Source organism: Lepidochelys kempii, chromosome 2 (genome assembly GCF_965140265.1).
Source record: "Lepidochelys kempii isolate rLepKem1 chromosome 2, rLepKem1.hap2, whole genome shotgun sequence".
Classification (NCBI taxonomy): Eukaryota; Metazoa; Chordata; order Testudines; family Cheloniidae; genus Lepidochelys; species Lepidochelys kempii.
The window spans coordinates 99,503,933-99,648,111 of NC_133257.1; positions in this window are offsets into that span (position 1 = coordinate 99,503,933).

Genomic DNA, 144,179 nt, shown 5'->3' on the forward strand with positions numbered 1-144,179 from the left:
CATTAATTTTAATAAACTCAATATATATGTATGGAAACATCAGATGTTTTACTATGCTTAACATTCCTGGCAAACTTTGAAGAGTATACAGAGATACACACAGAGTACATAAAAGAAAAAATCCCAAATCCCACAAGAGACAGCCCTTGAGCAGAAGGGTCCTCTGGGATCTCTTAGAGAGAAACAGGAAGCCACTGATGAGCAGCCCACCTACTTTTTTCTGTTGTGGCTTGCAGATGAGATAATATCACTTCATGAGTGATGCTATCTAAGGTAGATAATAGACTGATTATTAATAATAATTAAAATTTATTTCAATTTGGTCACCTTGTGTCACCCATTACCAGGTGGTCACCAATCAATGCACCCAGAGCAGTTTCATTGGCATATGCAGTTCAGTACCCAGACTGACAAGGATCCAAGAAATGAAGCATCTAGCTACTCTGTTTTTCCACCACAACTTGCTCAAGAATGGAAGATGGATACTGGAGGACAGTTGGACAGATTGTATAGTGTTTGGTTTTGGTTTTAATGATGGGTATCGAGTTTCTTAATGAAAGCTGGCAACCTGCCATGCCTTACACAGGCACTGAAAATTTCCACCACTAATGGACACAGTACTTCCTTAGCCTTTGCTAGACCTGACAGATGTGATCAAGACACAAGTTGGGACAGGAAGTAATACCAACACTTCTGGTAGCATAATGAGCAATAATAGCGTTAACTCTAATTAAGACAATTTTGCCTTTGTCCCTTTTAGCTATGACCCTGCAAGCACGCCACAGACAGTTCCTTTTAAATCCACTTGATTTTATCTGGAAAACAACAATTCCTTGCACCAGGAGAAACATCAACCACTGATTAAAGATAGCGTGGATTAAGCAGGTTGTTCAATACTCATTTTATTACTTGGCCATGTACATTTATTTAGATGTACAATATTAGTCTAAAATTTATAACAATTTTAAAATATGTTAATTTATGTTGTACCTATACTGTACACCTAGCCACCAGCATTTAAAGGTTCTCCTAATCAAACTTTCTAGTTTCCACATATTTTTTCTGAGGTACACTTTCCTCCCCCCCAAATCTTTTCTTTAGACCACCCTGTCTGAAAATTTCTGGAACTGTAACATTATGTTTTCCATCAGTACCAGACTTTTTAAAGCCCCCGTGGCTCCTTTTACAAAGGCTTCATCTAGCTGTGGAATCCTTCTTCAAAAGCTTCACAGCACAGTGGGACAGTGGCTACCTTACAAGAGTTCACAACACTTGTAGCAATTCTCTTAATCTCTCTCCACTGCTATCCCTTCAGAGATAGCTACACAAAGGAGGGCTGCCTCTCACAAAGATTGACACTGTATAGCCACTCTGTTTTTGTTTTTGATTAATGGAATTTGTAAGAATGGTGGGTGATACCACAGTTTAAATGTGGTATCTGCATATACTGTAGTTGCAATATTAACTCATATATGCTATTGTATAGCAAACAGTCCCTCGTCCCCACCCCTGAAAACTTGCAATGTAAAAATAAACATCATTTTGGACAGTTTTATAATACTGGTATATGGAGTATGTACAGTAGGATATATATTGCCATATGGTAACCATTAAGTACAGTAGTAGACAGAAACTTTCATTTTCCTCCTTCTTGTAATCCTCCTCTAATTGTTCCTCTCTGATGTTAGCATTCTAGCTTCTAGGAAACTCTCTCATACTATAGATTGATTCTGCACTTGTTACATGATGTAATGTGGTATGCACACCCTGTCCTCCTTTGGGGACTGGCAGGGTTGTAATACCATTGTGGTTACACTGTCTTCTTGATAGTCTTTAGGCTGAAATTAGAATGGCCCAAAGGCCAGAGACAATATGGCAGTCCTTGGGGTCAGAGTAGTGCAGGCCAATGGTCAGAGTCAATTACAGCAGCCCTTATGGTCAGGGCAGCGCAGCCCAGCAGCCAGCACCCAGGGGGCCAGTAGCCCAGATGGGGGGGGCTGGGCCCCCCCAATTCCACTGGGCCCCAATCCAGGGCCCTAACAGTAGTGGAGTAGTCTGCCACTGGCTAAGCAGGGAATCCCACCAAAACATGCTGACCTCACTCAGGTGGGAAGACACCACTTGCTCATCCTCCCTGAGTCACTTCCTACTGTGTTTCCAGAAGCTGCAGTCCATAGGGCATTGGGGTTTCCAGGCTCCTCAATATGGATGATTCACTGGGGCTTCGTTGGCCACAGTCCTTCAGTCCAATTATCAGGATCTCCGTCTCCTGGAGGAAAGGGCTGTGACAGCTCTTCAGCTGAAGCCTCTGCCAAAGGTCCTTCCCCTCTGGTGATCAGCCTAGAATGAGCTGGGCTGCTCCCATTTATACTGAGGCAGCAGTTGGAGCATGTCCAGCACAGCCTGAGGGGCGGGACTTCTGCTGCCCAGGGCGTGGGGTTAACCCTCTCTTATCCAGTGTGTGGTATGCACACCCCATCACACATGTGTTAACATTAATGGGAGTTTCACCAGAGTAAAGTCTATATCAAGATTGCCCCACAAAACTGATCAGTATAAAGTTTCAACAGTTAATAACTAGGTTAGATATAATCACTGTACATAGGTTACATTTAAAATTTAATTCATTCTACTGAGTTTACCCTTCTAATGCAATTTTATCAAATATATATGTATTTCCTCACTGGCCTTCATTAGACTTGATGGATATGGATTTTCCGAGAAACTAAACTGTCAGCTATACATAACTAAGTGAAAGTGACCAATTCCTCTTATCAGAATGTTTTATTAAAATCTGCATTTTTGTTGGGGGAGGGAGAAGGAGCAGAAGGCAGGGAGTGGTTAGAAGGAAACAGGGTTAGACACAGCAGATTATAATGATATCTAACAAGGAAATTTCAATTGGCTTTGAAATTCTGATTTAGACAAACAATAATTTGATTTCTATATTAAAATATTCAACTAATTAAGTTGATTACACTGCCATAAGTAAAAGTTTTTTTAACTTTTCATAATTAGACAGCTACCTCCTTATGTTCTACTGTGTTAGTTTAGTGATTTGACTAAGTGATGATTTCATTCTAATATTGCCATTAACTTGTCACCTTATTTTGACCTCAATTTGATAATTGTATTGTTTAACCCTTAGCTAACTTAGCATGCTATAGCAGTTCAGTCTTAATGACGTTTTCTTGATTTTATTTTTAGTAGCTTTAGTAAAAATATATAAAACTTATCTTAAGTCATATTTCTTTCAGTAAACAACTCAGTCAAACAACAAACCATTGAGAATCTTTGGTGGATATCAGTCAATCTACCTAGGAGCCTCATTTCCCAGCTCTAAATTAATAGTTCATTTCTCGTACCTAAATAGTTTGGGACATGCTTGCTTAAGAGATCACCTATCTCTGCATATAATGTTGCCACAAAAGAGACCCTCAAGCTGGGGAAGCCTCAGTATATATGAGAGGAAAGTTACTGACACTATTTTCCATGAGAGGTCCTGGTCTTTGGAATTCAGCATCCTTTTTTTGGTCCAGAATTGTCCCTTTGTTGACCTTTAGAGCACCCTGTTAAGCCATGCATTTGGTCCGGCATTAGAGAGGTTCAGCTAGTGACATCGTTTGCTGGGAAATTAGGGTTTTGTAGACAGGTTTCTTTTCTGCCAGGAGACACTACTGGTTTGCTATGCTGCTTTTAATCTTTGTTGGACAGCTTTTGTTTTGTTTTAGTTTGTCAGGAATGCCTAGATGCTGGGGCAGGTGATCTTTTATGTTTTATATGTTGAAACTAAACTAAAATGTACATATCTCACTTCTATGTTCCTTTATTTAAGGAACTCCTTAGTAACTGGGAGCATAATTATACATTCAATTATTACAATATCACAGTTCATAAAGATAATATATCATTAATTTTACACTGGAATAACTTCATTGACTTCAATTGAGTCATTTCTGCTTTATATTTGTGTAAATCAGACCATAATCTGACTCCAAGTATTTGGCAACAGAAGGAATTGGACAGACTGTTAACAAATCAAACTTCAGATACTTGCTCCTTGCTAGTGATCAAATACTCATTATGTACAAGTGATGAAGATAAAAAGAAATACTAAGTAACTGCCCATTCAGGCTATGTCTACACTTGGATACTGGGGGTGTGATTCCCAGCTTGAGTAGACATTCTGGCACTAGCTCTCATTGACTTAGCATGCTAAAAATAGCAGCATAGCTGTGTGTAGCACCGGCAGCAGCAGCACGTGCTAGCTGCCCTGAGTATATATCCACTGGGCTTTGGGGAGGTTTGTACTTGGGATGGCTAGCCTGTGCTGCCACTGTCCACGCTACTGGTGACTACAGTAGACTTTCTAATACACTAGCTCACCCTGAAATACTGAAAATATATCTATTTGAGCTAGGAGTTATACCCCCATCTTCAAATGTAGACATACCCTCAATGAGCACTGTCCATTCTAGGCACTTAATTGAGGTGGGGTCTTGAAGAGAAAAAAATGTGATCATGGCATAAAGACTATCAAAATGCATAGACACATGGGGGGGGGAATTAAGCTTGCACAATAACTTTAATTCTAGCTTTTCCTAAATTCTGAGTGCTTGACATTGCAAACTTAATTAAGTTCTTTTAATCTTCTTTTTAAAATGGAATTGAACAATATATAGAATTAGTTGTTGCAATATAAGTTTTGCTCAGGTGCCAGCTATGAAGTCTCATCCAAACCTATTTTCTAATATTTTATGTAAACTTGCTGAAGTCATAATGTACAATACAGTGCTCCGCATTATAATGTCAGCATGAACTGCTTGTAAAGTAATTGATGTTACCGTGGTCTTACCATGAAATTCATTAATTTCTTGCCCTACGTAGATGTCAACATTTTAATGCAGAGCACTGCATGTATTTTCAGTTACTGCACTGAACTTACTCATCTATTTTACTGTAAAGCAAACAATACTAATAAATGTTTAGAAACACAGCCAATGACAACATGACAATAAATTAACATAATGGGTCTGTTTTGTGAAACCAATACCTACTCTGTGTTGTTTATTTATGACCCCATGACCAAAGGATTCTAGACAGTATGCAGGTGAAGGTGGCTTCTGCATTTCATTTCAGTTCAAATGTCTTTAATAAGGTGGTATGAATTTCTGAAGGTCCCAACCTATACCTGTTCAAGCCACCAATCAGTCCCTTGAGGCAATTCTAACAGCAGATTCAAAAGAATGTGACTATGGGGCAGCTGCAAGAGCTAATACAAGAGAGGACCTGTAAAAAGACCTGTTCCAAAGAGGATGGATCTAGACTGTTCTCTGTGGTAGCAGATGACAGAACAAGGAGCAATTGTCTTAAGTTGCAGTGTGGGAGGTTTCGGTTGGATATTAGGAAAAATATCACCAAAAGGGTGGTGAAGCACTGGAATGGGTTACCTAGGGAGGTGATGGAATCTCCATCCTTAGAGGTTTTTAAGGCCCTGTCAAGGTTCCTTCCCTACCTCTAACTCTAGGGTACAGATGTGGGGACCTGCATGAAAAACCCCCTTAGCTTATTTTTACCAGCTTAGGTTAAAACTTACCCAAGGTAAAAACTATTTTACCTTTTGTCCCTGGACTTTATTGCTGCCACCACCAAGCGTCTAACAAATATAACAGGGAAAGAGCCCACTTGGAAATGTCTTTCCCCAAAAAATTCCCCCAAGCCCTACACCCCTTTTTTTCTGGGGAAGGTTTGATAAAAATCCTCACCAATTTGCATAGGTGAACACACACCCAAACCCTTGGATCTTAAGAACAATGAAAAAGCAATCAGGTTCTTAAAAGAAGAATTTTTATGGAAGAAAAAGTAAAAGAATCACCTCTGTAAAAATCAGGATGTGAAATACCTTACAGGGTAATCAGATTCAAAACATAAGAGAATCCCTCTAGGCAAACCTTAAGTTACAAAAAGACACAAAAACAGGAATCTACATTCCATTCAGCACAATTTATTTTATCAGCCATTTAAACAAAACAGAATCTAATGCATATCTAACTAGATTGCTTACTGACTTTTTACAGGAGTTCTGACCTGCACTCCTGCTCTGGTCCCAGCAAAAACAACACACAGACCAAGAGAATCCTTTGCTTCCCCCCTCACCCCCCCAGCTTTGAAAATATCTTGTCTCCTCATTGATCATTTTGGTCAGGTGCCAGTGAGGTTTTCTTAGCTTCTTAACCCTTTACAGGTGAAAGGGTTTTTCCTCTGGCCAGGAGGTATTTGAAAGTGTTCACCCTTCCCTTTATATTTATGACAGGCCCGGCTTGACAAATCCCTGGCTGGGATGATATAGTTGGGGTTGATCCTGCTTTGAGCAGGGGGTTGGACTAGATGACCTCCAGAGGTCCCTTCCAACCCTGAGATTCTATGTTAGTCTCTAGGGTGCCACAAGTACTCCTTTTCTTTTTATGATTCTAAAGGCAACCACGCACATTACTTATTAATTATCAATATTATGTTTGTTCACTGGATCTTGGATGTGTTTTTCTAAAAGCTTTTTCCAAGATGAGGTGTCATTTTCTGCCCCTTAATTTTCCTTGTGTTCATTCTCCCATGAGAAAAATACACATGCAACTAACAGGAGCTGTTCATTACTCAGGCTAAGATGACAGTTGTGCTGTAAAAGAGGATTGAAAGAGACATTTCAAAAACTGCAGTACCATCATCGGCTTCTACAGTGAGTGTGTGTGACAGATATCTACTGACTGACTAGTCTCAAAGCACACTCTCCTCTTTTGCTGCTTTTTGTACTACTATGTTTATTTATATAACTTACAGGAAGATTTTCCCTAAACCTTCACTTTTGTTTCTTCATCTTAGGCCTGATTCATAGCCCATTATAGTCAATGGAATGACTCCCACTGACTTCAGTGCTCTTTGGATCATGCCGCTTACCCAAATAAAGGAGAAGGCATTCTCCACTGTATATATTCCTCAACACCATGAATATTCTGATTTGACTTTGTGCCTCTACAGTGAAGGAGTTGTGTGTATATGTATACACACACACACACACACACACACACACACACATATACACACACGGCATAGTTAGGAGTGTCCACAAACTCTTTAACTCTTTTTCACCCTTAACAAGGTTATGTTTCACGCTCATATGTTTTTGCATTTTGCTTTTACATATTGACCCTGAAAATCAGGAAGCAACAGTGGTGTTAGATGGAGTCTCATCAAAGAGGAAACAGACTGAATTGGTAACGTATTTACTAATCACCACATCAACATAAAGACAAGTGCATAGTACTACACATAGGAAGGAAAACAAAATCAAATGCACAATTACAACATAAGGAATAATTGGCGAGGCAGTAGTGCTCCTGAAAAGGATTGCCGGGTGGTGTGTGTGTGTGGGGGGGTGTTATAGTGGATCACAAATTGAGCATAAGCCAGCATGATGCAGTTGTGAAAAGGCAAATATTCTGGGATGTATTATCATTCTGGGTATGTTACACAGGAATGTCATATGTAAGACACAGGACGTAATCGTCCTGCTCTACTCAGCATTGGTAAGGCCTCAGTTGGAGTACTGTGTCCAGTTCTGGAGTGCCACACTTTAAGAAAGATGTGGACAAAATTGGAGAGAGTCCCTTGGAGAGCAACAGAAAGATTTAGAAAAACCTGACCTACGAGGAAAAGTTAAAAAAAAAAAAAAAAAACTGAGCATGTTAAGCTTTAGAAAAGACGATTGAGGGAGGACCTGATAATATGCAACTTCAAATATGTTCTGTCCTCTTATAAAGAGTAAAGTGATCAATTGTTCTCCATCATTACTAAAAGTAGGGAAGGGAATTTGAAAATAGCCCCCATTTCACATACAGAGTCCCCTCTCCTCCCCAAACAGGCACAAGGCAGAAATCCATACATGGCTTTCATCGCTGAGCGCCAAAATACATGTCATTTTTTTCCTGAGGTACTTTCTAGCCGTAAGGAAGTCATTTAGAGCAATTGCAGCCCCAGCGCCTTAAGCTAAGCATCTTTCACCTGTAAGAAATGCTATCTAATTACACTGGCAAATAAGCAGCACTCTCAAATTGAATTCCTTGTGATAGTAACATGTGATGACATTTAGTAATATTTATTTCTTTGGGTTTATTACTGTTACAAGTACAGTGAGATCTGTACAAGAAACCACCATTATTTTACAACCTCCTGTCTTCAGATTACCCAGAAGGAAATATGGTCAGGCTTTATGCTCCCCTTTCCCCTTTTTGGGTGTAGTGAAGAGTATTCAATGGGGAATGGTAAGCCTCCTCCAAACATTAGACTATTCTGAGTTTTTCCTAGTGGGTCATAACATCCCCTGGTACCCTCAGAATTAGGGGAAAGGTGGTTTAGAGCTAACTTCTCCTGGTCTGCTGGGCCTGCGTCCATCATAAACTTAGTATGTACCCTAATACCACAATAATAGAATGATCAGATCCCTGAAAAAAAAAAGTAATCCAAGGCTCTTTGCCAGCATCTGCAGGTAGTGGCCTAGTATTAGAGATAAGCCCCCCAAATCTGATCCAAACACTCTTAATTAGAACAAAACAGAGCTGATCAGTTGGAGGAAAAAAATCTTTAGAAACACTCATTTACAGTGGTTGCCATTAACAAAAAGTCAGTATTTACCAACAGTTCTTCACAATGGTATCTGAAGCATCTCAGTTATTCTCTTGAGTAGACAGTCCTGCATACTGCCGTCCAGAACCCATAGGCAAAAGATGATTTTAAGGTCTACTGCCTTGCTGTGTGTCTTCAATTGCAGTGAAAATGTGTGTATGGTAGATTGATTATTCCAGACGAAGTGCAGAAGAGTTCTCATGGGTATTAGATATCATTACACCAGAAAACTAAAGCAACTTTTTTTTTTAAGATGAACCTTCAAGATGGAACATAGTCATGAGCACACAACTGAACTTATGGATATGATCAGTAGTTCACTAGAAAGCACGTTCATAGGTAATAGTAGCCCACCAATGAACTTATTCTACTGGCTCATAAGCACCATGACAGTTTGCTGTGTCTACTATTCCTTGTCACCATTTCATACAATGTTGCTTGCTTGGAACTAATTGCACATCTAAAGTAAACAAAAACCTGGTGTTGCCTTATTCTATATTTCATACCTTTCTGACTCCTCAGTATTAGCGAGGAAGGGAAAGTAGCATTACAGCAAATGCAGATGATCATCAGGATTCAGAAAAAGTGCTGTCATTGTCCTATTCCTCGCTCTCTCTCTCCCATCTTTCCCTAACTCTACACCCTCCACTGTTTTCCCGATTAGCTTCTTTGATTTCGTTGACTTTCACTTTTGTGAAGCTGTTTTGTTTTGAATTTTGTGAAGCTGTTTATCCCATTCTAAATATAACAGGGTTTCAAGAAGTATTCTATTCCATTTCTCTATCCAGTAATATTTGTGTGACAGATGGTACAAATGACCAACGTAGAGAGAGTTGCTGGACTAATGTAAAATGATACTGCTGACATATTGATATTTCATCAACTGACAACAATGTATGGATTAGTGAGAATAACTAAGTCTGAAAATAAAAATTGCCGTGCCCAGATTTCTGAGTTTTTCAGCCCTGGTCTACACTAGGACTTTAGGTCGAATTTAGCAGCGTTAAATCGATGTAAACCTGCACCCGTCCACACAATGAAGCCCTTTATTTCGACTTAAAGAGCTCTTAAAATCGATTTCCTTACTCCACCCCTGACAAGTGGATTAGCACTTAAATCGACATTGCCGGCTCGAATTTGGGGTACTGTGGACACAATTCGATGGTATTGGCCTCCGGGAGCTATCCCAGAGTGCTCCATTGTGACCGCTCTGGACAGCACTCTCAACTCAGATGCACTGGCCAGGTAGACAGGAAAAGAACCGCGAACTTTTGAATCTCATTTCCTGTTTGGCCAGTGTGGCAAGCTGCAGGTGACCATGCAGAGCTCATCAGCACAGGTGACCATGATGGAGTCCCAGAATCGCAAAAGTGCTCCAGCATGGACCGAACGGGAGGTACGGGATCTGATCGCTGTTTGGGGAGAGGAATCCGTGCTATCAGAACTCCGTTCCAGTTTTCAAAATGCCAAAACCTTTGTCAAAATCTCCCAGGGCATGAAGGACAGAGGCCATAACAGGGACCCGAAGCAGTGCCGTGTGAAACTGAAGGAGCTGAGGCAAGCCTACCATAAAACCAGAGAGGCGAACGGCCGCTCCAGGTCAGAGCCCCAAACATGCCGCTTCTATGATGAGCTGCATGCCATTTTAGGGGGTTCAGCCACCACTAACCCAGCCGTGTTGTTTGACTCCTTCAATGGAGATGGAGGCAATATGGAAGCAGGTTTTGGGGACAAAGAAGATGATGATGATGAGGAGGAGGTTGTAGATAGCTCACAGCAAGCAAGCAGAGAAACCGGTTTTCCCGACAGCCAGGAACTGTTTCTCACCCTGGACCTGGAGCCAGTACCCCCCGAACCCACCCAAGGCTGCCTCCTGGACCCAGCAGGCGGAGAAGGGACCTCTGGTGAGTGTACCTTTTAAAATACTATACATGGTTTAAAAGCAAGCATGTGAAAGGATTACTTTGCCCTGGCATTCGCGGTTCTCCTAGATGTAGTCCTAAAGCCTTTGCAAAAGGTTTCTGGGGAGGGCAGCCTTATTGCGTCCTTCATGGTAGGACACTTTACCACTCCAGGCCAGTAACATGTACTCGGGAATCATTGTAGAACAAAGCATTGCAGTGTATGTTTGCTGGCATTCAAACAACATCGTTCTTTATCTCTCTGTGTTATCCTCAGGAGAGTGAGATATAATTCATGGTCACCTGGTTGAAATAGAGTGCTTTTCTTCAGGGGACACTCAGAGGAGCCCATTCCTGCTGGGCTGTTTGCCTGTGGCTAAACAGAAATGTTCCCCGCTGTTAGCCACAGGGAGGGGGGAAGGTTGAGGGGGTAGTCACGTGGTGGGGGGAGTCAAAATGTGACCTTGTAACGAAAGCACATGTGCCATGTATGTAATGTTAACAGCAAGGTTTACCCTGAAAGAGTGTAGCCACTGTTTTATAAAATGTGTCTTTTTAAATACCGCTGTCCCTTTTTTTTTCTCCACCAGCTGCATGTGTTTCAATGATCACAGGATCTTCTCCTTCCCAGAGGCTAGTGAAGCTTAGAAAGAAAAAAAAACGCACTCGTGATGAAATGTTCTCCGAGCTCATGCTGTCCTCCCACACTGACAGAGCACAGACGAATGCGTGGAGGCAAATAATGTCAGAGTGCAGGAAAGCACAAAATGACCGGGAGGAGAGGTGGCGGGCTGAAGAGAGTAAGTGGCGGGCTGAAGACAGGGCTGAAGCTCAAATGTGGCGGCAGCGTGATGAGAGGAGACCGGATTCAATGCTGAGGCTGCTGCAGGACCAAACCAGCATGCTCCAGTGTATGGTTGAGCTGCAGCAAAGGCAGCTGGAGCACAGACTGCCACTGCAGCCCCTCTGTAACCAACCGCCCTCCTCCCCAAGTTCCATAGCCTCCACGCCCAGACGCCCAAGAACGCGGTGGGGGGGCCTCCGGCCAACCAGCCACTCCACCACAGAGCATTGCCCAAAAAAAAGAAGGCTGTCATTCAATAAATTTTAACGTTGTAAACTTTTAAAGTGCTGTGTGGCATTTTCCTTTCCTCCTCCACCACCCCTCCTGGGCTACCTTGGTAGTCATCCCCCTATTTGTGTGATGAATGAATAAAGAATGCATGAATGTGAAGCAACAATGACTTTATTGCCTCTGCAAGCGGTGATTGAAGGGAGGAGGGGCGGGTGGTTAGCTTACAGGGAAGTAGAGTGAACCAAGGGGCGGGGGGGTTCAACAAGGAGAAACAAACAGAACTTTCACACCGTAGCCTGGCCAGTCATGAAACTGGTTTTCAAAGCTTCTCTGATGCGTACCGCGCCCTCCTGTGCTCTTCTAACTGCCCTGGTGTCTGGCTGCGCGTAACCAGCAGCCAGGCTATTTGCCTCAACCTCCCACCCCACCATAAACGTCTCCCCCTTACTCTCACAGATATTGTGGAGCACACAGCAAGCAGTAATAACAGTGGGAATATTGGTTTCGCTGAGGTCTAAGCGAGTCAGTAAACTGCGCCAGCGCGCCTTTAAACGTCCAAATGCACATTCTACCACCATTCTGCACTTGCTCAGCCTGTAGTTGAATAGCTCCTGACTACTGTCCAGGCTGCCTGTGTACAGCTTCATGATCCATGGCATTAAGGGGTAGGCTGGGTCCCCAAGGATACATATAGGCATTTCAACATCTCCAACAGTTATTTTCTGGTCTGGGAATAAAGTCCCTTCCTGCAGCTTTTGAAACAGACCAGAGTCCCTGAAGATGCGAGCATCATGCACCTTTCCCGGCCATCCCACGTTGATGTTGGTGAAACGTACCTTGTGATCCACCAGAGCTTGCAGCACTATCGAAAAGTACCCCTTGCGGTTTATGTACTCGGCTTGGTGCTCCGGTGCCAAGATAGGGATATGGGTTCCGTCTATGGCCCCACCACAGTTAGGGAATCCCATTGCAGCAAAGCCATCCACTATGACCTGCACATTTCCCAGGGTCACTACCCTTGATATCAGCAGATCTTTGATTGCGTGGGCTACTTGCATCACAGCAGCCCCCACAGTAGATTTGCCCACTCCAAATTGATTCCCAACTGACCGGTAGCTGTCTGGCATTGCAAGCTTCCACAGGGCTATCGCCACTCGCTTCTCAACTGTGAGGGCTGCTCTCATCTTGGTATTCATGCGCCTCAGGTCAGGGGAAAGCAAGTCACAAAGTTCCATGAAAGTGCCCTTACGCATGCGAAAGTTTCGCAGCCACTGGGAATCGTCCCAGACCTGCAACACTATGCGGTCCCACCAGTCTGTGCTTGTTTCCCGAACCCAGAATCGGCGTTCCACAGCATGAACCTGCCCCATTAGCACCATGATGCATGCATTGGCAGGGCCCATGCTTTCAGAGAAATCTGTGTCCATGTCCTGATCACTCACATGACCGCGCTGACGTTGCCTCCTTGCCCGGTATCGCTTTGCCAGGTTCCGGTGCTGCATATACTGCTGGATAATGCGTGTGGTGTTTAATGTGCTCGTAATTGCCAAAGTGAGCTGAGCGGCCTCCATGCTTGCCTTGGTATGGCGTCCGCACAGAAAAAAGGCGCGGAACGATTGTCTGCCATTGCTCTGATGGAGGGAGGGGCGACTGACGACACGGCTTACAGGGTTGGCTTCAGGGAGCTAAAATCAACAAAGGGGGTGTCTTTACATCAAGGAGTATTTCAGGCAGGACTTCATGGAGGGTTCCAATAAGAAATGGTGCACCTAAGTTATCGTTCTTATTGGAACAAGGAGGATAGCCTGGCCTCTGATTGATACATGGCTAGATTTACCTTGCTGCACCTTCTCTGTGAGTGACTGCAGTGTGACCTAGAGGAATGAGTCCCCTAGACAGGGGAAGAGGCAAATGAGTACAAAACAAATTGGGTCTATTTCTTGTTTTGACCCACTCCATCTATCTTTTACATCTTTGGCTGGCAGCAGACGGTGCAGAAGGACTGCATGCCATCCACATCTCATGGCTGCTTGGCAGAAGATGGTACAGTACGACTGCTAGCCATCCTCATCTCTTGCCTGCCTGGCAGAAGATGGTACAATATGACTACTAGCAATCCTCATCTCCTGCCTGCCTGGCAGAAGATGGTACAGTACGACTGCTAGCAGTCCGTATCGCCTGCCCGCTCACCATAAGACGGTTCAATAGGACTGACTGCAGGACTAAAGAGAATGACCTGGTCAAGTCACTCCAAATTTAGTCCCTGCGCCCATGTCTGCCCAGGCGCTCCCAGCCGACGTGGCCAGGAGCACCTCGGACACGACGAGGGCGACTACCAGTCGTATTGCACCATCTGCTGCCAGAAGGCAATGGGTTGCTGCTACTGTGTAGCAAAGCCATACCACGTCTGCCAGCACCCAGGAGACATAGGGTGATGGTTACCTGAGTGGGCTCCATGCTTGCAGTGGTATGGCGTCTGCACAGGTAACTCAGGAAAAAAGGCGTGAAACGATTGTCTGTCCTTGCTTTCACGGAGGGAGGGAGGGAACGGGGGCCTGACGGGGGCCTCACACACACACACACACACCTTTGAGCCCATATCACTTCTCTCATTCCAGGCTAAAATGTATTTTTCCTGTTTCCAACACAACTGTATGTCTTTCTCCTCATATATAGGTTCATTCCTGCTTATGCAAGGCTAATAACAATAGTAATTTACCCTCCATAAGCTAAACAATTCCTTTGTCTCCTGCCTCTTCAGGCCTCAGACAACTTACCTGCACCCTGGGGAACCTCTTCAGACTTTTCTCTCTGACTCTTCCACAGTTGTCTTGATGAGAAACCCCACTCCAGGCCTTCCTTCATCCCTAGTTTCTTTTGTTACTGAGAAACAGGCCCTGTCTATTATCCTGCTGGTCCCTTCCCCTCCTCCCTGCCTCCAACAAGGTTTGTTCTCAGGCACATGCCTTGGCTGTGGACTGACCAACAAAATGCCTTGCATGTAACAGGAGTGCTGATCTGTGCTTGCTCTTGAAAGGTCAGTGCACCCTACTATGCCATTCATTTACAATTCCTCTTCCCAGCCCATGGGTAATAAAGCATTAAATAAGCAGCATCAGCAAAGGTAAAAACTTGCTCCTCAAACTGAAGTTGGGGAAATGAACCTTTGAGCACAAGACCCAGACCAACCACATCTTCTGTGATTTTTTCCATTTTCATTATGTTCCACAGTTCTGAGATTAGTTTTTCCACAGATCTATGGCAATTGTATCTACAGCCAAGACACAAGTAAAGCATCAAAAAAAGAAAAGGAGTACTAGTGGCACCTTAGAGATTAACCAATTTATTTGAGCATAAGCTTTCTGATGAAGTGAACTGTAGCTCACAAAAGCTTATGCTCAAATAAATTGGTTAGTCTCTAAGGTGCCACTAGTACTCCTTTTCTTTTTGCAAATACAGACTAACACGGCTGCTACTCTGAAACAAGTAAAGCATCAAGACTACTAAAATTCCCCCAGAAAGATGTGAAAAATTGAAGTAAGCTATGTCTAAATCTTGTAAATTCTTTCTGTGTAACATCTCTGTGGCTTTCCTGCACACCCAAACAGCTAAAATGGTGTCTAGGCTCTCATCATCTCACATCTTAATTACTGCTGCATCCTTTTCTCTGTCCTTGAAAAATTCAGTCGTGCCTCTCTCCAATTCATTCAGAATGCTGCTGCAAAGATTATTTCCTACCCCTCACTTTGCATCCTTCCACATTAACTTTCGTGCTGTCTCCTATGCTCCCTGTCATGGTTGGGAAAAGTTCCCCATAATCATGAGATCGATATTGTCTCATGGTTTCCTTTACTCCCTGTCAGTCTGTCTGTATCTATCTGTTGTCTCTGGTCTTATACTTAGATTGTTGTAAGCTCTTTGGAGCAGAGACTTTGTGTTCTGCGTTGGTACAGTGCCTAGCACAATGGGCTCCTTCTCCATGACTAAGGCTTCTAGGTGCTATGGTAATACAATAATAACCAATAATAAAATAAATAAATAAATAAATAAATAAATAATAATAATGATAATGAACTTGCAAGTGTTTTTTCCTGGAATTGTATTTTATCTTGGTTGCATAAATTGTACAATGACATAAAATGGCCTAAGAAGCTTATTGTAATACAATAAAATTAAGCTAGTGTCCAGTGTGCCTAGACAGCAACAGGAAAGATAAACAGGACAATAAAATATTTATATTTATTAAGTTTCGTAAACTAACTTTATCAAAACATTACTGCCGAAGAGAAGAAGGTTTGCTCAGTGCACACTGAGAATACATAGAGGGTCAAATTCACCTGGATTGGTGATGGCTGGTGCAAACTGCATTTCCCTTCACCATCTACCCCATTGTGTATCAACGGGATTCACCCAGAGGATATGCAGCTTTTAAAAGGCCACCCTTACCGGGGATTCCACTGGTGTGGACAATCCTACGTTCCACTGGAGGCAATGAGATTCTGTCAAGGAGACTTCTCCTGCAATGTGGCAAAGCAAGAATCTGGACTATTAATTTCTGTTCTATTTAGAAGACAGATGAACCTTAAAATTCCTTGTAAACATATGTTTTGTTGTAAGGGATGACTGACTGGACAATGTACCTTGTCTTTGTCCTCCAAAGAAGATAAAATGCAGAACTGTTAAAAAAAAAACACACACACACCATGTCCTATACGCACCAGTAGGAGTAATTACTAAATCTTAAAAATATGAAAAAAATGTCCTCATTTATTGCCTTGAACTTTTAGTAGCTGCATAATCTTAAGTTTCCCTATTTTACCCTATTGCAGTAAGAAAAGGAGTACTTGTGGCACCTTAGAAACTAACCAATTTATCTGAGCATAAGCTTTCATGAGCTACAGCTCACTTCATCGGATGCATAAAGTGGAAAGTACAGTATAAAATCTGCTCATACACACAGACCATGAAAAAATATACATTGTAAGGAGAGTGATCACTTAAGACGAGCTATTACCAGCAGGAGAGTGGGGTGGGGGGGAGAGAAAACCGTTTGAAGTGATAATCAAGGTGGGCCATTTCCAGCACATTTCCAGGAGTTAACAAGAATGTCTGAGGAACAGTGGGGGGACATTGCAAAAAAAAAAATTGCTGAGGAAAGAAAATTAAACAACAATATGGCTACTACATATAAAAGAGGGGAAGACTCATGGATCATGAATGTAAACATCATAATATTTGCTTTTCTGCTGTCTGAGCTTAACCTTAGCTTACCCAAGAGAAGACATTTGCCACTGATAGATTATTCACATTGTGTCAAATGACAGTAATCAAGTAATTTATTAACAGAAGAGTTCAGCTGTTTCTCAGAACAATAGCATTTAATAGGCAGTAACTCAACTCATGCCATTCATATTAATAGCAATTGAAATGAAAAAAAGACAATGTAAGTGGAGCTGTTTGTTGATTGGGTAAACAACATATATAACATATAGTAATTGATATATTATGTATTTACCATTAAATTTGTTCTATACAGTCTGTAGAGAAAGATGTCCAGGGAATAGCGGGAGAAAAGCTGCCTCCAGAATAGGAAGATTATTGAGATACCCTATCTGCAAATAAAGAATACCCCAACATGATTGTTTTCTGCATGTGACATGGGATCAGACTGAAATTAAAGGGCCAATTTTTCAACCAGTCCACTCGTTTTGTATCACATCATTCCCCATCTTCTCATTTCTGCCAACAACAACAGTTTTGACTGCCTGTCCACTTGCACAAACAACATCATGACCTGGTTCGTGCAGCCTGTTATGCATGGATCATTCTCTTTGAACTGAGGCCGGTGCCAAAACTCTTCAAATCACTTTATAGTTTATATATGAGTGAAGAAAGATCAGCACCTGAAGGGACATAGCACATTAGAGGATAAGTCACAGATTTTATGGTCCTTCTCTACCCCGCCCCCAATGCATGTTATTTCCAGTTACATTATGCCAATAGACTGCTATTGCTTACATCCCTTCTGACTCATCTTGTTCAACTGCTGTTTATTGAGTAACATGGTCCAAGAAGAATCTGTGGCATAGACTGAGTCCAGCAACTGAATGACTGATAAGGTAAGCCTATTCTTGTATCTGGCCACCAGTTAGCAGAAAGTAAAACTACGGATAATATTGCCAACTCAGACTAAGTAGGTACACCAATCTGACTCTGCTCCACAATGTTTCAACCTAGTAAAAGTAACTTAACTGCAATAAAGTAATTATAACCAAAGGGAAATGTCAGTGCACTGCATGCTGGTTGTACCCTGTGCTTCCACTTCCATCTGTTATTGTTTGGCTGCTGTCCAGTTTAATTGACTGGGGAGCAAAAGAAACAGAAAAATTTGGCATTAGTTTGAGTGTACATTGTATTATGTGGAAATTTTAGAAACTTCTCCTGCATTTCTTCATGCCACATTTATTTAAATTCACTTTGTAGTCAAGGCACAAGGCAGATTCTTTAAGAGAAGATTACTGCTGAAGGTAATAGTTTTTTGTTTGTTTGTTTCCGCTAAGACATAAATTGTCTGATTGTAAGAGCTCCTGCACAGTGAAAACACAGGGAGTTGTTACTGAGTGTTCCACTGAAAACGTTAAAGGATTCTCTATCATATTATTTGCTGAGTAAACAGAAACTCTTTGTACAGGTTCTGTACAATCAATTGATGAGAATAAGTCTCTATGGTTTCTAGGGCTGTGCCAGAATATGAATTCCAATAAGGATTGGCTGAGTTCTGGCCCAGATTCTGTTATTCATATTCCAATACATTTTTTTCTACTATAAATTCAAAGCAGGAGCAGTCAGGAGGTGATGCTGCTCCCTGCTTCTTGCATTTGCATCATGATGAACAACTTTCTTCTCCCCCCATCTTTCTCATGGCCAGTCCTGGGGCAGAGGGAAGAAAAGTCAGGGCCCTAGTAATAGCACCAATCACTTCTCCCTTCCTTGTTACAGTCAAGCAATGCCATGTCTACTTGCCATTTGTGTCCCACTCATTTCCCCAGTATCAGATCCCACTATGCCTCAGCAGTGAATTCAGGAACCCTGGAGGACTGCAGGCTGAAGCTGTGTTTATAGCTTCCAGAGATGCTGAATATCTCAATCCTCACCCCTGGACTGGGACCCAGGCCCTCCCTCTACTCCGGGTCCCAGTCCAGGGGCCCTAGGGATAGCGGTAAACCACTAGAGCTAATGGTTCCTTTCCCAGGCTACTTCCCTCTCCTGCCCTTCAGCTTGTGGGGCTTCCTGCTCTCCCTCTGCACAGACCAGGTGTCCCTTTACCTAGGGCCTTGGACTTCTTAGCCCACCACTGCACTTCTGCAAACTCTCCTCTGCTTCCCTCCAAACTGCTCTCTGCTCCAACACCAATCCACTCTGCTTCAACTCCTCCTCCTGCCTGATTGAAGCAGGGGGGTTTTATCATGTGACTGGCTTCAGGTGCTCTAATTGGCTTCAGGTGCTTTAATTAATTTATAGCAAACTTTCTTCCCTCTACAGGGAATAAGGCTCCCTTCTGACACTTTTCTGCTGCCCTCTGACCATGCTGTATCACACACCCGAAAACTAAAATGAGCGTAATGATATTTTAAGTTTATTTTGATTAGGGATTCTATACCAAAATTTCTCTACTGCTGTGTTGATTGAGCATCTGCCCTATAATTTTCAGAGATGGTGCGCATTTGGGAGAGGATTGCCAAGTCTGTGCGTTGTGGATATTGATGCTCTAGTTTTATATATCTTAAATGTTCAGACAAGCACCCACAACTGGAGTGATGTTTAAAAAAAAACAGATTTAAATAAATGAAAAATGATCATGTGGCAGCACCAGAGTGAGATGCAGACAAAGGGAACACTAGCTCTGCATCATGTCCCTTCTTGCTCTTTCCAGTCTGCTCAGAAGCACATCCTCCAGTGTTCATGGGATTTGAGCTCCATAGAATTGAGAAAATGGGACCAGACTCATGGATGGTTGGGAATGGCCACTCTACAGGACATTCATTGCCCTTTCAGCCCTCAACCCTCCAGGCCAAATGGGCACAAGACCAAGATGACAGAGCCAGCGTTAAATGTATGTTTCCCCTTTAACTGAAGCCTCACTGCCCTCCAAAGAATAGCAGTATGGAGCTATGCTACCATAAAAATCTGCGGAGCCAGAAGGGATACAGTATGGAGGTTCATAGGCCTTGCCATTGGTGTTTCTCCTCAACTGCAGGGCTTGAGAGCCAAAGCCTTTGTCACTTCTGACTGAGGCAAACCCTTCCTGCCTAGAGATTTGAGCTGGGTGGAGATCTGGATCTAAAAGCACGATCCTCCTTTGGTTGAGCTTAAACTTCCCAATGTGTGAAAGGCTGTAGCAGATTTCTAAAGTTCCAGCCAGTAGCGGGGCGAAGGGTGCGTTTCAAATTTCCCCGGCCAGGAGGAAGGTCTAAGATCAAAAAGCTTCTGTCTATTTAAGAGGCCACTCATGATGAATCCAGCAGCAGGGGAAATCAGATCCATAGGAGCGAATTGGTAAATTCTTCCCTGCAGAGTTTCTTATGTAGCCATTAAGGAAATTGCATGAGCATGTGAGATTTCTATGCATGACCAGTGCCCACGCAAATTGTGCTGAAGACATTGAAGCGGCTGCCTTTCAAATCCTGGGCCCTAGCATAGGACTTAAAGGCTTCATTTTCAAAAAAGTGCTGGCCATCAACAGCTCCAGTTCTAGGCAGTGATAACTGTGGGCATACAGCCGCTCTAAAAATCTGACCCCACGGTTTAATACTTCGACTGTGTACTATGGAACTACAGAGATTATTTTAAATATACACTCCCCCCCATGCACCAACACACACCCCAGCTTCCTTTCTGTTGGGGAAAATAAGTAGAAAGATCAACATTCCTTAGGCATCACTTTTGGAAGGGATTAGGATATTGTTCTACTTCATGACGTGAGGTCTTAAAGTCTGCTCTAAAAAGAGGCAAATATTGATATATCTGAATTGCCGGCTTGCTCCCTAACTAGATTAGGAACAACATTTCATTGTCCAAAAGGAGTAAAGTGTTTTCCATCCTTAGCACTGCCTGCTGATGGAGAGAAAATGCCTTTCAGAAGCTTCATTGAGGCGGACTCATCCAGACAAGTACAGTTTAATTTTTCAAAGCTTCCAGGTACAATAGGGCAGTGGTTCTCAACCTTTCTAGACTACTCTACCCCTTTCAGGAGTCTTATTTGTCTTGCGTTCCTTAAGTTTCACCTCACTTAAAAACTAATTGCTTACAAAATCAGACGTAAAAATACAAAAGAGTGGCATAGCACACTATTACTGAAAAATTGCTTACATTCTCATTTTCCCATACAATTATAAAATTAAATCAATTGGAATATAAATGTACTTAGATTTCTGTGTAATATATAGAGCAGTATAAACAAGTTATTGTCTGTGTGCAATTTTAGCTTCTACTGACTCCGTTAGTGCGTTTTATGTAGCCTGTTGTAAAACTAAGCAAATATCTAGATGAGTTGATGTACCCCCTGGAAGATCTCTGCATACCCCCAGGGCTATGTGTACCCCTGGTTGAGTACCGCCACAAAAGGGAAGCAAAACCCATTTGTAAAGGACATTACTAGACTCCATCTTGAGCAAATGAGATCATCTTTTTTCATATGTTTATGGGGCTAGATTGTGTCTTGTGGGTTTGGGAATGGTGCAGACCCACATGCACTCAGGTGGAGCAAGGGAAATGCCTCCCAAAAGTGCCAGATGAATATGAGAGCACACAAATTATTATAACCTTTCAGGGATTCATCTAACACAGCCAGCTCATTGTGTGGTGTAACCATCACTAACTTCTCTCCACCCCATCCACATCCGGAGACTAATAAAAGAGAAACTCTAGTGTTCCCCCCAGGTAACAGCACTACAATTTTGTCCTGCCTTTACCTACCCAGTGAAAGAGGCTCCTTATCACACAAGAAGCTTCTATAACTGATCAAGTCGTAACATTTATTTTAACAAAATGGAATAAAAATATCTACCAAACAATATGTGGTCATCTTAAAATAAATGGGGAAAACACATCACTTTTGGAGCATTCATTGTAATAAAATTAATCATAAAAATTCCTGATTCAGCCTTTAAGATGTTTTATTGAGACGTTTAATCTTCTTTATGATGTTATAAATTCATCAAAGGCTCCAGCTCTTAAATTCCAGACAGTGCAGGAATAATTAGGATAAAATCTCCAATAATGATTTCAGTTACTGAAAACCAAGGATGGATGAGGAAAATCTAGTGAGAAATTTAAACTTTGGTACTGATAACACTGCGGCTAAGGGGGAATCTATTCACTCTTCTATTCCATTAATGTCACAAAAGAGGGAAAGTAGCTCACGAAAGCTCATGCTCAAATAAATTGGTTAGTCTCTAAGGTGCCACAAGTACTCCTTTTCTTATATCCCTAGTGTATATGGTCATCATTCTTCAAGAGAGCTGTCCATGGTATAATAACCAGAATGGTATTTTTTTAATTGTCAGTATCTAATTTATAGCTGCAGGTACAAGGAATACAGATGAAAAAGCATGCAGACTCCCTTTGCAAATGCAAAGTGGTTTTCTTATGCCCCTATTTCTGCAGTGCAACCATGATATCTGCAGCTTCAAAATGTAGTCCTTAGTCTCCAGTCCTGAACTCAGTGCTCAGGTAGTTGGTTAACGTGTTGTGTCAATGTTCAAGGGCTGCAGGGAGTAATTCTCCTCCCCATGCCCATGGCAGGGCAGGACAGAACAACTTTACAGCCAAACGGTAGCTCATCTGGAGCTTTTACATGGTCAGATGTGTACATGGTGAAGGGGAGTAAAGTGGTGCATCCTCCACTCCCACCTCGTGCATGCTACCATGCAAGGGATGTGCATGAGCGTCACAAGATGCCCTACTTGCCACTTGGACACCTTGTCCTGGCTGCTCTGAGGATTAGATCTGCCCAGTCTGACTTCCCTACCCATCTCTCACTCACATGCCCTGCAGCCTCTCTCTTTCTCAGAGACTCATGGTGCTCTCCCTCTACATGACTCAGTTGCTCCCTCTTGGGACTTGGTCTGTGCTACTTTCCCAATGGCTTTTAGGGGAACCCTGGCCAGCCTACTACTCCAGGTTCCAGCCAAGAGCTACATAGTCTCAACCCTCATTGTGTTTGCCCTGGACTTCTTCCTACTCTCCTTCCACAGGCCGTCTTCCCTGAAACTCCTCTGGGTAAACCCTTTCTGTCAACTATAGGATCCTAAGGCTTTTTTTCCCCCTGGGTTTCCTCCTACTCACATGCCTGTACCCAGAGTACAACTGCAGATTCTCTCTCCCCCGAAACCCCTTTCTGCTACAAACTTCCTGGCTATACACAAGCTGTAGCCTTTATGTATTATTTAAATCGAATATAATCATTTTGTATTAAACTACCCCTGGGTTCAGCTCCTGTTGCTACAGCTAAGCTCAGAGTGAAAATCACTTCTGGTGCTTTTCTGAAATTTGGAGAGACTCCAGGACACACACAAAGACCAAGAAGAGTGACCACAGATACAATCACAAGTACAAAGTGTTAGTGTACAACAAGTTTTATTAAAACAATAAGTAAAGTTACAATTACACATGGATATATAAATCCTAGAAAAACTGATGCAATGACTAAAACTGTAGTCATACTCACATCCTCAAAGTTATTCTAGGTCTCATGGATTTCTCAACAGATGGTCATTGATAAAGGCGCGGTTCCTGCTGGGGTTTCCATTGGGGTCTTCCCACTTTTATGCAACCAGAAAACCTCTTTTACATTGTTGTGCTGACCATGTCTAACGCCTTATGCATATGCATGAAGGTTTCAGTCCCTCTTTTCTTTCTGTACTCCCACACCCCATGAATATTGGGTGCCCCTTTTTCATAGGTTGTTGTCTTAGTTCTCCTTATTCTCATTATCATCTGTGCAAAACATGTGCCCATGGCAGCCTGTGGTCAAAGCAAGACATTCCATGATGTTACAATCAGGTGTCTTGTTACAATCAGGTGTCTTGGATAGCACATTGTGGTCTACTGCAGTCTATTTTTCTGTAACATCACCTACTGGCACATCTTTTACAATAATCTTGTGATCTTACTGGCCTACGGTTATTCCTAGGTAACCCACTCAATGTCAAGTATTCTTAAGCCTATGGCCTAGTATGTCTAAGCTAAAATCTTACAGGTCTCAGCCTGTAGGCCTTGCATTACAGCCATGCTTTACTTGAATACCTAATACACTCCTAAATATTTGTTGATCTTATACTTCTATAGTCCTACATGTTAGATGTAGTTAACATACATTGATTCTATATGAAACAGCATACGAGTTGACCACAATTCTAAAGAACACAATGATAAATGGATGATAAATTGAACTAGTTGGCTACAAAGCCCCAGCTGGGCAGAAGCAAGCTGGCTTCATCTTCAATGAGTGATTATCAATCAAGCCTGACTCTCCTCCAGGTGCAGCCTGTAAGGTTAATTGGCCCTTTCTGAGCCACCTTGACCCCTTCCGAGCTAGTGTTGGGTGAACACCCCCCATCACGATGACCTTCATGCCCCCACTTACTCCCATAGGCACCACACATCACCATGCAGAGTGGAACTGCATCAGTATTGCACCCCTCTACCTCCCAACAACTACAGTGGATAGTTCTGTCTTGGTGTCCAACTTATAATACAATTCCCAAAGAGTGATGAGTTTCTCTGAACGTTTTAGGCTCATTAGAGATATCGTCCAGCACACAGAAAAGATCATTTCTCTTTCTGAGTGGCTTTGCATGAAAGATTACAAATTTAAGCCAGGAGTTCATGGTTTAACAAGAGGTAACCCTGGCCTTGCTCTGTGGGAGGTCAGAAAGGACTTCTCTCTATCTGGCAAGTAACTCTCAGTGAATAAATAAAGATGGAGTCATAATTTTTTAAACAATATAGGGGAGGATAAGCATTATGCTTATGTCTATCAAAGAGTTCCATGGATTTCCTTGGGTTTTTCCATTTTAACACAGGATTTGACAACATTCATTGTTTGGCAGTTGAAGCAAAAGTAGGTTAACTCCAGACACTAAATTGAATGGTTTTAAACACACCAACATGAAACGCAGTAGCTCACCAGGTAATTAGAATTCATCCTTGGGCTTTCAAGATGCTTTCATCTAGAGTTTATATTCCCGCCCCCACCCCTCCCCCCCAAACAATTTTTATATATTGAAATTCCATTGGCTTTTTTTTCTTATGTGCAGCTATAAAAATGAATTGCCAAACAAGGGCAAATGTTGTAAATGGGATCATTTGGGTACACTAAATTGAAGTCAGGTTGATCTTTTTGCAGGATTTAATAATGATTTACATATAGTAACCTATACTCCGGAGTTTCAACTCCACTCCCTCCCCATCTCAGGCTAGCAAAGATAGTCAGCAATGGCACTGATGCACCTAAGGAATAGGTCATTTAGTGCAGTGGTTCTCAAAGCCGGTCCGCCGCTTGTTCAGTTCAGGGAAAGCCGCTGGCGGGCCGGACCGGTTTGTTTACCTGCCACGTCCACAGATTTGGCCGATCGTGGCTCCCACTGGCTGCGGTTCGCTGCTCCAGGCCAATGGGAGCTGCAGGAAGGGCGGCCAGCACGTCCCTTGATCCGCACCGCTTCCCGCGGCCCCCATTGGCCTGGAGCGGCAAACCGCAGCCAGTGGGAGGCGCGATCGGCCGAACCTGCAGACACAGTAGGTAAAAAACTGGTCCGGCCTGCCGGGGCTTTCCCTAAACAAGCAGCGGACCGGCTTTGAGAACCACTGAGTTAGTGTATTCAGGGCCAGCACATCCTCCTTGAACAAAGTATGACACCTTCCAAATCCCTTCCTTTCCTGCAGGGTAGCAACAGCCATATTGACTGTTTGGTACCAAATGTATCCATCTGCAAGTCATGCTTCTAAGAAAGAAGATGTGAAACATCTTTGCTTTTACAACATGAGATTCTTCCAGGGAAGATGGGGCTGCATGATAGTGGAATCACAGGAACACCTCTGCACAGCACATGGCCTGCTGCAAGGATGAGGAGAGGGACTAGGAATCAGGGGTTCTCACAACAAAATTTTTGGTGGCCTCAGAGTGTGGCTACCAACTCTCGTTGGTGGCCGCTCTGATCATTTTTCCTAAAACACTTAATTAACATTAAGAAAAAACAAATAAATATGCATATATACACATCCAAATTATTGTAATTTATTTATGCAGGATATTTTTTGCAGACTCGATAATAAAATTAATGTACAGTTGTTTTACTGGACCTAAACAGAATAGAAACACAAATAAGGTGCTTTGCATGTTCTTTTTTTCTTGTGGTTTCTTTTGCTTTTTTTAGACTTTCTAGCTAGTAAGTCGCTGTGAAAAGTGATATTAACAAACATACAAATATCACTTTTCCACAGCAGGCAAGCCTGGAGACAGATTAAGTCCTGGATGAGGAGGTTGATATGGAGGTAATGGAGGTCAGGAGTGATGGTTGGTGTGTGGGGGGAGGGTGAGCTCAGGGACAGAGCCTGCCATCACATGGTTGGGGAATGGAGCCCAAAGCCCCACTTCCTGAAACCCTACCCCAACGCCTTCAGGAAGGTGCAGAACTCACTGACTACCTGCTCTTCCAGCTTGTGTGTCTTCAGATGGGGCCAGGGCCCAACCACTGCTGGCGGCCATGAGGACATGGCTGTTGCTTTGCCTCTCCCCACTCCCAGGAGGCTGTGACTGCAAGAAAATCCCCTGTTGTCTGCATGCGGCCACAGTGGCTGCATTTGAGAAAAGCTGGGACTAAACTATATAGTGTGGTGCTGGACTCCGTGCCAACTCCATACAGTGTACCCTGTAAGGAGACTTATGGGAAGGCCAGGGGAGAGATGGCACAGGGTCACTGAGTCCATTACTTGGCCCAGGCGTTGGAATTGCAGGCTCCGAAATGTCATTGAACTGCACTGGGTACTTAGAAGCCTGGGCACATCTCCAATCTGTAGTACCTTCAATAAGACCGCCATGAAAGATGTTTTACCTACAGCTTATTCTAGCAAACATAAATAAAATACATTAAAAATTGGGGGGGGGGGGGAAATCAATCCTTTATTTTCCAAGCATCACAGGCAATAAAACATTTTTTTGGTGGTTTTATTTGCTCATTTTAATCTAATTACCTAGTGCTGCCTTTTTAAAATAATGCTTAAAGCAAAGATTTTAAGATGGGCTTCAACAGGCCTCCAGAAATCATTTTATTTTAACAAAAAAATAAAAGATTGTGCTTGCATTTTAGTACCTGCAATGAACTGAAGGAGAATATGTTAGAAAATCAGGCAGTTTAACATCGATCTACTATCCCAGATGCATGGTTAGGTATCTCCAGTACCTAGTGACATCTACAGTACCGAGTACACTTGTTTCTGCAAGTAATTGAGGGTGAAATATGTGAACACAAATTTTGGGGGGCACAAAACGGATCCCACAAAAATAGAGGCAATTGAAAAATCAGGGATTTAAAGGTGTTGGGGGATTGCTTTCACTGCTTTTTTTAAAAATAAGGTAAATGTTTTTTACCATCTTTCAGAATGTAGTAAGCAGGTAACCAATCAATAAACTGTATTTTCTATGTGTTTGCCTCATTCTATAGAAGAATACAGCAGATACATCCTGTCATGAAACAAAATAACTGAATGTCAGCTGCAGTGCTTTTTTTAAGTATTGCTTCACATTCACCTTAAGTATACTTTTTGGTTGCAGTATTTCAGCCTTCAACTAAAAGCTCTCCAACGCACCATCAAGGATCTACAACCTATCCTGAAGGACGACCCATCACTCTCACAGATCTTGGGAGACAGGCCAGTCCTTGCTTACAGACAGCCCCCCAACCTGAAGCAAATACTCACCAGCAACCACACACCACACAACAGAACCACTAACTCAGGAACCTATCCTTGCAACAAAGCCCCTTGCCCACTGTGTCCCCATATCTATGCAGGGGACACCATCATAGGGCCTAATCACATCAGCCACACTATCAGAGGCTCATTCACTTGCACATCTACCAATGTGATATATGCCATCATGTGCCAGCAATGCCCCTCTGCCATGTATATTGGCCAAACTGGACAGTCTCTACGTAAAAGAATAAATGGACACAAATCAGATGTCAAGAATTATAACATTCATAAACCAGTCGGAGAACACTTAAATCTCTTTGGTCACTCGATTACAGACCTAAAAGTTGCAATTCTTCAACAAAAAAACTTCAAAAACAGACTCCAAGGAGAGACTGCTGAATTGGAATTAATTTGCAAACTGGATACAATTAACTTAGGCTTGAATAGAGACTGGGAGTGGATGGATCAATACACAAAGTAAAACTATTTCCCCATGTTTATTCCTCCCCCACCCCCCACTGTTCCTCAGACGTTCTTGTCAACTGCTGGAAATGGCCTACCTTAATTATCACTGCAAAAGTTTCCCCTCCTCCACCCCCCCACTCTCCTGCTGGTAATAGCTTACCTTAAGTGATCACTCTCCTTACAGTGTGTATGGTAACACCCATTGTTTTATGTTCTCTATGTATATAAATCTCCCCACTGTATTTTCCACTGAATGCATCCAATGAAGTGAGCTGTAGCTCACGAAAGCTTATGCTCAAAGAAATGTGTTAGTCTCTAAGGTGCCACAGGTACTCCTTTTCTTTTTGCGAATACAGACTAACATGGCTGCTACTCTGAAACCAGTATTTTATGTGATTCATTAATTCTTATATGGTCTATCACAGAATGTGTATTCTTGAGTTATAAAAGATATGGTACGTCTTCCTTCTTTACAATCTGCAAGAAACCTATCATCCTTATGCCCCTTATTTTCAAGGAGATAAAAGAATGACAGCATCAGTTGATTTTAATAGTATGCAGCCCCATTCTCTTCATAAAGCCATTTAATATAAGTAGGCTCAGCAGAATTAGATTTTTATTTTATGTAATTTTGACAGATGGTATGTTTATTTTTAAGCATTTTCCCACTTATCTAATTAATTTTTCACAGTTGCAGGAAATTGGGCGGGGGTATGACAATTATTTAATGACAATGGACTTTGAAATTAAAGCTGTTAAAACACAAATTGTCAACATCACATGTTAAAATATACAAAGATAATAACCTTAAGTCAAACTGTAGTTCTCAAGCAGCATTTTTCTTACTATCCTATCGGAAAATATCAATGATCATGAATGGAAATTATTTTCATCAGTTTGTGTGTATGGTAAAATCAATGCTTATAGATATTTACCAATAAAAATCAAATCCTTCTAAGCCTAAATACAAGTCTGCCACATGCTGGCTTCTGTCTCCACTGATGTCCCTTATAATTCACCTGATTCTAAGGTAATGGGAGCCAGGAGTCTTGAGCCATGAGCCAAGGCACCCAAGATGAAATCAAAAGGACCACCACAGGACAATCACAGCTCAACGCTATATGGGCTCTCTGAATGTTTGCCTTAAGGGGGCTCAGATTTGGCTGTCAGATTCTTCAGAATATCCTTAAAAGTGGAGACTATTTGCTGTCTCCACTACTCGTGTTATCTATCAAAGCACTTACAGTAACGAATATGAACCCAGATATTAGAACTTGGAGTCAATATATAACGAAGCCTTTTTAAAAATATCCATTTAGAGCTTTAAAGCCGTTAAGGACAAGAAGAATCATTAAAATAATTTTTAAAGGACTTTACCAGCATTTTCCATACTATTTCCTCTGTACCCATTCCTATTTTGTTTGAAAGTCATTCTCTCTCTTTATGTTCTAAATTCTCTGACCTCAAAAAGGACTTTGTTGAGTTGCACCAGTTGAGGAGATGACCCACAAATAATTCAAGATCTTCAGTAGAACTAAGTCAGTTTACAACTGGAGAAGATGTGGCCCTATGTGTCTCCTACAGTGGTTCAGAATAATACCGATGACTTGGTGTTCCTGTTTAATGGATCACTGGATCTTCCTTGCTGGATCTCTCTCATTTATGACACTAAAGCTACCGTGTTTGCTGAGCTTCAGGAACAGTAATGAAGAGACAGAATAGATTGAATATTCAGCAGCAGAATTAAAATGCAGACTTCCTCTCTCTGGACAGCATCCTAAATTTAAAATGTTCTAGGGGTAGCAGGGTTAATGAGTCTTATTTACAGAAAGCAATTTGAGAACCCATTTAACTTCTACATCATGTGGAGATAAGCCTTGACCTAGTAAGTTAATAAATAGGGGTTTCATCATGCTAGAGATAAAAGCCAGAGTTATAATTAGCAGCCCTTGAAACTCAAAGGAACTAGCTGCTACATAGACATGGGTTTTATTCAGTGAAATGGAATATCAGTGAAATGGAACATCAGACGGAGTATCTTTAGACCTGTAGAGAGGCTATCAGGTTCTGTTTTTCTTTTTAAAGAGATCTTGGAATATTATGAACCTTAAGATCAATTCAATACCTTCATCAACAAAACTCACCAAGCACCTAATAGTGGGAAAGTCAGTGAGGATTCTGTGCTGCACATTATAAACTTTTTTTATTTTAAAGAAATTCTCAGTGATTCTGACCAATGTTTTTATGGCTCCTGATGATAGCAGTCTGAGAACAACATCTTCAAAAGGTTTTTTGGCTGGCTATATGAACAATAGTGAATATAAATTAGATTGTTTTATTTCAGGAACAAAAATGAAGCTTTTTAGTTTTTTTGTTTTGAAGCCTCTATTTTCCATTTCATATCTGTGAATTCACTAAACATCAATACTGCTTTATGGACCAGATTTTCAAAGGAATTTAAGCAACTAAAGATGCAGTTTGGTGCCTAGCATGATTTTCATCCCATTGAATTCTATGTGATTTAGATGCCTAACCTGCTTCAGTGCCTTTGACAATACCACTAGGAATCTATCTGCAGCTTTAGGAGTCCAAATACCTTTGAAAATCTGGATCTATGTGGATAGTTGAGTGGTTAAGAAGTTTTGTTTCAACCCATGTCCAGAGACTTAACCAGACTTAACCAGACACCAATGGAAGTGGTTGCAGGCTGTGCTGGGAAGACAAAGGTCTTTATTAACTGGCTGTCATTGTCATTTTAGGTCAACTCTCCTAGAAGTAAGGCCAGTTTTAGCTAGCTAACCTACCTATGTAGATGGCAATATAACTAGAAGAATAGTAGTGAAGTTCTTGGCCATGGAAGCCATTTAAAGGTGACTAATGTGTAAACTTACCTGATGTCATTTTGTTATTTATTAAATTGAAAAACTGAAGAAAAAAGAAAACAAGGAAATAAAATGTCTGGTTAGTAAATTGATTAAAGAGGCTTCTGAGTAAAATGTTGTTTAGTTTTTGTTCATTAGGGGGTTCATATTCAGAGCACTATCATGAAGCTTGTGAGGGCTACTATGGGAGATAAGGTTTTAAACCACTAAAGGATAAATTAAGTTACTCTAGTTCTTGCCCTAGAGAACGTACTGTGGAAGGCATATTTTCTTAGCTGCCCAATTGCCTTAGAGAAACATCCATATACTCTGAAAGAGCAGCATGAGACAATGAATTCCTGCCTTGGCAGATTGTCATCAAATGACCTGCGGTATCAGCAGATAGGAACATCATGCCTTATGATACGCAGGACACTGAACAGCAGCTTTTTGGCATTATTGAAACATTGTAAAATATGGAAAAAAGGGAGGAGCAGATAATGGCTGCTCTGAGTGCAACTGGAAAGGACTGTAAAAAAAATCTTAAAATGGGAAATTCTAGTACAAAGTTTAGCAGAAATTATGTGAAAAGTCATTACCATCTGAATCTAAGTAAGCTCAAAAAACCCAGTTTACAGAGCAGCTGCAGCAGGTGGTATCTCTTGCTAAAAGAGAATTAGTACTCATCTTGTATATACGCATACAAGTGTACTCGTTCAAAAATAAAACATAATTGCTTTAAATTCTGTAGCCTCTGTCAGCAGAAGGAAATGCACCAGCGTCATTTTTATCAAGCAGCAGCTACATCTAAGGAAAATTAGTTTCATTTTTAGCTTTTAAGCTGGCTATGAAAAACAGCCATCAGAAACATTGGAAACACAGAGATCATCTTGAGGCCAGGTTCTCCTCTGCAGGATAGCTGCTTTGCAGTTCACCTCAGGCAGATTCTGACCATAAATCCAGTGTAACCATTCACAGGACACAACCTCAGTGTCAGTAAGACCATTCACAAGCATACAGCCACCTCATCTCTTGTACCGGGGCAGTGTGGTGGACAAGGCCAGAACACTCCTATGCTGTGGTGATCCACAGCTGCTATTTTCAGTCCCTCTGGGCCATTAGCAGTTGGTATAATCTAGAGCAGTCCTCAGATTTCCCTAATTTACATCTGGAGCTCAGGAGCCTTGTCCTCACAGCACAGGATAGATGAACACAACATACCCCTATACACCTCTGCAACCAAGTGGAGAACAATTCCCCCAGCGCAGGAGCAGTGTAGGGCTGCCACGCATAGTTGTACATACAGCAGAATCCCTTGCAAACCCCAGCATTGGGAGGTGCGGGGAGGAAGAACATCTCCATAGCACCACAGTCTTGCCTCCTCCGGGCTGTGGTTCAATCATGCAGTCCAGGTAAGGCTGCCGTAAATTAGGGCATCTCCTGAGGCTAATTTGCCCCCGGGGACAGCCTGGCCTTCAGCCAACCTAGAGTCCTTGAAGCCACTTTTGACCCTCCCTCCAAGCTGCACTTCCCATGAGGCACAACTCAGAGAATCTGTACCATAGACTCAAAAGATGGGAGATTTTCATAACTATTTCAAAGCTCATCTGTAAATAGCCACAGATCTGTGGGTTGTATTGGTTTCTCCCTTAGCTGTGTATTCAAGTTTCATGACTTTGGAATGCCTGTATTAAGGCAGAGAATCAGCATCCTTCCAAAATCCCTATTGTTGCTCATTGCAATGGAGAGTCTCATTCTGTTTGTATTTTCCTGATCTGACCATACTCTCAACCTTATCCTGCCAGATTTTTCCTGTCTGGTTCCTCATTAGGTTTTTTCTTTTTTTTAAAAAAAAAGGGTTTAAAAATAAAGGCAAGCCAGAAACAAACATTCCCTAACCCAAATCATTTAAAAAATCTTCTGGGGATTCCCCCACACCCGCAATGACACAAAGTAATTAACAACACAAAAATTAACTTGCCAGCCATCAGAAACATTTGGGCTTGGATTGTGCTCACCCCTGTATGCATATTCAAAATGAGGAAGAGATGTGCAGGAATTCTCACCCCTGCAAGCTCCTCAGAGTCCAGGCCCATCTCAATCCTTATGCTCAGGAAGTGCAAGGTCTGCACCAGTCTGATGCTGAGAGAAGGAGTGGGAAGAAGAGGAGCCATCACTCCACCTCTCTGTGCATCGGTTCACAGTGATGACCCATCTTTAGGTCAGGAAGAGCAGTGAGAAAAGCCAGCCAGGAGATTCATTACATCAGATTCACCAAACCGAGCCCAAAATCTGTCTCTCTCAAAATGTAACTTGTGTCAAACACTTGGTATGACAAATATTTATATCATGGTAATATGTTTACTTCTACAGTGCCTTCTGAGGATCTCAAAACAGTTGACAATAAGCCCAAATCCTCAGCAGGTGTAAATCAATGTAACTCCATTGAATTCAATGGAGGATCTGAGGATCTGTCCAAATGAATTTGGCCTCCTGACACTCTAGGGAATTTGGCATGAACCCTATTTAACAAATGAGTAGATTAAAAGCACAAAGGATGGAAATTCATTTTAACTGCATGCAACCTGAGTAGTCTGGCTTCATGTAGGTGAGATACACGTATGCTTTCAGAGGCAAAATCCATTTGTCAGACTGGGACATGGAACTGCAGTGCAACCCTCCCCCATGCTCATATTCCTACCATGAGCTACAACTGCAAATCAGCCAGCTGAGCCACTTCTGTAGGTTGCTAGGGCCCTTAGATCCATGTAGTTTGGTCATTTATGAGGGTCTGGTGCGGAGACCCCTTCCACGGTGCAGTACATCCAGCTGTGGTCAAAGCCCGACATTTTAAGAACAAAAGTACGCCCCTTACCGAAAGCCAAATGTGTGAGACAGTATAAAACATGAGCATAGAGGATGAGGGGGAAATTCTTGCTCCTAGCAGGCCTCTTACAACCTGAACCATGACAGCAGATTATCTTGGTGTGCAGAAGTGCAAATGTTATTAGTGCTCATTAACTAAGCTAGCATTTTTAAATCAAGCCACCAAATTTGTCTTAAAAACCTCCTGAATTTGAATATATTGGAAGAATATACTGTGTGGGGTTCTATTTCTGTTTATTTGTTCAAGTATTTTCAATGCCCTATTCAGCTTACAGCTTGAGAAGATTGTCCCTTAGCTCCAGTGTCAGGGAGCTTCCTGTGCTTTTTCAGGAGAAGGAGAAGGTGGTTTTGTTCCCTAACTAGCTCCTATGAAGTTCCAAGGGACCGCACAGTGAAGCACTGGCAACTGTAACATTCAAAGATGGCCAGGCCACAGATTGTTACACTATGATGACTAGTCAGCTGACTGCATCTCCTCTATTACTGTGGCATTTTGAGATAGAAATCTGGAATGGACTCTTAATTTAGGCATAATCATCTCCCTGAAGAGGCACATTTCAGGAAAGTAAAGATGCTTCAACTCCCATAGAACAGGGCTGGATGGACCTTCTGGGTTGGAAAATGTAAAGTCCAGTCTCTTAAAGCCTGAATGTGGTGTACAAAATTTTAGACTGCCTTTCAGTAGAAATCTGGAACTTCAAAAAACTCAGGATAACTGACACCACACAAAGCTGTGAAAAGGAGTTAATAGATTTGTAATTAAGACTATTTTCCAAGATATGTTATTAAATTAGCAGCACCAGCTAACGGGTTCAAAGAAACCCACAATGGGTTCGAAGAAAGATTGAAGGTGTAATCCTCCCTAAGGTCACTCTTCCTGTTGGGTATGAGAAAGAGTCCATGGACAGAGAAACCTGGAAAGAACTTGACATCTACCTACGAGTTTTCTGTTCAACCATATAATTAAAAGATGTCTAGCTTCCTCTTGCATATTTTTTACTATAATTTCTCAAAAATGTCATATTTAAGCAAATTGGGAAACTTAACCACTAATGTTCCGCAACAAAAAGTGCACTGCATTGTAAGACCAACATACAAGTGGTAGTGAAAGTCTCAAACTACTGTTCACCAGTGGATACTTGAACATCAAAGCTAAAATATTTTTTTCTAAAATAGCTGAGACATTCAAAATGCTCCAAGCATTAAAGCCAACAGAGCTACCGATATCAGAATGCTTAGCATTCCACCCATGAGCACTACATACCATGACCTTATTGTGATTATGATGTAGCAGTTGTTGCATATGTCTGAGCTGAGGAATTCTATGATACACAGGATGGGAGAAAAAAGGAAGGAAGATAAATAAGTTAAAACCTTAAGGGCATTTTGAGCCACATTTTTGATCTCTATGCATCAGTGGCAGCCACAAAACTATGTGCACATCTATTAAATGCCCCAAAATCCATATGTATTTGTGCAAATAGATTTTGTTCATTCATATTGAGCACCTGTATATGCATCAAGGCACACACTTCTCTTGAATTTCAGATAATTATTTGGAATTTTGCAAATGCATCTGTTTAATAAACAGCTCTAATATATGCCCCTTTAAACTATTTACTTTAATTTGGATATATATTAATAGCTAGGAAGAGAAAACATATGGCTTTGAGACTTCAGCCAGCTTCAGTCTGCATAGACAGCACAACTGTTAATCCAGAGACGTTCCATTGATTTATTTAAACAGTTACTCCCGAGTTAGATAGTTGTAAATTACATCAGAATCTCATTTTTTATCTTTAACTGTTTTATGTCCCATATATCTCTTCCTCTAATCAGTATAAAAATAGCTGCTTTTTGCTAATTGATAATACAAAAATCAAGCTCTGGCACCAGATCCTCAACTGATTTAAATCAGGTCAATGTATTACACCATCACAATTCAGGGTGGGAAGAGCACTGGCATAGGGCCTGCTTGCCCTTGCTAGCCAAGCATGGTGCTGCAGGTGTTCCCTGCCTCAGTTTCCCCTTACCAGGGTAACAAGTCCAAACAAAAGACCCAAACAAAACACCTCACTTGGGCTCTTCTTCAGCCCACCCTGTGGACAGTTCCCAGCCCCTTCTAGGTCACTCTTTATGTTTCTCTACTCTGGGATAAAGCACTGATTCCCAGGTACTTCCCTAGTGTCCCCCTTCAGGTACTATTTCAGAGCCTTCCACAGGAAGGGAACTTGTTCTCCTGTGGTTGCTCCCTTTAACTGAGTTCTCACTTCCCATTTAGGAGTCCCTCATGTTTATCAGACTGTCACTTGACCCCCAATTATTCCAGGCCCCTTAGGCTGAGAGGCAGCTGATTATTGAGCAGATGGGGCTGATTGAACAGGGCTGGCTAGCCCCTAGAATCCTGCCCCTTTAAGGGCCAGGGCACCTTGTTTCAAATATGGTTTTGTTTCACTCCACTGGAGTGACACATTTTACACCAGTCTGTGCTCGGGATACACTTAACTCTATTTGCCAATGCTGAGCCACTTTCAAAACATACCATGTTCCAATTGCTGATCTTAAAATGATTGGAGGAAAGTCCACAGCACAATTAAATATCATGGGGCTGATCCGTGACTAAATTTGCACAGTAAAGTCAGTCATCCAGAACCTCAGATGGTGTAAATTGACATAGCGCCAATGAATACAGTGAGTTACACCAGTGTAAAACCAATGCTAGAAGAGAATCAGGGCCTACATGTTTGTTAGTAAAAACAACGAGGAGTCCCTATGGCACCTCAGAAACTAACAAATTTATTTGGGCATAAGCTTTCGTGGGTTAGAACCCACTTATGCCCAAATAAATTTGCTCTTCTCTGAGGTGCCACAAGGACTCATTTTTTTGCTGATACAGTCTAACACAGCTACCCCTCTGAAACCTGTCACCATACAAGGCACTGATGTTTGTTAGTGTCATTGTTCTTTCTATTATCTCTATTTCCCATGACTTCTGAAAGAGCAAGAAAATATTTGCACCCTATTTCCTCTCCCCCTCCCCCGCCGAGGGTTAATGTTTATTCCTACCTCTCTCTGCAACCCACTTCAGCTTGCATGCCAGGCAAGATTCACCAAGTTGTCTCTTTGACCCTTAGTGATAGGTTACCTTTAGTGATACATTACAGGGCTTTAGTGCTCTATGTCTGAGGAAGGAGTGAAGTAATACAGCCAGCAGCTGCTTTCATCTCGGGGGGGGGGGGGGGGGGGGGGGGGGGAAGTACCGCAGAAGATCTCTTGCATCTCATTACCAAACATCCTACTAAAGTTCTTTATAATTAAAACTAAGAATCCTCTCTCTTGAAAGAATAAATTAAAGCTCCATGCTGTGCATTAGAAGGATGAACAGAACAGGCTCACATCTTTATTCAAATGAGGTCATCAGACCAATCTAAGGAAATTATTAGAGCTTCCTTTCTCATCATCAGAATCAAGTTTCTTTAACCTATTCCTCTCACTGTACACAGCTCCCTCAAAAATGAAACATATCCAATTCCTTTTAGTGCAATGAAGATGGATTTCAATATGGTGTTACATATTGCTGGTGATTATCTGGAATTATACACTTTTTGTTCCTTTTCATTGCACATCCATTAGGAAAAAACACATTTGACTGAGGCATTAGGTCAAGGAGACAAATTGAAAGATCCATAGGACCAAAAAAAAAAAATACATGTCATTCCAAAATAATACAATATTCAAATCTCATCAGCCCTGAGGAGAACAAGTTGTCAAGTCAGGCCAGACACATTGCTAAGGACAAAATAAGGTTTCTTTCTCTCTGCTGTCACTTGTCACTAACAAATAGACAATTTCTTGTTAAACTTTTAGTAGAATAAATGATTTCAGTACACAACTTTCAAAAGTGTTTCACAATGAATACAGAATTATTATCAAATATCCTGGCCCTTCTTTCTGACGCCTGGAATAAAAAAAAAAAAACCTTATCATGTAATATAAAAGTAGAAAAAGACAAACATCACTGAAATGCAGAAATTATGAATGCTGACAATTTCTACATCCCCTAAAAAAGCTACATACACAGCAGTCAGAATATTTGAAGAGGCAATAATCCATACTTACAAAAATCACTAGAAGCAATATTTTGAAAACCCATAATCTCTCTACAGCTTTAGTTTAATAACCCTAAATCATCTAAATCCTTAAACGGGAGTAAATCAGTCGTCATTTATCAAAGAGCTGACTAATATCTCCAGAGTCAATTTGCTTAGGTACTTCAAAAATCCTTGAATTTCTTACCTAACAAAGCCTTGTAATAACACTTACTTAACTCACAGGGGTGTTATATCTATTTCGCCTGTGGGTAGAACATACATTGAGGGACTCAAAGGTTTTTTTTAAAACTTACCCCATATTCACACAGAGCCTGATCCAAATCCTGTTGACTTCAACAGAAAGGCCCTCACTGAATAAGTGAAAGAGAAAAGATTATAATCCAGGGGTCCTAGTTCTTGGTCCACTCAATCAATACTATGTCAATACTGTATCCCTATATGCACTTGACCAGAGGTAAAGACTATCCAAAGTAGGAATATGTCCTGTCTGGCTGTTATCCATAAATTAAATAAGAATGTTATTTATCAGCTATCACAGATTAGTGTTTGGTTAAATAATTATAGAAATTAGAGATAAATCTTCTTTAAAGTCACCCAGTACATCTTGCTGTTGGTGCAATATTTCTCCCTACACTACTGTTTTGTGTAGTTTAATTTTGAAAATCCAAAGACATGGGGCTTTCACCTCTTCCCCTGAAAGACTATACCACAGATTATTAGATCTCACCAATATCGAATTTACATTTTCCCCTCTTAATTTCAACCCATTATTCTAGGATACCCAGTTATATCCTACCCTACCACCAGATAAAAATTCCACTAATCCCTCTCCATGCTTCCTATTTACATCCATCAAATATTTATAAGTGTTATCATATCCCCATCACCCATCCGGCTAGCCATCTCTTAATCCAACTGCCCGTGTTTAGTTTGTAGTCTTTCCTTAAGAGACCATTGCTACACCCACCTGCTCATTTTTGTTGCTCCTCTATGTATCCCTTCAGTTTGAGAATACCTTTCTTCCATTGAGGTGCATAGAATTAGATGCAATATATCCAACATTCCACACCCATGCTGACCTCACTTATTCTGAAATAGGAGCCTCTGTATATGCTACACAGAGTGAAATTGGCCTATTTTACTACCATACTGAACTGTAAACACACATCTAATTTGTTGTCCACTATCACTCAAGGCGTCTCGTTGCATTACTGCTTCCCAGGTGTCTCCTGCCACTGAGTATACCCTTTTAGATTATTTTTTCCTAAAAGTATCAACTACTTGTATTTTTGACATTGAATCTCATTTTATTATTCTGTTATTTTTTTTATTTACCTCACAGGTGTGTGGGTGTTTACCACTACAAAAGGTTTACCCACTACAAAAGGGGGGAGAGAAAACCTTTTGTAGTGGTAAACACCCATTTTTTCATGCTTTGTGTGTATAAAAAGATCTTCTACACTTTCCACAGTATGCATCTGATGAAGTGAGCCGTAGCTCACAAAAGCTTATGCTCAAATAAATTGGTTAGTCTCTAAGGTGCCACAAGTACTCCTTTTCTTTTTTTTAAGACAGTTTTTAGTCCACAGTAATGCTCCTATCCAAGTCAATTGACATTTATTTTTCAATTAAGATTTCATGAGGCAGTATCAAAGGCTGTATTAAAAATACAAATATTACATTTACTTTGTTCCCTTCATCAACTAATTTTAATACTATCAAACAAAGCAATCAAGTTGGCTTAGCAGGATTTCTTCTTTAAAAACGTTTATGCAAGTGATTGATAGTACAACACGATGATAGGAGATTCTAAATTGGAAGGAGAAAAATAAGGAAAACCCCAGTGGTGGAAAAGGGGTCTGGTAATGGGAATAAGTGGGAGGAAGCCACGTGTTAAGGTGGGAGGCCGTCTGAAATGATATAGGCTGCAAGTAGAGCTGGGTAACATTTTTCAGATTAATAGGTTATTTACCAAAAAAAATTAAGTTTTGTTTAACCCCAAACTATTGGTGAATTTGATCCAATTAGAATCAGCTGGGGAAAAATATTTTCAGGATTAGCTTCAGAAAACATGCACGTTTTCTGACCAAATGGAAGAATCAGTTATTCACCTCTACTGGTAAGAAAATTCCTAAGCAAAGCACTACAAAAATCCCTTCACTCCAGAGTAATCACCACTTTGGCCAATTTAGTTCTTCCTTCAGAGAAAGTAAAAGAGTACTTGTGGCACCTTAGAGACTAACCAATTTATTTGAGCCACTGAATGCATCCGATGAAGTGAGCTGTAGCTCACGAAAGCTTATGCTCAAATAAATTGGTTAGTCTCTAAGGTGCCACTAGTACTCTTTTTCTTTTTGCAAATACAGACTAACACGGCTGCTACTCTGAAACCTGTCTTTAGAGAAAGTGGTACTTTAAGAGACACAATAGAAAACTGGAAATTACAAGTTAATATTTTCCCTCTATAGCCCTCCTTCCACCAAATATTTGTAAGCATGCAAATACACAGTAAATATCACCCAAGCAAGCTTAAATCTATTCCAACAGAACCACTCTGAAAACAATTAGAAACTCAGAGATAACTTTATCCAGCCAACAACATTCTCCATCATTAGTAACCACAATAAACATTCATGACTTAGTCTTCATGAACCTGCCTGATGGGCAGTTAATCTGGTTTTAGAGTTTGATTGTCAATAGAACACCACTGCATGGACAAATTTAACATTATTTGAGTGACTATATCTATACTTTTGCATACTTTTGAATATTTGTGGGGGGTGGGATTTTGTAAAGTGAATTTATCTTGATATTTCCAGGAATAACGTTTAAAACTAACTTTTTCCTTATGGTTTTTTGCCTGAATCAAATGATTGTTCCAAGCATAACTCCAAGTTGATGAAGTTTCTTGCTTGAAGTTTACTAAGTAAAAGTCAGACTTAAAGGACAGAATCATTCCTAAATTATATTGAAATATACAGTGGAAAGCTTTCCTACACTCGTCAATTAGATGCAATAATTTTGAATAATACAATTTCACAAAGGCTTACATGCCATTAGTTTGATGAATTTTCCCACTTTGCTGCTTCTAACTGAGCATAATTGGAAAAACCTGTCAGAGAATTTGATGGAAGAGATTATAAAATATTTATTGCTGAAAAAGTTTAATTGACCTGATGAGAAGGTTATATAATCTGGCATATGTCTTATTATGTAGTATTTTCTTTATTTCTAAAATGTATTTGTCTTTGATATGTATTTGAATAATGAGAAAATTTCTATTACAATGCTCAATAAAATATAATTTAAAAAAAAATACCTAAATCATCTATTTAATGCTGGTTCTTTTGACTTCATTAGGTTTTCTAATGGAGCAGTCTGTTCAGACATATCTGAAGCAGAAGCTGTATTAATCTGCTACAAAAGTTAAATGATTCCAGATGCTAAATTCCACTGAATCTTTAATACTATTAACATATTTATGACTATGAGCAAGGAAATCATTTTGTGAAAAGCAAATAACAGGTGCATGAGTGTGTATATGTGATCATTTATACACACTTTATTAGAACCATTTAAAGTTATCCATCACCACAGGCAAGACAAAACTACATAATATAGTTATATACTACTGTGTAAAGCCATAATCTGATACAGTAAATAGAAAGGATGTAAGTGGATTCCTATTGTACACAAAGAAGGAGTGCTGAACACTTGTGCCCCACACGCTTTATTCTAGTCAAACTGAAATCATTACAGCTCATTTAATTACTAGACTAAAGTTTTCAAACTTGAGTGACTGATGTTAGGCACCTAAAATACATGGCCTGATATTCAGGGGGTATAGAACACTTGAAAAAAATCTCATTAATTCCCAGGGCAGTTATGGGCACTCTCTTCTTCTGATCAATCTGGCCACTTTCAGTTGTCTAAAGCTGGGCACCCAAAAACTGAAGCATGCAAAATTGGAACATTTTAAAAAAAACTGGCCCTGAATCGATAGGTAGAGTAAAAAAAAATTACACTTTGCTTATCTTCAATTTGTATTATCGGATGAAATCATGGCATCATTGATATCAATGGCAAAACTCCTCGACTTCACTGGGGTCAGGATTTCACCCATTATACGTAATCATTATCTTTAGTTATGTGTATCTAGCATAGAGTAAAAAACGATTACACTAGGGAGGACAGGAAGAGAACAGTGATTGTTTTTTGTATTTTTTTTATTAAAAAAACAACACAATAATCTAGTCAAATTCTACTCTTCACCCCATTTTGGGCAAGTTTTATATTACTATTATACATATTATAATTTTCCACTATTAAATAGTACGGTAAACAGCGAGTAAATTTTTTTCAGCTTTTGCAAGACTAAGTTACGGTAATGTTAGATATTGAGCTGTATTGTATTAATCCCAAACTTACACTGAATTAATTATTTCATTTTATTCATATTGGCTAAGATAGTATCCATGTGAACTGCTTGTTTTCCTGTTCACTTGGAAGAGGCACATGAGAAAGTTATTGCAACTTATGCCTAGATTGTACCTGTGGTTAAATCAAAAGAATGTCAGGTTAAAATTGATTTTGAAAACAAATTTTACATACCTATCAAATTAGTTTTAAATATCAAATTTTCCTCTAATTTATGGGATTATTATTAACAACACACATATAGGTTGTAAAGTCATTGAGACTGAGAATTTTCATTTTGTTTGCACAGCGCCTAGCACAATGACCTCCTAGCTGCTACCACAATACAAATAAACAAAATGGAAAAAAATCCTGAATTAAAATGGCTTATCATCTAGGCCCCCCCAATCCTGGAGAAAAGAAAAAAGAAAGCATACAAGTAGCCCAGTTGAAGATGCACATATGTGTAAGTGTTTTCAGCATCAGGGTCTATGCTAATGACAAGACAGGTAGGCTAAACAAACAAGTGGGCAGAGTTAGGGAAGAGGAAGGAAGAGGCAATAACTCTCTCTCTATCATATATACATATTCAGACGATGTAGATAAATTGTTATCAATGTGGGGGCTCTGCACGCTTCACAGCAGAAGTGAATCTTGAGAACCCATTTGAAGGGGGATAAGACTGTGGTTTACTTTTAGGTACTCATGTGTTAGCACCATACTTCAGTGTTTCCATTATGAGAACTGAATGGGAATGTTTGTTTTAATTAACAGTTTCTATTGTGGTTAAAAAATACCCCAAATCATTCCTATTGATCCTAATGTAGCTAAATTTTAGGCTAAAAGGATAAAGTATATACCCACACGGCACTCTACTCATCCTTTAAAGTAGTCTAGGGAGAGAACTGTGTCAATTCTGTGCAGAAGAGATGTATCTTGTTGCAATGTTTCTCCCTTTATAGTGGCTGGGGAAGGTTTTCTTGCACTCAAAACAAATTAAGCATTTGTCAATAAAACTTAAGTGGCTTCTTCTGTACATAATAAGTAACACGTATTCCTTGAGTCTTGTGAGAGTCAATAATAAATTTGCTTTTCTACTTTAATTAATTCATTTTTATATGGACTTTAGCAGATAAACATGCAGTCTTGGTATTTACTGGTATCAACGCTGCATACTTCCTGACAGTGTGTAAAGTACAGACATGTGTAGCCCCCTTAGCATGGTATAAATAACAGCGTAGACAGTGAGGCAAGACTTCAGTGAGTAGGAGTAAAGATATGTTTGAAGCCTATGGGTAAGTACCCATGTATATACCCACACGGCACTCTACTCCAGGGATCGGCAATCTTTGGTACGCAGCCCATCAGGGTAAGCCCCCTGATCACATCAGGCCAGTTTGTTTACCTGCCGCGTCCACAGGTTCGGCTGATTGCAGCTCCCACTGGCCGCAGTTCGCCGATCCCGGCCAATGGGATCTGCGGGAAGAGGCGGCCAACACGTCCCTGTGCCCTGTGCTGCTTCCCACAGTTCTCAGTGGCCGGGAACGGCAAACTGCAGCCACTGGGAGCTGCAGGCGGCCGTGCAGATGTAAACAAGCTTTCTGGCGGCCTGCCAGCGGATTACCCTGACAGGCTGTGTGTGGCCTGTGGGCTGCAGGTTGTCCACCACTGGTGTAGACATATCTCTAGTGTTTCTTCATGGTGCCTTTTTGAATTTTAAGAAAAGGGAAAATACTATTAAAATGCAGCTATTCTATGCCCAAACTGTGCAAACAATGGCAATGCATATCAGAGCATGCCTTTCTAGAAAGTGTTAATAAGCTCTTCTAACTCAATTAGGTCTCAGCTTTTTTAAATTTTAATGAAACAGTAATCAATTTGTCTTCACTTCTTGCCTCCCAATGCACCCTAGGCTTACACAATAATGGGCCAGCACTGGGCACCCTGTTGCATCCTATTACTTAAGCAAATTAAATTTTATGTTACTTTAGGGAATCACTGATACAACAGAAAAAATAACTATGTAAATCAATGCTTTATTGGAGGAGTTTTGCTAATACTATTGATATTTCTTTGGTAGCCAATGAAAGTGATCAAATTTCTTACATTTGGGAAATAAAAATGTTTAATAATACTGTGATGTTTATAAATTATGTGGGTTATTGCTTGCTTTCTGTACACTGGACCTTTAATTAGAGTGAAGTGCCAGTTGCAGATACAGCTGCTGTTTGTATTCAAGTGCAGGCTGCTACGGAGGAAACACACACAGAGTTGTTCTGCTATGGAGATTTAACTTCTGGGTTTGTTTGTTTTTCATTTTGTTGTTCCCTTAGACGAAAATAAAGGTCCATCTGACTGAAAGTGAATCCTTGCCTTTGGTGTATGGATGCACATATTTATCTTGGTGTATATATCTTGGTGGTAAAGCTCACAGCTGCATCTGTTATAAAGGCTACCCCCCACTTTTCATTGTAAGACCCTGTTTTCAGGGACTTCCAGCTTAACCAAACTATTTGGACTGAAATTTTCCATACCAGATGCCTGCAGCAGGCTGATTCTGTTTCATGTTTCTGCCAAAACAGTTCCACTATTTATAAAAACAAGCTCAAGGGGAAAAAAATGTTGTTTCCCCGCATTAAAAAAAAATAGCATGAGATCATGCAATTAAAACAGTATCATAATTCATACGCACAAGGGGGCAAAGTAATTGTGCACAAGCAACCTTAATTCTAACATGTTGTAACTTTTGAGAGCTTAATTTTGCAACCTTACTGTTCTTTTAACATAGTTTGAATGTAACATAAATACGTACGTATTCATGTAACATGTCATTATGAAATATATGCATATGTAAATCCATAATTCAGATGGACTCGATTGGTACACAGATAAAATGTGTAGGCACAGCCATTTGCATGTGCAAAGATGAGTTTATACATGTCTCTGGGCGGATGGAAACATTAACTAATCCTAGTTTTAAATTTGGCCTAAAGAATACATTGGTAGGCGCAAGGTTAAAAGTGCAGTGTTATATTGTGTCATTGCAACCTCTAAGTCCTGGACTCTGTTTTCACTTTCATATTTCAAGTGTCATTTTTAAAGGTACACAATATTTAATAAAACATATTTAAGGGGAGATTATCATGATGGAACAAAGATCCCATAGCGGAAGACTAGGATTCAAATAAAAATAATTAAAAAAAAAAAAAAAAAACTAACATTTGCCTCCCTCTAATTACTTGTATTTTCGAGTTACTTAATTTCAGTGGAGTCTCAATACATTACAGCATTGGGCCATTTAAGGAGTTTAACACTTTAAATGACTTACATGAAAATGATTGTTTCAGTAATCTATAAAAAAACAAAACAAAGCTCTCCTCAAACATTGGCCGACGTAGCCTCTGGATGACCACGTTCAGTCGGGAATAGAGTTGGGTGGGAAATGGTTAAATAGTTTTCCTGTCCTGCAAAAGTATTTGAGCTTTTGGGGGGGAGGGAGGGAGGAATCTGCATTAGAGTGGCACCAAGACCTTTCTTCACTTATTTTTGAAGGGAGGTGGGAGGGGAAGAGGGGAAAGAGAAAAAGAACAATCCACTCTCAAATAGCCAAAAGACTGGTGGTTAAGGCACTTATCCGGGATGTAGGATACAATTAAGTAGAGCAGGAACCTGACTATGAACAGGAACCTGGATTTCCCACATCCTAGAGGAGTACTCTAACCACCAGTCTTTTGGCTAGTCTGGATGTGCGCTCTTGTACCTGTGCGCACACAATTCCAATTTGGATCTGAGACACCTTCCTGATGACATTTTTCTCAAAAGCAATCCGTCACCACAAAAAGTTTTACTGAGTCCACCACTGCTGTATTACAAACTTGAGTCTGATTAAAGTACAATAAATTTCCTTTTGTTTTAAGAAAGAACAGAAATTCAGATAGAAACAAAGGAGAGTGATGGAAACAAAATCATAAAAACACAAACTGGGATTTACACTTATTAATAGTTACCGTTCCTAACTAACAAAGTAGATGCTCACCCCAAAGTTGAATCTTCTGCTGTATTTGCTAGCCTCAAGAGGCCGGGACCCAATCTTTCATGAAGTACCCCTTCTTATAAAGGTACGTCCTCAGCAAATGGAGCATCTTTCTCCACCCTGCGATATACTGAATCAGTCTTGTCTTTATTCCACAAACAGGGTGATCTCCTCACCATCATATCACTCCTTTTCACTTCCAAGGGGTTTCAATCTTTATAGTTTGCCTGTGATGGTTTTCCATTGACTTTACTGGGTTACTGCAACAATGGACAACTCAGCAATACATTATATAATTGGCTATCTACGGTGGGGTAACAATTCCCTCCCACTTGAACGGCCAATTACCGAGACATATTATTCCCCAGGGAGTAATTTTCATTCCAAGACCATAAGGGCATAATTTTCAGTACAGCTATACTATTCATTAAACATACATACCTCACAAATGATTATGAAGATTGATAAGTTACAAGCTTTCAGTAGAGACCTTGCTTGCTACTCTTTCTAGATACATATCAGAAAAATGGTGTAGTAGCTGTAATGAGTTGGTCAGGTCTAAGAACAGTGAACCCTTTGCCACATGGCACCAGTGGGCCTCTGTCACTGAGCTCAGGTACTAAGCTTATCTCAGCATATTATGCAATGTTTTTACTACATACTTGATTCTTATCCCTGATAATTACACCATCATTTCTTCTTCAGTTATCTCTCTCCCAGTCCAGTCCACCTATGTACGATGCCAGCTGAACAGACTCATCTGTTTACTGAATGAGCCTTTGACCTAACTTAACTCATCACCAAACTACACCAGATAAATACAACATAGTTCCCCTTTCAGCATTGTGTTTCCATAAATTTCTCTTAGTAATTTGTACTCAAATTGTAATGAATTACTGATTTGGAAGTTTTCATCAGTTTAGGTAATCCAAATGTCTTTGCAAGCTGTCTCTTCTGTGCAAATATCCAGGCACTGAATGTTTTTATAATTAAAATTGTCAGTATTTATCTGTAGCTCTAAATGAAACTTTTTAACCTTTCATTTATTAATTTTGACCTCAAATATCTTAGAATAGCTCATATTTTCTCTGAGAATTAGATATATTTATCCTAGCCTAGTTTTCATGTAGGGTAATATTTATTTACCACTATCAAAACATTACCAATATCATTTCAGAAAGCCAGTTCACAGGGTAAAAATTTTATTACTCAGAATATATACACATTACCTTCTATTGCTTCATTTTTAACAATGTGTTCACTTCTTTCTACCTGTGAATGTTAACGCTGGTTTAAAAAAAAAAAAAGTTGGACTGAATTATCTGGAAACTGAAATCCACTATTTATACACAGAGCAAGTACAGCAAAGAGGTCCATGGCTCAAGGTCATCAGACTTTGACACTCTGCATTGAATGGATAACCTCGATGGGGACAGAGAAGTTCTGTCCTATTTAATCTTGCACCTGCAAGACTGCCAAGTAGGATGCCGATTGCAATGCTATTTTTTGTAGTGTGGATACTTCTTTACTAAGAATGGACTAAGTGCAACTTTCAAAACTCTCCATCTTCTTAAAATCAGATCCCTCTGGGTTTAAACCCATCTTCTCCCCAGTTAGAAAAATATGTAGTGATAAATTACTCAGCTTATTCCCCTGTTTTGTGGATCTATAGTCTGATCTAGTACTTCATCACCTTCTGCCACTGAGTCTCAAGGCAGGGAGAACACCAATCCAACAATTGTGTAGATAACCAATCTCATTCACCATAAAAGAACTCTGCCACCTTGTACATGAAAAGAAAAGGAGTACTTGTGGCACCTTAGAGACTAACCAATTTATTTGAGCATGAGCTTTCGTGAGCTACAGCTCACTTCATCAGATGCATATCAAATAACTCTCTTTGTACATGTAACAAGGTAAAAAGTGCAGGTTAGAACTATTCAGTGGGGTCCCTGCAGGCACCGCAATATAAATCTATGAAAAAAAATTGAATCACCATTGTGAAACGCTGATTTATTCATGTTAAACTGACATTCAGTGGCTTTGTTGTCTTGTGTCTAGTATCTATTTTGGTACCTATACAGCTAACTATAACTGCACTTTGAGACATAACACTGGCTAGAATTTCTACAACCAAATGGTTACAGAACAGATAATTTTGCTAGATGAAAATGTTTAAAAGAGGATCCATGATGTCCTTCGTGCTGGAACACAGCTCCAGCCCACTCTCACAAGGGATCCCCTTTACCAGTTTCCCCTTTACTATTTATAGTCTTGTGTAGGAAGAAGGGCAAGACAGAAGCTGCTGCTGTCTTATGAAAAGTACAATGGGAATCTTACAATCCATGCAAAGACCTTGAGTTTTAAAGGTCTCCTCCAAAAGACAATAATTAAAAGGATTATTTATTTCCTCCTTCGCCTTAATCATCTGTGCTCTAATGCTCTTTTCTGGCTGCATCTGTAAGCTATTAACATTACTGCAAATTACATGGCAAAGTAAGTGCAAGCAAAGCTCTGACTGCACTCTCTCTGGGAACTTGCTGGCAAGAATTTTCATTGATGTGATTCCTCCAGTAATCTTCCAAAAGTTAGCCAAACGAAACATTATAATCATCAAAGTGTGTGAGGCTACCTCTAGCAGAGCAGATACTACTTAGCATTTCACTATCATTGCACTGTGCTGACAGCAAAGTCATTTATCATTAGGTTAATACATAGGGAAGAAGTAACTAACTCTTAACAAATGTACAAGTAATGTAGTGTCTGAGGCTGAATATAACCAGGCAGTATTTCCACTGATTTCATTTTTGTTGAAGTGCACTGACAAAAGTAATAAACCTGTAACTTAATATAAAAGAAAAGAAGAAGAGATGGATTTGTAAGCACTACAGAAATTGCAAACAATAGTGTTGAGTCATAGCCATGACTCATGTTTCACTCCAGATTTCTTTTTTTAAATTGACAAAAAGGGGGTCTGCAGCTACAACGTTTGATTTTTTTAAAACAATGTGAGAATCATTCCAGGAAATACCAAGTTTCTATGGACTGCCAGTAGAATTCTATAAAGGAGTACACTGATGAAATTACATCATACCTTAATATGCCATGTACTGTGAAGACTAGACGATTTCATGCTACCTCAAAACATTAAAAGATGCACTGATTATAATAGCCCATATACAAAACACAGCCAAGCCCCCTCAGTATTGGTCATTGTTTCTCATTCTTTCATTGCCTAATGGGGACACCAAAATATTGGCTAAAATAACAGAGTGAAACCACCAGTACCTAGCATTTTTCATATAAACACCCCCTTTTTTCATGACAGAATTACACTTCAAGCTAAAATAATTTGATATTGTTACAAACGTTTTCAATATGATACACCCCCTGGTCATACAGTAGCTAGTCTAGAGACTGAAAGGCCTTTGACTTTGTTTCATGGAGTTTTGCATTCTCCCAACTTAAAAGTTGTCAATCTTGGCCATAAAATAAGGAAATGGATTAAACTATTCTATATAAAACCAATAGGCTTTATTAGAACTAATCAGCCAATATCAAACTGATTTGAGTTGTGAAAGAAGACAAAGCTGAATGTCTACTATCTTCTTTGTTTTTGACTCTGCAGAGTGATCCACATGGCATAGAGAATCCACATCAGCATATCTGTTTACCATGTAGAGTGTAAAATATACCTTTGCTTATCTCAAGTAATTTTTTCAACATGTCTTCTGCTCTCAGAGTATTAGTATGGAGAAGACAGTCACCCCATATGAGAGTCACAAGTAAAGTTGGGGGAGGCAGGGATGGCTATTTGTTAATGGTTTAACTGGGATAGGGGCCATTGGCACATAGGGACTGATGTAAAGCTCACTGAAAATCAATGGAAAGAATCCCAATGACTTCAACAGCTTTGGATCAAGTCTTTACAATTTATTAATTTTGTTTCATATATGTACCCATGTTTCCTTATTCAATAGCATATATATTGTACTGGTTTTCTCTGACCAGCTACTACCATTTAGCAATTACATGGTTCCTGCTACCACAGAATCTCTAATGGTTTCCTCAAATGTTAGCTGATTAAGTATCAATTTACAAATGAGATTGGTGAGGTGAGGTACTTATTATTCCCCAATTACATTTTTTCTCTTTTGCTCTGCCTTAGGCTGGCGAATCAACACCATACAGTAAACCATAGCCAGATAAATGATTAGCAGCTAGTTTTCTTAGCTCCTTGTCCCATGCTCTAACCATGATACCATGCTGAAACTTGATATTAATCTTGTGCTTGCTACAGCCTTAGTTTTGATTGTTAAAAATTGATTAGGAAGAAGTCGCTTCTGCCTTAAAGATTAAAGTATGCAAGATGGTAGCAAAATCACATGTAAATGACTCTCTTAACAAGAGTCCTCACATTTGTTATGAGCACTCTTAGTAAGGGAGAAGACAATTTTAAGATTCTTTAAGTTTTATTTCCACCACAGGTAAATAATGGTACGTGATAGGGTCAAGCCCCATGTAGTGCAGATACCATTTCCCCCTTTGTTAAGCAAAAGGAGCATGCTGGAAAAGAGGTGGAAACAATTCTCAGGAAAATTTGTTTTAGATTAGGGCAAACCCCAGCTGCTTTGTTGTCTGTTCACCTGCCTTCTTCTGCTGGAGGTGCAGCCCCTGAAGAAGTCTGTTTGGAACCACTCTTACTAGTTTGCTTTTATTTCTTGGTTTTATCGGTACAGATATTCTGAGCACCCCAAAAAAGCATAACTCTCAACCAATGGTAGAAGGGACTTCTGAATGATTTTTCTACTGTAACTTCTCCAATATCTCTAGAAGCCTGGCATTGCACCATCTCTCCTTATTTTGTCTCTATTTATTCCTGGCTTGGTTGTTCTCTCAACTAGGTTAAAACTCTTAGACCCCTCCAATCCTGAAAGCTGTTCCACCAGGGCAAACCCCATTGAAATCAGTGATGCTCTAGACACATGGTGCAGCTTGCAGGATTGTAGCCATGTCTCATTTCCAGATTGGTAAAGGAGAAAGACTGCTACAACTGAAAAGTAAGTTCATAAATGTGTTAGAGAGTGATACTAAATACATCAGCATGAAAAGTCTGTTGAGGAGGGGGGAAAGAGAAGGATTGGTTTAAATGCTATAATAGAGTACAAACCCTTGAGACATTTCAGACCAAGTTCCTGAAGCGGGGTATGTCTGTCAGAGCTTTCTGAAAGGCATGGGTTAGAAATGGCTGATTTTATACCGGAAGGCTGGGCTCTGCTGAACAGCCCCACCTCTGGTCAATCAGATTATGGCTAATGTGTGTGATTTTTTTGTTTGTTTTATGATGAAAATAGGAGTGGTCAAGAGGCTGTAATAAAAGTGGGACCCAGGGTTACAGGCAAAAATCCCACTCCAGATAACATTGAAATCAACGTTATCACTGATTTTAAAGGATGGGAACAGGATTGGCCCAATATGAATACCAGAAATTATGTAGAATAATGAATTATTTATTTTTTTGTGTTCTTTTGCATAGAAAATTGTTTTGGTGGTGGTGGGTTTTTTTTTCATTCCAGCAGAGTAAATGTTCTGTTCTGTCTGACAGAACATTATATTTAGGGGGCACAGTAGTACTGAGGGCTAGTTCAGTGCTTAGGGTTGGGGGCACACAATAAAAAAAGTATCAATTTATTTTATAAGCACACAAAGCATGATTTATTGCCTTCTGTTCAAACGTTTTACAGCATAAATCAATAAGAACAGCCAGAATGAGACATGATGTCTGCAATCAGTGATGCTGAACATTAACACAAAAACTAATTACTTGAGAGAAAATCATAAAAATCTAGCTACAGCTGTACTGAATCAGTACGAAAAAGGCTGCATACCAGTATGCTGCGCACAGCACCTCATGCTTCGCTGCTTCCTAAATATGGTTTGCAAGGGGGACATATTCACAGACCAAAATTATATTTAGGTTGGATTTAAGTCATGACACAAACGATGAAAATTCTGATATTTGACATTTGTTTGTTTACTTTCATGGGTTTGAAGAGTAGTAACATTTTTGAATTAACGTCTTAATATTTTTGAAAAGATACCTGTAAAATAGCTTTATAAAGAAGATTACAAACTGTATCCCTCTTTTCTCCCCTCTATCCCAGGAAATTTGAATGACTCCTTTGTGAACTACTTAAAGGGATGTATTCTGGTATCTGGCTGTCTCAGACACACACCAATGGGATTCAAGTTTCCTCTTAAATAAGATCAAATGCATGAGTGAATATCTCAAGGCATTGGCCACTGTGATTTTATTAATTTTCTTACATTTTAATCCAAAAGAAATTCAACACCAAAAGGGCCCAATCCAATGCTCCAGGAGCCCTGGACCTACACTGAGAAACACAATAATATTGGAGCCGCAAAATATCAATCACCCAGAGCAGCAGCACCTTTTCCTTCCACCCAACTCTACATCATTTAAGCACTAGGCATATGACCTATACAGCTTGAACCTCCATTTCACTTTCTCACAAGACAAGAGTTCCTTTGAAGATTTGACCCCACCAAGATCTGATCAGGATGCTGCCTGCTAACCTCAAAGGAGGTGGTGGAAATCCAAGTGGGATAGCTGAAACAAAGTACTGGGGAAGAGTTAAAGCTTAAAGTCTGAAGCGGAGAAGCAAAGTTTTCAGCGAAACTGACTGTAACCTGTCCCCAGAAGAGTGGAGGTACAAGGTATAAATTGAGCTGACCTGTCTTGAGGGAAATGCTAAACTTAGGTAAAACAACATGTCTTTTGTTATGTTAAACCCTTTGCTTTCTAATTGCTACGTTCCTATGGATAAATAAATAATATTTTGTTTTGAAGAAGTAGCTTGATGTCACTGCATTTACCTACTGTTCACAGTTCCTGAACAGAAGTCTTTTGCAGGGGCCAAAACCAGTTCGACCTATTGAGGAAACACATTTGGTGAACACGGATGCTGTAACCCAGAGACCCAGTCTTAAAATGGGTGATTTGTGGGATTCCACTCTGAGAGAAGTGCAGGTGTTAGGCTGATCGCTTCAAAGGGGTGCCCACAGAAAAACTGAATGAGAGGTCAAAGATACTGCTCATCCAGGAACCATAACAGGGGTCCTTCCAGAGAACGCTGTGCCAGCAGTTCCCTCCATTTAATAATGACAGAGATCAAGTTCAAGTGGCTCTGTCAATCACAGCTGTGGCAATAGGGACAAGGGTGAGTGGAAGTGTATCAAGTAAGAAAATCCAAAACTGTTTAGCACCTCCCTTTTCCCTTTCTCTCACCCCTGTTCCATCTCCCTTTCCAAATTCCCCTCCCCTCTGCCAGTTCTCCTCTCTTCTAGATTTCTTTTCTTTCTCACTTTCATTTCTCAAATCTCAGGTTCTCTCTTTCTCTCCCTCTCTTTCCTTGGTTCTCTTCCATTTCCTTGCATCAATATCTCTTTCTCCACCCTAGGTTCCCCCTCCTCCTCATTTTATCAGTGGTGGAGCTGGTTGTAATCAGGAAGAAATTTTTGCCAAAAAATACACAACTTTTTCCTTATACTTTTGTCAATGATTTCACAGAAAATATTAGTTGATAACATGTGAGACATTTAGCCAGGGGATAATTATCCTACTAAACACCCCCTAGGTGACACCAGCTGATGGACACTTCTATGAGCATGCTAAGAACAAAGAGCCACTGTTCTTCTTAGGCTTGTTTAGATATCTCCAGTTCATTCTTCAGGTCTCCTCAGAGGTCAACCAAGAAGGAAAAGATGGCTATGTTAAATTGGTCTCTCCTTGTTGATAAAGAATTTTCACATACTTCATAATGTTTTTTTTTCTCCAGTAGAAGTGCCATTTGTATGCAGTTGTTCCTCCTACAACTATTTTAGCCACTCAGTACTTTCTACACAACATATTTAAGTATGTGCTAACATCATATCTTTGGCAAATATGAGTAGGGCCTTCCATTTTATTCTCAAGAATCCTGCTTTCTCAGTTCTCACAGAGAAGGAAAGACTGCTACATTAATATAATTGCCCCCTTCATCCCTTAAAGAAAGACCTTTTTGACAGCTATTCTCTTTCAGGAAATGGTTCAGTAACGCTATCCACAATAGTTGCAAACTTTTCCAATCTGCAAATAAAACTTAATGCAGAAATCTGCCCAATGGTAGATGATATCATTAATACACCATGCATTCCTGCCCATTCTTTAAAAAGTCTTTTATGGGGGGATTGATTTGTTTTCAGGTTTGTTTTTTGTGCTTTTTTAATCTCTGCTATCCACTGCAGAAATTAGAAGGAATGCTTTGCAGCTGTCTTTTTTTTTTAATTGATCTTACATGTGGGGAACACATTGTTCATAAGCAGAGATGTCAGAATGTATCACCTAAAAAATAGTGTAGTGTAAATTGATTATTTTTAGAGTATAGCAGCTTTGCATTTTACTGTAATCTCTGTAATAAAGAGATTATTTACTGAGAAGCCAAAAGTCCAGAGACACTAGACATACAAAAGAGGCACTTTATAAATCTGTATGGAGGTGACTGCTGCCATAATCTTGTGGAACTAAACTGAGGCAATTTCAGTGTCTAAAAGGGTTTGTATAATAGAATGGGAATTGTTATGGCCAAGAATGCAATGCTGAAGGAAATTTGGAATATTTCAAGGCAGAAATAATGTCAATAATGAAAAAAAAGATTGTGGTGGAAGGTGATGGAATCATTTGCTCTTTCAGCTAAATATAGAAGTAGTATTATTTATATATCAAATTAATATCTGAAATATCTACTTTGGGACTAGAGCCTGCTTTGGCAGTAGGTGACTAAATAAGCCAGTAGATCTTTTCCCCTTCTGATGTCTCTTGCCCAGTGATTTATATATCCCAGTGCATATTAGGATTACAACAATGAGACTGCTGGGGAGGAGTATGCTCGTTAAATTGTGACCTTGGCCTGTTGTGGGATCTTTGTTAACATCTCCCTAAAGATGCCAGTTAAAAAATTATAAATAATTCAGTGCAGTTTGCCCTTTTGTGTCTGGACAACATTGCTAAAAATAAGACAACCAAGCATCTACCCCATGTTTGATTTGGTTCTTTCTCCAGGCCTGGACGAGGACAAAACTGATGATTTTGTAAAGGGAAATCATGCCTCACCAATCTATTAGAATTCTTTGGGGGCATCAACAAGCATGTGGACAAGGGTGATCCAGTGGATATAGTGTACTAAGATTTCCAGAAAGCTTTTGACAAGGTCCCTCACGAAAGGCTCTTAAGCAAAGTCAGCTGTCATGGAATAAGAGGGAAGATCTTCTCATAGATCAGTAACTGGATAAAAGATAGGAAATAAAGGGTAGGAAAAATGATCAGTTTTCAGAATGGAGAGGGGTTAATAGTAGTGTACACAGGAGTCTGTACTGGGATCAGTACTGTTCAACATATTTATAAATGATCTGGAAAAAGCAGTAAACAGTGAGATGGCAAAATTTGCAGATGATACAAAACTACTCAAGATAGGTAAATCCAAAGCAGACTGCAAAGAGTTACAAAGGGATCTCACAAACGTGGGTGACTGGGTGACAAAACATCAGATGAAATTAAATGCTGATAAGTTCAAAGTAATGCACATTGGAAAACAGAATCCCAAATATACATACAAAATCATGGGGTCTAAATTAGATGTTACCACTCAAGAAAGATCTTGGAGATATTGCTGATAGTTATCTGAAAATATCCACTCAATGTGCAGCAGCCGTCAAAAAGGCTAACAGAATGTTAGCAATCTATTAGGAAAGGGAAAGATAAGAAACAGAAAATATCAGACTGCTTCTATAGAAATCCATAGTATGCCCACATTTTGAATACTTTGAAACTGGTTGCCCCATCTCAAAAAAAGATACCTTGGAAAAGGTACAGAAAAAGTCAACAAAAGGTTTAGTGGTATGGAACAGCTTCCATATGACGAGAGATTAATACAACTGGGAGTTTTTAGCTTGGAAAAGACATGATGATATGATGGACGTCTATAAAATCATGACTGGTAGAGAGAAAGTAAATAAGGAAGTGTTATTTACTCCTTCTCATAACACAAGAACTGGGGGTCACTAAATGAAATTAACAGGTAGCAGGTTTAAAACAAACAAAAGGAACTTATTTCTTCATCTAGATATGCCCTGAGATATAAGGTCTTTGGGACAGGAGACAGTGCCCTTATATGTTTGTACACCACCAAGCATAAGACAAGCCCACTTCTGAGAGGGGTTTTGTCTACTGCTGTAATATAAATAATAAAAAAAAATGCATGTGGAAACCTCAGGTACTCTGGTGGCACTACTGACTTTTTAATTATGACCAATATAAATTGCCTACAGTCTATTTATGAAACATCCAGATATAAGTAGTGTGCTAAGCAATTTCCCATAGAGGAAGTAGATTAGCACAATAGATTCTATTCCATGGATACTTGTACTGATTTTCTAGAACACGGTTAGGTATCTTCTGTTTTCAATAAAAGTATTTGCAGAAATTCAATAAAAATCCACAAAACAATTAGAAATTATATTTTACTTTTTTAATTAAAGCACATACATTTTCCTCTTTTGGCTGTGGAACAGAAGGTAGATAGGAGTGAAAAAATGTGAGAATATAGGAACTCAGAAAGACCAACAGCACTCCCAAATATGTTTCTACAAAGCTCATGCAGATCACATTGCTGGGTTAAAAGCCAAAGGGATATTTGTTAATACATTTCCTTCAACTGTGTCCCATTTTTCTTTGCTTTTGATGAACAATCTAGTGAACAAATTTGCTGGCAGAAATGCTTGTGGAAATAATGAATTTTAAGAACATATTGGAGAATGTGAAAGAAAATGATCTCTCTGATTGTTCATCACGCAAGACATACTGTAGGCTTTTCATGGGTAGTGCATGGGGCACAGGACTAAAAGTCAGGAAACCTTGAGTTCAGTTCCCAGCTCTGACACTAACCTGCTGTACAACCCTGTGGAAGTAGTTTTTGTGACTGTTTCCCCTCCCTCCTTTTTTCATTCATGAAAATTTAGATTCTAAATTCTTCAGACAGGGACTGTCTCTCTGATTCAGCAGTCCATCACTATTCAGAAAAGCACTTAAGTAAATGCTTAACTTTTAGCACATGATTATGCCCCCTTAGAATCATAGAATATTAGGGTTGGAAGAGACCTTAGGAGGTAATCTAGTCCAATCCCCTGTTCAAAGCAGGACCAATCCCCAACTAAATCATCCCAGCCAGGACTTTGTCAAGCCGGGCCTTAAAAACCACTAAGGATGGAGATTCCACCACCACCCTCGGTAACCCATTCCAGTGCTTCACCACCCTCCTAGTGAAATCGTGTTTCCTAATATCCAACCGAGACCTCCCCCACTGCAACTTGAGACCACTGCTCCTTGTTCTGTCATCTGCAACCACTGAGAACAGCCAAGCTCCATCCTCTTTGGAACCCCCCTTTCAGGTAGCTGAAGGCTGCTCTCAAATCCCCCCTCACTCTTCTCTTCTGCAGACTAAATAACCCCAGTTCCCTCAGCCTCTTCTCGTAAGTCATGTGCCCCAGCCCCCTAATCATTTTTGTTGCCCTCTGCTGGACTCTCTCCAATTTGTCCACTTTCCTTCTGTAGTGGGGGGACCAAAACTGGACACAGTAATCCAGGTGTGGCCTCACCAGTGCCGAACAGAGGGGAATAATCACTTCCCTCGATCTGCTGGCAATGCTCCTACTAATACAGCCCAATATGCCGTTGGCCTTCTTGGCGACAAGCGCACACTGCTGACTCATACCCAGCTTCTCGTCCACTGTAATCCACAGGTCCTTTTCTGCAGAACTGCTGTTTAGCCAGTCGGTCCCCAGCCTGTAGCAGTTCATGGGATTCTTCTGTCCTAAGTGCAGGACTCTGCACTTGTCCTTGTTGAACCTCATCAAGTTTCTTTTGGCCCAATCCTCCAATTTGACTAGGTCACTCTGGACCCTATCCCTACCCTCCAGCATATCTAGCTCACACCCTCACCCCCAGCTTAGTGTCATCTGCAAACTTGCTGAGGGTGCAATTCATGCCATCATCCAGATCGTTAATGAAGATGTTGAACAAAACTGGCCCCAGGACCAAACCCTGGGGCACTCCGTTTTATACTGGCCGTCAACTAGACATCGATCCATTGAACACCACCCATTGAGCCCGACAATCTAGCCAGCTTTCTATCCACCTTATAGTCCATTCATCCAATTTGTACTTCTTTAACTTGCTGGCAAGAATACTGTGAAAGACCATATCAAAAGCTTTGCTAAAGTCAAGATATATCACATCCACCACTTTCTCCATTTCCACAGAGCCAATTATCTCATCATAGAAAGCAATCAGGTTGGTCAAGCATGACTTGCCCTTGGTGAATCCATGTTGACTGTTCCTGATCACCTTCTTCTCCGCCACGTGCTTCAAAATGGATTCCTTGAGGACCTGTTCCATGATTTTGCCAGGGACTGAAGTGAGGCTGACCAGTCTGTAGTTTCCCCGGTTCTCTTTCTTCCCTTTTTAAAATATGGGCACTATATTTGCCTTTTTCCAATCGTCCAGGACTTCCCCTGATCATCATGAATTTTCAGAGATAATGGCCAATGGCTCTGCAATCACATCAGCCAACTCCCTCAGCACCCTTGGATGCATTAGATCTGGACCCATGGACTTGTGCACACCCAGCTTTTATAAATCAACCTTAACCTGTTCTTTCACCACTGAGGGCTGCTCACCTCCTCTCCATACTGTGTTGCCCAAGGCAAAAAAAGCATTGAATACTTCAGCTTTTTCCACATCATCTGTCACTATGTTGCCTCTCCCATTCAGTAAGGGTCCCACACTTTCCCTGACCTTCTTCTTGTTACTAACATACCTGTAGAAACCCTTCTTGTCACCCTCCACATCACTTTCTAGATGCAACTCCAATTGTGTCTTGGCCTTCCTGATTACACCCCTGCATGCTCTAGCAATATTTTTATACTCCTCCCTCGTCATCTGTCCAAATTTCCACTTCTTGTAAGCTTCCTTTTTGAGTTTAAGCTCACCAAAGATTTCACTGTTAAGCCAAGCTGGTCACCTGCCATATTTGCTGTTCTTTCTGCACATTGGAATGGTTTGTTCCTGTACCCTCAATAAGGCTTCTTTAAAATACAGCTAGCTCTCCTAGTCTCCGTTCCCCCTCATATTAGCCTCCCAGGGGATCCTGCCCATCAGTTCCCTAAGGGAGTCTAAGTCTGCTTTTCTGAAGTCCAGAGTCCGTATTTTGCTATTCTCCTTTCTTCCTTTTGTCAGGATCCTGAATGGAACCATCTTATGGTCACTGCTGCCTAGGTTGCCACCCACTTCTCCTTCCCCTACCTATTCTTCCCTGTTTGTAAGCATCAGGTCAAGAGCATCACGGCCCCTAGTTGTTTCCTGCAGCACTTGTACCAGGAAGTTGTCCCCAACACTCTCAAAAAACTTCCTGGATTGTCTGTTCATTGCTGTATTTGCCCTCCCAGCAGATGTCAGTGTGATTGAAGTCCCCCATTAGAACCAGGGCCTGTGATCTGGATACTTCAGTTAGTTGTCTGAAGAAAGCCTTGTCTACCTCATCCTTCGATCCGGTGGTCTGTAGCACATGCCCACCATGACATCATCCTTGCTCTCACCTCTAAACTTAGCCCAAAGACTCTCAACAGGCTTTTCTCCAGTTTCAAACTGGAGCTCTGAGCAATCATACCGCTATCTTACATACAATGCAACTCCTCCACCTTTCCTCCCCACCTTCCTCTCCTTCTCCCAGGAGAGAAATCAAACCTTCCAGCTTCACTGACTCCACCCTGCTTTTGGCAGGCCACTCCCAGATCTACTTATATGGAGTCTCTTCCCTGAAGGAGCCTACCTGCAGTCCCCACCCAGGCCTTCTTGCCTGGGAACTCCACTCGTGGCTCAGGACCTTCCTTACTCTACCATGCACTCCTAGTCTCTCCTAGCCGGAACGACTTCCTGAGCTCAAGGTCTTCCACACAGGAGGTTCTCACCCTCTGGAGCTTCCTCTCCTTGTTTCCTGTTCTCCAGTGGCTCTTCATAGAGGGTGGCTGACCTCTATCAGGCCCCATGGAGAGACTGTTAAGAAGGCATTCATAACATTTGAGAGACTTCTAGGATTAGCAAATATTTTTAATGAATAATTTAGAAATCTATGAACCACACCAGATCTCACCTTGTTTATTTTTGAGACATTTTTCTATTATGCAATCTGCTTTAAATAAAACCTGAATGTCTGTAATATTCTAACTCTATTACGTTAAGATTCCCTATACTAGAATGCTGAGGAACCTCTTTTATCTAAGACAAAATTGGGAAGTTTTTAAGGTTGACCACTATGAGTGAGCGTGTGTGGGGTGTGAAAATACCTTGTATACACTGTGTATAAAATGTACACCTTAGGTATGCTCCTGTGAATACACATGCATACAGAGATCCATGGGATTTCACTAAACATATAAAAAAGGGCTACACATTTTATTATCTGGAAAAAAGGAAACATTTAAACTGAAAACCAAAAGCAGTGTTTTCACTTCTGACATAGTCCTTGAAAAGTTTGCTTCTAGAGAAGTCATGGCCAATGACTTCTCCGACAAGCCTTTCTGCAAAATCAGGTGTGTACAGAATTCTTTTGCATGTAGAAGCTCCTTATAGGAGACGAAACAAAGTCACCACTCAATCTGAACTGATAATTAGCATACCCAGGAACTCAGGGGCTTCCTGGATAATTAGCATACAGCTGCTAATCACCCCATAAATTGTTGCTACAACCACACGTAGCCCTGCCAATACATTTCACTAGAAAATTACAGCAATTGCATGCTCACTTTGAATTCTCCGGTAGGAAGAGGATGATAAAAAATAGATGTAAAAGACAGTGAGGCCTAGGACACAGTAAAATTCTGATGTTTATTGTTAGTTTAAGGGTCGATTTAAAGTTATTCTTAGCCCTAGGTAAGCTGAACTGTGGAAGGAGTTCTAAACAGGACTTGTGTCTCAGGGACAGCCCTTTGAGAACCACAAAATAAGTCTCCCCCAAATCATATCCATAAGATGCTTCTTTAAATTCTACAATAATCATCATCAGGCTCTTGAAACCCTTTGCTCTGTTGAATCCTAGTTGCCAACTGGAATCTTTAGGAAGCAGTTGAAAATTCTTAAAAAGGAATTTTCACTAGGGACAGTATTAAGGAAAAGTGGCCAAGGATACTATTTGGAGCCATTTCTATTTAACTTTTATTACTATTATTTAATGTTATTTGCCTGTTAATAGAGTACAATGCATTTTTGTTTTGTACAGCATTGTTCATGCAACAAGTTAAAAGGCGATGATAAAAAAGATAAATAAACTAAGCAGTTTAGGGAGAATAGGTATAGCCTGTTTTACATAAGATTTGAAGAGAGATGGTGAGTGAATGAGGCAGAGAGATAGAGGAAGGCTATCCCAGATGGCAGGACCTGCACAGGAAAATGCTCTCAGTCAGAACTGGCATGAGTTTAAGGGTCAGAGAGGACGTTGCTGAGTGAAGGGAGGAATAAGAAGAAGAAAATATTGGAGGTGGTAGCTATTCACTGAGTCTATTCATTTCCCTCTTGTACCAACCCGTGCTATTAGGAATGAATGTTAAATGTTCATTAGTACTTCTGGGGCTGCAGCCAGTTTTACTGATGTTGGCACTGTATCCGTTAGTAATAGGAAAGGGAAAACCAGCCCTGAGAACATAAGAATCAACACAAACTTTCATCCAAAACAGAAAATGAACCCGAACTTAGCTATTTGTGCTAGTCAAAACCAGGAAAAGAATCCCCCAAAATGGCTGTTATACTGGATAGCACAATCTTCTTCTTCTTCTTCCTTTTTTTTTTTTTTTGCACGCAGTATTTCCAGCCAGCCATCTTACGAAAGCAGTTTGAGTATATTCAGATGTTTCCGATATAATAGTCCAAAATTTGCAAGAAACCTGAACTGAAACTCCAAACCCTTTTGAGTCATCTATTGCTGGTACTAATGCCACGATTTTCTTCTTTACTGCAAAGCAGCAAGTCCCCCATATCATTTGCACAGCAACTACCAAGGATTAAAACATGTTCCACATTAGAGTCTATTATATTATCTCAATTTTAAGTTTAAGATTTAGCAACCTGAAAACATTTAGAATCCATAGATCTCAGAGCACTTTAAAATAGGGGTAATTTTGCAGAGGTAGTGAAACCAATGCACAGAGATGTCTAGTGACTTGCTGTGTAGCTTTCAGCAAGCAATTGCAAAGAAAGGAATAGAACTCAGGTCTCTTGACAGCCAGTACCACGGATTTAAATCCCTCAGTTCCAGAAAGCACTTAATCATGTGAGATGAAAGTCAATGAGATGAAATCATATACTTAGAGCTAAGCACAAGCTCAAGTGCTTTCCTGAATAGGGCCAACAGAGGCAGTCCTCAATGAGGACAAAATAAAAGTTTGTAACTGTGGTGCATGATGTGTCACATTGCGTTCTAGGTGTGGGAAATGAATTACACTATCAGGAAACATAACATCTGCCCTATAAGCTGAGATCTGGCAGCAGGAAATATGATATAGGAGATGCAGGGTTAGTTCAATATGACCTAATACATTTCCCCATGGTTTATAAGTGTCAAAAACAGCAAATGGCATAAGACAAGCACCTATATAGTCACAGATTATGTAAAGTTGCTTGTTACCTTTAAAATAAGTGCAACACTGAAAATAAATTAAGTAACAAAATGCCTAAATACAGTCACTTTAATGTGTCTGTTGAGAGTAGAAAAGTCTTTAATAAGTTGCGGTTGTTCAACAGCACATCAAATCCCATAAATGCTAGTCAAAGACTTGAGACTCTACCTACACTATGGCTGAAAAGCTCTGGGAACAACATAAATACATAATAAGTGTTAAAAAGCAAGCAAGCATGCACAAAGTCACATTGACATTTTACTGACTCCCATCCACTTGGAAGATGAAAGCAGTTAGCTTGACACTGTGCCCCCTTCTGATGTCTTCGCACAGGAAGCACTTGCCATGGTGAAACATTTACAGACACTGTGTGGAGGTTAGAAGGTCCCAGGTGTAAACTACTGTCTCTCCCCTCTCCCCCACCCCCAGGTTTGTGAAACCAATGCAACTCTTTGTAGGGGAGGGTTTTTGCTTCAAAATAAGTGTTACAATGCTGTTTTCTCCCAAACACATATTTATATGAATGCCAGCAACCCACTCAAAAATTTGGGGCATCCCTGGGTCTTAGTGTCCACCCTTCCACAACTTCCTATCCGTGTTTTGATCTGACCCTTCCTGTAGGCTCCCACCACAGCTGCAGCCTGGTGAGTCTTCCTCAGGAGGGGATCTGGTACTTAAAAGTGGAAAAGCCTTCCAGCCTGCCAGACCTATTAGTACAACATTGAAACTGTTAAAGAGCCATTCAAGTGATAATGAAGTTATTTAACAGGCATTTGCCAGCCCCCAGGTATATATTGTCAGCTTCTGAAAAAAGAAAAGGAGTACTTGTGGCACCTTAGAGACTAACTAGAGATTAGTTTTTGTGAGCTACAGCTCACTTCATCAGATGCATTCAGTGGAAAATACAGTGAGGAGATTTATATACACACAGAACATGAAAAAAATGGGTGTTATCACTCTCCTTACAGTGTGTATGATAACACCCATTTTTTCATGTTCTGTGTGTATATAAGTCTCCTCACTGTATTTTCCACTGAATGCATCCGAGGAAGTGAGCTGTAGCTCACGAAAGCTTATGCTCAAATAAGTTGGTTGGTCTCTAAGGTGCCACAAGTACTCCCTTTCTTTTTGTGAATACAAACTAACATGGCTGCTACTCTGAAACATGTCAGCTTCTGAATTTACTGACAAAAACAGTTGTGCATTGTTATAATATTTACTCAGAACATGTTAGTCTACAGGACCTTAGTTTAAAATTTGTTTTAAAAATACTTCATTAATATGTTGCTGAAGGTTATAAAATCATATCTCTAAACTTTTTTGCAATATTAGAGTATTCATCTTTAGCCTTAAATGCTTGGATCTTCAGATATACAGTTTTTAAAATAAATCCTTCAAAAGACCACCCTTATCTAAAATACACATGCGAGCCCGGGCTGCTATCAGTTTAATAATACTGCATAGGGCCCCATAAATCCTAAGGATGACCCTGATCACTAGGGAAATAGATTTCAGTTTTCAAAGGATTGTTTTGATCTGAGTTTTTAGCTTCCACTTTTCTATTGTGGAAAGTGCCTTAATAGTATTCAGCTAAGCTAGTTTCTTCCAGGAACTGGTTTCCATGTGAATCTCTATTTATGTTCAAACAGGTGCATGAACACAAGAGCAAGTTAAGAGTGAAACTGGAAGGAGACACATTGTGCTTTCATTTGTACTCGTGTGACTGAGAGCAGAGTTTGTCGGACAGGCTTTTATCTCCTGAAGATTATGGGGTAAGTGAAAAACGTGATAAAGAGAAGTGCACTTCAATATGTCTATCTCACAATCCTCAAGAGCATGGCATTTTTTTGGTGGCAAGGAGTTTACATCATGAGCAGAGCACTGACTGCTACTAACAAGGAGTTGGAAGGGGTAATTTTCAATAGTTGGACACCCACATAAAAATTAAAAATTTAAAAATTACTAACATTGGTTTACAGAAACAGGAAGTGGTAGGCCAGCTCTTAGGCACCATTTCTCTTATTGGCAACTAAGGGATGTGACTCCTACTATTTTAGTCATTAAATGTGTATAAAGGCCCTCTTAGGAGTAAGAATTAAAATAGAGCAAAATAATCACAATTATAAATCGGCTTGGCAGAATTTAATTTTTTTTTATATAATTTCAACAGATATTAAAAGGTTATTTTAACCCTTTTTTTAAGATTATTTAAATTCTCAGTTGCAGCAAATGACCAACAATTATTTAACAATAGTAAAAAAAACAGGAGTACTTGTGGCACCTTAGAGAGTAACAAATTTATTTGAGCATAAGCTTTTGTGGGCTACTTAACAATAGTAGATACTCAAAAAGTTGTAGCTATATAAACTGTTAAAATATACATGGTCAGTATTCCATATCAAAATATGCAATATAAATATCCTTAAATTAACAAGGCCTGTTTTTACTATTCAGTCACTGGGCTATTTGTAACAAGCTAGAGTCAAAAATCTAAATCCCTGCATTTTGACTCATAAGTTCTCAAGCAACATTTTTCTTACTTTGCCTATGTCAGCAACCAAGTCATGGGTGGTCTGAACTAATTGGTGGAGCAACAGTCCTGCCTACCCGTTAGAGCTGAATCTAGCTGGGATGGGGTCATGGAGTAAAGCCAAAGGTTGGAACTGGGAGTCAGAACCAAGGAGTAAGCAAAAAAAAAAAAAATCACAGAAGACATAGCCAAGAGTCAGAAGCCAAAGCATTCACCATAGTCACAATCAGCAGGCATAGCCAAGTATAGGAGCTGGGAGTCTGAAGTCAGGTAGGGGGTGGGTAGGAACAGAACCAAAGGCAGCTGCCGGTGAGGAGCACACACAGCAGCCACTAGACTGCTGCTCCTGAACTTAAGTATCAGCCTGCTGACTCCTGCAGCCAATCATTTGCCTCAGTCAATCAGGCAGCTACTATCAGGGAGAGCTGTGCTCATTACATTGCCTGGCTCCTGAGGGGGGTCTACACTGCAATTAAACACCTGTGGCTGGCCCATAGCTGCTGACTCCAGCTCACCCGGTTTGACTACTGGGCTGTGAAATTGCAGCATAAACATTTGGGCTTGGGTTGGTGCCTGAGCTCTTGGACCCTGCCAGGGGAAAACTTAAGAAGAAACTATTAATATCTAGAGTTACAATAGCATTTCAATATTCCAATAACATTATTACACAAATATTAAATCTAAGCTATTGGCAGTGCTTTTTAGGCTACCTCCATCTCACCAATCCATGCTGAAGTCTTGGGGAGGTTTTCCTTGGGTTGGTTTCTTCTTGAGTCTTCTCTGTTCTTCTATAGTTGTCTGTGGCAGCTTGCTTGTAAAGGTGAACAGGGTGATTTAAGTGCGTGCTGATTGAGCATGGTAGCAGACAGAGAGAAAGGGATGCTCACTGCAGCATTTTACACCTTTCTACTTTCTGTTTTCATTAAATAATAGGAAAACACACCTCCTTCAGGCTTGTTTAAATGTAGCTGGCTAGGGTCATCTTTTAATCAGCGCAATGCTTTTGGAGCCTTTTGGTGACACGATCAACGCCTGAATATGCAGCCTGCTTAATGAGTACGCAGCACACTGGTGGAGGCAATTTAAATATTTCTTGATAGGGATGGGACCAAATTTCACTCACTACTGAGCAGCGGGGGGTGGCCAAATTTGCGTTGTATTGTGACCCTATATGCCAGGTTACAATGCCACTCATTGAAATTTGGCCTAGCCACCTCTCCATTTGTATGGAGGGGCAGCCAGGTCAAATATCAGTGACATTGCAGCTATGCAGCTGGAACAGCACTGGACCACTCTGGCAGCAGCTACTGATTTAGTACGGGACCTCTGCTTAAAAGTGGTTGGATCGTTCTCTCCCCCCGTCCCCCCAGTGACTCCACAGTGTGAAAACCTTGCAGCCCTCCTTCCTTCCCCTGTCATCCCCAGTTAGTGCCACTGCAACACACTTCTCCTTTGGTTTTCTATGGCAGGAAAGCAATAGATAGTTTAAACGTTTCCTTTTTATTCAGTCCACATTCTGAGTTATTCCTTCAATTTTACTAGAGTTTAACAAGAAACAGAACTTGAGTTGTGTTTTCAACTCCAAAAAGTCCACACACTCCTGTTCTTTTATATAACAGGTTTTTTAAAGATCTCATAAGTCTTTTAAAAATTCGCTAATTCAGTAAGAGTCTTTAGCTTAAATAGTTACTAAAGAAATTGTAGATTCTTCATAAAAAAAATTTGGAGAGATGATTCTTCTTGTCCTCCTGAGCTGCGTGAGGGAGTTGCTTGAGAAAGTACAGCACATATTCCAGCCTTCATAGTTTATGGACACCAGTGATGTTATCAGGCTCTCAATTCTGCAGTTTTTATTCTGATATTCTTCTATCTCTGCTACTTGATCCAATGCCTTCCCATCACCTTCCTCATTAGCTCTTCACTTGCCAGCCACATACTCACCTACAAAACGCCTCCTTACATCTACAAACATTCATAGACTTGGGCCTACAATGGAGGTTGGAGGTGGCAGGTGCTTTTTGTTCCTCAAAGAATCTTACTAAATGGGAGAAGCAGTGACCTTACCTAAGCCACATCTTGAACACAGGTGTGGCGAATAGTCATCAGGCACTCCCTAAAGATCCAGGGTCCATTTAACTCCAAGGTGAACTTCTCAGGGTTGGACTTCAGTAACTTATATGACTGAACCCTATTATATCCTTGTAGCTTTACTATTTAGCCACATAAATCAGTATAACTAAGGCAATGACAGTGGAAGGACATGTCAATGTCCTTCAATCCTTGCTGGATGGTACACACTCCACAGGATGACAGGCTTCTTCATACTCCACATCTATTTTGCCAGAAAGGGTGGCACTTAGTAGCAAGATTGAGACTGATCTTCACAATTTGAACCTGCATCTATATTTTGAATATCTGCAAAGTCCGTACATGTTTTGATCTGGAATTTTGACTTAGCCCATTTTACAGGTAAGGGCCAGCTTATGAAATTAGGATCCAGATCGAGGTTCAATTTCAAACCCCTTCCCACATCAGATACGATATTTTGTTCAGGCCGATATCTATTGTTCAGGCATCAAATTAACATTTCTTTAGCTAGTCCAGGATTTTACAATCAGATTATCAGACAAGAGGTTTAAATTTAGCCATAGTGCTGTTACAAAAGTATACAATGGCAAGAGGCTTTCAGATTACAAATATTTGAAAGTAAGTGGGTAGAATGTAGTCTACATTTGCAAAACATCATTGTTCTAACTTAACTTCTACAGTTTTCAAAGTTTATTCTGAACATCTTTTGAGTCCAGCAAATCTCTGTTTTTCCACAAACAAGGAACTCTGCCAAGTCCTGCTGTTTTTCCATAATGGTGTTAAAAATACATCTGAAAATTTGCTATTCATATACTTCTTTCTTGCAGTTGTGGGTACAGCTAATGATGGCTCCATGAAGATAAAGAAAGGTTTTGAGTAGGATTTTTTGTTTGCTAATAAATACATTTATATGAAATACCATCCTTCTTAAAGTTTGAGGAGAAGGGAAAACTTTCCATTGTTATTTCTTTATATTGCTGTAGCACCCAAAATATTCAGAAAGCCACCATCTCTGTCCTGAAGAGGGGGTACCCTAAAAAGCATCAACCCAAATGGGGAGAAATTCTCTGTTTTGGTCATAATCACATTGAAAACATAAATGCAATGAACATGCATTTAGGAAGCGCGAAGAGGTAACAAAGTACCTAGTCAAGATTTTCAAAGGCAATTAGAGATTTTAAATGCTTCGGTCTTTGGATGCCCAGCTTGAAATTCATCCATTTTTTACAGTGATCAGCATCCAAACTCTGGAAAGTAAGCTCCTTAAGATATCCCCAAAATTAAGGTACATAAAATCTCTAGCCACTTTTGAAAACCCTGCTCCCTGCTTTTGTGCACCGGATTTTATACCTCTTGGAATAGCCAGTAACTAGATTTTATTTGGAGTCCAAACTGACCCCTCTCTGGAAAAGACATTGATGTAGCTTATTGAATCCGTTTACGCTATAATAAGCCCATAGGAATTTTCTGTCTCCCTCCCACCTTGCTGCATTTCTGGAAGGCCCATTCTGCTCTCCATTTATTATGGTTTATTGTAAAAGGATTGGTGCTTTAGGTCTGGGAACAGCAATCCAGCCATCTGTGCCAGGCAGGAGCAGATAGACCAAACATCAGATTATAGGAGTCTTGTCTATGTAGCCTGGCTCTGCTGATCAAGATGCAAAAGTAATTGGCCCATATCTACAGACCCATATTTTTAAAGTGTGGTGATTAATTAACAAGTTGATAATAAAAAAATAACAATATTTAGCACTTATTTTCAAAACACTGTAAAAAAAACCAACAAATTAATGCTTCCTAATAAGTGGTAAGCAAAGGCTAAAATGTAATTTGAAGAATCACCACTTAAGGCATGCAATAAAATAGAACTCTCTAGCGACTCTCTGGGTAATGCAGCTTTAAAGCATATTGCTTGTGTTCGAGATAAAAATTTGTGTGGTTTTTTTTCTAATTCATAACGGGCCGTCTGCTCCCACTGAATTTAAAACTCCCACTGACTTCAATAGGAATGGACTTAGGCCCTCTGTTGGGATAAAAATAACGTCTGCTAATTTAGAATTTTAGCTTAAAGTAGGTTAAAGAAGGAATGCCTGCGTGACTTTCAAAACGAGGTTGATTGAATTGACTAGTACTCTTCTGGTGCATGTGCTGCTTTGATTAAAAATAATTAGGTTTTGCCAAAAATGTTCTCGATTGTAACCAAGAATACCATGGGACAAGTGTTCAATTGGCTTATGGCAGGCCCGTGCACAAATCCTATTAACAAATAATAGGATTTCTGGCCTGAACTGTCAATGGGTGGTTTGAAAATGTATGTTCTGAATTCTCACTGCACACCTTGGTTGATTCTTTTCTTGTCTTTGTCCTTTTAAAACCAAACTCTGTTACGTAAAACATTTCAGAAGTGACTGAAGTACATCCACTCTGTGTATTTATTTATTTATTTTTCAGATGTATAGGATTTAGCAACTAAACTTCCTATTCACAGTTCCTCCTTTGCTAAAGGAAGCATCCATCAATAACTATGGCATGAGAAGCAGGTGGCTGATTTTTTTTAAAGATACATTTGCTGGTATGAAATGAGATTGCAGCTTTTTGTGTTGGATAAAGCAGATCATATGATCTCCTCAGTTTACAAATAGTATTATGACATCATTTTAGAATCTTCATCTGTGAACAGTTTGTAAATGTGGACACTTTCACTGTCTATCTTTATGTTGAGAATTTGATGCTTTTAACTCTGAAGATGCTTAGATAACTATTTTAAACATTTTTATAAAGGAAGCTAGATACCATGTGCTCTTAATACAGTCAGCTGTGCCTGTTATTTTAGAATGGATGAGATATTGCATGACAGCCTCAAGAGAACAAAAAATACAGGAAAAGAGTGGAAAGAAAAACGGTGTTTTAGAATTATAAATGTGTACTCTCTTTTCAGTGGATTTGTCTGCCAGCCCATTCATTAGTCAAACACATGGGACTTATTCTGCCGGTAAAGGACCAGGGGCACACACAATAGAACTAAAGGTACATAATTCACCGGAGATTTATCTGCTATCTGTTTCTAGTCAGTAGATGGATTTTCATGGATCATGTGTCATACAAACAGTTAACAAAAAGATAAAGTCCCATAACCACTAGCACTAATTATATTGTCCAGGGTAAGTGCTGCACTTGTGTCAGAGGCCCTACTTGTGACAGGGACTGTGCCTCATCAGTTCCCCTGGATGTCAGTGAGAGTTGGTGGAGCAGAGTGCCTTGCACGATAGATGCTTCACTTTTATCCACCACTTTTTGTTGGAATAAGATTAGGCAGCATATGTGTTTCCACCTGCTGCTGGCTCTCCAGCTCTTCAGGGCATTACAACAGCTGTTGGTCTTGGACCTTTAACAGGATATCCACTGCAGGAGGAGATGGTAAGAACAGGAAAGGTTTGATCCAATGTTCCCTGAAATCAATAGGAGTCTTGCCATGACCTTCAATGGGCTATGCATCAGGCTAGTGCTCACATTGGTATAGTTTTCAGTAGCATGCCTGTTTTTTCTGAGGTTAGCTGTTGTACAGGAGGTATTTTTTGTCTGGGCAGTAAGCCAAAAATCAGTAGTTGGCAAGCAGCAGCAGAGGTGACAGCAGGTTCCTCTGATTTACATCCAGCTGAGGAACCAGAAGAATTGGTGAGACTGGGACCTGTAGGAGAGATTGAGGCCAACTTTCCCTCTGGTGATCTTTCCTTCTTTTTTTTTAAATTATATTTGTCATTTTTGAAGCTAAGCTTTATTACAGACTATTACCCTGTGGCAGTGAGCTGGGCAGAAGAGTCTTTGTAAAGATAGGAAACACACATACACTGAAAGAGTGACTGTTCAATGAAAAGTCTTTTAATGTAACTTTAGCCTGGTTATCAAATTTGGAACAATTGTTGAGGTAACTTGGGATGTAGTGACATGAAGTGTGTGTCAAAATCAATCTACCTCATGCTAGACACTATTACATTTTTGAACAAATACAGTTTGAGTTTTTCTTTCCTTCTCATTAACTGAAAAATAATGGCTTCATGGTTAGACAAGTGCAGTAGGAAAAAATTTAAAATGAGTGGCAGTTCACATTGTACCTAGGACCAGACCTTAGAAAAATATTCAAAAGCTACCAGAGACATTTATTTAATTTCTCTCATTAGCTTTTATGAACACCTTCTGGGTTTGTGGAATCAATGTAACAAGTTGCAAATGATGCATGAAATTAAAAATTCCAGTTCACCCTATAGATTTTCTCTTTGTGCCTAGGAGTGTGCTTCTGCAATGTTTGCTAATATTACCTTTGCCAGATGCAGCCAGATAAATTCAGAAAATGGAGAAACCACAGCCAAAATAAAAGGCATTAAAATATGTTTTGCCAATTGTTATTAGTTGATGTTATATATATATAGGATTAAAGAGTTCACAGACACTAACTGAGCCTTAAAACAACCCTGTGAGGCAGGCATCATTATGCCCATTCACACTCAGGCAAACTGAGGCATTAAGCAGTTAACTGAACTGCCTCAGTTATACAGAAATCTGATGGCAGAGATGGAAATAAAAAGCCAGTATTCCTGACATATGGTACCACTTACTAACCACCAGCCCCATGTATAATTTATTGATGCCTAAAAAAACATGGCAGGCAGTACAAACATACAGCCCACTGATTCCATGCTTCCTGTATGGCCACAGTTGTAAACTATGATTATTAAACAAAAATCAAGACTTTAATAAAGTGTTTGATGCAATTTCCAATAAGAATAATATCTCTAAAACTATACAGTGGGAGCTGCACTTTCTCAGCAATATAGGTCCTGATCCAAAGCTCTGTGAAGGTAGTGGGATCATTTCAAGCCCATAGTCTCCTGTTATGCACTAACATCATTAACGGAGTTGTGGACATATTGAGAAAGCAGAGCCTTATCGTGTTTTTAATGGATTTTATCACTCTAGGTTCATTTGGGGGATTTGCTGATTTTTTCCTCCACTCTCCCCAGTTAATCACCCTTGAGGTGTCTAAGACTACCTCACTGGTAGGCTAAGCTCTTTCTCGCCAACAAACCCAACCCCCCCCCCCCCCAAATCCCTCTGAGGTAAAGGGTTTCTATCAACAGAATCACAACCAGAAAGGGATAAATAAATGAGATCGCAAGATACCAAGTGGGTTTTGAAGCAATGAGAAGCCTTTACAGACTCTGTGTAACAGTCTTAATTTGCGAGTTTATACAGGAATAAAGCATGCATAAAGTAAAGGTATCAGGTAACTAAACCCTTCATTGATAGTCCCTTTTCAGCTCCTGCTCTGTTCTTAGACTATGGACGTGTCTACACTTACCAGGGATCGATGCTGTGGCGATCGATGCACTGAGGGTCGATTTAGCAGGTCTAGTGAAGACCCACTAAATTGACCACAGATCACTCTCCTGTTGACTCCGGTACTCCACTGGAACGAAAAACATAAGGTAAGTCAAGTCAATGGGACAGTGTCTCCTATCGACTCATGCGGTGTAGACACTGCAGAAAGACGACCTAAGCTATGTCTACTCCAGCTACATTATTCACATAACTGGAGTCATATAACTTAGGTCGACTTACCCCCATAATGTAGACAGGGCTATGTCTCTATGTGGTGCCAAAATTTAGATAAGATCTTTGAATCAGGGACAATGGTCTCAACCTCGGTCCTGGCTTTCGTTGATTTGGGCTGCAGAGGCAGTGCAAAATAGTTAGAAAACTGCCCTAAAATGATAGCCCTGGGGTTTCCCCAATACAGGGGAATTTTTGAATGATGCAAAGCATGGGTGACTGAGAACTGGCTATGTGGCTCTGCACCACGCGATGATCCCCTTGTATCAAGAGAAACCCAAGACTACCCTTTTAAGGCAGTTTTTTTGCATTGCCTCAGTGCACTGTTTACACGGGGGATCGATACAGTCCAGCAAGATCTTCCATATCTCATTAAATCAGTCTCTTATCTTCTATATATTGAGTGTTCCATGGATGCTATTTCTCTCATAATTTTTAACTGGTTTGACAGCGAGATGCTTTGTTACCCTTCCACTGTCAAAGGACCATAGGTCAAATGCATCACTAGTATAATGCCAGAGACTTATTTCCTCCAGTGTATTTAGACACTGTCAAAGCAAATTTTAACTGTTTTGTGCTCAGTTGAGATAGGCCAGGTATATTTGGGTGGTCATTCATTAAGCAGTTAGCACCTGCAAAGGGAACTGATTCATGCTAGCATTTCTTCAGTTATTTTTCTTATGTCCCAGCAGTCTGATAGTATTTGCTGATATATCACCTTGCATAGCAGTACCTGTTGGTGGGTCAGAGCTCTAACCTGCATAGACTGTGAAACAACCAGTGTATTGCATTAGTTTGTAATGTAGGTGTTTAAAGCAGAAGTCTCCTCTGGCGTTGTAGCCCCCTCTCTGTGGATTGCTAACAGTCTTCTAGTTTGTAGGTTTTATTTACTAGTCTGCTCCCACAAGTCTTGAAGAGAATCATATGTTTGCTCTGTAACTTAAGACATTTTACTCTAGATTAGTGCTAGTTTTGCAAAGTTCTCAAAAGCAGGCATCTATTGGGTATCCTCAAAATCTACATTTGCACACACAGTTTTGAATTTTATGCACAATACTTATTTTGCATGCAGATAGCTGTTTCTACATACACACTCTCTACCTGTATAACTTTTTTTCTGATGTTTAGCTTTTCTTTTGACATGTATAGATTTCTTTTTCTTTCTAAAATTTGATCTTATTTCACATGTAGTGGCATACATAAGTATGTTTTTGTCAACTGGTACAGTACTTGTATTTAACTCACAGTAGGTGTGCTGTTACATTGACATAAATTCCATTTAGTGACACCTTTCTTAAAGCAGGACTCAAAATGCGAGAGAAACCTGTAGGCTGTTAACAATATTTCAAGACTTCATACTGTGAAATCTTTGGGTTCTGATACTTATATGACATGCCTTGTTGCCGCTCAAACACTTTTTATATCTACTGTAACCTTTTCTAAAGCACTCCTGCATAACAATGAAGGTGAACGTGCACAAGGATATGTAGCTTGTCCAGACATTCAGTGTGCAGGGTTGACATTTTCATCTTCTGGTACAGGAGAAAGCAGACAAATGATTAAAGCAGCTGCTCTAATTGATTCCCTCTTTTTGAATTCTTGTACAACAAAGGCGATTTCTTACTCTGAGCATTTCTCTTTCTTGTACAAGGGGTAGAGCTATTAATTAAATGAATTCTCATTGTTTGATAGATGCCATGCTATGCAGCCTTTTGCTGTGTATATGTCTCATTTACAGTACTAGGTCTGAGAAAAAAAAATCAAACAGCAAAATGTAAGCATTGATTCATCTCAGAAGAAACAATTTGATTGGCTGTTAGATCTTCTTTATAGTTCTGCATGTCCTGAAGTACCTAAATAAAAATGAACCACATTGTAATTATGCAAACACATAAATACTTCGACATACTCTGTAAATGGCAACATGCTCCACTTGGGGTAGTTTGTTGGTGCAGTTGCTTCTCTAATTCCACAAAATCTATCTGATCAAACTGGAATATAAATATCACAAAAGAGGCAATACACTTGGTAATAATGAAAGCAGAGCTATGTAAGATGTGTATCAGATATCATTTGGAAAATAAAGCACAATAGCCAATCAGTTCACAACACTTCTGATGGCTATTAGAGAACAAGAGGGTAAAACAAGTGATCAGTCACTCCTAGATATTTCTATGGCACCTAAAAGTAGCCTCTGAGCACAGTGTTGTATCTGATTTCATTTGCAGTACTTCTATGTTTTTACAGTTTACTTTCTAACAAAAACCCCAAACTGATAAGCCCATACACTAGAAAATGTGGGAGAGACCATAGTATTTATCAATAGGATCAGCTGTATGTACACATAAAAAGACCAATGATCTGTTGTACAGGTCCTTTGGTGTGCCTTGGAATGAACCCTACAGACCTTCTGCACCTTATTCCACTGAAAATCCCCTAAAAAGAACTCCACCGAGCCAGCTATCAGCTTATATTTTTGTGTTCACTGCCAGCAAGAATCCAGTGTGAGTTTGGGGAGGCACTCTTACCAATTAAGTGCAGCTGAGCCTAGTTAGTTAGCACCTTACAGAGGATCTGAGTTTCTGTGATTGTGGAAAGAGACAAGAGTTTTACTAGCCAGAAGACAGAGAAGGTGGCTGTCATGTTTGCCTAGTCGCTATTGCCAGTACCAAACATTCAGCTATTGAGTCGAGTTCCCAAAAGTAATGAGATTTGCTTAAAAATAATCTTTATTTGGCTTCTGGTGTGTGAACTCTTAAGATTTACCTTTTTGAGGTTTTCTCCACAAGCATGAGGTCTGGAAACTTTTTTTTAAATGACTGCTAAGATTTTCATGTAACATCTGACTCCAGAAATTGGGGCTTAAAAAATGTTTTTTAAGAACCCCACACAAAATATCGTGTGGTTCACAATAAAGTTGCATGACTGTATCTATTTGGTTTGTGTTGTGGAGTTTATTGGCTACAAAGCCATATGGAATTAACACAACTAGAATCTTCAGCTTAGTTTGTGATGTTTTGGTTACACCATACCTGAATCTGAACCCAGGAGAGAGCGTAAAGGGGTTATTTTACTCTGGACGTCAACCGCTATAAACTATCTTTCTCTAGTTACTCAGACCTTGATCCTGACACAGTAGAAGTTGTATAGAATGAATTCAGTGGGAATGTACAGGCATAAAGGAGGACAGAATTTAGGCCTTTATGATAAATTCTGAGTGTGGCACAAGCCATGGAAAGCTTTTTTGTGAATAGGCATGTTGACATCGATTTAAGGCAAACGTTTATTTACTCATTATCCTCTTGCCAGCTGTGGAGCTGACAAATATTTTTAAAAGCTGTTTGCTGATTGAGATTCTTTTGAGCTGTGGTTTTTCTGCAGATGTTCAGAGGAACATCTGCCAAGGAGGAAATATTTGAAGATGTCAGCCTGGCCCCAAATTTGTGTTAATCATGCAAGTGGTTGAGTCACTTTAACTATTTGTTTTAGTATTTTAATAGAGAGACTTATGAATCACAATTATTTTAACTCAAAATTATGCAGGGGACACAAACAGAATCCTAGATTGCTATACTACTATACCTCCACATCTTCTCCAGCAATCTCTCAACAGCATATCCATGCTTGCTTTAGAGAAATTCTTCCTTGGTCTCACACAAGTCTTTTTTTTTTTTTTTAAATGATGGACCTGATCATCTGGTCCAGAGGAGAAGCACTGGCATAAATCAGGAAATTGAGGGGTATCAAGATGTCATTTCTGGACCCCTTAACCTGTCCAAGTGTGGGGCTGATCGGTTAGGGTAGCCATTTGTAATTAAAAGGCCAGTCTGACTGCTTGGAACCTCCAGGTCTCGGGGTGCCTTAGGCATGCCTTCATTTTAGAGTCACACACTTGCGGTGGCAGCTAGGTAGAGAACTGGCCACAAGAGGCTACCACCCCCTTGATGCCTGGTGCAGGGGGAATCCTACAGCAGCCACAATGCTGGTTTTCAGACTGATTTGTGGCACCTGATCCATGTAAAGCTGCCTTAGTACACCAGAGAACTGTTCTGCAATGTTCCCATGAAGCAGTTTCTACTACAGCACCATACTAATCTTTTAAAAGTGTGTCAAGACTATTTCACCTACACAGCATTGTAAAGTGCTCTACAGGGATGTGATTTTTAAAGAACATTAACGTGTTGTTAATTAGTTGGTCTGGGTGCTTTAACACAGCACTGTTGGAAACATTCAGCAGAAGGGAACCTTTAGTCCACACCAGCCAAGCCTATACAGACCACTTAACATGCAGCTGTGCTTTAGAAATCACATCCCCTTAGAACACATTACCCATTGAGTAGACCTACTTTTGCAGTTGCCCCCAATTAGGTAGGAAGACTAGTCACTTAAATTGTAGCCCATGAAAAGTCACATAGCAGATGAAGTTCTAACTCTGCCCATGTTATATGTATCAGTTTTCTAACATTAACACATGATTTTTTTAGTGTCTTGAATTACCATCTTGATTCCAACATTGCCATCCCACATCATTATTTATATGTGGCCTAACAGACAAGGGTGCAGGAGTCCAATAAATACTTTGAATGATTTAAAAAATAATAATTTTAGACTAACAGATATTTCATACACTACTTCAATATATTTGAACATTTTCTCTTAAAGCATTCATGTGTTTGCTAGACCAAAATGCACAAGTAGGATAAGAGAGCCAAGTAACATCAAACAAAGGATTAAAGTGCATTTATTTATTTCCAATTTTTCAAATAGAAGAGGCGGCAGATTAAAGCTGTAGCACTGAAGCCACCATTGGAAATGGAACAGGTGCAGCAGAGATGCATGAATGCAAATAACCTGAAAATTATACTATATTGTGGTTGATCCTTGCTTTCCCAATTAAACACATTTAGTAAGATACAAAGGTAGCCTAGAAGCCCTCCAGATATAAATCCCAAAGGGGAAATAAATGCCTACACATTTCATTTTAGCCTAGCATTTGTTTGCGATGGAAAAATTCCCCTTCAGGTCCAGGCTCCTCAACTCCCTGGAACATATTTCCCTATACCTTGGTCTGAAACAGTTTGAATCAGGACCTCTAGGGTACACTGCAATACCCATCTGGGTGGCGGGCTTCAGAGGTGATGGTAGGACAATGAAAACTAGCATTTGGTTGAAGAGTGTCATGGGGCACACCACTCACCACTGGCATGGCATCTCCTCCCGGTTACCCTCGGGATTTGCTCGTAAGGCCAACACCCCCATTCAGTTTGCACACCATCACTCCAACTCTCTCCCTCCCTGATCTACAGCTCCTCTCACTCCAGAACCCACAGCATCCTATGCATGTCTCAGGCCTCTGGCCAGGTCACTCAGTGTTTATCCCTTCTAGGGTAGCAAAGATCCTTTGCCATAGCAGTCTTCCCTTTCACTGCCCCATGGTATCATTCTGTTAATAGCTGGCAGGGTAACCTGAGCCCACACTCCACTCTGGGTTCCAGTCCAGAGACCCTCAGCTCAGCAGGTCTGGGCTTTTCTCTCTCTCAGCCCTCCCTGCTCCTTTCCTGGCCTGCTTCCTTCCTGTCTTAATCTCCTTCTTTTTATGGATGTACAAGCTCCAATTCCCAGGGAGTGACTGCTTTCCTACAGCCTGCCCCCTGCAGCCCCTGTGTTTTCAGTTACCTGGCTTTATACAGGCCCCACCAGTTGCTGCCCAGCTGAGCCTGCTTTCAATTAGTTCCCTGGCTGCTCCTCCAGGTGCAGCCTATAGAGTTAATAGTCCTGCCTGACCACCCCATCACACAGATATGTATTTTTCTTGGTTGGTTATTCTGACTATAGAGTTGGAGGTGAAATTGCTGGATTAATAAGGATTTTACTTGAAATGTCTGTGGAGCAAACCTAGGCTAGAAATAGATGCTTTTTAGATATCATTTTATTTATTTGCACGCTACAAGACAAATTGTTACCTGTACCCATGCTGAGAAATGCTGTACTCTGAGTAGTCCCAGAGACTTAATCTAGCACTATGTATTTTAAAATACCTAGGAGTAAAAAAAAAAATCTATTATCTAATATTGCCTGAAAGAACTGCCTCCAGGAAAACACTTTTTTTTTGCACAGAGAATAACCAGTTCTGTCTCTGAAATGCTATGTCAACAAATATTGTTTCTTTTAGAACATCTTCTGGCAGAAGTGGTTAGTGAGAGATAGGGTGTTTTCCAAATAGTAGAAAAGGTAGAAAAATGACTGCTTGAGCCAAAAGTTGACAGATGACAAAATCCTTTTGATTCCAGATCACCAGATTAACAAAATAGTGTTCACTGTGATTTGTTAGTGATCTCCTGTTGATAGACATGCTGAGGAAACACCTGAATATTTATTTTCAAAATGGGAGTGCATTAAACAGTTGTAACAGACAATCAGCTTATCAATATAATAAGGATGATGTTTATTATGGCCCCTGATTCAGCTGAAAATGTAAATGAAATGAAATACTGTATAGCTATCCATCAATATTATATTCTTAATGGAACCCAGCAGGACTTGCAAGTAAAACATGAAGGCCAATTAATTGGCAACAAATTTAGATGACACAAATCCAATATATCAATTCCACAACCATTTTAATATGACAAAGTAATGTGAAAGTAAAGCTAGTTTAAAAGCGAAGAAACACAAAGGTTGAGTTGAGAGTCATAGAAAAACTCATTAAACACTTCACATGTGGGAGGATCTTGCCATGTAGGTTAAAGAGTGAATTTAACATTGGTTCAGTAAAACAGTTAAATATTGTAACATGTAAGCCCCAGCATATAAATAAAAATGCATCTAATTATGGTGAACGTTTTCAGCACTAAGATTGAGTGTATCAATTCTGGGTGCCCAAAATGAGGCACCCCAACATGATATTTACCAGTGCTAATCCCTCTAGCTCCCATTGACTTTGATCAGACATGCGGGTGCTCAGTGTTGTTGAAAATTGGGCTCAAGCTGGGCCTCCCAAAATAGAGGCCACCAAAATCTATGGGCACTTTGGTGAATTTTGATCTACATGTATAAGCCTGTTGGAAAGAGTTTCTTGCAACATCAGAAAATGTAAGTAGAGCAAACCAATCTAAATCATCAAATATGGTAAGACAACATCAATAGACATATTAATGAAGATGCTTAAAGATGCCAATGCCATGACTTCCATTGCAACTGAAAATATGGACTCAACCTGGAAAGAGAAAAAGAGGACCACGTAGGGAAACATTACAAAGAACAATAGAAAAAGAAGCCAGATCTATTAACATGATACTTGGAAGCCTGAACACACCAGCACAAGTCCAAAATAAATGGTGGAAACTTTTGGACATCCTTAGCGCTGGAGGGTTTGGAAGGATTAAAAAAGAAATAGATGTCTGAATTCATTAGAAGTATGTTTAGGCCAGAAACACACACCATTACATGTAACAATGGTGTCAAGTTGTGGGAGGAGATGGAGGTGGGGAGAACTCTGCCTGCTTGCTACAGAAGGTTTCTAACCATCAGAGGAGTGAAGTTCAAGAACAACCTTCTCAGGGAGTAGTGGGGACAAAAAACCCCTATTGTGTTAAGACTGAGCTTGATAAGTATACAGAAGGTGTGGTATGATGAAGTTGCCTACAATGGCATATGGCCCATCTATGACTGCGATAAGCAAAAATCTCCAATAGCTGGAAATGGAACACTAGATGGGGATGGCTCTGAGTTACTACAGAGAATCATTTCTCAGCTGTCTCATTCACATGCTCAGGGTCTAACTGACCATCATATTTGGGGTTGGGAAGGAATTTTCCCCCAGATCAGATGACAGAGACCCTATGTGTTCTTTGTCTTTCTTTGCAGCATGGGGCATGGGTGACTTTCTGGTTTGAATGAAAGTAAACAATGGATTCTCTGTAATTTGAAGTCTTTAAATCATGATTTGAAGACCAGTAATTTAGTCAGAGGTTATGGGCCTATTACAGGAGTGGGTGGGTGAGCTTTTGTGACCTGCAATGATCAGGAGGTAGACTAGAAGATCATGATGGTCCATTGAGGCCTTAAAGACTATGAATCATAAGGTCTATAAGAAGCCCCAGAGGCAAGCAGTTGGGGAATGCAGGTAATCAAAAGGGGTCCTCCCCTTCCCCCTTTTGCCCCCACTCCTCCGAGACATGGCTGAAATTTGCTAGAAGGCTAGAGCTTCTCACTTCATCACATTAGCACCACCACAGATGAAATCCCATGACTCATTCTCAGCCCTTCACTCTACTTATATAACACCCATACAATTCACCAAGTCACATTATAAATACATTATAGAGCTAGTGCAGCCTGAATTATCTGGAGGGTTTGTGAAATATAAACCTCTCTGCCATGTCCTCATGACTGCTTATGGCATGAAGAGCCATGATTTATTACAGTCTAGTCTAGTGATACTCCCTCTGCATCGATGTGATTATATCCTCCTTATTAAGCAGAAGCATAGAGAATTTGTAGATGACTTTGCATATCTTAATCTTGTGAATGTGGTTAGTGTGGAGCTATTGACAGAGTTGCTGACCTAAGGTAATGACTGGACAAAGGTAGATCATGTACAAGCATATTTGTAAAATAAATGAAAACCCAACCAAACCTGTATTTCAAAAGATTTTTCACACAATACATTTTTAACTGGGCGGGGTTTATATGCTATCATTATCCAGCTGTGGGGCATACCATTGGATAATCATTTAAAAACCTATGTTAACCAGTACAATCATTATCCAAAGAACAAATTGCATTGTTTCATGCTTAGGAGCCACAGTCATGGAGCAGGAACCTATTGTGCTAGGTGCTGTACAAACAAACCAAAACACTCCTTCGATTCATTGTCAAGAGTGACAAGAATAAAGTTATCTGGGTAATATTTCTACAGCAGATATCACCAGACTGTATCTGGTTTAAACCAGCAGCAATAGTTGTTAGTTAAGAACAGTTTATCAAAAAAATAGATTAGAGGGACTTTTGGGGGTTATAGAGGGTCACTGCTTCTGCAACTTGAGCTTTAATCAGTTTAGATAACGAAGACAAGCTTGGCATTTCTAATAGATTCTCATGGCTCCTGCATGTAAGTGTTATTCACCCAGATGTTCCACCCATCCACTAATTTAACCACATCATGTTCCAGAAGACCATTCCCATAATGTTGCACTTTGTTGGGGTGCTCAGAACCGTAAGCCACTGTGTTACCCCTATGCTTCAGCCTCTGCCAGTCTAAACCTCACCTTGCAGGTAACATTCAGGCCTGGTCTACACTATGGGGTTAGGCCTTGTCTCTGTATGTCTGTAAGGCCTGGGCTACACTGAGGAGGGGCGGGGGGGGCTCAAACTAAGGTATGCAAATTCAGCTATGCTATTCACGTAGCTAAAATCAAAGTATCTTAGTTTGACTTACCTGGCCATCCTCACGGCTGCGAGTCAACTGCGGCGGCTCCCCCATCGACTCCGCTTACTCCTCCTGCTGAGGTGGAGTACAGGCGTTGATTCAGGGATCAATTTATCGCGTCTAAACAAGACGTGATAAATCAATCCCCGATAGATCGATCACTACCTGCCGATCCAGGTGGGTGGGAACTAAACTTAAGTGCCTCTCAATACCAATTTAGTAACACCACCATCCCCAAGTGCCTTAGAGAGTCACAGTTGATTAATTAGATCAACACTGCATCAGTGTAAACACTGCATTGCTTATATTGACTGTTACTCTTTCAGGAGCCAACCTGCAATGCCCCACACTGACAGTACAATTTATACAAGCACTCCTGGTCAGGACATGCATCATTGACACAAGGAGCCAAGTTTGCTGGCACACACACACGAGATTTAATAACTGCAGTGGTTGTATGCAGATGTAGTTTAGACATAGCCTCAGTAAACCCCAGTTTCTGAACCCCCTGGAAGATCATTCTTCTGCAGTATCCAGCCCCTATCATTGGACACTCACAAAAATCATCATGACCTCTGACCCTCCCACCCTGCAGGGTCCTAGGGCCTGGGCTCCGGCCCAAGCCCAGAAGTCTACACAACAATGAACAGCCCCATGAGCCCAAGCGGGTTTTTCTTTGCTGTATAGACAAATTCTAAGTGGGATTCCCCCTGTGAGAGGACAGACAAGGTGTCTACTCCTGTCTTCTCTGAAGCATTCCATAAGGAGTGGACAGCTTTACATTTTTGTGGGCCCATAGGAACAGAAATGGGCTAGATCACTTTATAAGGCCCCAGAGGTTGGGGGGTATGTGACACTACTGTAACAACTTTACTTTCCTGAATAGTGCATGGTGATATAACCCCTGTGATGAATCTGACCCACTTTTTATATCTTACAGGCACCTACTGCACCTTTCTTCTACATTACTGAAGTCATTAGTGCAGCACAATTACGTCAAGGAACCAGAAAAGGATAAAGGTCATAATTAAAACCAGATATAATCTCCTTAACCTAGAGTATATGATCAGATAATAATGCAGGCTCAAAGTGGTCTATACTTGTACTGATGTTTCCTAATGATTTGTAGATCTTTTTAAAAGGGGATTTACTATATCAAAATTGCATTAAAATGCTGAATTTAAATAACTATTTTCTCCTTTTGTAGCTTCCTATTCAATTACCATGTTGTCTTTGTTACATAATGACTGAAATTGCGTTATACCATGTCTTTTACAATTGAAATTGGAAGGCTAGGATAGGCATATTGATTTCTGATGTAATCTTAATTCTGTAGGTCACATTGTAATCACATTTATTATTCCTTTAGTTTCAAAGGTCTACTTTGATAAAAATCTGCACCCTGGCTCTCATTAGTCAGTCATCAAGTTTGCTCTGTGTTAGCACGCACGTGGTGCAGTGGCTGATAGAAATACTGTAATGATCAGTGCAGACAGCACCACCACCAATAGATGGTGCTTTATCTTAGTGTTAGCATACAAAAAAAAAAAAACTTATGTTCTTGAATCTGATCTGTCGGTTTTAGCAGAAAGTTGAATCCTGTCTGGGTGTGCTGGAGTCATTACGTGCAGTGTTTCAATAAATCCCTGTGATTCAATAAGCAAGTATTACAATACAGATCCTTTGATTCAAAAGCAATTTTGAAGCAAATTCTCTACTCTCATACATAGATTCAGCAATATATGATTTTATTATTGGTTGGTCTTTTTATACCAACATTACACCACATAACAAGGAAACAGAGCATGAAGAATAAATCCCACAGCACATGCAAGTTCAGAAGACAAAAGAGAATCACATATCTGCCAGTTCACAGAACACAAGCATTATAGAATCATAAAAGTGGAGGGCTGGAAAGAACCTCAAGAGATTATCTAATCAATCCACTCAAAGTGAGGCAGGATTAAGTATACCTAGATCATCCCTATAGATTTGGGCAGGGGTGAAAGTGAGCTGGTAGGGGCCAGTACTGCGTACCGGTAAGAACCCGCACCCGCCCATACCCAGCCCACAGTAAAGCATTACCGCAGCAGCGCTTTAATGCCCCTGCCCCTTTTGCCTTCCCTGTCGGCGGTCCTGCTGGTAGGGTCCGTACCGGCCAGGTCACCAATGGAGGGGTGGGGGGGAAGGGGCAGCAACATTAAAACGTTGCTGCAGCAAAGGACCGTCCTTAAAGCGCTGCCATGGCAGTGCTGTAACATCACTGCCCCTTCTCCCTGTTGGCAGCCCTGCCGGTAGGGTCCGTCCCAGCAGGGCCGCCGACAGGGGAGACAAAAGGGGCAGGGGCATTAAAGCGTTGCCACAGCAGCGCTTTAAGAATGGTCCTTTGCTGCCGTGGCGCTTTAATGTTGCTGCACCCCCACGTCAGCGGGGCCGCGGCAAAGGACCCTGCAGTGCTTTAACGTTTCTGCCCCTTTTGGCCCCCCCAGCCCCGACTGTTGGGGGGGGTGGGGGGAGCAAAGGAAGCAGCTGCCCTGGGGCCGGAGATTTAAAAGGGCCGGGGGCTCTGGACACCGTTGCGGCAGCAGCAACATCCAGAGTCCCGGGCCCTTTAAGTCAACACAAGAGCCCTGAATGGTATGGGCCAGCCGGAATGGAACGGCTGGCTGGGGGATGCTGACCCCCCCCAGCCCCGCCCCTTCCACCCGAGGCCCCGCTCCTTCCAGGGCCGGAGCCGCCCCGCCCCATACCGGTAAGTGGCCTCAGTTACTTTCACCCCTGGATTTGGGTAACCGGTTCTTAAGAATTATCTCCAAGGATGGGGATTCCACAACCTCCCTAGGTAACTTGTTCTATGGCTTAACTAAATTTATATTTAAGTATTTAGCTTTTGGGTATTATTCTAAATCTGTTAGTACCTATACTAGCATATGTTTGATTATGCCAACTATTTGGATGGATGTAAAAAGTTTTTTCCCCTAAAGACAGCAGTATCTCATATAAAACAGCCATAACCATAACAGCCACCCTGCCAGCACACAGCAACTTGCATGCATAACAGTTGCTGAACACTGAGTAGAAATCACTAGTAGTTCTACAAATGGTGTATTGCCTCACTCAGAAAAATGAGATCAAAAATTTTTCCTCAAATTTCAATGACACACAATTTTACAGCACAGTATTTCCATCTTCCAGATGAATGATCTGCATAGTGCAGCAACAAGCTTTATTATCCAATATGGAGATCTAAAGCAGCAACAGCAAGATTTGAAGGAGAGCATCTGTACATCAAACAACCTGCTAGCCACAGCAAAGCATTCATTCAGTTCATGTGCAACAAGCAGTAACTAAGACCAGTTACAGTTCCCTACTTAAAATGTAGACCGAGAACCAGCCAGAATATATTCAAAATTTATTGTTACTGTTGATATGCAGTCCACAAACTGTAGCAAGTAAGGGGAGGGATAGCTCAGTGGTTTGAGCATTGGCCTGCTAAACCCAGGATTGTGAGTTCAATCCTTGAGGGGGCCGTTTAAGGATTGGGGGCAAAAATTGGGGATTGGTCCTGCTTTGAGCAGGGGTTGGACTAGATGACCTCCTGAGGTCCCTTCCAACCCTGATATTCTATGCATGCTTTGTGGAATTTGCTTTTCCATCTAATATTATGACTTCTGGAGAAGGAGCTGGGGCCAGGAGGGTAAATTCTTGCCACTTAACCCTGGGTGTCTCAAATGCCCTGCTTCTATGGGGTCCCAGCCTGTAACCAGCAGCAAGCAGACAAGTTTGCAGGTCATACTGAGTGTCTGTGCACTATACATCTCTGGATCAGCAACTCTGACTGCAGCAGCCTGCCTACAGCACAACATAGCTTCCACCAGCCTTGGTTACTACTTGCTGGGTGACCCAAACACACCCCCAGTCCCAAATTTTCCTAAAACCATATGCCATGAAGTGTCCAGATCTCTCCTGGGTCACTCAGAAATAATAAGGTGCATTTGCGCCTTCAAAAAGATAAAAGCACATCCCAGTTTAACAACTTAACTGGTGTAAATACATCCTTCCCTTCAAACACAGCATTGAGTTTGTTCATCATTAACAAAATTTGTTACATACTTACTAGAGCATAGGTTAAGAAATAAAAGTAAAGATGCTTACAAGAAAATAAAAGTGAAAGCACACATCTAAAAGTCTAAAAACAATCTACCAAGGTAAAACCTTTGCCTAACCAGGTTTCTCACCTATATTCAGTTCTCAGAGACTTCAACCTCCCCTTGGTTGAAGGCCCATTTTTCCCAGCTTACAAGACTTCTGATTTATTGTGGCTGTCTAATTATGGATGCCAAAACAGCTTCTTCTTTCTTCTCGGTCTCATAGTTCATTGACCTTCACTCAAGAGCCAGAATGACCTCATACTGTATCTTCCCATCCCTCTGCTGATCTGAATGTAAGTGGGGCTTCCATTGTTTTTGAACACACTATCCTCAATTTCACTGGAGGTAGTTACATAGCTCTGATGCTCCCTCCTGTCCAGGAAACTCCAGTTTCTCCATTTGTTTGGTTACAGACTGTAAAGCACAGCATTAATAAATTTGTGCTGGGAGTCTGCTACAGACCACCGGACCAGGGGAATGAGGTAGACGAGGATTTCTTCCAGCAACTCGCAGAAGTTACTAGATTGCACGCCCTGGTTCTCATGGGAGACTTCAATCACCCTGATATCTGCTGGGAGAGCAATACAGTGGTGCACAGACAATCCAGGAAGTTTTTGGAAAATGTAGGGGACAATTTCCTGGTGCAAGTGCTGGAGGAACCAACTAGGGGCAGAGCTCTTCTTGACCTGCTGCTCACAAACCGGGAAGAATTAGTAAGGGAAGCAAAAGTGGATGGGAACCTGGGAGGCAGTGACCATGAAATGGTCAAGTTCAGGATCCTGACACAAGGAAGAAAGGAAAGCAGCAGAATACGGACCCTGGACTTCAGAAAAGCAGACTTTGACTCCCTCTGGGAACTGATAGGCAAGATCCCCTGGGACAATAACATGAGGGAGAAAGGAGTCCAGGAGAGCTGGCTGTATTTTAAAGAATCCTTATTGAGGTTACAGGGACAAACCATCCCGATGTGTAGAAAGAATAGTAAATTTGGCAGGCGACCAGCTTGGCTTAACAGTGAAATCCTTGCTGATCTTAAATACAAAAAAGAAGCTTACAAGAAGTGGAAGATTGGACAAATGACTTGGGATGAGTATAAAAATATTGCTTGTGCATGCAGGAGTGATATCAGGAAGGCCAAATCACATCTGGAGTTGCAACTAGCAAGAGATGTTAAGAGTAACAAGAAGCGTTTCTGCACGTATGTTAGCAACAAGAAGAAAGTCAAGGGAAGTGTGGGCCCCTTACTGAATGAGGGAGGCAACCTAGTGACAGAGGATGTGGAAGAAGCTAATGTACTCAATGCTTTTTTTGCCTCTGTCTTCACAAACAAGGTCAGCTCCCAGACTACTGCACCGGGCAGCACAGCATGGGGAGGAGATGACCAGCCCTCTGTGGAGAAAGAAGTGGTTCAGGACTATTTAGAAAAGCTGGACGTGCACAAGTCCATGGGGCTGGATGTATTGCATCCGAGAGTTCTGGGAGTTGGCGGATGTGATTGCAGAGCCATTGGCCATTACCTTTGAAAACTCATGGCGATCGGGGGAAGTCCTGGACGACTGGAAAAAGGCTAATGTAGTGCCCATCTTTAAAAAAGGGAAGAAGGAGGATTCTGGGAACTACAGGCCAGTCAGCCTCACCTCAGTCCCTGGAAAACCCATAGAGCAGGTCCTCAAGGAATCAATTCTGAAGCACTTACAGGAGAGGAAAGTGATCAGGAACAGTCAGCATGGATTCACCAAGGGCAAGTCACGGCTGACTAATCTAATTGCCTTCTATGACGAGATAACTGGTTCTGTGGATGAAGGGAAAGCAGTGGACACGTTGTTCCTTGACTTTAGCAAAGCTTTTGACATGGTCTCCCACAGTATTCGTGCCAGCAAGTTAAAGAAGTATGGGCTGGATGAATGGACTATAAGGTGGATAGAAAGCTAGCTAGATTGTCGGGCTCAACGGGTAGTGATCAATGGCTCCATGTCTAGTTGGCAGCCGGTATCAAGTGGAGTGCCCCAAGGGTCGGTCCTGGGGCCGGTTTTGTTCAAAATCTTCATAAATGATCTGGAGGATGGTGCGGATTGCACCCTCAGCAAGTTTGCAGATGACACTAAACTGGAAGGAGAGGTAGATATGCTGGAGGGTAGGGATAGGATACAGAGGGACCTAGACAAATTGGAGGATTGGGCCAAAAGAAATCTGATGAGGTTCAACAAGGACAAGTGCAGAGTCCTGCACTTAGGACGGAAGAATCCAATGCACTGCTACAGACTAGGGACCGAATGGCTCGGCAGCAGTTCTGCAGAAAAGGACCTAGGGGTTACAGTGGACAAGAAGCTGGATATGAGTCAACAGTGTGCCCTTGTTGCCAAGAAGGCCAATGGCATTTTCGGATGTATAAGTAGGGGCATTGCCAGCAGATCGAGGGACGTGACCGTTCCCCTCTATTCAACACTGGTGAGGCCTCATCTGGAGTACTGTGTCCAGTTTTGGGCCCCACACTACAAGAAGGATGTGGAAAAATTGGAAAGAGTCCAGCGGAGGGCAACAAAAATGATTAGGGGACTGGAACACATGACTTATGAGGAGAGGCTGAGGGAACTTGGGATGTTTAGTCTGCGGAACAGAAGAATGAGGGGGGATTTGATAGCTGCTTTCAACTACCTGAAAGGGGGTTCCAAAGAGGATGGATCTAGACTGTTCTCAGTGGTAGCAGATAACAGAACAAGGAGTAATGGTCTCAAGTTGCAGTGGGGGAGATTTAGGTTGGATATTAGGAAAAACTTTTTCACTAGGAGGATGGTGAAGCACTGGAATGGTAACCCTAGGGAGGTGGTGGAATCTCCTTCCTTAGAAGTTTTTAAGGTCAGGCTTGACAAAGCCTGGCTGGGATGATTTAATTGGGGATCGGTCCTGCTTTGAGCAGGGGGTTGGACCAGATGACCTCCTGAGGTCCCTTCCAAACCTGATATTCTATGATTCTATGTATGAGTATCCATAATTCTTCTTGTAGTGTTAATACATACAGTTCACAATAATATCACCAGTGTGTCACAAGTTTTCATAAAACACCTCATTCATTATACCTTTGTAAGACACTAATATTTATACAATCAGCTGATTCAATTGCTTATCACTTGAGGTTCAGACCCCATGTCTTTATAGCCGGGATAAAGTTTCTCTTCCCTGGTAGAGTATAGATGCTAAGCTGTCTCCACTCTGACTTGTTAGATTTGTTGATCTAATATGTAAATTGACCTTAAATATGTCTGCCTGATTACTAGGTGGGTCAGAGAAGCAAGCATTTCTCTAGGGCAGACCTGTTTACCAACTGAGCCTGACATGCCTGGCTTAGACACACCTTAGTCATAATTGCAGCAGATAGACATAACTCTTAATACACACCCAGTACATACATCACACAAGAATATTAATCATCAGTGAGTTATTAGTTTTCCAGTGATATATTACATGCCACCTTTTGGCTATATATCATGACAGCAGTGTATTAAGTATAGTGAGTATGTCACGCTTGATGAAAGTTCTTGACACAGAGTAGTGAAACACAAGTGGGCCTCTGTCACAGTGATCATTATCACTCTGTCACAGTGATCATTATCAGCTTCAGCATAATTGTGTCAATGTATTACCGTATAATTAAAGCTAGTATCCCCACTGTGGATCCATACTTGTAATACTGGCAAAGTCAAAAGCAGAAAAGATCAGAATTGGAGATAACATTATAGCTATTGAATCCACTCTGAGGTCAAACTGCAGGGGGCATGGGGAAGCAATGGTACTCTATCAAGCTCCCTCCAATAAATTAAGTTCTTCCCATCTGAGAAGTCAAAATAAGACACCATCCATAGAACTTTAGATTGTGCAGATGTTCACAATGTGATCCTGCATGCTCTGCTTAGCCCTATCATAGTATCCACTCACCTCTAGAGCACCTCCTCCTGGATGCGCTGAGGATTGGCTTTTTTCAGATCTAACACCCCCTTCTGTTTCATGTTCCCTAATGCCTCTCTCCCAATCTGTGCTACTCAAGATGGTCTTTTCATGGCTTGGCCTTCCAGCCAGGTTACTGTGTGTTTTCCCTTTCAAAGGGTTATTAAAGTCCCTCCATCCAAAATGGTAGTCTTCTCCTCCCTCACTGCCAAAACTATGCCAGTTTCCCAGTGGCTGGTAGGAGAACCCAAGCCCAGCCTCTACTTTGGGTTTCAGCTCAGGGACCCTCTAATTAGCAGCCAAGGTCTGCACCATCTTAAACCTTGCTGCCATTTCCCTGAGCCTTTTCCTACACCCTCTCCCATAGATTCATTCCTTCCTTCCTTCCTTCCCTCCCTCTCTACTTTTCCACAGCATAGCTAGAGGTTCCCTCATTGCAGCTCCCCCCCCCCCCTTTTTTTTTAAACCAGCTTCCTGGCTTTATATTAGCCCCGCCTGTTCCTTCTCAGCTGGACCCCATTGTAATTCAGCAGTTACATTCAGCCACATAATTGTCCTCAGCTATGGCCTATCTGGTTAATTGACCCCTTCTCAATCTCATTAACCCCTTCTAGATTAGTGAGGGGTGAACACCCCATCACAGGTCAATTTTCTATGAGGTTGGGATGCTCTGTTGGGCTCCTTGGACTCATCAGTGGGACTTGAATGACAATATAAGAATTTGTATAAATAGGCCCCCTGCTAATATACGCTTAGTATGTTAATATATGCTTTCTGAAATAGTATAAGTTATTTGCTTAAACCTAATCAAGAAAATAATTATTTGATTCATAATCTAGGAGAAAATAAATTAAGCAAATATGCTCAGAGTGAATAATTTTAATCAACACTAATCATACTGGAGGTGCTGATGGTGAAGCACCATGAAAGATTCCTAAATACTCATAGCCCTTGCCCCTCTGGTATGAGCAAGGATTTTAATGAATACTTTTAACACCCACAACAGTTAAAAAAAATTAAATTGGAGTTTTTAAAAAAATTCTCATCTCTGATTATAATGAGCCAATCCTTTTCGAAGAGGAGAATCCTTTTGATCTTCAGGAAAAATATGTGTCCTCTTTGATCATATATGACATGCTCTTGGCCATTTTTTAACATTCATAGGTATACACACAACTCCATAGGTGTGCATAGTACCTTACAAAAATACAGATAAATAGACACAGTGTTTGTATTGACGAGTTTTAGGGCTTATCAAAATGTGCCAAATAGACATTCTTGGAGATTAAAGTCCTGTGCTTACCAACATGTAAAAGAGGGGCAGACCTCTTTTGCTAACTCATTATGTTAGGAAGTGTTAGAACCCTGTATATTGAGGCTGTTAAATTCAGCTGACTCATTGAGGCAGGTGAAGATTGTCAACTCCAACCAGAATATAAGCACGGTGAGAATGGTTATCTAGGGAGAGGGAAACTGAAATTTTTGTAGTTTTCCTGATTTGCTCATGGAACAAGGGGTGCATTTTTATGACAATAGGATCATTCCAAAAACTGGATCAATTGAAGGATAACTCTAAAAACAGATGGAAATGGCACTGATGGCAAAAATTACATGTTTGTACAAATTTGTGAGCTCAGTGTTGTCAACTTTCATGATTTTTTCTCACTACGCTGGTGTTTTTCCTCAAGCCTAGCTCAGTGCAATGTAATTACCTAAGTATCTCAGCTTTACACTTAAAAACAAAGCAAGTTTCTATCCTTCATGGTGTGACAGGTTCTCCGGGGTGCAACCTGGAATTGGGGGTTTCCACTGAGCCCTCTGGCTTATCAACCTTAGTTTCCTCATACACTGTGATGGTGTTGCTAAGCAACGAACCTCTGTAAGGTACTGCACTCACACAGACATCCCCAGGCAGGGACACACCTAGCTGAGTTACATGAATGCTTTTTCCAGCCACTCATGAATTAACAATAGAGAGGCTCCAGCAAATTCCCCCCCAACTCCGCAGCCTAGGACCCCAGAGCTGTACTGTCTTGCCCTGGTCAGACACCTGACCAGTGTAAGTTGATTACCCAGTCCGCCCTTCCCTCAATGTGGAGCAGAATGCACCAACTCTGTTCCTAAGCAGATTTCTCAAGCACTTCAGCCAAAACACACTGTTTTAGGTAAAATATAAAACAGATTTATTAATTACAGAAAGATATATTTCAAGTAATTATAATAAGCATACAGATCGGAGTTGATTACCTAAGAAATAAAAGAAAAATCACAATCTGAGTTCTATAAACTAGACAGGATTTGAATCAAGAAGTGTCTCTCTCTTCTAGACAGACAATACAAGCAGGTCACAGATCTTCCATACACAGGCGGGAAGTCTCTTTCAACCTGGGACCACCTCCCCAGTTTAGTTTTTGTCCTCCAGACGTGTTTCCAGGTGTTGAGTTGTGGGGGGAGTGAAGTCAAGAGATGATGTTACTTCCCCTTTTTTATAGCTTCTTCCAGCTTGCTGGAAAAATCCTTTGCTATGATATGAGTCAAGCAGTCTCCATTGTCTACGTACGATCTCTGAGAAGTCTCCACTGTATACAGTTCCTGTAATAGTCCTTAGGAGCGTGCCATAAGCAGCATCTGGCTGCTCCATTGTTGCACCTGAAAGACTCATTGTGGTTGTTCCCAATTTAAAAATACATTTCAGTAACACACTCAAAGCAAAACTTCATAACTTCCCATCCAATGATAGCACATACAATCCAACAGGATATTAATGTTCAACAGATCAAGACTTTTTAAAATGACCCCTTGCAAGGCATACTTTTTACAAAACGTATCATAATTATATCACCATGGTAAATATGGGGATGCCAGCATAGTGCTTTGGAGCACAGAGTGCCAGACATGGTTTCAGAGAAAAATTTGGAGACATGAACATTAAAAGCTACAGTTCCAGAAAGCAAATAAAAATAACCAAACATGTTTTTTCTTAAAATCTCAGTGTTTAAACCAGTCTCAAAAAGAAAAGGAGTACTTGTGGCACCTTAGAGACTAACCAAGTTATTTGAGCATAAGCTCTCGTGAGCTCCAGCTCACTTCATCATATGCATCCAGTGAAGTGAGCTGTAGCTCACGAAAGCTTATGCTCAAATAATTGGTTAGTCTCTAACGTGCCACAAGGACTGCTTTTCTTTTTGCGAATACAGACTAACACGGCTGCTACTCTTAGACCAGTCTCGTGATTTTTAAATGCTTGGAGTTGGTGATACCGGAATTTCATAAGGCTATTACTCACAAATAGTTGAGAATTCACTCACACAGTTCTTAAATACTCTGAAAACCTGGGCTTTTGAAAATGAAGCAGGATTGGCTAGCTTTCAGTAACAATGTTCAAGTATGGATTAGTACTGGTAATGTAATGATATAGGCAAGGAATTTACTACAAGTCACTTTTATATAAATATTACATAAATAGCAATCCTGCAGATTATTACTGAACATTTATTCAACCAGCTCTTCATTTATCAGGACATACCTTTACTAAAAAGAGCAATGTTTAGTTTTTATTTTTCTCTGTAATCATCACTCCAAATTCTTAATCACCTTTGCTTCTGATTGTCCACAAAAGGGTCCTGATCCTTCCAAGAGACTTATACACATGTTATAAATGGTACAACTTGCAGTTCATAAATAAAAGCATAGGAATAGGTTTTGATGGGATGGAATTTCAGTGACACAATTTTGTTCCAGCAGGAAACAAGTGCCTTTGATAGAAGAGAGGACATTATCCCTCTCTGAAGCCTTTCTATCCCAGGTTTCAACTGATGACAGTTTGCCCCAGCTGCAGCTACAGATCACCCGTTGATATTATGACATTCTTGTGACAGAGTTCGTAGTACCCATGGAAAATCAGGTCTACACTTGGGCATTATCAGTGTATTGCTGGCAGCAGCAACTGTGACATCACACCACCTCTCCAAGCATAAGAATGGCCATACTGGATCAGACCAAAGGTCCATTGAGCCCAGTGTCCTGTCCTCTGACAGTGGCCAGTGCCAGGTGCCCCAAAGAGAGTGAACAGAACAGGGCAATTATCAAGATAATTGATATTGGAAGATATTGAAGAATGGGCATGATAGGACGGATCCTTGAGGAATTCAGTAGGTGAGAACTTTGGGGAAAGATGAACAGTTGCTCATTACCTTCTAGGTTTGTTCGAAAGTAATGATTGCAGCCATTGCAGTCCTGCGCCCTCTCCTCTACATAGATCAGCTGCACACAAAGTTTAACTTATCAAAAACTGCAGAGAGGCCAGATAGTTTGAATATTGGAACATGACTCCTGTCTTTGGCATGAAAAGGTCACTTTCTGCTGTGATTAGGGGTCTCTCCATTCTGTACCCCAGTCCACAATCTGATTGGTAATAGCAAGCCTCACATGTTGCTGCAGTTCAACTGACACTACTTTCTCAGTGATTCTGCCTATTGAAGATGGGGCAATAGTTGCCAACTTTTTCTGTGTCAAGAGAATAAGAAGCAAGTATTGTGTCAATAATGTTCATTAATATTTAGTGTACTTGTTCGTTCAACCGTTTCAACACTAAATGAAAATAATTAAGTACATTAATATCTGAGAGTTGTATGCTTAATTTGGACACAAATAATAGTAACAGTTGATGAGAGAGAGAGAGAGAAAATAACATGATTAATTTGAAAAATAGCTGCAGTGAAAGAAATAAAATAACCTATAGACATACAAAGCAATATCAATCAAAAGCTGTGCTAATTACATTGACAATAAAGCAGAGCAATAGTGAAGAAAAATGCATGTTTTTAAAGCTATAAATCATTACTACAGGCAGCTTTCATGGTAGTACAAACTGTTCCTCACATAATAAAATATAGCTTTATCTTTGCAGCAAAATACATTTGTAAGAACTGCAAGTACCTTAAAGGAGATCACATAACTCTGACCAAGAAGTGAGAGAGTCCTGTGGTAAGGGCCCAATCCTGCATCCACTGGAAGATTTGCCATTGATTTCATAATAGGAATAGGAGCAGGTCCAAAGTTTTCTAATGGAAGAGCTCTCAGAAAAGTAAAGGCACTATGCATTTGGCACAAAAGTTACAATAAATAATGTACCATCCTAACTGCCAAAAGTGAAAAGTTGAAAGCTGAATCTTAATTAATATGAATCCTTCTTCAAATACTTGCATTAGTTACCAGCAATAAAAACCAGACAGCCACAAATGGCCCTGCATTATTTGTGCATCCAAAAGTCGCAATGCCATCAATACAAATTTTAGGTTCAGAAAGAATGATTAAATATCTAAAAAAAGGCCTAGACTTCAGAGTTCATAAAATTCTACTGCTGTCTCTAAACATCTTACTAAGCATGTATGTGTTCTTACGTTATCAGTGGCACAGGTAGTAATACTGTAGTTAGGGTTCCTGACACTTCCGATATAAGACTTGTTTTTCAGTTGCTTATAACTTTGCCAAACTTTAGCTGTTTGAGCTTTTCAATGATGTCTGCCTTAGGCTGAATTTTTACAAAATTTTTCAGCAAATATGGTTCAGCCATTTCTCATGAAGACATTAAGGAAAAATTCATTCTCCCCATGTTAAAAATATCCTTACAACCATCTCATTGTAGCTCTAGCAACCCCCATGCTTTGGCAGGTTTTGAAATTTGACAAGGGGCTCGTCCTGCTCCTCAAGGATGTCCCTTTTGTTGTCCCTCTTAAAATCCATCCAGATGTGGTCAAGTTATGAACCCCTAAAAATCTGAGATCACAAATGTTCAGTAGAGACTTGTTAGAGTTCAGCAGCTAAATTACCTGAAGAGACCATCTGAACTGAGCACGTTTCATCCCAGGACTGCAGGGGCTGAACAGAATTTTCCCTACAACTGGTCCTCTGAATTGCTATGGGCCACAACCACAGGAACTAAGAGAAAGGAACCTGTCTCTCATGTGCTCTCCATGTTCCCACTGTTGGGGTCTGGACAGCAAAAAGGGGGAGGAAGCACCTGGCTCAAATGCAGAGGGATGTGGAGCTGGGCCTGGGTAGAGGGGTGTCAAGAAAGGAGACTAGGAGAAGAAAACAGGAATGGTTCAGTGAACTGGAATGAGGATCCAGAGAGGAAGGGGAGATTGGGAATAAGATGAAAAACCTAAAATGGCTGAGGTGGAGACTAGGATTGGCTGAAGACCAGCAGTAGAAGGGGTCAGGTGTGGTGGGGAACAGGGATAGAAGGGTCTGTAATCACGAGAGAATACTCCCCTCGGAATCCTGAAATAGAACCCAGTCTGAATATTCTTTGCATTTCAGACTCTTGAGGGGAGTGAGGTCTAGGGGCACAAACCCTTCTACCCCTGCCGCCAGTCCAGTCTCTTTGTGATGCCAGTCTCAGTCCTTGCCTACATGGGCTCCTCATTCAATCTCCATTTTTCTTGTACTCACTCCCACTCCACCTCCCCAGGTTTCTTGTCCCATTCCCCCTTACTCCCTTTTTGCCCTCCTTACTCCATTTCCCCCCAAGCTCCCACTCCTAGTTTCCCCCCGAGATCCTTGGCCCAGCCTAGTCCTGGCATCCCTAGTCCAGCTCTTGTCCCCTCTGCATTGAAGTGAGGTTGTTTTCTCCTCCTCACTGACTGAGCACCAGCAGGGAGTCATTGAGACCACAAAAGAGACAGTTTCCCTGCCACAGTTCCGGTGTCCAGTGCCACAGTGGCTCCAGGATGGGAGCAGTACTTGGTGGGGGAGGGGAGGAAAGTCATGCTCAGCCCCTGGGATGGAGCATGCTCAGTGCAGACCATATCTTCAGAGAATTTGTTAAACTCTAACATATATCTACGGACCATGTGCAAAGTGAGATTTTTCATGAGGATCAGAACTTCACCAATTTTTTTTTGGAGGGGGGCATCATAGCAAGACCAAAAGACCTCTCCCACACCGCCAAATTTCAGATCCCTTCTCCAAAGCATGAAGTGGCCAGAGCTTTTCAACAGAACAGTCATAAGATTTTTTTTTTTTAAACAGGAGCAAATATGTATTTTCCCTATTCTCATTCACAGAAATGGGTGAACCATTTTTTTGCTGAAACTTCCTCTAAAAAACTCGGCCTAAGGTATGCATCCAGCATGGAAAATTTCATTCCAAATAATTGAAGTCTCAGTATGTCTCTTCCTTCTCCTGAACAGCTCTGTGTGACAAGTCACTGTTCAATTTTTCCATCCCACTCAGTATCAGTTTCTTAGTCACTGGAGTAAATTCCAAAAAGGGACGAAGTCCTAGGAACAGACTAAAGCTCATCTGTCTGAGTGGCTGCATCACAGAGTAGTTTACTGGATACTTTCAATTTTGCTTGAATAACTGTAAAAATGGGTGGGAGGAAATCTGGAGTAAGTTGATCACACTTGTGTAACTGCAGTGTGATTGCATTGATTTCAAACAGGGACAGATAATGGGAACTGTCAGGCCATCTTATCTGTAGATAGTGCTACTAGCCTCCCCTACAATTAAAGTATGTGAGAGAGATTTAATAGGCTATAGAATTATTTAATGGTGTTTCCCTTTCATTATGTGGGGTTTTATTTATTACTGCTGGATTTACCATGACATTTTCTTCCCATCTTCCAGCTTGTCTTGTAATTTGGCCAAGTTTCCTGTTCAATATTTTTTTGCTTATAATATATATTTTTGTGAAGAAATTAAGAGTCTTTTAGCTTTTGAAAGCCAGGTAAATAAGAACAAATGTTCTCAATATTGGTAGCCATTTAAAAGAGAGAAGAGCAGGCCAAAGACAGAGCTATGGCCAAGCTCAGGGTGGAATGGACATTGTTTCTTTTCAAAAGGTGTAAGAACTGCCGTTCTGTATTGTACTATCCCAGAGCTCTTGAACAAATTCTGATTGAGTCACCCAAAATTCTGCCTGAGATTCCTACTGCAGTGCTGTCTCGTCATGCATCCTACATAACTAATAACTTAAAAGCCAAAATCTGACTGTTAGTTATCATCAAGATGTGTCCTGTATTTTCCCAGACTAGAAACACAATCTCTTCTGTATTTCCTCCCTCTCAGAAGTTTTTAGTACCCGTTAAATCAGAAACTTTTGACATTTCTTGTCCATGGACTCTGTGTATGTGTGTGTGCGCACGCACGTACACATGAGAGAGAGAGAGAGGACAGAAAAGCAGTAACAGACTGTGTTTTAGCAGGTATCTTGTGGGATGACATTGTGAATGTGTTCCTGCCCAGCAGTACCCAACAAAAATAGTCTATATGTTATCTTAGGACAACACACAGAAATTATCAACCAGGACCTATGCAATAACCTTTCAATATGTAGTTTGAAGGACAATTTTCTTTTCTCTTTCCATACAAAACATGAGATTCAATAAAATAAACTAGTGGGGTTTATCTTGTGATGCATATTGCACCCACTACACAGCTTCACAGGCTCGTATAAACAACATGTTAAGATGATTCATACATTCCAAAGCCAGAAGGGATCGTTGTGATCATCTGCTCACCTCCTGTATAACACAGGCCAAAGAACTTCCCCAAGTAATTCCTAGAGGATATTGCAATGGGGGGCTCCACTCACTGCGGTGGCACCTCCTGCTAGCCATCCTGGGGGATGAGCTCTGCCAGTTGGTGTGCCCTCTTCAGGTGGTGGCTGTCCCATCGTCCTCTCACCCTGTGGACTGGCCTCACCACAGGAACTGCAGCATCCTCTTCATGACCCAGCCTCCAGGCCAGGTCACCATGTTCATAGGTGCTGGATCTAAGGGTCCCGGGGTGCTGCTGCACTCTCTGGCTTGAAATTGTTTCCATTATATACAGGGTTTATAGTTTGGTTAAATGGCTCTCCGCACCCCCACTGTACAAATTGCTCTAGCACACCTGCCCATATTACCCCCTTCTAGGGTTTACCCAAAGTATTTCTATGCAAACAGTCCTAGGCAGTCCTTCTGTGCTGTTCTGGTGATGCCACTTCCCCAGTGGCCAGTAGGGGAACCCAGCCTACTGATTATTCTGAGTTTGAGTTCAAGGAATCGCAGTTCTGGGCTCTAGCCTCTCAGCCCTCACTGCTTCTTCCCTAGACTGCTTCCTACTCTTCCTGGTTCCCCCCACCCCACCCCAGGAATACCCATTCCAAACCCATTCCCCCTCCCTCTTCCCAGAGAGTGGCTGCTGCCTGCTTTCCTACAGCCTTCCTGAGCAGCCTAATTAACTGATTGCGTCCACCTGGCCTAACTCAGCTTTTGCAAGGCCACTGTGAGGTGCATACCCCATCTCATCTATCTTTTGGGAAAACATCCAATCTTGATTTTAAAATGGTCAGTGATGAAGAATCCACCACAATTCTTGGTAAATTATTCCAATGGTTAGTTACTCACACAGTTAAAATTTTGCAGCTTGTTTCCAGTCAAATTCAAGCCATTGGATCATTTTATACCTTTCTCTGCTGGAGAAAATGAACTCCTTACAGAAAGTGGTGGGGGGCTGTACTCTCCATGAATATCTTGAAAAGCCACAAATGCTGTCATGCACAGAGAACACACGTTCAAGTTGCTAAAATATCAACCATACAGCCTCTTGCTTGTTAAAGGTAGACAACCAAGGGGCCTAATTGTGGATCCCCATTATAGTCAGTTGGGGCTGTGGATATACAAGGAATGCAGGATCAGGTTAGAGAAACTAGATGAGATAACAGGTGTCTGATGAATGTGTATGGTATCTCCAATAGTACTGTTATAATCTCAAGATACAATTTTCAACTCCGCACAGAGTACATATGAGAAAGGGGATAAGTGAAACAGATGATAGATTTATTTTTCTTCCTCTCAGATAACAGGAACTCAGTAAATCTGTGGAATGGTCAAAGCTGTTGAAGTAAGGATATTGGTGTCACTCAGAAAACAAATAGATGTGATAAAAAAGGATGGATTCTAATATATATTATTGGCAGAAAATGATCTTCACTCACATTTTCCATTTGTCAGATGTATCCAGTCATCATTCTAATATTCCACAAAGAACTCTGTAAATGATGAAGAAATTATATAATAGAAAAGCCAGTGAACAAAACAAACAAAAAAAGTCTTTGGATCATCAATGAATATAATTGATTCTCCATAACTTTAATAAAATAAAATAAAAGATTGCACTGGTAGAGCAGTTTCCATCCAAAGATCGCAACACCATTTGCTAAGATTACATGGGATTTTCTACACAAACACTTAGTTCACGGCAAACTGAGGTGTCAATCTACACTGCATTGGCCTCCTGAGCACTAAGTATTCATGTGGCTCTAGTGCTTTTAAATCTACTCAGCTTTGAAATGGGCATAGGTTAAAACACAGCAGGTAACTTTCAGTGCAGGGCAGCAGGGCCCCCATGGATATTTCGTGCTCACTGGGTTACTGTGGGGTAGATTTACACTCCAGCTTGCTGCAACCTCAACATTTGTGTAGACAAGTCCATAGTATCATTATTCCCATTTTTAAAATTGGGAACCTGCAGTCAATGGGATACAGCATCCATAAGGCTTTTGGTTCAGGAAAGAATGTAAACATGTTTTAAAGTTAAACACATGCTGAAGTGCCTTCCTGAGTAAGGATGACTTCCTGAATTGGAGCCGTATAAAACAGGAACATAAATGAAGGGAAATCAATCATCTTAAAAACTAGTACTGGATTTACTACTTCTTTCACATTACTAATTTTTATCCCTCCTGTCTCTGACTCTTGCATACTTTTGATCAGAGTGATATCATTGTGGGAGGTCAGGACTTAGCCTTGTCCAGGGATGGGTGGGGAGACTTTTAATAGGACTGAATAATAAATATGCATGTGCAGTAAGACCAAGTGGATAGTCTAGCTGTGATGTTTAAGAATGAAAGAAAAAATGAACAGCTGATTTCATTTCTATTCCACTGTTCAAAAGAGAGTTCACCTTTATTTCCCTGACTGCTTATCTTCAGTCCAGTGTGTCAGTCAAAGTCAGTAAAATTTCCTCCTCATTATTTTCTCTTACTCACTGAATTTTCCAATAAAAATAAAATGGTTAAATTGTAAAGTAAGTGAATTACATGTTTACAAGATTTGAATAAAAGTGTGCTCCATGCTAAGCAATATTTCTTTTGTTACTATTATTTTGACCACAAGCTGCTCAGTATAACTGAGCAAGGCTTATTTGGAGTCCTGCTCTGTATTTACTTCTGCAAATAAAAAAAAATGAGGAGGTGGTGTTTCTTAATTGCAATACCATAGTTCCTCGATGATTTGAGCTCTTAAATTTAAACATAGGGCATGGGACTGAATAAGGATTATGCTTAAGAAAAATGTTGCTTAAGATGTTACTGTTATCCAAGCCAAAATGTGGTCTTTCCCTATGACTGTTATGTGAATAAAGGATAGTAGAACTGTACTTGGCATTTTATGATGGAGGGACTCACCCTCAACTAAGTACCACTCGCTAGGCAAGGGACATGGGTTCCAAAGCCCAGTGAATTGAGAGAGGCTGGGGACAGGCATGTGTACTGGGGGTCCCCTTCTGAGGGCCCTAAACACCAGTTTGATCTCTCCACTGTGTAATAACAGAGCTAATTTTGACTCAGTTAGGAGTCTTGTTAGGTGCTGCAGAGCTGACATCATGGATTCCTAGGCCTAAGAATTAGACCTACTTTGGGCTAGTGGTTCTGAGCATGCCAGCACTGACTCTCCCCCTCCCCCGCCCCAAGCCACTAACAGCTGAAATCACTGAGAGCTGAAATGACTAAAGAGCTGCAGTTGCTAAGAACTGAAATCACTGAGAGCTGTGTTAAGTACGGGGAGGAGGAGCTGAAGACAAGTTGGTGAGCAGCTAGCAGGACGGGTGGTGGAGAGGCACAGCTGGTGGTGAAGACTGCAGCAGAACCCCTTGGAGAGGCATGGCAATTGGCTGTCAACCCAACCAGCGGTGCATGTAAGATACCCCCCCATACCTCCCCCCACTTCCATCCAGGCTGGGAGGAAAACTCTGCAGATGAACTTCTGAACTCTGGGGGCTGCACTGACCAAGGAGAGAAACTGTTGGAGGGGTTACTTTTGGGTTGCTGGACTCAAGAACCACTCTGGGACGGCACTGACCAAGGTCAAAAACTGTGAGTGGAGTGACTGTTGGGTTGCTGGACTTTTAAGACCCTGAGGGGAAAAGGACACTGCAAGACTTACTTGGGGGTGGGTCTTTTGCTCATGGTTTGTGTTATGAATCCTGTTTGTGGTGTTTCCACAGCATAATGCCGCAATGTTTCCCTCCTTTATTAAAAGGCTTTTGCTACACTCAGAATCTGTGCTTGCGAGAAGGGAAGTATTGCCTCTTAGAGGCACGCGGGGGGGTGGTATGTAATTGTCCCAGGTCACTGGGTGGGGGCTCGAGCCGGTTTTGCAATGTGTTATTGAAAGGGAACCCATAGATACTGAACCCGGCCCTTATGGCTGCCAACTCTGACTGGTAGAAGGGTTACACATGTATGTGGTCTACACACTGCCAAAAGATGTGTGCAGCATAGATGTACACATAGGCTCATGACAGATTGCATGTTTTCTGTATTCTCTACAAAAATTAATGTTAAAATACATTTAAATTTGAGCAGAAGGAAAAATAATGTTATCTTAAACAGGGCTAAGATGGAACTATTAAAGATTTAATGAGAAGTATACACCTTTTTCAAGAGTGCTATGCTCACCAAGACAATCTAAGAAGAACAAAGAAACTGAATTAAAAGTAAGGTCTAGAAAATGAGGCTATTCCATTTCAGTACCAAAATCTATAGGGAGTAATTGTACTCAAGTTATGCCAGTGTTAGACAGTCTCAGCAGTATTAGTGTAGGAGAGGAAGAGGCTCACTGCCCAAATGCATTAAGTAACTTGGGGATAAAACAGTTGAGATATGGCAGGGCATCCAGAATGCTCTTCAGATGTATGCAGCATGACATAGTGGCTTTGTCTAGACTAGGATTTCAAGGCATGTCAGATTGAGTTACCTATCTCAATCTAAATAATACCTTCTAAAACTCTAGTCAAGAGAAAGCAATTGTACTTTAGTATATGCTAAACTGATTCTGGTATAGTTTATGTGGAAGGATCATCTTCTAAATTTCCTAAAATCAAATCTAAAGGTCTTAAACTGAGTCTACATAGTGATAGGTGGGGTTTCCAATAAAGTTAAACTAGCTCAATTCAAAACTGACCAGTTGAGCTAGCTTGATTTTAAAAAGCACCTTTCCCCCCTAATCTAGGCAAGGCCTATATTACTATACAGTTCTAGCATGGCTGTGGGGGCCCATCCCTCCTGGTTTGTCAAACCATTTTTTCCTGTGACTGTATTTAAACTGAGTTTTTAAAAAGAACAAGAGTACTTGTGGCACATTAGAGACTAACAAATTTATTTGAGCATAAGCTTTTGTGGGCTACAGTCCACTTCATCGGATGCATAGAATGGAACATATAGTAAGAAGAGAGATAGATAGATATAGATATATATACACACACACACACACACAGAGAACATGTACCAATGTGATATATGCCATTCTTTGCCAGCAATGCCCCTCTGCCATGTACATTGGCCAAACCGGACAGTCTCTACGCAAAAGAATAAATGGACACAAATCTGACATCAGGAATCATAACATTCAAAAACCGGTAGAAGAACACTTCAACCTCTCTGGCTACTCACTAATAGATTTAAGGGTGGCAATTCTGCAACAGAAAAGCTTCAAAAGCAGACTCCAACGAGAAACAGCTGAGCTTGAATTAATATGCAAACTAGATACCATTAATTTGGGTTTGAATAGAGACTGGGAGTGGCTGGGTCATTAAACATATTGAATCTATTTCCCCATGTTAAGTATCCTCACACCTTCTTGTCAACTGTCTGAATGGGCCATCTTGATTATCACTGCAAAAGTTTTTTTTTCTCCTGCTGATAATAGCTCATCTTAATTAATTAGCCTCTTACTCCACTTTTACATGTTCTCTGTATGTATATATGTATCTTCTTATTATATGTTCCATTCTATGCATCCGATGAAGTGGGCTGTAGCCCACGAAAGCTTATGCTCAACTAAATGTGTTAGTCTCTAAGGTGCCACAAGGACTCCTGTTCTTTTTTGCGGATACAGACTAACATGGCTGCTACTCTGAAACTTGAGTTTTTAAAGTATTTCCAGTCTGGTACAAAGAGGGCTTTACCATGAGATGGTCATGAACATTTTGCCAAAGTGAAAAAAATAAAAGTAACTTCCTCCCTACATCTCTCCACTTCCTCTCTGGTTGCACAAATAAAAGAAATCATACTTGAAATGCCTAAGTGAACAGCATCCTTACATCATCCATACATATCCAGAGAGAACAAAAAAAGTCTGTATCCTTTAACCACGAAAAATCAAGAATAAGGGCTAGAACTCTTATGGATCATAATGCATTTGCAAAAAACAGATGGAATTTGAACAAAGGAAGCTTTACAGTACATTCAGGGTCTGAGCTGACTGTTTTCAATACCTCCAGAAGGTGTGCATGAAGAACGAAGTGATTTATATATATTGTTCTTTCAAAGGGATCAGGGGTGTAATATTATGAAACATTTTCCAACCTGTCTTTCATGGCGACAAAGCTTCCTGTGCCATTACAATTAACCTTGATTATTATAATATTGCAGTCTTGCTGAAATGTGGTAATTATTGGCTTATATCTTTTGGTAGAGAAATAAAATGAGGTTTGTGGTCTATTGGTGGTCATTAAGGATCCCATGGCACTTTTTGTAAAAGCACATGTTAATATTGGCTTTTTAGCTACAATGAAGTTTGAGTATGTTCTGTTTACTTAGTTACAGGTTTCAGAGTAACAGCCATGTTAGATGCATCCGATGAAGTGAGCTGTAGCTCACGAAAGCTCATGCTCAAATAAATTGGTTAGCCCTGGTCTACACTAGGACTTTAGGTCGAATTTAGCAGCGTTAAATCGATGTAAACCTGCACCCGTCCACACAATGAAGCCCTTTATTTCGACTTAAAAGGCTCCTAAAATCGATTTCCTTACTCCACCCCTGACAAGTGGATTAGCGCTTAAATCGATGTTGCCGGCTCGAATTTGGGGTACTGTGTACACAATTCGATGGTATTGGCCTCCGGGAGCTATCCCAGAGTGCTCCATTGTGACCGCTCTGGACAGCACTCTCAATTCAGATGCACTGGCCAGGTAGACAGGAAAAGAACCGCGAACTTTTGAACCTCATTTCCTGTTTGGCCAGCGTGGCAAGCTGCAGGTGACCATGCAGAGCTCATCAGCACAGGTGACCATGATGGAGTCCCAGAATCGCAAAAGAGCTCCAGCATGGACCGAACGGGAGGTACGGGATCTGATCGCTGTTTGGGAAGAGGAATCCGTGCTATCAGAACTCCGTTCCAGTTTTCGAAATGCCAAAACCTTTGTCAAAATCTCCGAGGGCATGAAGGACAGAGGCCATAACAGGGACCCGAAGCAGTGCCGCGTGAAACTGAAGGAGCTGAGGCAAGCCTACCAGAAAACCAGAGAGGCGAACGGCCGCGCCGGGTCAGAGCCCCAAACATGCCGCTTCTATGATGAGCTGCATGGCATTTTAGGGGGTTCAGCCACCACTACCCCAGCCGTGTTGTTTGACTCCTTCAATGGAGATGGAGGCAATACGGAAGCACGTTTTGGGGACGAAGAAGAAGATGAGGAGGAGGAGGAGGTTGTAGATAGCTCACAGCAAGCAAGCGGAGAAACCGGTTTTCCCGACAGCCAGGAACTGTTTCTCACCCTGGACCTGGAGCCAGTACCACCCGAACCCACCCAAGGCTGCCTCCTGGACCCAGCAGGCGGAGAAGGGACCTCTGGTGAGTGTACCTTTTAAAATGCTATACATGGTTTAAAAGCAAGCATGTGAAAGGATTACTTTGCCCTGGCATTCGTGGTTCTCCTAGATGTAGTCCTAAAGCCTTTGCAAAAGGTTTCTGGGGAGGGCAGTCTTATTGCGTCCTTCATGGTAGGACACTTTACCACTCCAGGCCAGTAACACGTACTCGGGAATCATTGTAGAACAAAGCATTGCAGTGTATGTTTGCTGGCATTCAAACAACATCCGTTCTTTATCTCTCTGTGTTATCCTCAGGAGAGTGAGATATAATTCATGGTCACCTGGTTGAAATAGAGTGCTTTTCTTCAGGGGACACTCAGAGGAGCCCACTCCTGCTGGGCTGTTTGCCTGTGGCTAAACAGAAATGTTCCCTGCTGTTAGCCACAGGGAGGGGGGAAGGTTGAGGGGGTAGTCACGTGGTGGGGGGAGTCAAAATGTGACCTTGTAACGAAAGCACATGTGCTATGTATGTAATGTTAACAGTAAGGTTTACCCTGAAAGAGTGTAGCCACTGTTTTATAAAATGTGTCTTTTTAAATACCGCTGTCCCTTTTTTTTTCTCCACCAGCTGCATGTGTTTCAATGATCACAGGATCTTCTCCTTCCCAGAGGCTAGTGAAGCTTAGAAAGGAAAAAAAAACGCACTCGCGATGAAATGTTCTCCGAGCTCATGCTGTCCTCCCACACTGACAGAGCACAGACGAATGCATGGAGGCAAATAATGTCAGAGTGCAGGAAAGCACAAAATGACCGGGAGGAGAGGTGGCGGGCTGAAGAGAGTAAGTGGCGGGCTGAAGACAGGGCTGAAGCTCAAATGTGGCGGCAGCGTGATGAGAGGAGGCAGGATTCAATGCTGAGGCTGCTGCAGGACCAAACCAGTATGCTCCAGTATATGGTTGAGCTGCAGCAAAGGCAGCTGGAGCACAGACTGCCACTGCAGCCCCTCTGTAACCAACCGCCCTCCTCCCCAAGTTCCATAGCCTCCACACCCAGACGCCCAAGAACGCGGTGGGGGGGCCTCCGGCCAACCAGCCACTCCACCACAGAGGATTGCCCAAAAAAAAGAAGGCTGTCATTCAATAAATTTTAACGTTGTAAACTTTTAAAGTGCTGTGTGGCATTTTCCTTTCCTCCTCCACCACCCCTCCTGGGCTACCTTGGTAGTCATCCCCCTATTTGTGTGATGAATGAATAAAGAATGCATGAATGTGAAGCAACAATGACTTTATTGCCTCTGCAAGTGGTGATTGAAGGGAGGAGGAGCGGGTGGTTAGCTTACAGGGAAGTAGAGTGAACCAAGGGGCGGGGGGTTTCATCAAGGAGAAACAAACAGAACTTTCACACCGTAGCCTGGCCAGTCATGAAACTGGTTTTCAAAGCTTCTCTGATGCGTACCACGCCCTCCTGTGCTCTTCTAACCGCCCTGGTGTCTGGCTGCGTGTAACCAGCAGCCAGGCGATTTGCCTCAACCTCCCACCCCACCATAAACGTCTCCCCCTTACTCTCACAGATATTGTGGAGCACACAGCAAGCAGTAATAACAGTGGGAATATTGGTTTCGCTGAGGTCTAAGCGAGTCAGTAAACTGCGCCAGCGCGCCTTTAAACGTCCAAATGCACATTCTACCACCATTCTGCACTTGCTCAGCCTGTAGTTGAACAGCTCCTGACTACTGTCCAGGCTGCCTGTGTACAGCTTCATGATCCATGGCATTAAGGGGTAGGCTGGGTCCCCAAGGATACATATAGGCATTTCAACATCCCCAACAGTTATTTTCTGGTCTGGGAAGAAAGTCCCTTCCTGCAGCTTTTGAAACAGACCAGAGTTCCTGAAGATCCGAGCATCATGCACCTTTCCCGGCCATCCCACGTTGATGTTGGTGAAACATCTCTTGCGATCCACCAGAGCTTGCAGCACTATCGAAAAGCACCCCTTGCGGTTTATGTACTCGGCTTGGTGCTCCGGTGCCAAGATAGGGATATGGGTTCCGTCTATGGCCCCACCACAGTTAGGGAATCCCATTGCAGCAAAGCCATCCACTATGACCTGCACATTTCCCAGGGTCACTACCCTTGATATCAGCAGATCTTTGACTGCGTGGGCTACTTGCATCACAGCAGCCCCCACAGTAGATTTGCCCACTCCAAATTGATTCCCAACTGACCAGTAGCTGTCTGGCGTTGCAAGCTTCCACAGGGCTATTGCCACTCGCTTCTCAACTGTGAGGGCTGCTCTCATCTTGGTATTCATGCACCTCAGGGCAGGGGAAAGCAAGTCACAACGTTCCATGAAAGTGCCCTTATGCATGCGAAAGTTTCGCAGCCACTGGGAATCGTCCCAGACCTGCAACACTATGCGGTCCCACCAGTCTGTGCTTGTTTCCCGAGCCCAGAATTGGTGTTCCACAGCATGAACCTGCCCCATTAGCACCATGATGCATGCATTGGCAGGGCCCATGCTTTCAGAGAAATCTGTGTCCATGTCCTGATCACTCACGTGACCGCGCTGACATCGCCTCCTCGCCCGGTATCGCTTTGCCAGGTTCCGGTGCTGCATATACTACTGGATAATACGTGTGGTGTTTAATGTGCTCCTAATTGCCAAAGTGAGCTGAGCGGCCTCCATGCTTGCCTTGGTATGGCGTCCGCACAGAAAAAAGGCGCGGAACGATTGTCTGCCGTTGCTCTGATGGAGGGAGGGGCGACTGACAACACGGCTTACAGGGTTGGCTTCAGGGAGCTAAAATCAACAAAGGGGGTGTCTTTACATCAAGGAGTATTTCAGGCAGGACTTCACGGAGGGTTCCAATAAGAAATGGTGCACCTAAGTTATCGTTCTTATTGGAACAAGGAGGTTAGCCTGGCCTCTGATTGATACATGGCTAGATTTACCTCGCTGCAGCTTCTCTGTGAGTGACTGCAGTGTGACCTAGAAGAATGAGTCCCCTAGACAGGGGAGGGGGGGAAGCAAATGAGTACAAAACAAATCTGGTCTATTTCTTGTTTTGATCCACTCCATCTATCTTTTACATCTTTGGCTGGCAGCAGACGGTGCAGAAGGACTGCATGCCATCCATATCTCATGGCTGCTCGGCAGAAGATGGTACAGTACGGCTGCTAGCCATCCTCATCTCTTGCCTGCCTGGCAGAAGATGGTACAATACGACTGCTAGCAATCCTCATCTCCTGCCTGCCTGGCAGAATATGGTACAGTACGACTGCTAGCAGTCTGTATCACCTGCCCACTCACCGTAAGATGGTTCAATAGGACTGACTGCAGGACTAAAGAGAATGACCTGGTCAAGTCACTCCAAATTTAGTCCCTGCGCCCATGTCTGCCCAGGCGCTCCCAGCCGACGTGGCCAGGAGCACCTCGGACATGACGAGGACGACTACTAGTCATACTGCACCGTCTGCTGCCAGAAGGCAATGGGTTGCTGCTACTGTGTAGCAAAGCCGTACCGCGTCTGCCAACACCCAGGAGTCATAGGGTGACGGTTACCTGAGCAGGCTCCATGCTTGCCGTGGTATGGCGTCTGCACAGGTAACTCAGGAAAAAAGGCGCGAAACGATTGTCTGCCCTTGCTTTCACGGAGGGAGGGAGGGAATGGGGGCCTGACGATATGTACCCAGAACCACCCGCGACAATGTTTTAGCCCCATCAGGCATTGGGATCTCAACCCAGAATTCCAATGGGCAGCAGAGACTGCGGGAACTGTGGGATAGCTACCCACAGTGCAACGCTCCGGAAGTTGACTCTAGCCTCGGTACTGTGGAAGCGCTCCGCCGAGTTAATGCACTTAGAGCATTTTCTGTGGGGACACACACACTCGAACATATAAAACCGATTTCTAAAAGAACGACTTCTATAAATTCGACCTTATTCCGTAGTGTAGACATACCCTTAGTCTCTAAGGTGCCACAAGTACTCCTTTTCTTTTTACTTAGTTACATGTCTCCTGGAGTTTCAATTCACTGTGGTGTTCTTTAGTTTCTTGGTTATTTCGCTGTGTAGTGTTGTTGTGCTCTGTTGAAAATCTGCTGTGTTCCACCCAAAAAGTAGCTGCATATAAGTGGTGCATGCTGTTAACCCTATATATCCCTTACTTACTTCACACATGTGTTGTGAAGCTTCATTAAGTGTCCGCAACAGATGTTTTAGCAACTCAAATGAGAGGTGCAACAGAAGTGTACAGTATTATTCTAACTAAATGATCTATCGGACAAACATCAAGCACAATGCTCATCCCAATACCACTGCTGGATCCAAGAAGATACCCCCGAAAGATATTTTATATGGCAATATATAAAGAATGAGCCATTATTTTGTGTGACAGCTCAAAAGACTCCAGATCAAGGTCGCGGACTGAAAGTCTTGGAGGGAATCGGCATGATTTCAGATGATGTCAGACAGAGACAAGCAGCTCCAGGGCATTGCCCATCCCCAAAGACAAAATGATGTCTAGGGCTGTGGTGGGACATGGGCAAAACTCCTTGGTTTTATTACAAAACTAATGAGTTTAATTTCACCAGCTTTGCTTTACTTTCCCTTTGAGTTTTCAGATTTATATAAACCAGAAACTCCAAGCGAACCTCAGCATATGAGAACAAATCAAAATTATTGGGTTCACCAAAATTATGCAAACACAAAACAGATGCCAGGCTACCGTAAATGCCTCTGCTTTCAAAATCCCACCATTCAGTAAAAAGCTGTTCATAGAGCACCTGGAGAGGGTAAAGGAGATCAGCCCATTATTTTGTGTCATGGGCATGCTACCAGCTAGTGTAAGAACATAAGTAAATCCAAAAGAAATTTAAAACTAGAAATTACAGAGCAGAAGATTATTTTTGTGGTTTAGTAGACACCAGCCAAAAAAGAAGACAGCTGTAATAAAAGATAATGATAAATGCTGGAATTCTGAGGAAGGACATGGGAAATTATTACATTTGTTGTAGCTATGTCTTATGGTGCATTTCTTCTGGGAAGAAATAGAGAAGAGAATAAAATTATAATCCTGGGCAATGACATTGCTAGTGAGATGTAAATTCTGATATGAAAAGAGTCTCAAAAATTTAAATGCAGTGAAGAAAAAATTTTATTGGTTAGAAGTCAAAAAAATTGTAGTCTGATATAAAATGCGTTGATTTAGCAAACATCAAAAAGATTTCAATGGGTATGCAAGATAAATCATATTTTAAAAATTGTTAACATAATTTTAGGTTATTGCAAAATAATGTTAAAAATCTATTTATTTTTATGCAATTGTGCTGTTTGTTTGCAGCTTTTCCGCTACATAACATGGATGCAGGAATGGAGCTCAAGGATCAGATCTTGAATCAGTACAGTTAATGAAAGTTTTACTATTGATGTTAATGGGTATAAGATCTAAAGCAGATAATCCCTTGTCTGAAATAGGATTTACTCTTGAGAATAAGGATTGCAGAATCAGGTGCTAGATTAATCTGAATATAGTAAAAATAAATTGCTAATATTTATCTATTGGCATGATGACCAATTACAGTGCTAGAGTTTGAAAAGACCTTAGTCCCTTCCTGTGTCCTGGTGCCATCCATGACCACAAAATGAATTACCAGGTCACCTGGGGGGAATCTGGCAGGAACATGAGCAGTCATAGCAGGGACAAAGGAAAGACAGAGGGAATGTAGACTGAAAATCTAGTGAATATCTTAGATGTCTGTATTCTAATGCAGGAAGTATGAAGAATAAACAGGAAGAACTAGAAATACTTGTGAATAATCACAATTATGTGGGATAATTCATGTAACTGGAATATTGGTATAGAAAGGTACAGCTTGTTTTGGAAGGAAAGGCAGGGAAAAAGGAAGAGGTGTCGCCTTGTATATCAAAGATGTATACACTTGCACTGACATTGAGATGGAAGTGAGAGTCAGACCTGTTGAAAGACTCTGGGTAAGGATAAAAGGGGTAAAAAATAAGGGTGATGTCATGGTAGGGGTCTATTCTAGACCACCTAACCAGGAAGAAAAAGCAAATGAGGCTTTTTTAAACAACTAACAAAATTATCCAAAGCACAGAAGTTGGTGATGAAGGGGACTTCAACTACCCAGACATCTGTTGGGAAAATAACACAGCAGGGCACAGATTATTCCTTCCCCCCTCACACACACACACACACACACACACACACACAAATATTGGAATGTATTGGAGACAACTTTTTATTTCAGAAGATGGAGAAAGCAACTAAGGAAGAGGGTCTTCTAGATTTGATTCTGTCAAAAAGGGACAACTGGTTAGGAATTTGAAGGTGGAAGGCAGCTTAGGTGAAAAGGATCAATTTAACTTCAATACTTGCAAAGAGAATGGAGCAAATAAATCAATCAATTTATAAGCACCTAAATAATAATAAAGCAATAGTTAATGGTCATCATGGATTTGTCAAAAGCAAATCATGTCAAACCAACACTGTATCCTTCTTCGACAGGGTAACAAGTCTTGTGGAATGGGAGAAAGAGATAGATGTGATTATTCTTTAGTAAGACTTTTGATACTGACTCACATGACCTCATAAGCAAACAAAGAAAATACAGCTTAAATGAACATACTATAAGAGGGTGCACAATTGGTTGGAAAATTGTACTCAGAGAGTAGTTATCAATGGTTCACAGGCAACCTGAAAGGGCATATTGAATGGGATCCCACAATGATCTGTCCTGGGTCTGGTTCTATTTAAAATCTTTGCAAATGATTTGGATAATGACATAGAGGATGCACTTATAAAGTATGATACCAACCAGGAGGGATTGTAAGTGCTTTGAAGGACAGGATTAAAATTCAAAATGATCTTAACTAATTAGAGAAATCTTTCAAAATAAAGAGGATGAAATTCAGTAAGGACAAATGCAAAGTACTACACTTAGGAAGAAATAATCAATTGCACAAATACAAAATGGAAAATGACTGCCTGGGAAGGAGTACTGCAGTAAAAGGATCTGTGAGTCATAGTGGATCACAAACTTAATATGAGTCAATAATGTAATACTATTGCAAAAAAAACCCAAACATTATTCTGGGATGGATTAGCAGGAGTATGATAAGAACGGCACAAGAAGTAATTCTTCCCTTCTACTCAGCATTGAGAAGGCCTCTACTGGAGTACTATGTCCAGTTCTCGGCACCACACTTTGGGAAAGATGTGGATAAATTGGAGAAAGTCCAGAGAAGAGGAAAAAAAATTATTAAAGGTCTAGAAAACTTTATCTACAAGGAAAAATTGAAAAAAATGGGTTTGTTTAGTCTGGAGAAGAAAAGAGTGAAGGGGGACCTGATAATTGTCTTCAAGTATCTAAAATATTGTTATTAAGAGGATGATCAATTGTTCTCTTTATCCACTGAGGACAGGATAAAACATAATGGGCTTAAATTGCAGCAAGAGAGATTTAGGTTAGACATTAGGGAAAACTTCCTAACTAATAGTAGTTAAGCATTGGAACAAATTACCTAGGGAGCTTATGAAATCTCCGGCAAAGGTTTTTCAGAACAAGTTAGACAAACACTTGATCATCATCTCTGTTGTGAGGTGAACTGCAGTCCCTAAATCAGGAGACAATAGCAATAATAAAACCTGAGTTCCAGAATTTGGGTTAACTTCATACAAAACAAGAGGGCATAGATTTTGTATGATGGAATTTAGGGTAGACACGCAGGGCTGAGATGAGAAAAACTGTGTAGCAGGAAGATAAAAGTGTAAGCAGAGGTTAGTTGTGAAAGTATGGGTGTCATCCAAAGCCCATTGGAATCAATAGGAGTCTTTCTATTGACTTCAATGAGCTTTGAATCAGGCCACACAAAATACATTACTAGCAGCATCTCATAAATTGGCCTATTCTCCACCAGAATCCCACAGTGTTCCCAAAACATTGCTGATTCCCTGACCTGAACAGTGCATATAGACAGAAAGTCATAGGAATGATGGTGAATAAAGATCTATAAAAGGATGCTAAAGTAATAAATATGTGCACAGTTAGCAGCAGCAGAGTTAAACAGGCCTTCCAGACTGGTCCTCAACCCCCTAATATTGTTATAAATGTATAGGCAAAGCATTAAGGAATCTGACCTATGCTCTCACCCCTCCCAGACAGTTAGCAGTCATACTCTGTACCAAACACCCATTCAGACAGACAGCTTACCCAGCCACGTGTGTTAGTTCCGGCCACAATTTCCCCTGAGCTAATTGTGAAGCCCAAACTAGAAATAACCAATCTCCCTTTAAATATTTGATTGCCCCATTTCTAGAAAAACAAACATGCAAATCCAAGTATTATCAGAGCAAAATTATATAAAAGGATATTATGCAGTAGACCAGTCTTACCATGGCAAAAGTGCATGTACAAGCCTGTAGTAAACCAGTCAAACCATTACCCAAACGTATATAAATCTAACGAGGCAAGAACCTCAAAAGCTTTGGATGCTCATCAAAATTATCCAACTTAATGGAAGCCTCCATCAACCCCTACAGCCTTTCCAAACAACCTCCCTGCTTCGTTTCCAAAGGCCCTGTTACGCAACATACTCCATCATCTCTGTATGGTGTTTTCCCTGCAGTCGGGGCAAAGACTGATGAACTGCTCCCTCATTCCACCATCTGTTGCAGATGGCAGGCATCTTCCCTGCTTCAGTGATTTCTGAGAGTCTGTCGCACACACACACACACACCTGTCTTCTCTATCCAGGATGAGAACAATCTTTCCTGGCACAATGCAGGAATATGCAGCAAAGAGCCATTCCAGGCTGCTGCCACCAGCTCCCAAGGATCTGGAGCCGAAACATGCTGCACAAGCCTTTTTAAGTGATTGCTAAGGATCTCTCAGGCCTCAAGAAAAATGACTTACTATGTAACCACCATCCATGACTGGCGCCAAGAGAGCACACAACAGTTACTTGCAAAAACGTGATTTAACATGACCTCTGGGGAACTTCCTCAGTGCATAGGATAGGCTCAGTGACTCACAACTCCAGCCTGAAATGCCTAGTGAACAGCAGAATACTGATTGCTGGCAATAGATGACTAATGTTTAAAATATATTAGAATGGTTGATACGTGGTAACTGAGAGCAATAATACCTTTGTCTGGGTAAGGACGCCAGAAGATGGCTGTGGGTACACAGTCAGTGCAGGCAACAGAACAGTCACAATTTCCAGCAGGCAACGTGGAACTGTTTTTGTGAGCAGATGAAGCATTCAGTCATCAAACTTTTAGCACTTGGAATTGAAGGCTTTTGCAAAAGATTCCACATTACTGCAGTAATGATGTCTTGCAATGGGGATTGTATCAATTTACTACAAATTACTTGGTAATTATCTCCAACACTAATAATCATATCTTGGCAATAGAGGAATGTCAAAAAAGGTTAAATCAGCTTTAACAGTTTCACTGCTTTAAAATATACAACAAATGGAAAGCAAAAGACAGTAAAATAGTAGCTGCTCTTTGAAAGTCATCTTTCTAGGCGTGGGTTATACTTCCAATAAGCATCTAATCTTCAGGCAAAATAATCAGAAAGAGTTTTACCTAATTAAACTTAAGCCTCTGCCTCTTTCACTAGAGATTTTCCTTTGAATGGAAGTTGTTGGTATCTGCTTTGAAGGGGGCCATTGTATGTGGTTTATGATTAGAATGGGCCAGATTCATTCTTGGTATAACTCTTGTTTTTCCCTGAAGCAATCAGAGCCACTGCAGCCTCGCCTGGGGAGCAAGAAGGGTTGTTTTTAAGGGGACAGTAATGGTAGAATCCTCTTAAGCAACACTGAGTTTTGTCAGGGCTGCATATGAGTTTCACAGGCAGAAACTGAAGTAGATGATGTGCTTAACCAGTGGCTTCTCCGATCATTTTTTGGCCAGTGCCACCAATTTTAGGGTTTTACTGTCTGTCCACAAGCCCCCTAGTATAGCTGGTTTTAGGGCACCTGGCACTGCTAAGGCACCCTGGCAGAGGTTTCTGGACCAAGACCTTCACCTTCAGCTTCTGCCAGCAAAGAAGACCCTAGAGTAAATCTGGCACTCCAGCTTCATTGGAGTTACTTCAGGGATGAATTCAACCCATCATCCTCAAAACTGAATAGTCAATTGTATGGGAACAGTTCCAGTAGCAAGGTGGTATAAGCTCCATTTTGAACGACACCTCACAGATACCCACAACAATATTTTTGTTGACCAATAGAAAATGCAGAATTTATTCTGGTAAAATTGAATTACTGCTAACTGTGTGCATATGTCGGAATGTCCTTAATGATTCTAGGTCTCAGAGTGGTAGCCATGTTAGTCTGTATCAGCAAAAAGAACAAGGATTCCTTGTGGCACCTTAGAGACTAACAAATTTATTTGAGCATAAGCTTTCATGGGCTAGAACCCACTTCATCAGTTGCATGGAGTGGAAAATACAGTAGCAAGTATAAATACAGAGCACATGAAAAGATGGAAGTTGCCTTACGGGAGGAAAAATCACTTTTGTAGTGGTAATGAGAGTGGCCCATTTCAAATAGTGGACAAGAAGGGGTGAGTGAAAGCAGGGGGAAATTAGGTTTTGTAATGACCCATCCACTCCCAGTCTTTATTCAGGCCTAATCTGATGGTGTCCAATTTGCAAATTAATTCCAATTCTGCAGTTTCACATTGGAGTCTGTTTTTGAAGTTTTTTTGTTGAAGAATTGCCACTTTTAGGTCTGTTTTTGAGTGACCAGAGAGACTGAAGTGTTCTTCTACTGGTTTTTTCTATACTCAAAACAAATAAAACCACTGTATGTACGCCTCACACAACTTTTGGATGTTAAATTGCCCTCTTGCTCCCATTGGCTTTTTTTTTTAAGAGCATGATTTACACATTTTCTGGTTACTTACCCCATATAAACCTTCCTCATTAACCTCATTACTATTTTTTTAAATTACCAGAATGGCCAATAAAAGCCCTTGTAGAGTGAAGCAAACAAACAAGCAGCATATAATCCTCAAATCAAACACTAAGTGAACCCCACCAATTTTTTCTGGCCTACTTTTTATCATCTGAGTTTGGCCATCAGGCAAAGTTAATTTAAAGATGCCTTTGCATTTCGCATCATTAAAATATCAGGGTTGGAAGGGACCTCAGGAGGTCATCTAATCCAGCCCCCTCCTCAAAGCAGGACCAATCCCCCAATTTTTGCTCCAGATCCCTAAATGGCCCCCTCAAGGATTGAACTCACAACCCTGGGTTTAGCTGGCCAATGCTCAAATCACTGAGCTATCCAATTCCCCTTGCTGTTTCTCAACCATAGTTTGGCATATATTAGACACCTTGGGCCAAATATACCAGAAGAGAAAAAATAGTTGCAGAGGTCAGTAATAATATTTTTCTGTAAAATTGCTACTTGGTGTGAAATCCATAAGTACCGATGTTCCCATGCAACAGGGTGATGAATCACACAACCTTAATTCGTAGCTGGCCTAGACATGATTGCTTCCAAGAGACTCATAAAAAATTATTATAAATAAGTAAAAGGTCCCTAAAGCTAATAATGATGATCTTATCAGTGTACATGGAGTTTGAATATATTATGCCACACGCTGTGATATTATGTGTGAGGTTATGCAATGTTGCTATTTTGTTTTATATTGCATAAAGCAATGGGAAATTAATTCTAAGTCTCCTGATAAGATCCCTTTATTCATATTTCCCCATATGTGACAAGTTAGCAAATATTAACACTCCACTACTCCACTTGAGCAAGTAGCACAATTTGCACATTCCAATTATATTTGTTTACCATGATAATCTATACCTCTCTGTACTATCTGAAGCAGCAAATGGACAGTGAAATTGATTAAGCAGCAAAATGAAGCTGAGGCATTTAATCAATCTCGGAAGCTATTTGTTTAGAGAATACCATAAGACAAAAGGATACCAGTTCTAAGTGGGCTGTAGCTCACGAAAGCTTATGCTCTAATAAATTGGTTAGTCTCTAAGGTGCCACAAGTCCTCCTTTTCTTTTTGCGAATACAGACTAACACGGCTGTTACTCTGAAACCTGAGTTCTATTATAGCCATTCCTATATCCATCTGTTTTACAGAGAGGTGGCTACCAATTTATACATGCAAAGTCAGACCCTTTGAAAAACAAAAAACTCCACAAACTCTGTGATTCTCTGTATCCCTATGTATCACTCCTTTTTCAAGACTACGTTAAATTTTGTATGAAGTATGCCTTGTGAGATATCATTTCAAAGCTCAGAATTTGTTGATCATTATTGTCCTGGTAAAATATGTGTGGCAAAATTGTATGTAAAGTTATAAGATTCTACTGTATAATATTACTGAGACATATTCCAAGTTTAGAGAAGCAAGCATAAACCAGTTCCTGAAAGACAAAAGGCAAAATGACAACTCAGCCAGGTGTCAATGAAATCAAATGAATCATCACCTGGTTAAGTGACTGTTCTCTGGCAGGAAAAAGGGTGAAAGTAAGAAATGCACACCCGAGCAAAGAAACAGCTGGGGTTTCCCATCTCCACAAACCTTCTGTCTCCTGAAGCTCAGCTGGCATAGGTGCTGGAACTAGGGTTGTGGGGGAGGGGTGCTCCTGAACCCCCTGGCTTGAAGTTGTTTCCATTATATACAGGGTTTATAGTTTGGTTCACTGACTCTCAGCACCCCCACTATAAAAATTGTTCCAGCACCTCTGTCTTTTGTCTTTTATTTATTTGTAACCAATTATTTCTTTTATGCCTCATTACTTGTAGAGACTTAAAATCTATCTTTCAGTAGTTAATTGTTTTATTGTTTTTTATTGTTTTATGTAAACCAGTGTGTGTTTGGATTGAAGTGTTTGGGAAACTTCATTTGGGATAATTGGATTTTTGCATATCATTTTCTATTAATGAAATGACGGACTTTATATGAGCTTGTATTGTCCAGGCAGGGCTAGGCAGGACAAGATGTACATTTCTGGTGGAAAGTCTATGACTGGGAATTTGCTGGTGTTATTCTGCAGTGTAATTCATGGGTGGCTGGCTATAGCACTCATACAATATAGCTGGGAGTGATTTACATGCTGTGTGTGGGTAGACCAGGAGTGGTTGCTCTCAGAGCGAAGCAGTGTGAAAGGCACCCCAGCTTGGAGAATTGAGGGGGCACAGTTGTCCATCAGTCCAGATTGTACCCTTGTTAATGTCACAAACATCCTCTTTTTCCTTTCCCAAGGCACAGGATGGATCAGATTGTTGTGAATGTAGTCTTGGTATTAGGGGTATTGTTTTGCCACTCTCTCCATAAGCAAAACAGGAGTACTTGTGGCACATTAGAGACTAACATATTTATTTGAGCATAAGCTTTCATGGGCTACAGCACAGCTGCTACCCTGAAGTCTCTCCATAAGGAAGTTCATTGGAGTCCCTCTTGTGACCACAGATTTAATTCCTTGTTCCCATTTGGTTTCATTTGAACATGACCATTTACCTTCCAACTCTTCCAACTATCCTTCTGTGTAGATGTAGGATTTCTGACACTGACAGTAATGGGTAGTGGGGTCACAGTGCCTAATTTATTATGAATGTATAGGTTTTATTTTACACACAGCATCTGGATGCCTTTTTGGTGATGGGTTCTTAAAGATTTACATTAAATAAAATTATAAAAATCACTCCCCAAAAGGTATATCTAGCTTCAGAGCAGCTGCAAACTATGAAGGGAAATTCACAACTGGATTGGGGCACTACTTGGAGTTTCAGAGGGTGGAAGGAAAGAAGCCAGCTATCGGAAGCTTGTAGGAACTAGAGGAGGTGATGGATAATTGAAAGGAAAGACTGTGGGTGGGTGAATGTCCTTATCTGAACCTGAAAAAAAAAAAGGTTGAGTTCATTTCAACTTTGAGGATGCAGGGGGGAACAATTCACATCTCCTGCCACCCCTCTCAAAACAGTTTGCTCACCACTAGACACAATCTTTTATGCCAGTCTCCTGCCATTTGTTTTTCTCTCCCAGGCCATGCTGGCATTCTTTCCAGAATCATCATCAGCTGTATTTTTCTGACTTACAGGAGATCTGTGTTTATAAACATACATTGGAGTAAAATATACATTATTATAACAGCAAAGATATCATTCTTGTATGCATGCCTTTGGCTAGAAAACAATAGGCCTACATTTTCAGAAAATTGCATGCACATCTGCGCACCAAATTGCATCAGCAACAACAGCATATAAATTGGGCATATAAATGATCAGATAGTTGAATAAGTGGTCATTTACATGAGTAATTTTGATAACTGAATATACAAGCCAGGCATTCAGGTGCATTCACTTTTTTCTGAAAATCTGGCATGAATGCCTTGTGATAGTTAGTTGCATCGCAGTACTACAATGTGATCCATGTGGGTAACTGCTGCATCGCTGCAGAACTTCACAGAAGTCAGTGGGATTCTACAGAGCATTTCACTGGTAAAGATCATAATACAGGCTCAGGGCCTTGGAGACAATGGACCAAATTCATTCTTAGCCACTCAGAAATTTGTTACCTTTCCCCTCTGAAGTTCTGGTCTTTCTCTAATCTTCTTCAGGAATTTTCAGGAAGGTAGTACCTGCACACCACTGATGGAGCCAGTTACTATTATAGATGGAGCCTAGAATTAACGTTGACCAACAGTTCCCATTATAAGACTGTGTTTTCAGTTGTTATAACTTTACCAAACTGTTTAGGCTGAAATTTTCCATGCTGTGAGTCTGCCTTAGGGTGAATTTTATTGAGAAGTTTCAACTAAAATAGTCCAGCTATTTCCAAGAGCAAGGTTAGGGGGAAAAATATTGTTTGCCCACGTTAATTTTTTTTCACTGAGAAGGTCTAGTCCTTCCCTGCTTTGGAGCAGCAACTTGAAATTTGGCAGGGGTAGGGAAGTGTCAGAAATGTGTCTTTTGGTACCACGTAAATTTGTCCAAGCTATAAGCCTTTGAAAAAATCTCAGTTTGCACATTCACAGAAGAGACTTGTTGGAGTTTGGAGGCTACATTCTCTGAAGACTCTGTTTGTACTGAGCATGCTCCATCCCCTCAAGGCTTCTAAGTGCTGACTGGACTGCACATGTGGCATCCCTACAACCTCAGGATGGAGTGACTGAGCATGCTCCATCCTGAGGTTGGAGGGACAAAGTCAGAGGTTCTCAAACTGTGGTCCATGGATCACCAGTGGTCCGCAAGCTCCATTCAGGTGGTCCATGGATAGTTCCCTCTAAGGTGCGCGCCTTGGCGGCTGCACACAAGAAAATGAAGGGCCACCACCTAATTAATTCTCTTGATATTGACACCTCCTCATCAATTATTGGGAGTGGACCACATCCACCCTGACTGAATTGGCCTTCAACATTGGTTCTCCACTTGTAAGGTAACTCCTTTCTCTTCATGTGCCAATATATGTTTATGCCTGTATCTGTAATTTTAACTCCATGCATTTGAAGAAGTTTGTTGTTTACCCATGAAAGCTTATGCCCAAAATAAATCTATTAGTCTTTAAGGTGCCACCTGACTCCTCGTTGTTTTTGTGGATACAGACTAACACGGCTACCCCTCTGACACCTAATTAATGGAGCCTCGCAGGGGTGGCTCTACTAATTAGGTGCCTAGACCCTGGAGAAGACACACATGTAAGGTGAGGTGGTGGCCTTAGGGGGAATAGGAGGTAGGTGGGAGGGGGCACTGGGATGGGAAGAGGGTATGGGGGGGATTTTGGACTTGCAGGGTTGCAGTGGCCAGAGAAAGAGGCAACTTTTGCCAGCTCCAGGGCTATGGCTGCTGGGGAGAGAGAGCCCTCTTTGCAAGCCTCAACTCTGTGGCTGCTGTGGCGGGGGAGAGACCCCCCTCCTTCCCAGTCCCAGTTCAGGGGCTGCTGTGGCTGGGGAGTCCACTAGATTATACTCCCCTGAGCATGCACAGACATTCCCCAATTTTGAGTGTTTAACTTTGCCTCCTTAATGTTCTTTTAATGTACCTTTTTTAAAGATCACAGGAGTACAGACAGAGAAAACCACATACCTACAATAAATAGCTTGCAATTTATCTAATCATTTACATTCTTGAATTCCATCTACATTAAGTAACTAAATAATTGTTAAATGGCTGTCACTAGTTTAGGTCCCCCACAGACATTGCTGAAAATGATCCAATTGCTAGTGAAGATGGGACAAATCCCTTTTCATTACCATGATAGAAAGCACGATTACCATATTTCAATCAATGTTTCTGAAACGATATTGAAAACACCTTGCCTATAATAGCAATCAAACCATTTTCAGCACTGGTTCAGGAAGACCTGTTGCCAACAATTGTGGTCAGTAATGTCAGTGGCTTATTGTAGAAAAGGCTTCAGTGTCCCAAGGGATTTTAGTTGCACTGTTTCAGAAGCATCCTTCCCTCTTATCTCATCAAAGTGTTTAGATGTCTCATGTATAAGTGCTGAACTACTGCTTTGGAACAATATCAAACATTTCTTCTTGTATTTCAACAACAGAAAGTGGCAGAAGTGAGTTTTCATTACCCTACAATGATAGACAGACACTTAGATTTTTCATTTTTCCAAGGGGCAGAGGTTGAGTTTTCAGGGTATAGCTGAAAATATGCATGATGCATTTCTTAGCTAATTATTTGTCAGTATATTAATAAATCACACTGATCCCTGCAAGGCTATCTAAATTTAGCAGGATCATGAGATGTACTACATAATTAATAACATTAAATTGGATGGCTTAAAGGCAAGTGATTTCCTGCTCTCATTTGAAGTAGAGAGCATTTATCACTGTTGACCAGGAATGGAGTTGCTAACATGGCTGTGGTTTAGGCATTTATATAAGTGTCTTTGCCATGTATATTGGCATGTGATTCTTTGACTTGGGTGTAGGAAATAAAGAACATATAAAATATCTGAGGCTAGATTTTCAATGTCAGTCACATGCAGTTGTGTGCATACATTTATATATACCTAAGCCACACATACAAATAACCGATGTCACCTCAGGATGGGATGCAGAGATAAGATTTTCAGACACCATTAATGATTGATTCTTGGAGCAGCTTGTCTGGGAACCCACAAAAGGAGAGGCAGTTTTTGATTCAGTCCTAAGTGGAACACAGGATCTTGTCCAAGCGCTGAATATAGCTGAACTGCTCAGTAATAGATACCATAATGTAATTAAATCTTGGTGTAATCGTGGATAGTTCTCTGAAAACATTTGCTCAATGTACAGCAGCAGTTAAAAATGCTAACAGAACATGAGGAACAATTAGGAAAGGGATCGATAATAAGACAGAAAACATCATGATGTTACTATATAAATCCATGCTACACCCACACCTTGAATATTTTGTGCAGTTCTGGTTGCCCCATCTCAAAAAAAGATATATTAGAACTGGAAAAGCTACAGAGAAAGGCAACAAAATGATGAGGGGTGTGGAACAGCTGTCTTATAAGGAGAGATTAAAAGAGACAACTAGATATGATAAAAGTCTATACAATAATAAATGGTGTTGAGAAAATGAATAGGGAAGTATTATTTACCCCTTCACATAACAGAAGAACCACACATCACGCAATGAAATTAATAATCAGCAAGTTTAAAACAAATATAAAGAAGCAATTCTTTAGACAACGCACAGTTAACCTGTAGAACTCATTTCCAGGGGATGTTGTGAAGGCCAAAAGTATTACTGAGTTCAAAGAAAAATTAGATATGTTCATGGAGAATAGGTCAATCAATGGCTATAAGCCAGGGATGTAACCCCATGTGCCATGTGTCAGAAACTGGGACTATATGACAGGAGATGGAACCCTGAATAATTTCCTCATTCAGTTCATTCCCTCTGAAGTGTCTGGCACTGGCCCCTGTCAGAAGACAGGATACTGGGCTAGATGGACCATTGGTCTTACCCAGTATTGCTGTTCTTATATGCATGCACATGACTAGTTAAGGCTTTGATAATGCATCCTTTAAGTCAATGAGAGTTGCACTATTTAAGAAATGCATGATCAGCTCTCCAGTGCTTAGCTGGCTATGGGGGTGCACACAAATATCTCTGTACATTATAGACAAGATCTTCATTCCCATTCAAGATCCTCTGTGCTCTTCTATTAATGAAAAGTAGCCAGAGATGCAACAGTTGTGGCCAGTTGCAGATTCTGTCCTACTTTTAATTGGGCAAATATATTTGCTACAGTTAACAATTGTAGCCCTAAGCTATGTATGTGCAAATATATGAGTGTATTTTCTTGCACCCAATTTGAAGTCTGTCCTCAGATATCTTATATAATGCATGGCACATGAGTTTCTTGAACAATGAGAAGAAAACAAGTCATGGATATATTTTAAAATGTCTCATTTTGCTAATCCATTGTGTATCTGTTCTTTAAGCACTGTACATCATGTTAAGTAAAGGCTTGGTAAAAATGATTACATTCTTAATATGCCTAACATTTTATAGCCCCAAATCTACAGAGACTTGCACATGTGTTTAACTTTAAGTGTGACAAGTGTAAGCTCTTCAAAGCATGGGCCATCTTTTTGTTTTGTGTTTCTGTAGTGCCTAACACAATGGGGTCCTTGTCCATGAGTAGGGATAGAGGCATTACTACAACATAAATAATAATGGTAGTCCCATTTACTTTAATCATAGAATCATAGACTTTAAGGTCAGAAGGAACCATTATGATCATCTAGTCTGACCTCCTGCACAATGCAGGCCACAGAATCTCACCCACCAACTCCTGTAACAAACCCCTAACTTATATTTGAGCTGTTGAAGTCCTCAAATCGTGGTTTAAAGACTTCAAGGTGCAAAGAATCCTCCAGCAAGTGACCCGTGCCCCATGCTGCAGAGGAAGGCGAAAAACCCCCAGCGACTCTGCCAATCTGCCCTGGGGGGAAATTCCTTCCCAACCCCAAATATGGTGATCAGCTAAACCCTGAGCATGTGGGCAAGACTCACCAGCCAGACACCCAGGAAAGAATTCTCTGTAGTAACTCAATCCCACCCCATCTAACATCCTATCAGAGGCCATTGGGCATATCTACCGCTAATAGTCAAAGATCAATTAATTGCCAAAATTAGGCTCTCCCATCATATCATCTCCTCCCATAAACTTATCAAGCTTTGTCTTGAAACCAGAGATGTTGTTTGCCCACACTACTTCCCTTGGAAGGCTGTTCCAGAACTTCACTCCTCTGAAGGTTAGAAACCTTCATCTAATTTCAAGTCTAAACTTTCTGACGGACAGTTTATATCCATTTGTTCTTGTCTCCATTGGTACTGAGCTTAAATAATTCTTCTCCCTCCATGGTATTCATCCCTCTGATATATTTATAGAGAGCAATCATATCTCCTCTCAGCCTTCTTTTAGTTAGGCTAAACAAGCCAAGCTCATTGAGTCTCCTTTCATAAGCCAGGTTTTCCATCCTCGGATCATCCTAGTAGCCCTTCTCTGTACCTGTTCCAGTTTGAATTCATTCTTCTTAAACATGGGAGACCAGAACTGTGTACAATATCCCAGATGAGGTCTCACCAATGCCTTGTATAATGGTACTAACACCTCCTTATCTCCACTGGAAATACCTCGCCTGATGCATCCCAAGACTGCATTAGCTTTTTTGATGGCCATATAACATTGGCGGCTCATAGTCATCCTGTGATCAACCAATACTCTGAGGTCCTTCTCCTCTGTTACTTCCAAGTGATGCATCCCCAGTTTATAACAAAAATTCTTGTTATTAATCCCTAGATGCATGACCTTGTACTTTTCACTATTAAATTTCATCCTATTACTATTACATCAGTTTACAAGGTCATCCAGATCTTCCTGTATGATATCCCAGTCCTTCTCTGTATTGGCATTACCTCCCAGCTTTGTGTCATCCACAAACTTTATTAGCACATTCATGCTTTTGGTGCCAAGGTCAGTAATAAAAAGATTAAATAAGATTGGTCCCAAAATCGATCCTTGAGGAACTCCACTAGTAACCTCCTTCCAGGCTGACAGTAGTCTCCCCTTTAACCAGTTCCTTATCCACCTTTCAATTTTCATATTGACCCTCATCTTTTCCAATTTAGCTAATAATTCTCCATGTGGAACCGTATCAAATGCCTTACTGAAATTGAGATAAATTAGATCTACTGCATTCCCTTTGTCTAAAAAATCTGTTACCTTCTCAAACAAGAGATCAGGTTGGTTTGACAGGATCTACCTTTTGTAAAGCCATGTTGTATTTTGTCCCATTTACTATTGACCTCAATAGTAAGGGGTAAGGAAGCCACAGAACAATAGGAGAAAAAATAAATCCTGAACATCTACTTGATTTACAAAGTATCATCCAGCCAGAAGTGTGAAAGATGAAGAATTCCTTCACAAATAATACCATGTGATCATGCAGCTAATGAATTATCATAATGCACGTAAGCAAAGGGGCAAAGTTAAGGTTGTGCAGCCAAACATATCTCAAGGATTTCCAGACTTTTAAGTGCTTCACTTCACAACCTTAAAATTCATTTAACGTAGGACTAAATGTATTCTGTGCAAAAAAACTAACAGCAGATCAAATAATTTGTGGGGGTTTTTTAAAGTACAGTCCTAATACTGGACAGAAAGGCCATAAAACAGAACTGAAATATTCGGATTCATTTTCAGGTAATAACAACAATTGAGAAATTGAGCAAGTCTCAGAGAGGAAACAACTCCTGAGCTCCAGTGGAAACTGGGAACTGGAAGGGTGAAGGGGAAATCTGAAGATATAGATAGCTAAAGAGAAGGAATGTACTGTTTGTTCTTATAACAGAAGTAAGGAAATTGTGAGAGAACTGGTGAGTCTGCTTGAATCCTACGGAGTTAAAAGGATCAAATAAGACAACTATGGACATTACAGCGAAATGAAAATGATATATTTGTGTCAATCTTTGTGATAGAGGATGATGAGTAGCGTCATGCATAGGTCTCTCCCTCAGAGAGAGCTATATTCAACAATAATAGATCTATTTTTGATGGGTATGTCTACCCTGCAGCTGTGAGTAGCTGTGCTTGTAGATAGATGTGCCAACTCTGCTCAAGGTAGCATATTAAAAACAGCAGTGTAGTAGGGGGATTAACAGGCGGCAGCTCAGGCAAGCCACCTAAGTACAAACCTGCCCAGACCCCTCTGGGTACATACTTGTGTGGCAAGCCCAAACCAATACCCTTGCAACCCTGTCATTTTTAGTGGGCTAGCTCAAGCAGAGCTGATGCATGTCTGTCTACCCATGCTATGAAACACGCAGAAGGTAGAACAAGGTAGCTCCATGAAGAGTTCTACTGAAGATGTTTTGAAGGACATTCTGTAAGAGTGGGAAATGAATTCAAGAGGAATAAAAAACGGGGAGAGAGAAGTATGAGGAAAGGAGAAAAGGATAGGAAAATGAGAAAAGGATAGGAGGAAAGGAGAAAATTTTCAATTATTATTTCATGTGTTATAAGATCATCCTATAATGACTATCTCAGAGTTTGCTCAGACTCTGATCTTATGGTTCAGAATCCTCCCAGAACCTCTGTAACAGCATTATAACCTGGCAGTTCCTAGTTCCTTCTGACTTGAACATGGAGCACAGGTCTGTTTGACCACCACATGCCAGCTACAAAGGTAAGTTGCTTTGTTAATTGGAATAAGGCCTATAAACCAGGCCTATTAAAACCATCTAATTATAAACTATCAAAAATAGTAATTACTTTTCCCCTTCTGGCTAAAACCACAGAAATATGAAAGAAGCTGAAATGTCACATTTTTTTGTGGTGAACACTGTTCTATGCTAAAAAAAAAAAATAGTGAAATTTCATCGTCAGATAAATTTAGAATCTTCATAAATTTTCCTCATGTGAAAATTCCCAATTTTCTTGAAGAGTTGTCATAGTTTCTTGTGACTATATTATTTTAGAACATTTATTTTCACGTTTAGATTTCATTTTTGCAACACAAGTTTTTTTTCCACAAAACTGTCAAAACCATGGGGTTTTTTTGTACTGCTAAGAATTTTTAAACACAGTTCTACGTGACCTAAGTAAGTTAATTCAGCACATAAAGGTGCTTAACTGATGGGTACAACCAAATGGGTTGTCATCCTAGTTGAAAGAACTAAGTTTGATTTTTTGCCCTCAGTTGCACAGTTTTTCTATCAATGCACATCTATTGTTTGAGCTGCTTTAGCGTTACAGAATAGCATATGTAGATCAGAATCAGGCCATTATCTACAAAATTTCAAGCTTAGTGTTTCAATGATTGATTTTGTCAACATCTCATATTGCAATGACTGGATGACCCTGTGACATCATACCTGCAAATCTGTGGAGTCAGTACTCCGAGAAATAATGCCACCAGCTAGCTCTTATATAGGGGTTTTCATCAGCAGATCTCAAAACAATTCAGTCTTTAAAGTATTAATTGTCATAGCGCTCCTGTGAGGTAGGGAAGTTCCTGATGGGGAACTGAGGCACAGCAAAGCTAAGTAACTTGCCAATATTCACACAGAAAGTGGCCAAGAAGGGAACTGAACCCAGACCTCCCAGCTATTAGGCTCGTGACCTAAAACCTGGACCATCCTTCTAAGACCTAGTGAACTCCAATGGATAAAAATGGCAGATTGGTTCAGTGTTTGGGGAATATCTAGAAAGAGATGTGTAGCACTTATATCACTAGTTATGTACATTTTTATTCTAAGTACTCCACTAATCTCAATAAATTAGTGATTTACTAATACTTTTTAGAGATGTGTATATCAGGACCTACATATGGATGTTTTATAACTATAACGTAGCATACCTGAAGAGGACAGACTGAGTTCCTTGATCTCTTCCCAGTTAGCAGGCTAAGGACAGACTCTTTCAAAGTTTCTGTTTAAAGCCTGGGGAAAAGGGAATGCTTGTTTTTATGCAAATGAAAAAGGGAGATATTTTAACATAAGTAAAAGCTTAATGGAGTAGGACCAGGGATGAGAAAACTGGGGAAAGATAGGGACGTCAGATGAAGGAAGAAATAAAGGTTGCATATCAATAATAATGTAGGAGGAATAGTGTCAGCAAACATTAGACCCTATTCCTGTAGAGCTGAGTGAAAATGGGAATTTCCATTTCATGAGAAAAGCCAATATTTCATCTGGAATAGGTTGAAATATCAATTTCTTTCTTTTTTCTATTGAAGTGACTCATGTCAATATTCCCAAGTCAGAATGTTTGACTTCAGTTTGAATTTACACATCTTTTCATTTTGAGTAAGGTCAACATTAAACTTCATTTTCCTTTGGTGGTGCATTACATCATGGGAGTTGTAGTTTAGATGTCTCATGCCTCCAGTCTCCTTGATGGGCCAGGCTTGCTAGCCAGAATACATCTCCTATGACACAGCTGTAGCCAAGAGAGCACCAGGCTACCCCACGCTGCTCACTAAGGAGACTACATTACATCATAGAAGATTTAGTCCAGCCAGAGAGCATGGCCAATAGGAGAAAATGGGGACATCAAAAATCCAAACTACTACTCCCAAAAAACAATGTGCCAGCATGAAGAAATGCAGTGTAATATTGAACTGATTCAAAATAAAACATTTTGGGCCAAATCAAAAAAATTAAATATTTTGATTTGGGTCAAACCAACCCAAATAAAAAAATATTTTGTTCAGGTTTGTTCAGGTTTTCCTCAACAGAACGTTTGGGGGTGGAGGGGGGGGGGCGGGGGAATAAAAGCAAAACAAACAAACATACATTTCTTGTGGAGAATGTTTATTTTATAGAAACTGCATTTTCCCTTAAAAGATTATTGTGATGGAAAATTCCCAAGAAGGTCTAGTGTCTTATTATTATTACTACTAATTACTAATAATTATTTTAATTTATATTGTGGTACAGCACAGATACCCATATCAGGATAGAGCACCATATCAGATGTGCAGGCCACATCTTATATATGTGCTATTGTTACCAACATCATAAAGTAGGCTGTGAACACAGTAAAATGATGGCCATCTCTGAACCAAATACAGGCCACACCTGCAAATATATTCTTATTTTGGAAGGTTGGTCCTGCAATAAAGGAACTCGTAGCCAATCACACACAATATTCTGCTGGGGTTTTCAATCATTACACGGACATAGGAGGCACCTGTACAGAATCTTCATCCTTGTCACTTTACAATCAGGAGGTACTTTTTCTGAGCTGTAGAGTACTTAGAATAATAGGACTGGTCATCTTGTTCAGTCCCCTGCACTCATGGCAGAACTAAGTATTATCTAGACCATCCCTGACAGGTGTTTGTCTAAACTGCTCCTAAAAATCTCCAATGATGGAGATTCTGCAACCTCCCTAGGCAATTTATTCCAGTTCTTAACCACCGACAGGAAGCTTTTTCCTAATGTCCAACCTAAAGGGCCCTTGCTGCAATTTAAGCCCATTGCCTCTTGTCCTATCTTCAGAGGTTAACAAGATTTTTCTCCCTCCTCCTTGTAACAACCTTTCATGTACTTAAAAACTGTTATCATGTCCCCCTCAGTCTTCTCTTCTCCAGACTAAACAAACTCAATTTTTTTCAATCTTCCTGCACAGGTCGTGTTTTCTAGACCTTTAATCATTTTTGTTGCTCTTCTCTGGACTTTCCCCAATTTGTCCACATCTTTCCTGAAATGTGGCACCCAGAACTGGAACTAATCAGCGCAGAGCAGAGCGGAAGAATTACTCCTCGTGTCTTGCTTACAACACTCCTGCTAATACATCCCAGAATAATGTTTGCTTTTTTTTGTAAGTGTTACACTGTTCACTCATATTTAGCTTATGATCCACTATGACCCCCAGATCCCTTTCCTCAGTACTCCTTCCTAGCAGTCATTTTCCATTTTGTATGTGTGCAACTGATTGTTCCTTTCTAAGGACTTTGCATTTGTCCTTATTGAATTTCATCCAATTTAGTTCAGACCATTTCTCCAGTTTGTCCAGATCACTTTGAATCTTAATCCTATCCTCCAAAGCACTTGGAACCCCTCCCAGTTTGGTATCATCCACAATATGTACACTTTATAAGTGTACACTCTGGGCCATTATATAAATCATTGACGAAGATACTGAACAAAACTGTACCCAGAACTGATCCCTGTGGAACACCACTTGATATGCCCTTCCATCTTGTTTCTATTCTCCTTGGGAAGAAAATAAAAGTGTTAATAAAAATACTAATAATTATTTTATTTTTCTCTGTACAAACAGTGGCCCTGTCCTTGATTAACTGTATTCACACAGCTAAATAGAGTCTGCACACCATTCGAGCCCTGTAGTGAAACAACTGTGGATGGAGTGGCTATCCAAGGGGGCAGCACATCCCTTGTACAAGTCTATTAGGCACCGTGAAGAGAATTTCCTTGCCAGTCCCATAAAGTCCAATTTACAGAGCAGATTATAAAGATCCCACAAAGAGAGGGGTTTATTAGAGCTTGTTGAAAAATTTCAATTTTTGAAATGTACATAGAATAAACATTTTTAATTGTGAAAACTTTCTAATTTTTTTGACCAACCTGAAGTCTTAACATACATGAGCTCTAGGCCCTGGCTTGAATGGTGATTAGAGGACTTGGCCTGCACTGCAGCCTTGAATCCTACACCAAGGTTTGGGGTTGGATTTCACTTGTCAAGACTTCATAACATACTTAGATTCATAGATCCATATATTTTAAGGCCAGAAGGGAACATTAGATCATCTTGTCTGACCTCCTGTATAGCACAGGCCAGTTACCTCATAGTGAGCTCAATAACTTATGTCTGACTTCAGCATACCAGAAGGACCATAGCGTGGTGTGTGATGATAAAGAAAAATAATATTTAGCAGGCTCTAAAATTCACAAATAGTGATGCCATAAATAGAGTTTCAGGAATGAGAATGGCTAACCCATTTCGGGAAACATAGAAGATTTTTTAACCATAACCACACATTAAGTTTGTGGTTGCAGAATCTGTTTCATTTAGAATGTGGGGTATGGTTTTGCTTTGCTTCATTTCTTCTAGGTTGGAGAATTTTGTGTGTTTTCAGCTTCCTTATTAGATTTTGGGCTTGGTTGATTCACAGACTAAACAAAGTGCCTGTTTGAAAAGCAAACACAATATTATGCCAGGAATTTGGTGAGGTGGAGAATCTTTTGTGCAAACTTTTTTAACCAAACTGTAATCAATCAGCTAATTAGATCTAAAGCCAGAATCAAGATTTATTGACTGGGGGGGTGGGGGGGATTTACACTCCTCACATAAAGTAGGCATCATGTGCGGAACAGTAGGAATACCCCCAGTCCAGAGTAGTAAGTAGATGTGCAGCTGATCTGCAGTAGCTTTGGGCTGCTGAACACCCTGTATGTAGGATTTGTGGTGAGTGGATCCATGCTATTCATGGAAGCAGTGGCCCCACCCTAAAGGCCCCACACATGGCATCCCCATGGCTTGTCTCTTATGCATGGTACCTCGGCTTTAGTTTCATTATAGCATTCTCTCTGGAGCAGGGATGACAGGATTTCACCCTAGATTTGGTTAATAGAACTTTAATTGACACTGCCAAAAAAAAAAAATTGCAGGATTATTTAATTCATGTGGGGCTTTATTTTCTGAGTACTCACAACTCTTGTTGATTTCAGTGGAAACAAAGGGTGCCCAGCACTCCTGAAAATCAGGTTTATATTGTAATACTCACCAATGCACTTCTCATTGTCATTGTGTTCAGTCTGTGTCAGACGATGCTATCTCCTTTATATTTACCTATTGCCTGTGTGCTTTTTCCACATGCCATTCATTCTACAGGCATTTTAATGCTGTATTTTAGCAACAACAACTCTGCTTTGAGAAACAACTGGACTCCTATGAGCATAGGCAGCTGCAATGTGTAATCTTATGTCAAATGGCTTCATCATATTTTCATAATCTGGAAAAGTTCCTTGTATCAAGAAATTGGCTAAAAATTATTACAATCTATAATCCTAGTGACAAATATTTGACTGTTTTATTGTTTATAGGTTTTCCTATGGTGATCATCAATATAATATCTAAGTGCCTCAAATACATTAGTGAATTTTGCTGTAACACCCTCTGTGACAGAGAGAAATATCTTCATTTTACAGATGAAGACCAGAGACAGACATATTAAGTAAGTTGCTGAATGTCAGCCAGAAAGTCTCCAGCTGAACAAGGCATGGAACCCAGAAAGCCCCATGCCCTTGCTGCCAGTTGTAACTTAAGTATTTGAAAACGTTGTTAAAATTCTGCTAGTTAAATGTATCAATCATCATGACGTTTTTGCATCATTACAATGATTCTGGAAGAAGCCATTCCACAATAACTACAATCCTTAAATCAATAAGTGCTGTTGCACAAGGGTGCACCCACAAGCAGGAAACTTGAATGGAGAGGAAACTAGAGGTATTGGGGGATGGTGGAAAAGAAAGGAGCCAGCCAGACACTCCAGCCAGTAAGGGCCAAAAGCAACCAAAACAGGGAATGCTGCCTTGGAAGGGAAAGGGGTAAAATGGGGCTCAGCTAGGGCTACTCCTCCTCTCATCACTGTGTAGAAGAGACACCCGTACACTCTGAGGGCACTAGGACCTATGTGGTGTCTCCCATCTCCCTTGTCATGTGGGCTTGGGACAAAAAAAGCAGAGAGGAGCTGGATGGAGACTCCAGTCTGTTGGGGCAGAAGCAGCCAAAGCAGGGACCTCTGGACATTCAGAGAACTCTCTACAGTTTTGACTGGACTTTCTCGGTTTTGTGCTGATTCAAACTTCCTGCTCCCACTTCTCCTCCTCCCTAACAGTCTCTTCACTTAAGCTTCACTCCATACTCGCCCCTCTTCTTCCTTGCTCTGCCCCCCCCAACCCCTTGTGCTTTTTCCCCACGTAACTGAGGATCTCCTCCTAACCCCTCCCCCAATCAATCAATCAATAAATAGTGGAACATGCCATTGGATTGTCTGTTGGTGTGTTCTACCCCTTCTCCTACTCTGCATCTGTCTGGTCTATTTAGACTGTAAGCTCTTTGGGGCAGAAACCGCCTGCTACTGAGTGTACAGTGCCTAGTCCAAGGGGCCCACACTTTCTTCTGGTGCTTTGGCACGACTGTAACAAAAATATTAAAATAAATACAAAGGTGTCACAGACCAAAGACAATTGGTTCAAGTAGATTGAAGTATGAGGGGGAGTTCTTACCACACCAACTGCGAAGGAAGCTCATGGGTGAGTGTGAAGCTCATGGGTGCTTGGGGCAGCAGTTAGAAAGGGGCGGCAGTTCCTCTGCCCACGGTGGCAATTTGGCAGCAGCTTCTCTGCTCCGCCCGCCGCTGCGGCAAATCGGTGCAGCTTCTTCCTTTTGCCGGCCGCGGACACAGTTTTTTTCACTGCTTGGGGCGGCAAAAACTGTAGAGCCAGCCCTGCCAGCCAGAGACAGTGAGCCCTCCCCTCTGCTCTTATCACACAAGGGAGAGCTTTAGACTTCAACCCTTGCTGGAGAGGTTACCAGCTTGTGTAGTTTTCTGCAAATAAACAAATACATCAGGGCTACAAAGTTTAAATATAAATAAATAAATAAATTTAGAGTTCTTATTTCCCTTCTGGGTTTTGAGCCTGTAAAGTTTATATTTTCAAACTTTTCTCTGCAAGCATGATGGCCAGAAACTTATTTTGTGTTTTAAATAAAAGTGGAGATTCTCACATAATCACATGACTCCAGGAACTAGCGCTTTAAGAAATACATCAAATATTGTATGAGAAGATTATAAGTGAGACAGTTGGCAACATTGTCATGTTAGTGCTCCAGGGAGAAGAGTGCCCCCTGGAATACCCCTGTTTTTGAACCAGACCCTGCCCCGACTCAAGTGCTACTTTCCCCTCACACACCAGTTGTAGTTTTTGGCAAGCAGCCCATTTCCCAAAATACCACCTGAGTCCCAGCCTCCTAAGACATCACTGCATACACATATCCTCAGCGGCTATTCTTGGATTAAGAATTTACTAGCACAGACGTACACCAGCATGAATCAATGAAGTAAATGTGCAAAGTGGTATTAATATGTCTCAGCACACCCAATATGTGTTTGTCTTGACTAACGTATGCATGGGCAATCATAGGCTATTGTTTACAGACAGACATCAGGGGAATTGTAAGTAGCATGCAAACAGAGTGCTAAGTCTGAGTGTTTCTGATGGCACCAGAATTCTGTACATCACATCCTTTCTTGTGTTCATTATATTTCATTAATATTGTTGGAGCAACAATACTAATATACAAAGGAGCAATTATTATGGCAAATCAAGATTTTTTGTTTCTAATATGGGAAACAGTTATTGCAATGCAATAGGATTTGGGTAACTACATAATGAAATTTTAAGTTGCAAAAGTGGCAGCTATTTTGGACGCAATATTCAGAAGGAAGTTGGATCCCTGCAGACTTTCATAATATGTATGGGCACGATTTCCAAAACATGGCTTCCCTTTGTGTGTATGGAACTTGGTATTATGCTTTCTTGAGTAAACAATTTTGGGGCACAATTTACATATAAAATCCATTTGCATGTGCAAATCAAGCATAAAAATCATGCGCAAACAGGCTTTATTCAGTTTAGGTGGGTGTTTTACCTTGCCATCATCAGGCACCATTGCTGCTTCAGTTTGCCCTTTCTGATTTGGGTAGTTCTTTAGCCAAACCAAAAAAAGTTACCCTTTCGAGATAAACAAAAGACTTTTGCCTATTTCCTTTTTTTCTGGGCCACAGCCCTTTCTCAGGATTTGTACAACTTTCCCCCTATTGGTAGCAGAGATCCACAAAGAACTTCACCTTCTCTATGCAACTGTCTCCTCTTTTATCAGGGTTCCCTCTCTTTAGATGTACTTTTTCTCTTCCCCCCCTTCCTCAGAGTACTGTCAAAGCCAAGTCATGGGCAGTCAAACCTTGTGGTCAGAGCCAGAGTCCACAGTCAGGAGTTGAGAGTCAGCTGAGTCAGGATACCAGGAGGTCAGAAGGAGACAAACTGGAGATCAGAACCACAAGTCAGTAACCAAAGGCAGTCTAGGTCCGGACACCAGGGGAGGTCAAAGGTAGGAGATAAACTGGAGACCAGAACCACAAGTCAGAGGTCAGGAACCAAGCCAGGGTGGGGGAGGCACAAGGTACACAGTCTAGATTAAGGTGGATCTCAATTGTTCAGACAGTTTCCTGTTCCTCTTTCTGGCTTAAGTAGGGCCAATGGGCCAATCAGCTGCTCTGGACTTCTCCAATAGGACGTCAGGGGAAAAGCCTCAAACTGGGGATGTGGTTCATGGGTTCTTGGTCAGCAGTTACAAGCAGGCTACCAGGTAGAAGGTTGAAATGTGGCTTCTCCAATAGACCTGATTTTGAGGCTTTTGGGTCATGACAGGTACTCCAAGATCATCCACTTTATATTTCCCTCCCCAACTCTATTTATCATTATGCTCTGTCCCAGCGTCACTTAGACTTCATGCTCCCTGGTGTTCCTTACCCTTCAATTTTAGACATTTTCTCAGGATTGTACTCTCTCTCACCTACCTGGCTGTTCCTAGGCACCTTTAATAGGGAAAATCACCTGGTCTTCTCTCTCTCTCACAAGGATATGGAGTTTATTTTATCCCCACCCTATTACCCAGCTGTCATAAATATAAAGGGAAGGGTAAACACCTTTAAATCCCTCCTGGCCAGAGGAAAAACCCTTTCACCTGTAAAGGGTTAAGAAGCTAAGATAACCTCACTGGCACCTGACCAAAATGACCAATGAGGAGACAAGATACTTTCAAAGCTGGAGGGGGGCAGAAACAAAGGCTCTCTCTGTCTGTGTGTTGCTTTTGCCGGGACCAGAGCAGGAATGCAGGTTAGAACTCCTGTAAAGAGTCAGTAAGCAATCTAGTTAGATATGCGTTAGATTCTGTTTTGTTTAAATGGCTGATAAAATAAGTTGTGCTGAATAGAATGTATATTCCTGTTTTTGTGTCTTTTTGTAACTTAAGGTTTTGCCTAGAGGGAGTCTCTATGTTTTGAATCTGATTATCCTGTAAGGTATTTTACCATCCTGATTTTACAGAGGTGATTCTTTTACTTTTTCTTACATTAAAATTCTTCTTTTAAGAACCTGATTGCTTTTTCATTGTTCTTAAGATCCAAGGGTTTGGGTCTGGGTTCACCTATGCAAATTGGTGAGGATTTTTATCAAGCCTTCCCCAGGAAAGGTTGTGTAGGGCTTGGGAGGATTTTGCGGGGGGGAAAGACATTTCCAAGCGGGCTCTTTCCCTGTTATATATTTGTTAGACTCTTGGTGGTGGCAGCAATAAAGTCCAAGGGCAAAAGGTAAAATAGTTTGTACCTTGGGGAGTTTTTAACCTAAGCTGGTAAAAATAAGCTTAGGGGTTTTTTCACGCAGGTCCTCACATCTGTACCCTAGAGTTCAGAGTGGGGAAGGAACCTTGACATTCCTTGTGCAACCTATAATTCCCACAATCTCACTGACACTTACAAGCCCTGGACTCTCTTTCTGTTTAAAAGGATTGTACTAAGCCAGTAGCCTGCATTAAAGGACCCAGAACTCCCTATTACACTCATACATTTTACATAAATACCAGTGATGTGTGTGCAAAAGTTGCACACCCAAGTGCTTTGTGGGCACAAAACTGCACAAGCACAATAAGGGTTAGGTTGAGATACCTTTGAAAAGTTAGCTCTAATATTGCTGGAAATGGGGCAGGGGACAAACAAACATTTAAAGTATCCCCATAAATGAAGGGTTTGCAACTTTCAAGGATATACAAGGTGGCCCTCAGGAGTATTTGAAGATAATAAGGTGATAAGTAACAGCATTGATTTGTCAAGAACAAATTGTGTCAAACCAACCTGATAGCTTTCTTTGACAGAGTAACAAGCCTTATGGATAGGGGGGAAGTGGTAGATGAGGTATATCTTGACTTTAGTAAGACTTTTGATATTGGCTCTCATGACCTTCTCATAAACAAACTAGGGAAATACAACCTAAATGGAGTGACTATAAGGTGGGTGCATAAGTGGTTGGAAAATCATTCCTGAGACTAGTTATCAGTGGTTCACAGTCATGCTGGAAGGGCATAATGAGTGGGGTCCTGCAGGGATTGGTTCTGGGTCCAGTTCTGTTCAATATCTTCATCAATGATTTAGATAATGGCATAGAGAGTATATATAAACTTATAAAGTTTGCAGATGATACCTAGCTGGGAGGGATTGCAAGTGCTTTGGCAGATAGGATTAAAATTCAAAATGATCTGGGCAAACTGGAGAAATGGTCGAAGTAAATTGGATGAAATTCAAAAAAGACAAATGCAAAGTATTCCACTTAGGAAGGAACAATCAGTTGCACACATACAAAATGGGAAATGACTGCTAGGAAGGAGTACTGAGGAAAGGGATCTAGGGGTCATAGTAGATCATAAGCTAAATATGAGTGAACAGTGTAACACTTACAAAAAAAAGCAAACATTATTCTGGGATGTATTAGCAGGAGTGTTGTAAGCAAGACACGAGGAGTAATTCTTCTGCTCTACTGCGCACTGATTGAGCCTCAACTGGAGTACATTGTCAGTTCTGGGTGCCACATTTCAGGAAAGCTGTGGACAAATTGGAGAAAGTCTAGAGAAGAACAACAGAATTATTAAAGGTCTAGAAAACATGACCTATGGGGGAATATTGAAAAAAATGGGGTAGTTTAGTTGGGAGAAGAGAAGACTGAGCTGGGACATGATAACAGTTTTCAAGAACATAAACAGTTTTTACAAGGAGAAGGGAGAAAAATTGTTCTTCTTAACCTTTGAGGTTAGGACAAGAAGCAATGGGCTTAAATTGCAGCAAGGGCGGTTTAGGTTGGACATTAGAAAAAACCTCCTAACAGTCAGGGTAGTTAAGCATGGGAATAAATTGCCTAGGGAGGTTGTAGAATCTCCATCATTGGGAATTTTTAAGAGCAGGTTTGACAAACACCTGTTAGGGATGGTCTAGATCAGTGGTTCCCAAACTGGGGTTCGTGAACACCTGGGGGTTCATGAAAAGTTACAGGGGGTTCTCAGGAAAAAAATCTCTAATGGCGGACAAAGCAAGCATATCTATCACACTGAGGAGATTGAAACATCAAGACTCCTTAGAAGAAATGGAAAGGGAGGTGGATATTTTTTGCTGTTTTAAAAATTAAATAGGCAGCTAGTGTTGTTTTTCAATTATTATGAAGAACAATTTTAAGCTTCGTTGTAACATGCATTGTTTGCCTGGACTGCTCAAGACCTGAATGCTTGTGTAGGAGGAACTCTTTGAGTTGGCTTCTTAAATACCTTCATGCTGTTTCACATCTGATACTCCTTGATGAAACATAGGAGCCTTGTCTTATAACAGGTTTATTCAAAGTGATACAAGCTACAAAAGTGAGTTGGAAGAGTGTTGCTGTTTTCATAATGTAATAAAAATATTGTAATGATAAATAATAATAATTAATAATCAAGAGTGTGTAATAAGCATGTCATAAGAACAAATTTTATATTTCCCAGATCACTGCTTTTATAATTTATAATCAGGTAAAGGAGAAAATCCCTGAAAATATTCATTTTTACGAGGGGGTTCACGAGACTTGAGATTTTAGTGAAGGGGTTTGCAGGTTGTTAAAGTTTGGGAATCACTGGTCTAGATAATAGTTAGTCCTGCCTTGAGTGCAGGGGACTGGACTAGATGATCTTTCGAGGTCCCTTCCAGTTCTATGATTCTATAATAACTTTAGAGACAAACCAGACTCCATTTTTTGCTTGTACAAATTACTTATACATGCAGGTATTGCACACTATCAATTCTATATCTTATTCATATTAAATTCATTTGTACCAATGAATTTGTGCTAGAATTTGTGCACAATCTGTTTATCAAGTAACAGTACAGCAGTGGGCATCAACCTGGGGCCTCTGAGACTTCATGCATGAGCCTCCACTGCCTAAGACAAAAGACTCAGCTCTCAGTCAAGGCTGTAGTAGGCTCATTGCTCTTTAGGTGACCTAGCCACTGCCAGAGAAGAACAGAGCACAACATCGAGTGGGTATGGCTTACATAAGTAAAAATAGTATGTTCGAGTGATTATGCACAAAGGCTTCCATGTGCACAAATGTAGGCCATATTTTGAAAATGTGGTCCGTCCAATTAATGACATTGTAAACTAATTGCTAGTAAGTTAAAAAAAAAAAAAGTACCAAATTATCTGCTGGAGTAAGTGGGTGGGTGAAACACTCTTTATATGAGTGGTGCTACACTCATTTACACCAGCAAAGAATTTGGTCCTTTGTTCATTTTTTGTGTGTGTTGGTGTCTATACTTTTCAAAAGTCACATTTTTATGTGTATGTATTTGTGCTATACACTATAACTGTGCAATGAGAGACAACTTTTCACTAGCTGCTAGTAGAATTTGGCCACATCCATTACCGGTCTTGCTGCCTGAACACTTAGGCACTGATCTCATTGTGTTTGGACTAAAGATTTGCAGTTTTATATTTCAAGTCTATGATTTGAGTAATGAATTTAAATTATAGGCATATCTTGAACAAGATCTTTTTCTATGTAGTTAGATGGGCTATTATTTCTCATAATTAGATATCATATAATGAGACAATCTAACTTGAGTATTACAAAAAAACCCACCTCTTTTTTTAGATGGATTCCTACCACTAACTGAAACAGCAAACATTTAATCTAAAAAATGTGAATTTCGATTGAGTTGGTTATCTGCCAATTACAGAATATCTATGGATAATTCACTTCCATCCATAAATCGCGCCTTGAGCAGGATCTCATTTCTACCAAGGGAAGGACATGTCCTGCTTTTATTGAGTGAATACTGGTTTTACATGAGCTGTGATGCGAAATGTCCTTGTTTCTCATGCAATCTGCGATGACCTTTCTGAAAAGTAGATCCTCCCCTCCGGTCTCCATGCAACAGTCCTTACTCAGCCTACTCTTCTATTATACAGTTTAACTGCTTACAGTATATTTTTGTTAACAAAATTTATGATCCTGACAACACTTATTCATATGAATATGTGTACTCACTTGAGTAGTCCAATTGACTTCAACAGAATGACTCACCTAAGTAAAGGTAGTCATGAGTGTAAGTATTTGAAGGATTGGGCGCAAAGACCAGTACACCCACCCATTAATATTTTTCAGTACAGATGTTTTGAGAAATGATCTCAATTGAAAAAAGTCAACATTTACAGGTTAACAAGTCAAATGAAATATGAATTAAATGCAAAAGGGTTGTTCTTGGCGATATACTGTGTTTATGATATCAAAGCACTTTACAATATTAAACTAAATTAATTATAGTAATTATAGGAAATCCCATGATTTGGACAGGTATTATTATCCCCATCCTACAGAAAGAGCAGCTGAGGTAAAGTGACTTGCCATAGTCACAAGTAAGCTGAATCACAACCAAGAATAGAATCTGGATGTCTTGATTCCCACTTCCATGCTTAGTCCTTGATCCAGCAAGACAGCAAATCCACACGGACTTCAACAGGGCAACTTCTACTTAAGTGCTTTGTTGTAATTAATGATTATATCACCTTCTTTCCTGGAAATATTAATACTTCCCCTTCAACCTCAGTGTGTGTGCTACACAATTGCTTCTTTTTCCCCCACAGCTCCCTATTTCTCATGGACATACTTGTGTTCTTATCTCTTTACTTTTATTTACTTTTAAAAATATAGTTGAGTTTAATACACACTTTCCTCTGAGTTCTTCTATTATACAGTATCTAGTTTCAGAGTAGCAGCCGTATTAGTCTGTATTCACAAAAAGAAAAAGAGTACTAAATTTGTTAGTCTCTAAGGTGCCACAGTGTCTAGTCTGCACCTAGGGATTTCCTCTGGCCCACCACAGTCCCAAATTCCTTTGCTATAAACACTGGGCGATGGGGAGGGAGGCTGTTTTTAAGAAGTCCATTTTATAAGCACTTTTTTTTTATTTAAACACATATGTGAAATTCTGTAAAAAGAAAAAGTTAATTAAACAGTGTTTGGGCTTTTAGCAAGTACCAACGTGGCCTTTGGGATCTTTGGACACAGTTGTGGTAGCTGACCGGGGAGCTGGTTGACAGATATGCTTCTTTTGAACTATGGTGCATGATGGGAATGGGTTAGTCTTTCTCTTTAATTCCCTATAATGCAAGTCTGCCGTGGTGCTGGAAGGGGGAAAAAATCCTTATGCTACATTTCAACCACACAGTAGAGGAAAATTTCTTTCCCTTATATCAGTATTATAATTATTTAGATGGTGGTAGCACCCAAAATGTGTTAAGTTCTTTCAAAACACAAATAAAGACACAGGACCTGATTCTCATTTATACTTAGGCCATTAGACTTCTTTGGCAGTGCAAAGAAGCCTTAAAATGGGTGATGTTAGTTACATTACTTGTTAATTACATTACTTGTTAGTTAGTTAGTTACTTACATTACTGTATATTAAAAAACTGGAAATGGTTCGCAAAAGAGCTACAAGAATGATCCAAGGTCTGAAATAACAAGCCTTAGAATGAAAGACTTAAGAACCCCGATCTGTTTAGTTTATACAAGAGACGGTTAAGAGTTTACAAATAACGACTTGGGGAAGAGATTTCGGAAAGTAGCCATCTCTTTAACAGAAAAGATCTTAAAAAGATCCAGTGGTTGAAAGCTCAAACTAGACCAATTCAGACTAGAAATCAGGCACAGATTTTTAAGTCCCCCCCCCCCCCGCATTGGGGAGGGAGGGGGCTACTTAGGGATGTGGTGGACGCTCCATCACTTGAAGTGAAATCAAGACTGAATCTTTTTCTAAAAATATAATGTATTTCAAACAGAAGTTTTGATGCAACTTCTAGTGAAATTTTCTAGCTTGCGTTATGCAGATCGGACTAGATGAGCATAATTGTCCCTTCTGACCTTAAGATCTGTGACTTATACTGGCAGAGAGGTGTAAAACAGTCTGAATATAAATGAGAATCAGAATCTATCCTAAAATACACACAATCTGAAAAGGATTTGTATCATACTAAGAAAAGATAAAAAAAGAAATATGCAATCATTTAGGTAGAGGGCACACTGAGTCCTCAAATTATTGATAGAACTCTCATTAAATTCTCATTGAATCTGAGGACATTAGTATTGTCCCATGAATTTTTCAGAACTTTAGCACCTGCTATTATAGCTTTCCTGTACTTCTATTTCTTTCTCTTTCTGATTGGTGAAGCTATGTCAAATTCCTCTCTAGCCACAGG